Genomic DNA, 144,179 nt, shown 5'->3' with positions numbered 1-144,179 from the left:
ACCTATGGGACACTGTAAAAGCGGTTCTAAGGGGAAAGTTCATAGCAATACAGGCATACCTCAAGAAACAAGAAAAAAGTCAAATAAATAACCTAACTCTACACGAAAGCAACCAGAAAAGGAAGAAATGAAAAACCCCAGGGTTAGTAGAAGGAAAGGAATCTTAAAAATTAGGGCAGAAATAAATGCAAAAGAAACAAAGGAGACCATAGCAAAAATCAACAAAGCCAAAAGCTAGTTCTTTGAAAGGATAAATAAAATTGACAAATCATTAGCCAAATCAAGAAAAAAAGGGAGAAAAATCAAATCATAAAATTAAAGTGAAAATGGAGAGATCCAAACAGACAGCACAGAAATACAAAGGATCATAAGAGACTACTATCAACAATTACATGCCAATAAAATGGACAACGTGGAAGAAAGGGACAAATTCTTAGAAAAGTACAACTTTCCAAAACTGAATCAGGAAGAAATAGAAAATCTTAACAGACCCATCACAAGCACAGAAATTGAAACTGTAATCAGAAATCTTCAAGCAAACAAAAGCCCAGGTCCAGACGGCTTCACAGCTGAATTCTACCAAAAATTTAGAGAAGAGCTGACACCTATCCTACTCAAACTCTTCCAGAAAATTTCAGAGGAAGGTAAACTTCCAAACTCATTCTATGAGGCCACCATCACCCTAAAACCAAAATCTGACAAAGATGCTACAAAAAAAAAAAAAAAAAACTACAGGCCAATATCACTGATGAACATAGATACAAAAATCCTTAATAAAATTCTTGCAATCAGAATCCAACAACACATTAAAAAGATCATACACCATGACCAAGTGCGCTTTATCCCAGGGATGCAAGGATTCTTCAATATCCACAAATCAATCAATGTAATACACCACATTAACAAATTGAAAAATAAAAACCATATGATTATCTCAATAGATGCAGAGAAAGCCTTTGACAAAATTCAACATCCACTTATGATAAAAACTCTCCAGAAAGCAGGAATAGAAGGAACATACCTCAACATAATAAAAGCTATATATTACAAACCCACAGCAAACATTATCCTCAATGGTGAAAAATTGAAAGCATTTCCCCTAAAGTCAGGAACAAGACAAGGGTGTCCACTCTCACCACTACTATTCAACATAGTTTTGGAAGTTTTGGCCACAGCAATCAGAGCAGAAAAAGAAATAAAAGGAATGCAGATTGGAAAAGAAGAAGTAAAACTCTCACTGTTTGCAGATGACATGATCCTCTACATATAAAACCCTAAAAACTCCACCAGAAAATTACTAGAGCTAATCAATGACTATAGTAAAGTTGCAGGATATAAAATCAACACACAGAAATCCTTTGCATTCCTATACACTAATAATGAAAAAATAGAGAAATTAAGGAAACAGTTCCATTCACCATTGCAACGAAAAGAATAAAATACTTAGGAATGCTGCTGCTAAGTCGCTTCAGTCGTGTCTGACTCTGTGCGACCCCATAGATGGAAGCCTACCAGGTTCCCCTGTTCCTGGGATTCTCCAGGAAAGATCACTGGAGTGGGTAGCCATTTCCTTCTCCAATGAATGAAAGTGGAAGTGAAATTAGGAAGTCACTCGGTCGTATCCAAATCTCAGCAACTCCTTGGACTGCAGCCCGCCAGGCTCCTCCGTCCATGGGATTTTCCAGGCAAGAGTACTGGAGTGGGGTGCTATTGCCTTCACCGATACTTAGGAATATATCTACCTAAAGAAACTGAAGACGTATATATCAGATCAGATCAGATCATATCAGTCACTAAGTCGTGTCCGACTCTTTGCAACCCCATGAATCGCAGCACACCAGGCCTCCATGTCCATCACCAACTCCCAGAGTTCTCTCAGACTCACATCCATCGAGTCAGTGATGCCATCTAGCCATCTCATCCTCTGTCGTCCCCTTCTCCTCCTGCCCTCAATCCCTCCCAGCATCAGAGTCTTTGCCAATGAGTCAACTCTTCACATGAGGTGGGCAAAGTACTGGAGTTTCAGCTTTAGCATCATTCCTTCCAAAGAAATCCCAGGGGTGATCTCCTTCAGAATGGACTGGTTGGATTTCCTTGTAGTCCAAGGGACTCTCAAGAGTCTTCTCCAACACCACAGTTCAAAAGCATCAATTCTTCGGTGCTCAGCCTTCTTCACAGTCCAACTCTCACATCCATACATGACTACTGGAAAAACCATAGCCTTGACTAGACGAACCTTTGTTGGCAAAGGAATGTCTCTGCTTTTGAATATGCTATCTAGGTTGGTCATAACTTTCTTTCCAAGGAGTAAGCGTCTTTTAATTTCATGGCTGCAGTCACCATCTGTAGTGATTTTGGAGCCCAGAAAAATAAAGTCTGACACTGTTTCCACTGTTTCCCCATCTATCTCCCATGAAGTGGTGGGACCGGATGCCATTATCTTCGTTTTCTGAATGTTGAGCTTTAAGCCAACTTTTTCACTCTCCACTTTCACTTTCATCAAGAGGCTTTTGAATTCCTCTTTACTTTCTGCCATAAGGGTGGTGTCATCTGCATATCTGAGGTTACTGATATTTCTCCCGGCAATCTTGATTCCAGCTTGTGTTTCTTCCAGTTCAGTGTTTCTCATGATGTACTCTGCATATAAGTTAAATAAACAGGGTGACAATATACAGCCTTGACGAACTCCTTTTCCTATTTGGAACCAGTCTGTTGTTCCATGTCCAGTTCTAACTGTTGCTTCCTGACCTGCATACAAAATTCTCAAGAGGCAGGTCAGGTGATCTGGTATTCCCATCTCTTGAAGAATTTTCCACAGTTTATTGTGATCCACACAGTCAAAGGCTTTGGCATAGTCAATAAAGCAGAAATAGATGCTTTTCTGGAACTCTCTTGCTTTTTCCATGATCCAGCGGATGTTGGCAATTTGATCTCTGGTTCATCTGCCTTTTCTAAAATCAGCTTATATAGAAAACTATAAAACACTGGTGAAAGAAATCAAAGAGGACACTAATAGATGGAGAAATATACCATGATCATGGATCGGAAGAATCAATATAGTGACAATGAGTATACTACCCAAAGCAATCTATAGATTCAATGCAATCCCTATCAAGCTACCAAGGGTATTTTTCACAGAGAAAGAACAAATAATTTCACAATTTGTATGGAAACACAAAAAATCTTGAATACCCAAAGCAATCTTGAGAAAGAAGAATGGAACAGGAGGAATCAATCTGCCTGACTTCAGGCTCTACTACAAAGCCACAGTCATCAAGACAGTATGGTACTGGCACAAAAACAGAAATATAGATCAATGGAACAAAATAGAAAGCCCAGAGATAAACCCACGCACCTATGGACACCTTATCTTTGACAAAGGAGGCAAGAATATACAGTGGAGTAAAGACAATCTCTTTAACAGGTGGTACTGGAAAACTAGTCAACCACTTGTAAAAGAATGAGACTAGAACACTTTCTAACACCATACACAAAAATAAACTCAAAATGAATTAACGATCTAACACAAGACCAGAAACTATAAAACTCTTCAGTTCAGTTCAGTTCAGTTAAGTCGCTCAGTCGTGTCCGATATTTTGCGACCCCATGAATCGCAGCACGCTAGGCCTCCCTATCCATCACCAACTCCCAGAGTTCACTCAGACTCACGTCCATCGAGTCAGTGATGCCACCCAGCTATCTCATCCTCTGTCGTCCCTTTCTCCTCCTGCCCCCAATCTCTCCTAGCATCAGAGTCTTTTCCAATGAGTCAACTCTTCACATGAGGTGGCCAAAGTACTGGAGTTTCAGCTTCAACATCATTCTCTCCAAAGAAATCCCAGGGCTGATCTCCTTCAGAACAGACTGGATGGATCTCCTCGCAGTCCAAGGGACTCTCAAGAGTCTTCTCCAACACCACAGTTCAAAAGCATCAATTCTTTGGTGCTCAGCCTTCTTCACAGTCCAACTCTTACATCCATACATAACCACAAGAAAAAGCATAGCCTTGACCAGGTGGACCTTTGTTGGCAAAGTAATGTCTCTGCTTTTGAATATGCTATCTAGGTTGGTCACAACTTTCCTTCCAAGGAGTAAGCGTCTTTTAATTTCATGGCTGCAGTCACCATCTGCAGTGATTTTGGAGTCCAGAAAAATAAAGTCTGACACTGTTTCCACTGTTTCCCCATCCATTTCCCATGAAGTGATGGGACCAGATGCCATGATCTTCCTTTTGTGAATGTTGAGCTTTAAACCAACTTTTTCACTCTCCACTTTCACTTTCATCAAGAGGCTTTTGAGTTCCTCTTCACTTTCTGCCATAAGGGTGTGTCATCTGCATATCTGAGGTTATTGATATTTCTCCCGGCAATCTTGATTCCAGCTTGTGTTTCTTCCAGTCCAGCGTTTCTCAAGATGTACTTTGCATATAAGTTAAATAAGCAGGGTGATAATATACAGCCTTTTCCTATTTGGAACCAGTCTGCTGTTCCATGTCCAGTTCTACTGTTACTTCCTGATCTGCATACAGATTTCTCAAGAGGCAGGTCAGATAGTGTGGTATTCCTATCTGTTTCAAAATTTCCACAGTTTACTGTGATCCACACAGTCAAAGGCTTTGGCATAGCCAATAAAGCAGAAATAGATGTTTTTCTGGAACTCTCTTGCTTTTTCAATGATACAGTGGATGTTGGCATTTTGATCTCTGGTCAGGGATCAAGACCATTCCCATAGAAAAGAAATGCAAAAAGGCAAAATGGCTTTCTGGGGAGGCCTTACAAATAGCTGTGAAAAGAAGAGAAGCAAAAAGCAAAGGAAAAAAAGGAAAGATAAAAACAACTGAATGCAGAGGTCCAAAGAATAGCAAGAAGAGATAAGAAAGCCTTCTTCAGGGATCAATGCAAAGAAATAGAGGAAAACAACAGAATGGGAAAGACTAGGGATCTCTTCAAGAAAATCAGAGATACAAAAGGAATATTTCATGCAAATATGAGATCGATAAAGGACAGAAATGGTACGGACCTAACAGAAGCAGAAGATATTAAGAAGAGATGGCAAGAATACACAGAAGAACTATGCAAAAAAGATCTTCATGACCCAGATAATCACAATGGTGTGATCACTGACCTAGAGTCAGAAATCCTGGAATGTTAAGTCAAGTGGGCCTTAGAAAGCATCACTACGAACAAAGCTAGTAGAGGTGATGGAATTCCAGTTGAGCTATTCCAAATCCTGAAAGATGATGCTGTGAAAGTGCTGCACTCAATATGCCAGCAAATTTGGAAAACTCAGTAGTGGCCACAAGACTGGAAAAGGTCAGTTTTCATTTCAATCCCAAAGAAAGGCAATGCCAAAGAATGCTCAAACTACTGCACAATTGCACTCATCTCACATGTTAGTAAAGTAATGCTCAAAATTCTCCCAGGCAGGCTTCAGCAATATTTGAACCGTGAACTTCCTGATGTTCAAGCTGGTTTTAGAAAAGGCAGAGGAACCAGAGATCAAATTGCCAACATCTGCTGGATCATAGAAAAAGCAAGAGAGTTCCAGAAAAACATCTATTTCTGCTTTATTGACAATGCCAAAGCCTTTTACTGTGTGGATCACAATAAACTGTGGAAAGTTCTTCAAGAGATGGGAATACCAGACCACCTGATCTGCCTCTTGAGAATTTTGTATGCAGGTCAGGAAGCAACAATTAGAACTGGACATGGAACAACAGACTGGTTCCAAATAGGAAAAGGAGTTCGTCAAGGCTGTATATTGTCACCCTGTTTATATAACTTATATGCAGAGTACATCATGAGAAACGCTGGACTGGAAGAAACACAAGCTGGAATCAAGATTGCCGGGAGAAATATCAATAACCTCAGATATGCAGATGACACACCCTTATGGCAGAAAGTGAGAAATTAAAAAGCCTCTTGATGAAAGTGAAAGTGGAGAGTGAAAAAGTTGGCTTAAAGCTCAACATTCAAAAAACAAAGATAATGGCATCCGGTCCCACCACTTCATGGGAGATAGATGGGGAAACAGTGGAAACAGTGTCAGACTTTATTTTTCTGGGCTCCAAAATCACTACAGATGGTGACTGCAGCCATGAAATTAAAAGACGCTTACTCCTTGGAAAGAAAGTTATGACCAACCTAGATAGCATATTCAAAAGCAGAGACATTCCTTTGCCAACAAAGGTTCGTCTAGTCAAGGCTATGGTTTTTCCTGTGGTCATGTATGGATGTGAGAGTTGGACTGTGAAGAAGGCTGAGCGCCAAAGAATTGATGCTTTTGAACTGTGGTGTTGGAGAAGACTCTTGAGAGTCCCTGGACTACAAGGAAATCCAACCAGTCCATTCTGAAGGAGATCAGCCCTGCGATTTCTTTGGAAGGAATGATGCTAAAGCTGAAACTCCAGTACTTTGGCCACCTTATTCGAAGACTTGACTCATTGGCAAAGACTCTGATGCTGGGAGGGATTGGGGGCAGGACGAGAAGGGGATGACAAAGGATGAGATGGCTGGATGGCATCACTGACTCAATGGACGTGAGTCTGTGTGAACTCCGGGAGTTGGTGATGGACAGGGAGGCCTGGCGTGCTGCGATTCATGGGGTCGCAAAGAGCCGGACATGACTTAGCCACTGATCTGATCTGATCCTCTGCCTTTTCTAAAACCAGCTTGAACATCAGAAATGTCATGGTTCACGTATTGCTGAAGCCTGGCTTGGAGAATTTTGAGCATTACTTTACTAACATGTGAGATGAGTGCAATTGTGTGGTAGTTGAGCAATTCTTTGGCATTGCCTTTCTTTAGGATGGGAATGAAAACTGACCTTTTCCAGTCCTGTGGCCACTGCTGAGTTTTCCAAATTTGATGGCATATTGCAGCACTCTCACAGAATCATCTTTCAGGATTTGGAATAGCTCAACTGGAATTCCATCACCTCCACTAGCTTTGTTTGTAGTGATGTTTTCTAAGGCCCACTTGACTTCACATTCCAGGATGTCTGGCTTTAGGTCAGTGATCACACCATCGTGATTATCTGGGTCGTGAAGATCTTTTTTGTATAGTTCTTCTGTGTATTCTTGCCACCTCTTCTTAATATCTTCTGCTTCTGTTAGGTCCATACAATTTCTGTCCTTTATCGAACCCATCTTTACATGAAATGTCCCCTTGGTATCTCTAATTTTCTTGAAGAGATCTCTAGTTTTTCCCATTCTGTTGTTTTCCTCTATTTCTTTGCATTGATCACTGAGGAAGGCTTTCTTATCTCTTCTGGCTATTCTTTGGAACTCTGCATTCAGATGCTTATATGTTTCCTTTTCTTCTTTGTTTTTTGCTTCTCTTATTTTCACAGCTATTTGTAAGCCCTCCCCAGACAGCCATTTTGCTTTTTTGCATTTCTTTTCCATGGGGATTGTCTTGATCCCTGTCTCCTGTACAATGTCACGAACCTCAGTCCATAGTTCATCAGGCACTCTATCTATCAGATCTAGGCCCTTAAATCTATTTCTCACTTCCACTGTATAATCATAAGGGATTTGATTTAGGTCATACCTGAATAGTCTAGTGGTTTTCCCTACTTTCTTCAATTTAAGTCTGAATTTGGCAATAAGGTGTTCATGATCTGAGCCACAGTCAGCTCCTGGTCTTGTTTTTGCTGACTGTATAGAGCTTCTCCATCTTTGGCTGCAAAGAATATTATCAATCTGATTTCGTTGTTGACCATCTCGTGATGTCCATGTGTAGAGTCTTCTCTTGTGTTGTTGGAAGAGGATGTTTGCTATGACCAGTGCATTTTCTTGGCAAAACTCTATTAGTCTTTGCCCTGCTTCATTCCATATTCCAAGACCAAATTTGCCTGTTACTCCAGGTGTTTCTTGACTTCCGACTTTTGCATTCCAGTCCCCTATAATGAAAAGGACATCTTTTTTGGGTGTTAGTTCTAAATGGTCTTGTAGGTCTTCATAGATCCGTTCAGCTTCAGCTTATTCAGCATACTGGTTGGGGCATAGACTTGGATTACTGTGATACTGAATGGTTTGCCTTGGAAACGAACAGAGATCATTCTGTCATTTTTGAGATTGCATCCAAGTACTGCATTACGGACTCTTTTGTTGACCATGATGGCTACTCCATTTATTCTAAGGGATTCCTGCCCACAGTGGTAGATATTAAGCTCATCTAAGTTAAATTCACCCATTCCAGTCCATTTTAGTTCGCTGATTCCTAGAATGTCAACGTTCACTCTTGCCATCTCCTGTTTGACCGCTTCCAATTTGCCTTGATTCATGGACCTGACATTCCAGGTTCCTATGCAATATTGCTCTTTACAGCATCGGACCTTGCTTCTATCACCAGTCATATCCACCGGTGGGTATTGTTTTTGCTTTGGCTCCATCCCTTCATTCTTTCTGGAGCTATTTCTCCACTGATCTCCAGTAGCGTATTGGGCCCCCACTGACCTGGGGAGTTCCTCTTTCAGTATCCTATCATTTTGCCTTTTCATACTGTTCATGGGGTTCTCAAGGCAAGAATACTGAGGAGAGATTCTGTCAGATCTCTCCACCATGACCCGCCCATCTTGGGTTGGCCCATGGGCATGGCTTAGTTTCATTGAGTTAGACAAGGCTCTGGTCCTAGTGTGATTAGACTGACTAGTTTTCTGTGAGTATGGTTTTAGTGTGTCTGCCCTCTGATGCCCTCTTGCAATACCTACTGTCTTACTTGAGTTTCTCTTACCTTGGACGTGGGGTATCTCTTCACGGCTGCTCTAGCAAAGCACAGCTGCTGCTCTTTACCTTGGACGAGGGGTAGCTCCTCACCGCCGCCGTTCCTGACCTTCAACGTGTGATAGCTCCTCTAGGTCCTCCTGCGCCCACGCAGCCACTGCTCCTTGGACATGGGGTTGGTCTTCCCAGCCTCTGCCTCTGGCCTCGGGCATAGGGTAGCTCTTCCCGGCCGCCGCCCCTGACCTTGGACGTGGGGTAGCTCCTCTCGGCTGCCGCCCTTGACCTCGGACTTGGGTAGCTCTTCTCTGCCATTCCTGCGTCATCCCAGCCTGGCACTTTCGGCTGCTGCCCCTGACCTCAGACGTGAGGTAACTCCTCTTGGCCGCTGCCCTTCGGGCATGGGGTCCTCCCTGCTTCTGCCCCTGACCTCGGACATGGGGTAGCTCCTCTTGGCCACGCTTAGTGTGCCAGTCACAGCCGCCACCGCGCTCTTAGAGGAGAACATAGGCAAAACACTCTCCGACGTACATCACAGCAGGATCCTCTATGACCCACCTCCCAGAATATTGGAAATAAAAGCAAGATAAACAAATGGGATCTAATTAAAATTAAAAGCTTCTGCACAACCAAAGAAAATATAAGCAAGGTGAAAAGACAGCCTTCAGAATGGGAGAAAATAATAGCAAATGAAGCAACTGGCAAAGAACTAATCTCAAAAATATACGAACAACTCCTGCAGCTCAATTCCAGAAAAATAAACGACCCAATCAAAAAATGGGCCAAAGAACCAAACAGACATTTCTCCAGAGAAGACATACAGATGGCTAACAAACACATGAAAAGATGCTCAACATCACTCATTATCAGAGAAATGCAAATCAAAACCACAATGAGGTACCATTTCACGCCAGTCAGAATGGCTGCAATCCAAAAGTCTACAAGTAATAAATGCTGGAGAGGGTGTGGAGAAAAGGGAACCCTCTTACACTGTTGGTGGGAATGCAAACTAGTACAGCCACTATGGAGAACAGTGTGGAGATTCCCTAAAAAACTGGAAATAGAACTGCCATATGACCCAGCAATCACACTGCTGGGCATACACACTGAGGAAACCAGAAGGGAAAGCAACATGTGTACCCCAATGTTCATCGCAGCACTGTTTATAATAGCCAGGACATGGAAGCAACCTAGATGTCCATCAGCAGATGAATGGATAAGAAAGCTGTGGTACATATACACAATGGAGTATTATTCAGCCATTAAAAAGAATACCTTTGAATCAGTTCTAATGAGGTGGATGAAACTGGAGCCTCTTATACAGAGTGAAGTAAGCCAGAAAGAGAAACACCAATACAGTATACTAACGCATATATATAGAATTTAGAAAGATGATAATGACAACCCTGTCTGCGAGACAGCAAAAGAGACACAGATGTATAGAACAGTCTTTTGGACTCTGTGTGTGTGTGTTGGGGGGGGTGTTATTTGGGAGAATGGCATTAAAACATGTATAATATCATATAAGAAACGAATCGGCAGTCCAGGTTCAATGCAGGATACAGGAAGCTTGGGGCTGGTGCACTGGGATGACCCAGAGGGATGGTATGGGGAGGGAGGTGGGAGGGGGGTTCAGGATGGGGAACACGTGTACACCCGTGGCGGATGCATGTTGATGTATGGCAAAACCAATACAATATTGTAAAGTAAAAAAAAAAGAATTTAAACAGTAATTACAAGCCAATTTCACGTTAAAACAAATTAGGTAGTTTTATGAAAACTAAGTATTCTCCAAAACAATGAAAAATCTGAGAAAACTAGCTTTGTTTTACATTTTTAAAAATCTCTTAGTAACAAACTTAGTAGAAGACGACCTGATTTTCCTATCTGATCCTGCATTTAACTCTTTGCTGTGCTGCTTGGGTTGAAGTACATGAGGAAAGTCATGCAACACTCTGACATGTACTGGAATGAGTATTTGCACAGACTTTTCAGATTTTTACATATATTCTCTTTGGAAACTACATAAAGACTCAAGTGATAGCTTTTTAAAGGTTAGTTGCAATGTACCACCTGAAAACATATCGATAGAGTTTTCACGCTCCATTGGTCTGTCTTGCATTCTGAATGGATCTTCGGCCCATGCATGTCTTTCTAATATCAGGTTTAGTTCATTTGGAAAATATTGATTCATCAAGTTCAGCACATTTTCCTGACAACAATGCATATGATTAGAAAATATCAAACAAAATCACATTTATTAATCTCACCAATCTTATCAACAAAGTCATTAAGTTCTGGGAAATGATTATGCTTACAGTGTCAGGCACACATTCCACAAAATTATAATGTTATCATTGGCAACAAAGATGGTCAGTTTAGCTCCTCAGAATAACAAGCTTGCTTTGCTCATTCTTGAGGAAATACCTGCCAAATACTCAAATCTGAATAATCATAGTTTGTCAGTCACACTTTCAAGTAATGATGGTGTTTCATGGAAGACAAACAAAAAGTTTAGTTCAGCTTTCAAATCAAATAAGTGCATTTTTCCTAGACCAGAGAAGTCCCCAAATTATGACCAAATGAGGCCAAATCTAGCTTTAAGCTCATTGTAGTAAATAAAAACTAACTGGAACACAGCCACACTCATTCATCTCTATATTATCTATGACTGCTTTCACATTATGGTGGCAGTGTTGAGTAATTGTAGGATTTGTTGTGCAAAGCTGAAACTATCATTCTCTGGCCCTAATTCCTGCTCTAGACAACCATCACATTACAATTATATTTGACATGTAATTGAAGTGCTTTATGCATCCCTTCCATTTCATCAAATGAAAAATTTAAAAGATAAAGACTCTCAATCCTTAGATTGAGATTTTGGGATTCATATGTACACACTGCTATATTTAAAACAGATAACCAACAAGGACCTACTGTACAGCATATAGAACTCTGCTTAATACTTTGTAATAAATGGGGAATATTTTTGAAAAAGAATAGATATAACAATCATTTTGCTGTACACCTGAAACAACATCCTTAATCAATTAAGTTATACAGTCCACAGGGTCACAAAGAGTTGAACAAAACTGAGCACACAATCATGATGATGACAGAACTTAAATTTTTAATTTAATTAATTATGCAAACCCGGGAGTCAGTTTTAATAAAATTATTAGTTTATCTTCAGTGTATATACTAACAATGAGTATAGTTTGGCACCAGAGCCCAGATTCATACTAAACTACCAGCAATTTTACCCACAATTGCTTTTATACTATCAGTGTAAACAGCAAATGTATCTTAGTATCACCATGTAGTATTATGAAAATAGTTTTGGTTACACAAAACCCTCTGAAATGTACTCAAGGATCCCCACAGATCTGTAGACCAGATTTTGAAAGAGCACTTTGATGGGCAATTGATTTTCAATAGGCAGCAAGGCAGTCAATGGAGGGAAAAAAAGGCTTTTCGACAAATTAAACTGGAATAATTAGATAAAACATGTGGAGAAAAAATGACACTTGACCCTACTTCATCCCAAATAATTAATTTGATATAAACCATAAACCTAAATACTGAAATTGTATCTATAAACTTCTAGGAGAAAAGGAGATCTATATCATCTTGGGCTAGGGAAAGATGTTTTAAGAAAACACAAGACTAACCAGAAAAGAATGATCTACTTTGTCTTTTCTACGAAAATGTGCCCCCTAAAAGTTTCTTTTCCCTCAGATGTCATATGACACAACCGTGCCGATCAACGCAGACTTAATCAGATGACCTTGGTATGCCAGCAACTTTTGCTAAGGTGCCAGAGAAAAACACTATTTTTCTCCATTGTCACCCCCTCCCCACAGGCTCACATGTCACAGCTGAGTCAGATCTGAAGCTCCTACCCCCTGACATTTCAAGTTACTGAAATTTCATCACAAAACATGAGACCAGAATCTCTACTTCTGGTTTCAGGCAGACGGTTTCCAGGAGCAGATAAACTTCTTTGCCAGCTACAACATGGTGATCATGACACATTTGCATAAGTAATTTGAGAGAGGAGATATGAGGTCACTGAAGAGGAAGTGGTAAATAAAATTACCACCAGAAGTATCTTAGCATGCACTAACAGCTACAGATATAAAGCAATCACGCCTAGCTCCAGCTCCTTCATCGACGCCAGTGGTACTGCCAATAAAGCACAGATGCACGCCACGTGAGCAGGTGCAAGGATGGTTTCATGAGCTGCACAATGGCTGTGTGGAAACTAGTGGGACCATCCCACACTGCAACTGTATCTGTCATTTAGCCAGCATTTCATTACGGAAAATCTTTGCATTCATTTAACCCCTTTGGTGGTGCATTTATTTAGCTGGGCTAAGTGTCTCATGAATATTCATCAGTGTACCTTATTTACATAGTTACTAAGCTATTAGACACTGCAGCAAATATTCTAAACCAGAACTCGGTATTAACCATCATTCATTACAACCATAGGGCTAAAACAACTGATGTTCATAATGACCCTAACATCTTACATGATTTTTGAAGACCCTTCCATATCACAGGAAATAAATTCATCTTCAAATTAAATCTCAACTGAAAAATTTAAATGGTAATGAGATACCGTGTCTGGTCTACTAAACGGGCAAAGATTAAGAGCAATGATGATGGTATGGGGAATTGGGTCCGCTAGACACCACTAAAGGGAAAGTAAACTAGTACAAACTTTTTAGACAGAACAGTTTGTCAAGATGTGTTAAAAAGCCTTATAAATAATAATAGCTAATGCTTACATGATGCTTATTATAAGTCATACAATAGTCCAAATGTTCTGCATTTATTAACTAATTAATCCTAAAAATAACCATATATAATGGGGATTATTAGCCCCATTTTAAAGATAAAAACACTGAGCCTCAGAGAGACTAATATCACACAGCTGGCAAATTGCAGAACAGGAATTTGAACAGAGGAAACTGGTCTTCAACAGCTCATGAGCTTCCAAGAGGCAGATCAAAAGATGCTCAACATCACTAATTAGAGAAATGCAAATCAAAACTACAATGAGATATCGCCTTAAACCAGTCAGAATGGCCATCGTCATAACCAACAAGGACCTACTGCATAACACATGGAATTCTGCTCAATATTATGTGGCAACTGGATGGGAGGGGAACTTGGGGGAGAATGGATACATGTATATGGATGGCTGAGTTCCTTCACTGTTTACCTGAAACTATCACAACATTGTTAATTGGCTATGCTTCAATATAAAACAAAAGCTTTAAAAAATTAAAACCTAAAAAAAAAATCATGTACTGCGCTTCCCTTGTGGTCCAGTGGTTAAGAATCCACCTTGCAATGCAAGGGACACTTGTTTGATCCTGGATCCAGGAAGATCCCATATGCCACGTAGTGAATAAGCCCGTGTGCCACAACTACTGAGCCTGTGCTTTAGAGCCCTTGAGCCACAACTCCTGAAGCCCGAGTGCCTAGAGCTGCTGCTCCACAACAAGAGAAACCACTGCACCAGGAAGCTTGCACACTGCAACTAGAGAGTAACCTCTGCTCACCGCAATTAGAGAAAAGCCCATGCGTAGCAACAAAGACCCAGGGTAGCCAAAAATAAATAATTTTTTAAAAAACAGAATGGCCATCATCAAAAAATCTATAAACAACAAAGGCTGGAGAGGGTATAGAGAGAAAGGAATCCTCCTACACTGTTGGTGGGAGTATAAATTGGTACCAGCATTATGGAGAACACTATGAAGAAGATTCCGTTAAAAACTAGTTTAGTTCAGCTCAATCACTCAGTCGTGTCTGACTCTTTGCAACCCCATGAACAGCAGCACACCAGGTTTCCCTGTCCATCACCAACTCCCGAAACTTGCTCAAACTCATGTCCATCAAGTCGGTGATGCCATCCAACCATCTCATCCTCTGTTGTCCCCTTCTCCTCCTGCCTTCAATCTTTCCCAGCATCAGGATCTTTTCCAATGACATAGTTTTTCCTATCAGGTGGCCAGAAGTATTGGAGCTTCAGCATCAGTCCTTCCAATGAATATTCAGGTCTGATTTCCTTTAGGATGGAATGGTTGGATATCCCTGTAGTCCAAGGGACTCTCAAGAGTCTTCTCCAACACCACAGTTCAAAAGCATCAATTCTTTGGCACTCAACTTTCTTTATAGTCTAACTCTCATATCCATACATGACTACTGGAAAAACCATAGCTTTGACTATAAAGACTTTTGTCAACAACGTAATGTCTCTGCTTTTTAACATGCTGTCTAGGTTAGTCATAGCTTTTCTTCCAAGGAGCAAACGTCTTTTCATTTCATGGCTGCAGTTACCATCTGCAGTGATTTTGGGGCCCAAGAAAATAATGTCTCTCACTGTTTCCATTGTTTCCCCATCTATTTGCCATGAAGTGTTGGGACTAGATGCTATGATCTTAGCTTTTTGGATGTTGAGGGTTTGTTTGTTTGTTTGTTTGTTTTTGTAATTTTTATTTTATTTTTTTAAATATAAATTTATTTTAATTGGAGATTAATTACTTTACAATATTGTATTGGTTTTGAGTTTTAAGTCAACTTTTTCATTCTCCTCTTTCTTTTTCATCAAGAGGCTCTTTAGTTCTTCTTCACTTTCTGCCATAAGAGTGGTGTCATCTGCATATCTGAGGTTATTGATATTTCTCCCAGCAATCTTGATTCCAGTTTATGCTTCATCCAGCCTGTCATTTCACATGATGTATTCTGCATAGAAGTTAAATAAGCAGGGTGACAATATACATCCTTGTCATATTCCTTTCCCAATTTGGAACCAATCCATTGTTCCATGTCTGGCCCTAATTGTTGCTTCTTGACCTGCATACAGATTTCACAGGAGGCAGGTCAGGTGGTCTGGTATTCCCATCTCTTTAGGAATTTTCCACAGTTTGGGTGATCCATACAGCCAAAGGCTTTGGCATAGTCAATAAAGCAGAAGTAGATGTTTTTCTGGAACTCTCTTGCTTTTGCTATGATCCAACAGATGTTGGCAATTTGATCTCTGGTTCCTCTGCCTTTTCTAAATCCAGCTTGAATGTCTAGAAGTTCTTGGTTCATGTACTGTTGAAGCTTGGCTTGGAGAATTTTGAGCATTATTTGCAAGCATGTGAGATGAGTGCAATTGTGTGGTAACTTGAACATTATTTGGCATTGCCTTTCTTTGGAATTGTAATGAAAACTGACCCTTTCCAGTCCTGTGGCCACTGCTGAGTTTTCCAAATTAAAAACTACAGTTACTGTGAAAGCGTTAATTGCTGAGTTGTGTCCGACCTTTTGCAACCCCACAGACTGTAGCCTGCCAGGCTCCTCTGTTCATGGAATTCTCCAGGCCAGAATACTGGAATGGATAGCCATACCCTTCTCCAGGGATCTGTCCAATCCAGGGACAGACCCTGGGTGTCCTGTATCGCAGGCAGATTCTTTACCACCTGAGCCACCATATGACCCTACAATCCCACTTCTGGGCATATATCCAGAAAAAAACATGCTTCTAAAGTATTCCTGCACCCCAATGTTCACTGTAGCACTGTTTACAATAGCTAAGACATGGAAGCTACCTAAACGTCCATCCACAGAGGAATGGATAAAGATGTGGTACATATATATAATGGAACATTACTGAGTCATTGAAAGAGTGAAATAATGCCATCTGCAGCAACATGGGTGGACCCAGAGATCATCATACTGAGTGAAGTCATATAGAGAAGAAAAAATATCACATGGGCATCCTTTACATGTGGAATCTAAAAAGAAATGATACAAATGGACTTATTTACAAAATGGAAACAGACTCATAGTTAGGGAGTTTAGGATCAACATGTACACACTGCTATATTTTAAATGGATAACCAACAAGGACATATTGAAAACATTGAACAAATCATCTTAGGGCATGTAGTCATTTATAAACTAAAAAATAATAATGCCCACTTCTTTGGGTTTTTAATGGATATTAAAATAGTCTGTATAAAGGTCTAAGTATGCTTTAGTTGTTTATAGGATGCCTTGCTTTTAATAACTTCCTAATACATGATTATGTGGTAAAATTGCATAGCATGATAAAATTACATATCAAAAGAACACTGAAAATTATCAAAGGCCATATAAGTATATATTTTGAAGCTATATAATAAAAAAAAAAAACTTCCACACATAATAAATAGTGATCTTGAATATTTGGGGGTAATTTTTTTTGAAATGACTATACATCTACTCATTAAATTCTCACATCAAATACAGGTGTGGAATAAAAGGAAGAGAAAGCCATTCCTGGTTTGTGAAGAAAGTTGAGAGCTACTTTTCCATAGAAAAGTAAGTAGAATTTCCCTGTAACTACCATGTTCTTGATAGATATAAGCTTGTAAGACTGACACATTAAAGGTAAAAAGCACATGCCAAAGCCCCCTTGAGATACAATCCATCTTTTGACAACAAATGAACTTAAATTTCATTTTGGGCTTACTCACAGCCAGACTTGCAAGCCCTTCATCTTATAGCTCATGTGTGACTCAGTATACATTACAACACTCTCCTTCCCACCCCAATCAATGCTGGGTGACTTGAAGATTTTGTTCTCCAATCACTCATCTGTGTCCAACTCTTTGCAATCCAATGGAAGGCAGCATGTCAGGCTTTCCTGTCCTTCACCATCTCCTGGAGTTTGCTCAAACTCATGTCCATTGAGTCAATGATGCCACCCAACCATCTCATCCTCTGTCATCCCCAGATTTCCATCATTCAATCCAAAAAGACTGTTTAAATCAGGGATCCCCAACCTCCAGGATCTAATGCCTGATGATCTGAGGTGGAGTTGATAAAATAATAATAGAAATAAAGAGCACAATAAATGTAATGCACTTGAATCATCCCAAAACTCATACCCCCAACAGGTCCATGGAAAAGTTGTCTTCCAAGAAACTGGTCCCTCGTGCCAGAAAGGTTGGGAACCGCTTGTTTAAAATGGTGATTTTTTTCACTTTTCTCCCTGCACATGAGCCATTGGATAAAATTTCACAATAAAAACAAGTAAAATTAACCAGAATTCTGCCAAGCTGAAGGTATGAAAGAAGCCTACACCTTTGAAATGTCTGAAGGCAGACATGGGTTCAGGGGTTCACAAGTTCATTCATTACGGGAAACTAATGGAAATATGGTCAGACCTGCTATCAGTTTAAAGAATATCACTGAAGCTTTGCAAAAATGATGTATGTTCCCATTCAAACATATCAAAAGCTATTAAAAATTAATTTCCTTTTTAAACATGTACTCTATCCTTGATTGCTGAGGGGTGAGGAAATGCTTTAATCCACAGGGTATTTTTGGTTCACTAACAAATGTATTCAAAAGCAGCAGACTGTTCCCACAAACATGTCTTTATGTGTCAGATTTCAAGTGTCAGTGGATTTCCACCTTTTCAAAGGTTCCGATTCTCTTCATCAATTTTCCTCTTGAAGAATCCAGCCATCTGCCCACCCTACCACCACATTTCCTCACCATGTGTCAATTTTGTGCTACAATTCTAACATCTTCTAAGTTTACAATCTTGATCATCAAAATTGAGTCATATTATTGGTCTCCTTCAATCTTTCAATGTGGGTATCTTTGTTTGTACAGATTTTACTCTAACATGGCTCAACTGATTTACTAGTTTGACTTTCCTTTTAAATATCAGCCAAGCAAAGCCCTGAAGCAAAACACCAGCTTCAGCATCTACATTTCACTTAATTCATGGATATGGGAACTTCTGACCCTAAAAAATAAAAGTCATGAATTGCTTCTGAGCTGATTCTGAAAAAGCTATGAGGGAAAAATAAGAATCATCTCTACCATTATAGAGGTATCACCTCTGGCCATGTTGTTGTTGTTGTTGAGTCATTAAGTTGTGTCCAACTCTTTGCCACTCCATGGACTGCAGCATGCTAGGCTTCCCTGTCCTCCACTATCTCCCAGAGTTTACTCAAACTCATGTCTATTGAATCGGTGATGCCATCTAACCACCTCATCCTCTGTTGTCCCCTTCTCCTCCTGCCTTCAATCTTACACAGCATCAGGGTCTTTTCCAAAGAATCAGTTCTTCACATCAGGTGGCCAAAGTATTGAAGCTTCAGCATCAGTCCTTCCAATGAATATTCAAGGTTGATTTCATTTATGATTGATTGGTATGATCTTCTTGCAGTCCAAGGGACTCTCAAGAGTCTTCTCCAACACCACAGTTCAAAAGCATCAGTTCTTCAGTGCTCAGCCTTCTTTATGGTCCAACTCTCACATCTGTACATGACTATTGGAAAAACCATAGCTTTGTTTACACAGACCTTTGTCAGAAAAGTGATGTCTCTGCTTTTTACTATGCTATATATAAGTTCAGTTCAGTTACTTAGTCATGTCTGACTCTTTGTGACCCCATGGGCTGCAGCACCCAAGGCTTCCCTGTCCATCACCAACTCCCAGAGCTTGCTCAAACTCATGTCCATCAAGTCGGTGATGCCATCTAACCATCTCATCCTCTTTCATCCCCTTCTCCTCCTGCCTTCAATCTTTTCCAGCATCAGGGTCTTTTCCAATGAGTCAATTATTCGCATCAGGTGACCAAAGTATTGGAGCTTCAGCTTCAGTTCTTCCAATGAATATTCAGGGTTGATTTCATTTAGGATTGACTCATATACTATATGGCCATTGGTAAAGATTAAACTCAACATTCAGAAAACTAAGATCATGGAATCCAGTCCCATCACTTCATGGCAAATAGATGGGAAAACAGTGGAAACACTGGCTGACTTTATTTTAGGGGGCTCCAAAATCACTGCAGATGGTGACTGCAGCCATGAAATTAAAAGATGCTTACTCCTTGGAAGGAAAATTACGACCAACCTAGATGGCATATTAAAAAACAGAAACATTACTTTGCCAACAAAGGTCTGTCTAGTCAAGGCTATGGTTTTTCCAGTGGTCATGTATGGATGTGAGAGTTGGACTATGAAGAAAGCTGAGTGCCAAAGAATTGATGCTTTTGAACTGTGGTATTGGAGAAGACTCTTGAAAGTTCCTTGGACTGCAAGGATATCCAACCAGTCCTTCCTAAAGGAGATCAGTCCAAGGTGTTCATTGGAAGGACTGATGTTGAAGCTGAAACTCTAATACTTTGTCCACCTGATGCAAAGAGTTGACTTATATGAAAAGACCCTGATGCTGGGAAAGATTGAAGGCAGGAGGAGAAGGGGATGACAGAGGATGAGATGGTTAGATGACATCACTGACTCAATGGACACAAATTTGAGTAAACTCCAGGAAATGGTGATGGACAGGAAGGCCTGGCATGCTGCAGCCCATGGGGTCACAATTGAACAATTGAAGTGAACTGAACTGAAAGATTACATGGGCTTCACTGGTGGTTCAACGGTAAAGAATTCATCTGCCAATGTAGGAGACACAGTGGGGGGATTCCTGATCCAGGAAGATCCCACATGCCTTGGAGCAACTAAGCCCCCAAGCCACAACTACTGAACTCTATATTCCCTAGAGCCCATGCTCTGCAACAAGAGAAGCCACTGCAATGAAAAGCCCCTGCACCATTAGAGAGTAATCCCCACTCCCACATCTAGAGGAAAACCCATGCAGCAACAAAGACTCAGCACAGCCAAAAATAAATACAATTATTAAAAAATAAATTTGCAAGGAAAGATGGGGAGGCGGATTTGTATTCTTGTTTCCTGCATTTTTTTCCTTGCTTAATATCAGTGGAAATAAGGTAAGTTAATGCAAAAATTCCTGTGCATATTGAAAATGTAGAACAAACCTCTGTGTACAATTAAAAACACACACACAATGTTTGTGTGCATTATAATATCTTCATTACAAACTATCAGATAAGACAACACAGTTCAGCATTTAGCAGTTCAATGACTTATAAATGACAATGTCAATTGAACTACTCTTCTCTAGTTTTATCTTAATGTCCTTTGGAGATTATCAGATAAAGAAGTTACAGGACAGAATATGAATATAATTTGAGAAATTCTAATTATTGCTGTCATGACTAGCTGCCTTTCCTCCAGTTGTATAAGCTGATTCAGAGCTAATTTCTGTTACTTCTAAACTGCATCTAGTGAGACTTCCCTGGTGCTCCAGTGGTTAAGAATCCACCTGCCAGTGCCAGTGACATGGGTTCAATCCCTGGTCCAGGAAGATTCCAATGCCATGGGGCAACTAAGCCCATGCACCACAACTATTGAGCCTGACTCCTAGAGGCTGTGCACTGTAACTAAATAGTAGCCCCCTCTTGCCACAACTAGAAAAAGCCTGCACAGCACCAGTGAAGATCCAGCACAGCCAAAAATAAATAAAATGTTTAAAAAATAAATTGCATCTAGCAATATGGAACAAGAGGCCAGACACATGTCAACCAGGTAACTGTAAGCACAAAGAACTCTAGCCCTAGAAATAAATGAAAGACATGGTTACTTGCACTCAAGGAGAATTTTTGTTTCTAAAAGTTGTGAGGTATACAGTATCAATTTAACTTTTTCAACTCCTGGTAGAAAAGTAAATACTTAAACTCTAAGACACACTGATAAAAGGATTACTATTTTTTTTTTTTTTTTACCATCATCCCTCCCTCCCTCTAATGCTAGGTTGCATTAAGCCAAAAAGAAATATTGATTGCCTGCTGCAAATTCACTTCTTTGCTTTTGTAATATTTGCTTAGACCACGGTCACATCCTGCCACCATTACCTCTCCCTCTCAGCTGTTTAGTCAGAATTTAAATGACGTAGGATATCACAGACAGAAAGTGCTCACATATTTACTCGGTGAATGAATGAATGACGTGAGTGCAAATTATTAAATACAGGGAATTGGGTAGATAGTATAATATTTAACACTTCACAGAAGCAATCCAAGCAACTCAATTCCCATATAAACAATGCTAGTTATTCATTCATTCTCAATTCTCAGTTATTAAAAAACAGCGTGCTCTCTCTCTCAGTCCCTCTCTTTATAATCACAAAGGTTTAAAAAACTCCTAGAGAAAGTATAGGAATATTTGAAATACTCTAATTAGTTTCTGTTTTTTAATCTGCACGTTTAAATTTGTTGCTATTGCTTTTTCAGTAATATTATCCTAAGAGCTAAGTTGAAACCAGAAGAATAAAAGACACAAGTGTGAGCTGCCTTTAAAATCTCTGCTTCCAATGATTCTATATATTCATTATTCCCTGGAAGGTATCACCTACACAAGCATTAGACTCGTAGAGTTGCTAACTGAATACATATCACAGTCGGAAATTCTTATTCTGAAAGTATTCACTGAGAATACCTTCCTAATGGGCCATGTATTACTAGGGTCGTGTTTTAAACTTCAAACTGCATTAAACATCATCTAAAAACCCTGTGTGGTGTCCTACGCAGTGATGTCTGGCTCTCTGTGACCCTGTATACTGTAGCCTGCCAGGCTCCTCTGTACATGGAATTCTCCAGGGAAGAATACTGGAGTGGGTTGCCATTCCCTTCTCCAGGAGATCTTTCCAACACAGAGATCAAACTGGGGTCTCCCGTATTGCAGGCAGATTCTTTACCATCTGAACCACCAGAGAAGCCCCAAAACCCTACAGTGGTTTTTTCTTTTTTTTTTTAATCTTTTGTATCACAGGTATATATCATATAAAGAGTTAGTTGTTACATGAAGACAGAACTATAACAAGTGGGAACAAGCTTCAAAAAGCTGATGGTAAACCTACGTATGTATTCAAGCACTAAAAGATGTCTTCCTAATCTTGCATCTTTCCTGTTAGAGTGCTACACAGACTAGGCCATCTCACTTCCTTCACATTCTGATGTTCTTTCTGGCTAAGGCTATCCCAGGGCAATCCCAGACCAGTTGCCTAGACCAGCCACACTCCAAGCATATGCCAAATGCTTTCAGTATTATGCCTTTGGTTCCTATGAAGATGAAGGTATGTTCTTTTTGCCATCGTGTGTGTGTGCTCAGTCGTGTTCGACTCTTTGTGATCCCATGGACTGTAGCCTACCAGGCTCCCCATCCATGGAATTTTCCAGCAAGAATACTGGAAAGGGTTGCCATTTCATTCTCCAGGGATGGTGGTGGTGGTTTAGTAGCCAAGTTGTGTCCAAGTCTTGCAACCCCATGGACTGTAGCCTTCCAGGCTCCTCTGTCCATGGGATTCTCTAGGCAAGAATCCTGGAGCGGGTAGCCATTTCCTTCTCCAGGAGGTCTTCCTGACCCAGGGATAAAACCCAGGTCTCCTGCACTGCAGGCAGATTCTTTATTGTGTTCACATATTTACTAAGCCCTTTTTTTCCATTAAGATGATATATTTCAAAAATTCAATTCTAACAGTAAAGGAAAAGAAAATAGTGACTGGCCTTGCCACAGTATTCTTTAGGTTCACCTGGTATAGAAAACAAAACCCTCCAGTCTATCTGGCAGAATCCTACAATGCTGCCCAACAACCCAACTGATTGTAGATATCTTGCCTTACTTTTCAGGGGAACAAATTTTCCATGGAAACACACAAAAAGTGGTAAGCTATGGAACATTACCATAGCTGATCATGATCATAATGCTACGTTATTTCTTGAAACAATCTGTGATCATAACCAATAATACAGATATCATATGTTATAACTTTAAGTTAGCATTACCCTCTCAGTTTCTAATCCTATCACTGGTAAATAATAATACTATCCAAGATAATGAAACATAGACCATTGATAAATAGTGTGCTGTGCTTAGTCGCTCAGTCATGTCCAACTCTTTGAGACCCCATGGATTGCAGCCTGCCAAGCTCCTCTGTCCATGGAATTCTCCAGGCATGAATACTGGAGTGGTTTGCCATTTCCTACTTAAGGGGATCTTCCCAAGCCAGGGATCAAACCCAGGTCTCTATGAATAGCATATTAACAAAGTAATCTTCTAATCCCATAATTTGTTCTGGAAGTATTATAACTAATATGAGGAAGCTAAAATACAAAGCGTAGAAGAAATTTATTTTTAATACAAATAAATCTTTATTCACTTCTTATGGAAACTGCTACTTGTCTCAATGTTGACAAATTTGAATATTGCTATAGAGCCATTTGACAGCTTTTAGAACTTTAAAAGACTTGGCAAAGGTCACCATTCCAAATATTAGCATACAACACTGGACATCATACTTTTCTCAGATCGCCTAAGAAAATTTTTTGCTAGCACAGGGAACTATACTCAATATCTTATAATAACCTATAATGGAAAATAATCTTGAAAATAATAATATATATGTGTGTGTATATATATGCATATATATGAATCACTGTGCTGTACACTTGAAACTAATACAACATTGTAAATTAACAACACTTCAATAAAAAAATTTATTGAAGAGTTCCTATGTGTCAGATACTGTTCTAAGTGTTTATATATATTAGTTTATTTCTTCCTCACAGCAACTAAATGATGTTTTAAATATGAGTAAAACAAGGCAAAGAGAGTTTCAGTAAGTTTCAGTAAGTTGCCCAAGATCTCAAGCAGTAAAAGGTAAAAGTAAAATTCACATCCAGGTTGTCGGGCTCCAGAGGGCCTACTCATTACCACTGTGATCTACAACATGAAATTAACCAAAACAAAGTTTTGCTTACCAAATGTGTATGTTAGGTAAGGGAATATTTATGTCATCAATCAAGTTACACTTTAGTTGTTTGACTGTTGTTGTTTACATTTAGATAAGGCTATATGTGCTGTATACCATTTTTTAATGTTTTATAAAGTATTTGAAAAAGCTTATAAGAACATATATGCAAATAGTTATATAATAAAAATTTAGAGAAAACACCAAGAAAAGCACAAATAACACAAAATACATGATATTATGCATTTTTTATGTTTATAAGTGAAATTCCTGGTAGTCAAAAAATAAAAATCATTTACATGACTCTCACTGTCCATCAAGAGAAAACACAGCACCTTTCTAAAAGGTCAGGGTTTCCAAAGACTCTTACAAGTCAAATAATTTTATGCAACTTGGGATGCTTTTAATTCTGCTTCAGAAAATTACAGAATCCTTAATGAAAGAAGTAGTTTGGTAGGATCTTAGAAGGCAAAAGAAATATGGGCAAGACCATTCTAGGCAGAGGGAAAGATATGCAATAGTAGAAAAGCATGAAACATTTTTTGTGTTTGTAAAATGGTGAATAGACTGACATGTTTGGAGTAGTGTTTCCTAAAAGGTGTTCTGTGAAATGCTCACCAATGACCCCAAAAAAGTTTTCATTGTAAAACTAAGTTGAAGAAATGCTGGGATAAAATATTAATAACTGGAGGTGGCTTTTGGGTCTATGATGAAATAGCTGTACCAGACTAACCTACTTCAAAAGCACAAGCAAAACAAAAATCAAACATGATGCATATAAAGCTCCTTGAAGACACTGGAAAGCAACCCAGGCAACCAGTACCTAAGGGGCAAACGTCCTAAGGGAAACGGAGTAAACAGAGGTAAGCCCCACCTTAGCCTGCTGCTTTGTCTTTCTGGGGCATTTGCCAACTCACAGTTCAAAGCACAGAATACAAATATAAAGCAGTGGCTTAGAACTTGTGTCTGTGTCACTAGACTGGAGAAACAAAAGAAGCAGTTCAGGAATACTAAGACCATGCAATGGTCGTGGTTGCTGTTGTTTTGTCATTGAGTCATGTTGACTCTTTTGCAACCCCATGGACTGTAGCCCACCAGGCTCCTCTGTCCATGGGATTTTTCAGCCAAGAACAGTGGAGTGGGTTGTCATTTACTGCTCCAGGGGAACTTTCCAACCCAGGGATCAAACCCACATCTCCTGCTTGGCAGGAGAATTTTTTTTTTTTTTTTTAACCACTGTACCACCTGGGAAGACCATGCAGTAGTGATGCCCAACTTCTGAGTGCAATTTCCACCTCAAGTGGCTTGCTGTCTCTTTAGTGTACCAGGTAGGTTGCTGAAGAAACAATTAAAAATAAACTGCTGAGACATTAAAAAGGCAAGTAGAATTTTTGACCATCTGAAGAAAAATAACTTTGAGTTACAGGGTCTACCTATAAAGAAAGGTGCTGATAAATATGCCAGGATTTCTGTTGAGACCTCTGAGGGACTACACTCCTGGATAAGGACAACTCTGAAATTGGGACTCAACTGAATCAAGGTGATCTTCCTGTATTTCAACTGCCTTAGAGATGATTATTAAATTCTCTCTAGTAGATGATAACATAATTCAGACCTTTTAAAATTTTTCATAAGAAGGTTTGACATTCATTCAAACATTAATAAAGAAGCCAAGGAACAGAACCATGTGACTAAAAACTGGAAGAAAAAAATAATAGAGACCCATGGATGACACAGATAGGGGAGTTACTGGCAAAAGACTTAAAATATCCATAATTAATATGTTCAAGAAAACAAAGGGAAAACATGAAGAACTTGATCATGTTTTATTAATTCATAAAAAAGTGATACAACTTTTATTCTAGAAGTGAACTATAACCAAAATTAAGAAGTTGACAGATCAAACATCACATAAAATAATGAATGCAGTGAGATAAATATTAAAATTAAAGCTCATAGAGAAAAGAGAATGAAAAGAAAAGATGAGAGCATAACAAACATATGAAACAAGGTGAAAAGACCTAAAATGGGTATAACTAGAGTCTCAGATGGAGAGGACAATGGCAAGCCACTCCAGTACTCTTGCCTGGAGAGTCCCATGGACGGAGGAGCCTGGTGGGCTACAGTCCATGGGGTCGCTAAGAGTCGGATGCGACTGAGCGACTTCACTTTCACTTTTCACTTTCACACAATGGAGAAGGAAATGGCAACCCACTCCAGTGTTCTTGCCTGGAGAATCCCAGGGACGGCAGAGCCTGGTGGGCTGCCATCTATGGGGTCGCACAGAGTTGGACACAACTGAAGCGACTTAGCAGCAGCAGCAGCAGAGTCTCAGAAGGAGAATGTGAGAATAGACAAAGGCAATATTTAAAGAGGTCTTGGGTGGCAATTTTCTAAAACTGATGAAATTCATCAATTTATGAATTCAAAAAGTATTGTGAACTCCAAGTAGTTCAAATGCAAAGAAAGGTATACCTAGGCACATCCAACAAAGAAAATTCTTAAAAACAGGCAAAAGAAGAGGCAAATCTCTTTTAGAGAAACAGTACCAAGACTGATAAATGCATTTTCAGTAAAAATGATGACCAGAAGGCAATGAATGTTGTTTGCAAAGTACTAAAATAAAATTATCACTTACCTACTATCCTACACCCAGGAAAATAATTTATCAAAATACACTATAGTAATAGCATAAAAGAAAATAGCACTAAATGGAAAAAAGTGGCAAATAGAATAAAGTATGCTATAATTCTAGGGTTATTTTAGAAGTGAGAATATACAAACTTAAAGCCTCTAAAAATTAGACACACATAAACTAGGGTTGGAAGATAAACTATATAATTTGAATAACCTATGGGTCAATGAAGAAGCAATATAAAAAAGAAAACGGTTTTAACTAAATGACAATGAAAATAAGACATACCAAAATTTGTGGCATGCAGCTAAAACAGTTCCCATAATATAGCCCTATAAGACTGTTTAAGAAAAAAAGAAAGGCATGAGCTATCAATACAAGGAATGAAAAGGAGGCACCACTACAAATCTGATATGTAATAATAAATTATAAGGGAACATTATTAATTATGCAACAAATTTTAAAATTTAGACGAAATGGGCAAATTTCTTGAAAAACACAACTTAGCAAAACTGACATCAGACACAATGTAGAAATTTGGAATATTCCTAAATATATTAAATAAATTGAATCTACACTTTACATAGTTCCACAAAGAAAACATCTGATTCAGATGAATTCATCAAGAAATTCTTCCAAACATTTAACCAAGATGACACAAAATTTACACAAATTTTCCCAGAGAATAGAAACTTAGTTTATGATGGCAGCCTAACCTTGACACCAAAACAAAATGGAATAACAAGAAAGGAAATCACAGACCAATCTCCCCTAGAAAAATTGATACAAAAATCCATAGGAAGTGTTGAAAATTGAGAAACAGACCCACAGATATATGGTTAATAAGTTTGTGTTTAGGTACCATAGTGCAGTAGGGAAAAAGATAAACATTTCAACAAATGAAGGTGGATATTGATTTTTTTTTTTTTTTTCCTTAAACAACCAGGATAGTAGAAGGTAATACAGGTCCTCTGGACTTCGAACCTTACCTGTTGTCCTTAGGAAACAGTACTGTAACCAGGGTCTCAGATTCTCTCGTGAATTTGAGCCCAGCTTAGGTATCACTTGGATTAACTTGGCCTTGTTTCCAAAGCCACAAGTTTTAAGAAGGGGCCTACATCACAGTCTGTTGTTCAAAGGAAGCCAGGCCACACTGTTAGTGTGTGTGTCCCCCAGCAATGATCTCCTGGGGTTCTAAACACTGTGGCGGGGATTAGTCCTCACCAGGATTGTTGCTAGAACACAGTTCCTGCAGTTACCAGGGTTCTGCAGCCTCAGGGTTACCAAGAATATCAGTTGAACATTCACATGGAAAAAATAAACCTTTAGACCAATCTCACACCAAACATAAAAATAACTTTCAGATGGATTGTAACCTAAGTGCAAAACATTGAACAATAAAGGCTCTAGAAGATAACACAAGAGAATACTTTTATGTTTTGGAGGGTAGGCAAAGATGCTTCTAAACAGGAAACAATAAGACTTAGCTATAAAGGAGATTTGAAAAAATTGGACTACATAAAAATTAACAACTTCTTTCATCATGAGACTCTATGAGTAAGTAAAATGGCAAACCAAAGAACAGATATTTACAGTATACACATCTGACAGGACTTGTATGCATAATATATAAAGAAGTTATATAAATCAATAAGAGAAAGAAAACCAACCAATTTCTTTTTAATGAGCAAAACAATAGAAGGTTCTTTACAACAAGGCTGTCCAAACGCTCAGTTAGCACATGAAAGATGTTATGCTTCCTCAGAGAAAAGCAAATTAAACTCACAATGAGGCACCATTGCACATATACAATAAAAGAACTAAAATTTTAAAAATCCATCAGATGTAAAAATACATCAAATGTAGAGAATGTAGAGCAACCAGAATTCTCATACACTGATGAGGGAATTTTAATTGGTATGATCATTATGAAAATCTTTTTAGCAGTATCTCAAAAAAATGAAAACAAAAAATCTACCACACTTTATGGTCCAGCAGTTTCACACCCAGCCAAAAAATAGACATGTGTTCACTAAAAGATGTATACAAGAATGTTCACACTGGGCCCATGCTCAGGGATGACCTAGAGGGGTGGGATGGGGAGTGGGTGGGAGGGAGGCTCACGAGGGAGGGGACATGTGTATACTTATGGCTGAGTCACGCTGTTGTACAGCAGAAATGAACACAAGGTTGTAAAACAATTATCCTATTAAAATTTTTAAAAATAAAATAATATAAAATAAGAGAATGTTCATAGCAATGCTATTTGTCATGACCAAAACCAAGAAATAATTCAAATGCCTATGAATAGTACAAGGGATAAGTAAATTATATATTCTACAGGGGGATACCACACAATAAGAATTGCCAAATTTTTTTCTGTAAAGGGCCAGAAAATAAATGTTTTTGTCTTTGTGGGCCATATACGTTCTCCACTGCATATTCTTTTATTTATATATATATTTGAAGTCAGTGGCACCCCACTCCAGTACTTTTGCCTGGAAAATGCCATGGACGGAGGAGCCTGGTAGGCTGCAGTCCATGGGGTCGCTAGAGTCAGACACGACTGAGTGACTTCACTTTCACTTTTCACTTTCATGCATTGGAGAAGGAAATAGCAACCCACTCCAGTGTTCTTGCCTGGAGAATCCCAGGGAGGGGAGAGCCTGGTGGGCTGCCGTCTATGGGGTCGCACAGAGTCGGACATGACTGAAGTGACTCAGCAGCATATATATATATATATATATATATATATATATATATATACATACACACACACACACACATACACACACATTTACAACTTTTAAAAATATCAAAATCATTCTTAGCTCAGAGGCTGTACAAAACCAATGCTGGGCAGGATTACGCCTACAGGCAGAATGTATGTGATAATATAAATGAAAGTCATAACTATAACCTTCAGCAAAAGACATCAGACACAAAAGAAAACGTAATCTATGATACCAGCTATGAAAAGTTTGAAAACAAGTAAAACTCACCTATGGTGACAGAAGCCTGAATATTGTAGCGGACATGAAAAAGACTCTGGAGTGCAGGAAATCAGCTCTATTGTTTTATTTGGATAGAATTTATATAACCCAAATCGTGTTCACTTTGCAAAAATTCACAGACGTGAACACTTAAGGTCCATGCATTTTAGAATATTTATGCTTACTCCAATAAAAATTTATAAATTGAAAATATAATAGTTGTCTTTACTACAGGACTTCTAAGACTACTTAATTCACTAATATGGATTTTGAAGTTCCCAGTAAAATGTGAGAAATACAGCATTTTTCCCACAATTATTTAATTGCAGAATGCTTTCTCCCAAAACACTTCTCAAAACTAATATAACTCTTTGAGAAAAAGAAAAAAAAAAAAATGGACCAGAACAAAAGGCATGTGAAAGTGTGAAAGTCACCCAGTCATGTCCAACTCTTTGCAACTCCATGGACTATACTGTCCATGGAATTCTTCAGGCCAGAATACTGGAGTGGATAGCCTTTCCCTTCTCCAGGGGATCTTCCCAACCAAGGTATCGAACCCAGGTCTCACACATTGCAGCCAGATTCTTTACCAGCTGAGCCACAAGGGAAGCCCTGTATATGAGACAATAAAAAATGAAATAATAGGCTAAGATCATCAAATGCTTCAATGTCATATTTTCAAATACCATACCCAGTTTTAACTTTTATCTTATAGACATCTTACAGCATTTTAAGTAAGAGAGAGACAAAATCAGATCTATGAGCTTACACAATAGGACTGGCAGTAGAGCGGGGAGTAACTGGATAGATGAAAACAGGCTCAAAGGAGTGGAACAGGGGAAACTATGGGCTGGGGATTAGTAAGTGCTACTGTTGCTGCTGTCTAGTCACCAAGCCCTATCTGAATCTTTTGCACCCCTACAGGAGACAGGAATCAAGACCATCCCCAAGAAAAAGAAATGCAAAAAAGCAAAATGGCTGTCTGGGGAGGCCTTACAAATAGCTGTGAAAAGAAGGGAAGTGAAAAGCAAAAGAGAAAAGGAAAGATATAAGCATCTGAATGCAGAGTTCCAAAGAATAGCAAGGAGAGATAAGAAAGCCTTCCTCAGCCATCAATGCAAAGAAATAGAGGAAAACAATAGAATGGGGAAGACTAGAGACCTCTTCAAGATAATTAGAGATACCAAGGGAATATTTCATGCAAAGATGGGCTTGATAAAGGACAGAAGTGGTATGGACCTAACAGAAGCAGAAGAAATAAGAACAGGTGGCAAGAATACACAGAAGAACTCTACAAAAAAGATCTTCACTACCCAGATAATCACAATGGTGTGATCACTCACCTAGAGCCAGACATCCTGGAATGTGAAGTCAAGTGGGCCTTAGAAAGCATCACTACAAACAAAGCTAGTGGAGGTGATGGAATTCCAGTTGAGCTCTTCCAAATCCTGAAAGATGATGCTGTGAAAGTGCTGCACTCAATATGCCAGCAAATTTGGAAAACTCAGCAGTGGCCACAGGACTGGAAAAGGTCAGTTTTCATTCCAATCCCAAAGAAAGGCAATGCCAAAGAATGCTCAAACTACTGCACAATTGCACTCATCTCACACGCTAGTAAAGTAATGCTCAAAATTCTCCAAGCCAGGCTTCAGCAATACGTGAACTGTGAATTTCCAGATGTTCAAGCTGGTTTTAGAAAAGGCAGATTAACCAGAGAACAAATTGCCAACTTCCGCTGGATCATCGAAAAAGCAAGAGAGTTCCAGAAAAACATCTATTTCTGCTTTATTGACTATGCCAAAGCCTTTGACTGTGTGGATCACAATAAACTGTGGAAAATTCTGAAAGAGATGGGAATACCAGACCACCTGACCTGCCTCTTGAGAAACCTATATGCAGGTCAGGAAGCAACAGTTAGAATTCGACATGGGCCAACAGACTGGTTCCAAATAGGAAAAGGAGTACGTCAAGGCTGTATATTGTCACCCTGCTTGTTTAACTTCTATGCCGAGTACATCATGAGAAACGCTGGGCTGGAAGAAGCACAAGCTGGAATCAAGATTGCCAGGAGAAATATCAATCACCTCAGATATGCAGATGACACCACCCTTATGGCAGAAAGTGAAGAGAAACTCAAAAGCCTCTTGATGAAAGTGAAAGAGGAGAGTGAAAAAGTTGGCTTAAAGCTCAACATTCAGAAAACAAAGATCATGGCATCTGGTCCCATCACTTCATGGCAAATAGATGGGGAAACAGTAGAAACAGTGGTTGACTTTATTTGGGGGGCTCCAAAATCACTGCAGATGGTGATCTCAACCATGAAATTAAAAGACACTTACTCCTTGGAAGGAAAGTTATGACCAACCTAGACAACATATTAAAAAGCAGAGACATTACTTTGTCTACAAAGGTCCATCCAGTCAAGGCTATGATTTTTCCAATGGTCATTTATGGATGTGAGAGTTGGACTGTGAAGAAAGCTGAGCACCGCAGAATTGATGCTTTTGAACTGTGGTGTTGGAGAAGACTCTTGAGAGTCCCTTGGACTGCAAGGAGATCCAACCAGTCCATCATAAAGAAGATCAGTCCTGGGTGTTCATTGGAAGGACTGATGTTGAAGCTGAAACTCCAATACTTTGGCCACCTGACGCAAAGAGCTGACTCATTTGAAAAGACCCTGATGTAGGAAAGATTGAAGGCAGGAGGAGAAGGGGACAAGAGAGGATGAGATGGTTGGATGGCATCACCGACTCAATGGACATGGGTTTGGGTGGAGTCCAGGAGTTGGTGATGGACAGAGAGGCCTGTCTTGCTGCAGTTCATGGGGTCACAAAGAGTCGGACACGACTGAGCAACTGAACTGAACTGAACTAGGGAAGGGGATGGGCTTCCAGGTGGCGCTAGTTGTAAAGAACCTGCCTACCAGTGCTGGAGATGTAGGAGACCCAGGTTCCATTCCTGAGTCAGGAAGATGCCCTAGAGGAGGAAATGGCAACCCACTCTAGTATTCTTGACTAGAGAATCCCATGGATAGAGGAGCCTGGCAGGCTACAGTCCATGGGGTCACAAAGAGTCAGACACAACTGAAGTGAGTTAGAGCACATGCACAGGGAAGGTGATGATGAAGATTTGAGAGCAGTCAAAATCTCCCCATCTGATTAACCCCTTGTCTGGGCACACAAAATAATTCATAATAGTTTAATGATGTCACTCTCTTATGAAATCAGCATCATTGAATGCTTTGTTATCTGCCATTCAAGTATCAAAAAATTTATTAGTGGCCATAGGTAAATGTTTGCACTTCAAACAGCTTTTTTGGAAAAATAAGCACAGAAAAGTCAAATAGATACATAATGAATTAAGTGCAACAATCTGTAATTCAACCTCAATTACATTCCTGGTTTCTACATGAGGAGTTATCATGGGGTCTGCATTAAACTGAGTAATGCCCCCAAAGATACCTACATCTTAATCACAGGTAACCATTAATGCTATTTTATACGGCAAATGGGAAAGGGCTTCCCTTGTGGCTCAGGTGGTAAAGAATCCATCTGCAATGTGGGAGATCTGGGTTCAGTTCCTGGGTTGGAAGATCTCCTGGAGAAGGGAACGGCTACCCACTCCAATATTATGGACTGGAGAATTCCATGGACTGTGTAGTCCATGGGGTCGCAAAGGGTCAGACATGACTGAGCATCTTTCACTTTCATATGGCAAAAAGGACTTTGAAGATGCAACCAATATAAGGATCTTAAAATGAAGATTATCCAGGATTATCTGGGTGGGTTCAATGTAATCAGAGTGGTCTCTTACAGGTAGGACACAAAAAGGAGAATTAGAGAAGGTGTTATGATGACAGGAGCAGAGGTTCGAGTGATACAATTTGAAGATGGAGAATACTGCCAGCCATCAGAGGCTGAAAGTTCAGTTGAGCTCAGTCACTCAGTCGTGTCCGAATCTTTGCAACCCCATGAACCACAGCATGCCAGGCTTACCTGTCCATTACCAGCTCCCAGAGTTTACTCAAATCCATGTCCATAGAGTCAGTGATTCCATCCAACCATCTCATCCTCTGTCATCCCCTTCTCCTCCTGCCTTCAATCTTTTCCACCATCAGGGTGTTTTCCAATGAGTCGATTCTTTGTGTTAGGTGGCCAAAGTATTGGACTTTCAGCTTCAGCATCAGTCCTTCCAATGAATATTCAGGACTGATTTCCTTTAGGATGGATTGGTTGGATCTCCTTGCAGTCCAAGGGACTCTCAAGAGTTTTCTCCAACACCACAGTTCAAAAGCATCAATTCTTCGGTGGTCAGCTTTCATTATAGTTCAACTCTCACATCCATACATGACCACTGGAAAAACCATAGCCTTGACTAGACGGACCTTTGTTGGCAAAGTAATGTCTCTGCTTTTTAATATGCTGTCTAGGTTGGTCATAGCTTTTCTTCCAAGGAGCAAGTGTCTTAATTTCATGGCTTCAGTCACCATCTGCAGTGATTTTGGAGCCCAAGAAAATAAAGAGGCTGAAAAGAGCAAGGTATGCTTTCCTTCCCTAGATCATCCAGAAGGAAAGTGCTCTGCTGAAACCTTCTTGAGCCCAATGAAACTAACCTCCAGAATCACAAAAGAATAAATTTGTATTGTTTTAAGCCATAAAAATTGTGGTTTTCATAGCCACAATAGGAAACAAATGCAACATCCGAGTGAAATGTTTACCAGCATTTCATGTCAGAATCACCTGGGCAGTTTGTTAAAGACACAGATCCTTGAGTCCCATTCCTAGAAATTCTAATTCCTGGATCTGTGATGAGGCACAGGCATCTAAACTTTTTAAGAAGCTTCTTGTATGATTGTTGTGCTTCAAACCAGAGTACAAATCAAAAGAAGGGGACTTCCCTGGTGGTCCAGTGGTTAAGAATCTGCCTGTTAAAGAAAGGGAGATGGGTTTAATCCCTGGTCTGCGAAGATCCCACATGCCACCAGGCAACTAAGCCCATGAGCCGCAACTACTGAGCCCATTTTTCACAACTATTCAACCTCCTATGCCCTAAAGCCCATGCTCCACAATAAGAGAAGTGACCACAATGAGAAACCCGTGTACCACAACTAGAGGGGCCCCTGATCACTGCAACTAAAGAAAGCCCACGCACAGCACTGGAGAGCCAGTACAGTCAAAAATAAATAAATTAAAAAAATAATAAAACATAAGAAGAAAATTCACTGCCTGAATTAGTTCCCTAGAGCTCCCATACCAAATTACCAGAAACCTGAAATCCTAAAATGACAGAAATGTATTCTTTCACCATTGGGAAGATCAGCAATCCAAAATTAATTTCACTAGGCCAAAATCAAAGTGTCCACAGGGCTGCAGTCCCACACACAGGAAGGGCTAGGAATCTGTTCCTTGCCTCTTTCAGTTTCTGGTGGCTGCTAGCTTTCTTTGACTTGTGGTCATACCACTCCAACCTCTGCCTCAGTGCTCACATTGCTTCCTCTTCCATATGTATCCAATCTCCGTCTTCCTCTCTCTTATAAAGACATCCATGATTGGAATGAGGACTCACCAGGATTATCCAGAACAATCATTCCCTCTCCTTGTGGATCAGCTGGTAAAGAATCCGCCTGCAATGCAGGAGACCTGGGTTCGATCCCTGGGTTGGGAAGATCCACTTGGGAAGATTCTTGGGAAAAAAGGCTACCCACTCCAGTAATCTGGCCTGGAGAATTCCATGAACTGTATAGTCCATGGGGTCACAAAGAGTTGGACACGACTGAGCAACTTTCACTTTGAAGATTTGTAATCACCTCTGAGAAAAACTCTTTTTCTTACAGAACAACACTTACAGAATCTGGCAATTAGGACGTGACATCTCTGGGTGGCCACTATCAGCCTACTATCCTGCTTTAGTGCCCTTGGAGGTAATTCAATGATAAAAGACAAAAGAGCTGAAAAAGATTTTCCCAAAAAAAGACAAACAGTTTTATATTCAAAACTTCTTTTGACCTTTTACAAAATTCAATTATGCTATTTTTTTTTTAATTCCCAGCTTCACTGGAATATTCTGACAATTGTTTAAAAATATTTATTCTTATTTATTTATTTCATTGTGCCAGGTCTTAGTTGTGGAGCACACAGCATCATTTTTAGTTGTTATATGTGGGATATAGGTCCCCAGCTGGGGATTGAACCCAGGTCCTGTGCATTAGGAGTTTGGAGTCTTTGCCATTAGACCCCCAGGGAGGTCCCTGGAGTATTCTGATGGTTAAGGAGGCTTTAGTAAGCAGGGAACTGAGAGATTATTGGAAGAAGGAGGTCCCCAGGATTCAGTAGTATTTTTATTATGAAGTAATATGCCCATTTTTAAAATTGGCTTCTCATAAGGGTGCTTCTGAACAATGAAGTATTGCCAGACAAAGGAATCTTCACGAAAGTCGTCTATCACAGAGGACTTTTCTACAAGTGGCCATACAAGCAGATTGCATGAAATGTTGGTTGGGGGTGATTTTTTTAATGCAAAAGCATATTTGAAATTAAAATAAATCACAGATTTCCTTTGCTTGCATTTTTACTCTATGCAACCAATAAATTTAGACTCCATGATTCACTCCATGGTTCTTACTCTGTTTGGCTTTTTAAGGTATTTCAGATAAATAAACCAGAACAGAAATCACCCTGAAAAGTCACAAGCACACATTATCATTCAAACAATGGCCTAAAAAAATGTGTATAGTGTGGTGATGCTCCATAGAAATAATAAGTAGCATAGATTTTGTTTTTAAAACATGTCCTCTTTCAGAAATGGCATGTACTCATTCTAATATTTTCCTAATATCCCTGCACAATGAGGCTTACACCCTCTCCTAACTGCGAAAAGTTATCCTTTCTCAAATGTACATTTTTATATCCATCCCCTAAAGACTTTTAAAGCTCCATTTCCCTTTACTATTACCTACTCAAAATCTAAATAACCATCCCCTTAAAATAATCCATGGCTAGGCTTTCAACAACCTAATTTTCATTTTAACAGGTCATCATTCCACCCTGAATAGATTTTAGGGGAAAATTTTTTTTTCTAATTCATCCCACTGGAGTATGACCACACTGCCACCTACATGCTATTTATTATTCACTTGTTTGAATCTCCTCACAGGCTCCAAATTGTGCTGTTAATGCTCTGACCTAATCTGCGAAATTCTCAGAGCAAGTGTTGGCTAATAACCCACTAATAATAAGTAATAACCAGTACTGTTGGGTAATAATTCATAAATAGAGTGCTAAGAAGTACCTCATCAGAAGCAACTAAGAAGCCTACAAAAATGTAGATTCCAGGGCCCCACTTCAGACCTACTATATCTAATTTCTATATATTTACATATGTATTTACTTCTACATGCCTGCACGCACATGCCGATCCATGTCCCAATCTTTGAGACCCCATGGACTGTAGCCCACCAGGCTCCTCTGTCCACAGGGATTTTTCAGGCAAGGATACTGGAATGGGTTGCCATTTCCTCCTCCAGGGGAATCCTCCCAACCCAGGGATCAATCAAACCCACTTCTCAAATATACAAGCAACTCCTACAGCTCAATTCCAGAAAAATAAATGACCCAATCAAAAAATGGGCCAAAGAACTAAACAGACATTTCTCTAAAGAAGACATACAGATAGCTAACAAACACATGAAAAGATGCTCAACATCACTCATTATCAGAGAAATGCAAATCAAAACCACAGTGAGGTACCATTTCACACCAGTCAGAATGGCTGCGATCCAAAAGTCTACAAGCAATAAATGCTGGAGAGGGTGTGGAGAAAAGGGAACCCTCTTACACTGTTGGTGGGAATGCAAACTAGTACAGCCACTATGGAGAACAGTGTGGCGATTCCTTAAAAAACTGGAAATAGAACTGCCTTATGACCCAGCAATCCCACTGCTGGGCATACACACCGAGGAAACCAGAATTGAAAGAGACACGTGTACACCAATGTTCATCGCAGCACTGTTTATAATAGCCAGGACATGGAAGCAACCTAGATGTCCATCAGCAGATGAATGGATAAGAAAGCAGTGGTACATATACACAATGGAGTATTACTCAGCCATTAAAAAGAATACATTTGAAACAGTTCTAAAGAGGTGGATGAAACTGGAGCCTATTATACAGAGTGAAATAGGCCAGAAAGAAAAACACCAATACAGTATACTAATGCATATATATGGAATTTAGAAAGATGGTAACGATAACCCTGTATGCAGACAGCAAAAGAGACACAGATGTATAGAACAGTCTTTTGGACTCTGTGGGAGAGGGCGAGGGTGGGATGATTTGGGAGAATGGCATTGAAACATGTATAATATCATATATGAAACGAGTCGCCAGTCCAGGTTCAGTGCAGGATACAGGATGCTTGGGGCTGGTGCACTGAGATGACCCAGAGAGAGGGTACAGGGAGGGAGGAGGAAGGGGGGTTCAGGATGGGGAACACGTGTATACCTGTGGCAGATGCATGTTGATGTATGGCAGAACCAATACAATATTGTAAAGTAATTAACCTCCAATTAAAATAAATAAATTTATATTAAAAAAAAAAACACTTCTCTTGTGTCTCTTGCATTTTCAGGCAGACTCCTTACCACTGTGCCACCTGGGAAGCCCCTTATGTCTCTACATTTACATAGACATTTATATATATATTTCTCCATTTTTCTATATATATATTCTAAATATGTCTAATAATTTGGAATTTGCATTTCTTGCAAACAAAATGCAGCCACTAGGAAATTGGAATCCAGTGATCAGAAAGGCCTGACACTTGGAAATTCCCACTTCATGCATTCGCTCCTCCACATAAACACTCAGGCTGTAGTGGTTTGATGACAATGTTTTACAGAAACAAAGTAGTCTGCATCAGCACCCTAAACTTAAGCATCACCCACACACCATTCAGTAACCAAGACACACCCTTACTGCACTCTTAAATGCTGACTCCATTTTTGCTTTTAAATCCCTATGCAATTTTACCCTTCTGTTTTCAATCACTGTGACTCCATCATTTCCTGGAGGAATCCACACTCACTCACTCTTCATTTCAATGCCCAGTTTCATTTTCTAGAGACTTCTCCATAGTGCCCTTATCCCAATCCAGAAATCCCTTCCATTAAGGCCAGGGGGCGGGTAGGCAACAAAACCAAATATCTAGAGTAAATGTCATTTGGAAACCTTTTTAAAAAATTTTAATTGGGGGATAACTGCTTTAGTCAGCTATATGTATACATATATATTCTCTCTCTTAAACCTTCCTCTCACCCATCTAGGTCACCACAGAGCGCTGAGCTGAGTTCCCTGTGCTATACAACTAGTTATCTACTTTACACAAGATGGGTATATGCTGCTGCTGCTGCTAAGTCGCTTCAGTCGTGTCCGACTCTGTGCGACCCCACAGATGGCAGCCCACCAGGCTCCGCTGTCCCTGGGATTCTCCAGGCAAGAACACTGGAGTGGGTTGCCATTTCCTTCTCCAATGCATGAAAGTGAAAAGTGAAAGTGAAGTCGCTCAGTCGTGTCTGACTCTTCATGACCCCATGGACTGCAGCCTACCAGGCTCCTCCGTCCATGGGATTCTCCAGGCAAGAGTACTGGAGGTGGGTATATATGTCAATGCTATTCTCTTGATTTGTCCCATGCTCTCCTTTCCCCACTGTGTCCACAAGTCTGCTCTCTATGCATGAGTCACTATCCCTGCTTTGAAAGTACATTCATCAATACCATCTTTCTAGATTCCATATATATGCATTAATGCACAATATTTGTTTTTTTTTTTTTCTTTCTAACTTCACTGTGTATGACAGACTCTAGGTTAATCCACCTCCCAAAACTGGCTCGATTTCTTTTTTGACTAATATTCCATTGTGTGTATATATATATATACCACAACTTCTTTATTCATTCATCTGTTGATGTACATCTAGGTTGAGTCCATGTCCTAACTATTGTAAATAGCACTGCAGTGAACATTGGGGTATATGTGCCTTTTTGAATTATGGTTTCCTTACAGTATAGGCTTCCTGGGTGGCTCAGATGGCAAAGAATCTGCCTGTAATGAAGGAGACTCAGGTTTAATCCCTGGGTCAGGAAGATCCCCTAGAGAAAGGAATGGAAACCCACTCCAGTATTCCTTCCTGGGAAATCCCATGGACAGAGGAGTCTAGCAGGCTATAATCCATGGGGTCTCAAAGAGTCCATGGGGTTTCAAAGAGTCGGACACGACTGAGTGACTAATCCTCAGTTACTTACTCACTTCCTTAGGGCATATGCCCAGTAGTGGGATTGATGGGTCGTGTAACTTTTTTTCAAACAATTGGAACAAGAGAGGGTAGCTATGAACATATTTTGGACCACAACATTTACCAGCAGAACCGAACTTCCCCTTGGTTAGCATCACAGAAAAGAGGATGCTTCTTGGGGCAGGGGGGTGGTAGAGGGGGTGTGCAGTCTATTTCTGCATCAAGTGACACAGGGAACCTCATTCCTCCATCGGTAGAGTTTTATTTCATCAACTCAACAGTGTGAGGACAATTTAATCTTGCTTGGTTTTTACCACAAATCAACATTTTTTTTTTTCTCCCAAAAGGAGGTTAATCTATCTGCCACAGACACAAGTCTTCACCAAATGCCACCGACAAGAGCAATTGCCATCGAGCAGTTTACACTAATGTAGCAGAACCTCTGGGGCAAGAGACCAAGAAAGAAAAACCCAGTTGTAACTGGGACACACAGCACAGTGTGCCTCCCGACAAAGCGCCGCGCCTCCATTCCAACCGCCCTGGTGAAGCGCTTGTGGGCCAGTTTACATGGTATTTGGATTTGAAGTTATATGCCATTTGGGGAAGATTACTATAATTAGAAAAATGGCCTAATTACTTTTCTGGCAACTGCAAAGAAAGAGAACAGATTTTTCGGCTTAGAGAGACAAGTCCTTGAGAAACCTCAAAAAGTTTCTGGATCTTGTTTGACAGGAAAGAATATCTCATCTGAACCTCTTGATCTGTTGAAAATCGAGTTTTTTGTTCTTTTTTTTTTTTTTTTTTTTTTTGAAAAGCCAAAACCACAAGAGAGGGAGAAAGGGGGGATAAAATGAAAAGCAAGAAAAATACTTCTTCCTACTGGATTCTGAAACAGAGATGACAGGAATGGTCCTTTCTGTTCCATGGCAAGTTCCATCTGCTGGTCCTCAGAAGCGCAAACAGGAGAGGAGGAGGCAGGGAGGGAAAAGTGTGCCTTTTCTGCAACAGGGCCTGGAAGATGGTTTTACACCAATGTTGCTTGATGGTCTTATCTGTTCTAATTGAGAATATTACATAATAAAACTTCAGAGACTGAAAGAGCAGCTTTTCGTTATTTTAGGTCTCTGGTTAACAGGATATACTAGCCTGGCCAAAACGTTCATTCGGGTAAACAGCTTACAAAGACAACCGAACGAACTTTTTGGCCAAATCCAAGAAATGGCAAAATCATACTAAATTCTTTTTTACTCTGTGTTGAGGGGAGGGTGATGTGGCTGCTTTGATTCACACATTCCCCAGGACTTGGTTCTACAGGACACTGCCTTTCACCCAGAAGCAAAGTGGTAACAGTGAGAGCTCTGTTGGAGAAAAATGACCCCAGGATTTCACTAGTTAGGCTCTACTTCCTGAACTTAGCAATGGGAAAACCTGTACTCCATCATACACCTTCACAAAAACACAATTTAAAACAGTCATGATTTTTTTTTAAATATAAGGGTAAAATCAGGACAGTGAATAAACTTCAAAATGTGCACTTTGTGGGGACAGAAAGAAGAGTGGTAACTGGGAAGAAGGGAAGAGTGTTATGAAATAGTTGCTTTTTGCAAGTCGTGGCGGTCTGATGAAAATACTCCCGTGGTCAGTGTGGCTCTCGCTAGAATGCTTCCTGCCACGAGTGACTGCTAGTAGGTTCTCTCCCCTTCCAAGGCCCTTGCTCAAACCCCGCCAAAAGGAGACGTTGGATTTCAAGCTGTGTTCAAAGTCCTTTGCCAGCCTTATATAGACTCACCATATAAAGGCTCCTTTGATCCAGAATCTCAGGGTTTGTTTTATGGCAAATGTAAACATGTAAAAATACTTCCCCCTCCCAGAGTGATTCTGGACCTTTTCCAATTCAACCTATCCTTTAAAAAGCTTTTAAAAGGCGTTAACAAAGCATTTATTAATTTATTTCTTACTTTATATCAGGTAGCTCATGTGAACATTTTAAAGCATAAATGTTGTTCCAAGTGGATTCTTGTTAATTTTATTTGTTTTCTGGAAAAAAGGATTTGCTGTGCTATATCACAGAATTAAGTAAATCTGGTGCTGTTTTTCTTTTTGACAATAGTCGGTTCCTTTGGAAGAAAAGAAAAATCTTCTATAATCGCACATCCTCAGTTAATCTTTGGTATGTGTTATCAGGGTCAACTAATTGAAATATAATCTTTTAATGCAACTAGAAAGTATCTAACTTACTGCATGGACTTTTTATAAAAATACAGCTTAAAAATTATTTTCAAAGGAAGGAATATAGGCTTTCTTTATTGAGCTGCTATTAATGAACAGATTAATTAAAGATAGGTTACCATCTTGGGTCAAGAATCCTTTTTATTATTTTCATTTTTATGGCCATGTGGCATGTGTCATCTCAGTTCCCCAACCAAGGATTGAACCTGTGCCCTCTGCATTGGAAGCACAAAGTCTTAACCATTGGACCATCAAGAAGTTCCAGTCAAGCATTCTGAAACCCATTTTACAGACTGAAATTACATCACTTCAAGATTCACAGGTTGAAGCCCTAACCCCAAAACTTTTGAATGTGAAGTGAAGAGGAACTAAAAAGCCTCTTGATGAAAGTGAAAGTGGAGAGTGAAAAAGTTGCCTTAAAGCTCAACATTCAGAAAACGAAGATCATGGCATCCAGTCCCATCACTTCATGGGAAATAGATGGGGAAACAGAGGAAACAGTGTCAGACTTTATTTTTCTGGGCTCCAAAATCACTGCAGATGGTGACTGCAGCCATGAAATTAAAAGACGCTTACTCCTTGGAAGGAAAGTTATGACCAACCTAGATAGCATATTCTAAAGCAGAGACATTACTTTGCCAACAAAGGTTTGTCTAGTCAAGGCTATGGTTTTTCCTGTGGTCATGTATGGATGTGAGAGTTGGACTGTGAAGAAGGCTGAGCACAGAAGAATTGATGTTTTTTGAACTGTGGTGTTGGAGAAGACTCTTGAGAGTCCCTTGGACTGCAAGGAGATCCAACCAGTCCATTCTGAAGGAGATCAGCCCTGGGATTTCTTTGGAAGGAATGATGCTAAAGCTGAAACTCCAGTACTTTGGCCACCTCATGCGAAGAGTTGACTCATTGGAAAAGACTCTGATGCTGGGAGGGATTGGGGGCAGGAGGAGAAGGGGACGACAGAGGATGAGATGGCTGGATGGCATCACTGACTCGATGGACGTGAGTCTGGGTGAACTCCGGGAGTTGGTGATGGACAGGGAGGCCTGGCATGCTGCAATTCATGGGGTCGCAAAGAGTCGGACATGACTGAGCAACTGATCTGATCTGATCTGATCTGTGTTTGTATTTGATAGCCCTTTAAAGCCCTGGAGGAAGACACGGCAATCCAGTATTCTTGTCTGGAGAATCCCTTGGACAGAGGAGCCTGGTGGGCTACAGTCCATGGGGTTGCAAAGAGTCAGACACAACTGAAGCAACTTAGCAAAGCACAGACCTTTAAAGAGGTGACAGAGTTGAGATGAGGCCATCAGGGTGGACTCTAATACAATCCGACTCATTCTTACAAAAAGAGGAAACTTAGACATACAAACACCAAGAGCAAACATGAAGAAAAGACCATGTGAAGACACTGAAGCAAGATGGTTGTCTGCCAGCCAAGGAGAGAGGCCTTGGGAGAAACCAACCCCACCAACACCAACGTCTTTGACTTTCCAGCCAGAGGTTAAAAGATTGCTTAGACGTCTGAAAGCAAGGCCCTGAAAGTAGATCGGAGTTGACCACATGGAAGCCTGGTATAAAACAGACAACCAGGAGCAAGGTCAGGAACACAGGAGAAAAGAGGTTGCCAGGTCAAGGCAAGAGACAAAAAAAATAAACATCTTGACTTCCAGGCTATAAAGGAGCAAGGTGGGAGATACAGTTCTTTTCTCCACCAGATGAGGACTTTGCTGAATGCCGTGCCAGAGAGTATCAATGTCTTTCTGTGAAGGAAGAGAGGAGAAAGACCAGGTCTGCATTTTATGAGATGTAGAGATGGCAAGAGCATGATCTTTTGGTTCTGCAAGATATTATGCAAAAGAGAACTTTGGTTCTAATTAAGGCAGGATTGAAGACATCCCAAAGATTGAAGATGACAGAATTAACCCAGGGAAGAAAGATAGAGTAAGCCAGGAAGATAAGCAAAATACAAGCATGGTTAGATGGAGAAAAACATAAATTTGACTGAGTTTACTTCCAAGTTTCTAGATTTCTTTCAGTAGTAGGAAGAATGGTACTCAAATAAACTCGGTTGCAGAAATATAACACTACATTTTCTCACTCCTCAGTTTGCTGTGAAATATCTTTCATCTACACAATACATAACACCTCTGCTCAGAAGTATTGCTGCTGGTTTTTAGTCACTAAGTCATATCCAACTCTTTTGAGACCCATGGACTGTAGCCCACCAGGGTCCTCTGTCCATGGGATTTCCCATGCAAAAATACTGGAGAGGGTAGCTATTTCCTCCTCCAGGAGATCTTCCCTATCCAGGGATCAAACCTGTGTCCCCTGCATTGCAGGCAGATTCTTCACTATTGAGCCACCCTGGAGGCCTTCTATAAGAGTAACAATTTTGAAATTTGAGGGGGGTTGTTATTACTGAGCAGTTTTATTTCCCCCATAGTTTAGCCATTATGGTAACATGGACCAAACACAAATAATAAGCTTTTGTAGTGTCACTAATACATTCTAATTTTCACGAAAATAAGTATCTCTTTTTAGTTTACTCTCTCTCTAACCGACTACACAGGCAGAACAAAAAGCAAAATACAAGAGGGCACTGGAGAACATAGCTCACCTCATTTTCAATATTTCAGGAAATAAATTCACCCCATTCATCAAAGAATTAGGTCCAGATTCCCCAGTCCAAAATTCAATACTGTTCACAATTTGAATCAGTGTTGCTTGTCTAAATGACCATTCACTCATTCAGTCAAACCCACTCAGTTCAGTTCAGTCACTCAGTCGTGTCCAACTCTTTGTGACCCCATGAACCGCAGCAAGTCAGGCCTCCCTGTCCATCGCCAACTCCCGGAGTTCACTCAAACTCATGTCCATCAAGTCAGTGATACCATCCAGCCATCTCATCCTCTGTCGTCCCCTTCTCCTCCTGCCCCCAATCCCTCCCAGCATCAGAGTCTTTTCCAATGAGTCAACTCTTCGCATGAGGTGGCCAAAGTACTGGAGTTTCAGCTTTAACATCAGTCCTTCCAATGAACACCCAGGACTGATCTCCTTTAGAATGGACTGGTTGGATCTGCTTGCAGTCCAAGGGACTCTCATGAGTTTTCTCCAACACCACAGTTCAAAGGCATCAATTCTTCGGTGCTCAGGTTTCTTCACAGTCCAACTCTCACATCCATACATGACCACTGGAAAAACCATAGCCTTGACTAGACGGACCTTTGTTGGCAAAGTAATGTCTCTGCTTTTTAATATGCTATCTAGGTTGGTCATAACTTTCCTTCCAAGGAGTAAGCGTCTTTTAGTCTCATGGCTGCCAACTGATCAACTCCATTAGCAAGAATGTACCACTTATATTCCACTCTTCATATTCTCAGCTGTCTATAACACCCTCTATAAGAGGTTGTCTGTAATGCCTTCCTTCTCTCCTCAATTTATTTAATTACTACTAAAATTTTCAAGGCACAGGTCAAAATCTTTAACTTCAATGAGCCTGCCAAGAATTTACCCCATCAGCAGTTACTCACTGTCAGAACCATCATTTGAGGCTGCATGTATATGAGAATGGGGGCTTCCTGGGTGGCACAGTGGTAAAGAATCTACCTGCCAATATAGGAAACACAGGAGATGCATCTGGAAAGGGAACAGAAGACCCCCTAGAGGAGGAAATGACAATGCTCTTCAGTATTCTTCCCTGGAGAATTCCATGAACAAAGGAGCCTGGCAGGCTAGCCCATGGGGTAGCACAGAGTCAAAGACACAACTGAGCAACTGAGCACACACACACGTTTATGAGAAGGAATGTTTCTTGTTTTCTTCTTTGTAACAAAAATATATTTGTCAAGTAATGTCTACTTCTTTGAAATAACAGGAAATCATATCAATTGATACATTTTTGCAGGGAGTTCCTTCAGGCTAGGCAAAGCATCATAGTTACAAGGGATTACAGTCCAAAGACCTAAATATATGAGAGGGAAGTTCCAAAGATTCTGAAGGAATGCACAGACCCTTGAGTCTCCCAGGAGGGAAGAATGGTAGAAAGGGAGGAAAATGGAAATGGAGAGCTTCTTCAGTGACTAGCTTACAGATCTCAATTCTGCCAAAAACATTCATGTAACTTCATGTCTACACAAACACACCCTTAATTTGCTTGCCTTAGGAACCTCCAATCAGCCTATGGGCTCACCATAGCAACCACATGGTTAGATCCAGGATCAAACCTTAAACATGTTGAATGCAAGCAAGAGCTGAGAAAGTTTAAGAAAGAAATAGATTGATTCTAAATGGGCATGAAGGAGAGGCTTCCCTGAGAAAGCAGTGTCCAAGTTTGAGAATCTTACTTGATAGGGCAAAACTCAATTCCCCAGGAGAGGACTATTTTTACATCAGCAGTTTGAGATTCTGCAAGAAGGCTGAAAAGCCATCAGCTGCAGGGAAAAAACATGAGTGTCACGTTAATTTATCTTGATGCTGAATTCTTCTGAAATTAAAAACTCAGAAAAGCACACACATCCAGCTCTATTAAGAAATAAAGCCTTGGTGACTCACTAATAGTTTCATTCCACTTATTTCTGAAAGTCAATCTTAATGGAAATATTACAAGATAAATATTAAGAGATTGCTTCAGGGCATCATGCCTCAGAAATATGAAGCTGCCATTCACGATATGTCAGACGTTGCCCACTGTTATTCTAAAGCGGCCATCAACCTTTTTTGTACCAGTGATGTACTGTACTGTCAAGGTTCATTCAGTGCCATAGGACACTGTCTATGTGTGTGTGTGTGTGTGTGTGTGTGTGTGCCCGTACAGATTGAATCCAAGTGGGAAACAATGAACTTCAGATAACAGTCCTAAGAAAAGTCAACGAGCCTAACAAAGAATAGTCCCATTCTTCTTGCCTTAGAAATGCCCTCTAACCGTTCAGTTATACTGGGATCCCAGTGAGCCAGCTCCTGAAACTAAAGACACATATTTGGAGTTGTTTTGAGCAGTCTCCATGACAACTCCTAAGATTGCCTGGTCTCCTCAGAAGTCTGTTTTCACACACCCAAAGGAGCACAACCACACCACACATGGACTGCAAACTTTTGTTGTTGTTGTTGTTCAATCATTCAGTCATATACAACTTTTTGTGACCCATGGACTGCAACATACCAGGCATCCCTGTCCTTCATTATCTTCCAGAGCTCAAACTCACGTCCATTGAGTCGGTATTCCATCCAACCATCTCATCCTCTGTCGCCCCCTTCTCCTCCTGCCTTCAATCTTTCCCAGCATCAGGGTCTTTTCCAATGAGTCGGCTCTTCTAATCAGGTGGCCAAAGGATTGGAGCTTCAGCATCAGTCCTTCCAGTGAATATTCAGGGTTGATATCCTTTAGGACTGACTGGTTTGATCCCCTTGACTCCAAGAGATTCTCAAGAGTCTTCTCGAGCACCACAGTTTGAAAGCATCAATTCTTTAGCGCTCAGCCTTCTTTATGGCCCAGCTCTCACATCTGTACATGACTACTGGAAAAATTTACACTAGCTCCTCATTCAGTGAAGGATCTTTCCCAAATTGCCTTCCTAGTCATTGTGGACTTTCTCCCTGAACATCCTCCAGCTCCCTGAAACACCTTCACCCCTACAAGCTTATTCTTCACTCTATGCCTTCAACAACAAATATCAAGACCTGGAGAGGACTGGTTTCCTGTTGCACCAATAAATCCCCAGCAGCTGATGAAAGTGCCTAGTGAGGACTCCTTGCTGCCATTTTTCTCTGGCCCATTTCCTCCCACACAACCCAGCCAGACACTCTTCTCCCAAAGAGGCTTTGATAACATCCCTGCTCCAAATCCATTTAGAAGATTAAGTCCAAATTCATCAGCTGGACATACCAGCCCCAGCCCCCACACCCTGGCATCTAGACCTTATCTACAGCAATTGCTTTTCAGTCTTGATGCCAATTAGAATTGTCTAGTTTGCTCATTACACAACCACGAATTCCCCTACCTCTGTTTTTTAGTTCATGCTTGCCAACAATATCCTCCCATCCTCTCTTTATACTATCAAAGTACAGTTGATCCTCATGCTATGCGGTAGTTATGTTCTCCAAAATCACCATGAATAATGAATTAGCAAATCCTGAACAACTGCTTTTAGAAGAAATACTGGATTATGTTCCTGTGAGCCTCAGGTCACAACATTTTTGTCATCTCATTAATACCTGACCTTGTGTGATGTGTGTTTCTGCTGAAACATACATCAGTGAATCTATATTGCTGATTCACCAGCATGGAACTCACAGCTAACAACACTAGGTAACTCCTGCTTGAATGAAGCTAAAACACACACATACATTTTCCATGAGATAGATCACAACCTTCTTGCGTTCAGGAACACCAGATAGCACTTCAACACTGTGCTTGAGGGCCATTTTAAACAACAAAATCACCAACGAAAATGTGAAAAACATGGCACTAAATAGCTTAAAGGACACTTGTTACTGTCTGAGAGCTGAAGCAAGAAGGCAGAGCTTGGCCTTGTTTGATCTTAGCTGGGAACACGCATGCATGGGGTGTGTGTGTGGAGGGTGGGGGGTGCCAGTCAGATCTTTCACCACTCTGTCCATGCCCGTGAGTGACTGCAGAATGCCACAAGTACCGATTTGGGGATAGCAAAGTTAAGTAGGCAAATTCTCAAACACAGAATCAAAGAAAACTGAGGATTGGGGCTTCCCTGGTGGCTCAGTGGCAAAGAATACACCTGACAATGCAGGAGACACGTTCAATCTCTGATCCAGGAAGATCTCACATGCTGCAGAGCAACTAAGCCAGCACACCACAACTACTGAGCCTGTGCTCTAGAGCCCGGGAGCCGCAACTGCTGAAACCTGTGCGCCCTAAAGCCTGTGCTCTGCAACAAGAGAAGCCACTGCAATGAAAAGCCTGTGAGCCACCACTAGAGAAAAGCCCATACAGCAATGAAGACCCAGGAAAGCCAAAAATTTAAAAAAAAAAAAAAAAAAAAAAGGAAAGAAATGAGAATTTGCTGTATTACTTTTTCATCAAGGAAGCCACAGAGTGGTGAATGCTCCTGAACTTGAAGTGGAAAACCAAGGTGTGAGGACTCCTCTCTACCTATTTACAAATTAACCAGAATTTCATTTCTCTAGGCCTCAGTGTCTTCACCTTTAAAATGGCAGTAATAACATGACACTCAAGTAAGAGATGATGTATGTAAAACCCACCTATTGCCATAAAGTGAGTGAAAGTGAAGTCACTCAGTCGTGTCCAACCCTTTGCGACTCCATGAACAGTAGCCTACCAGGCTCCACCGTCCATGGGATTTTCCAGGCAAGAATACTGGAGTGGGCTGCCATTTCCTTCTCCAGGGGATCTTCCCAACCCAGGGATCGAACCTGGGTCTCCTGCATTGCAGACAGATGCTTTACCATCTGAGCCACCAGGGAAGCCCCCTATTGTTGCCATAAAGCACTATATAAATAAAAGGTGGTCGGGTGGGCCCATCCTCCACAACAACTTTCCTGAAGATTCGAGACTGTCCTATCTCTGTCAGCCCTGAATTCAGAGCACTTATTATTTCTTTTCCATTTTTAAAGTTGTTATTGAAATTTGTTACAATATTGCTTCTGTTTAACATTTTGGTTTTTTGACCCGCAGGCACTGTGGGACCTTAACTCCCCAACCAGGGATCCAACCTGTACTCCCTGCATTGGAAGGCGAAGTGTTAACCACTGAACCACCAAAGAAGTCCTCAGAGCACTCATTGTTTAAAATGCACACTTCTCATTCGACACAGCCTTTTTTTAATTTTGCACTTCCCCGATTCATTTGATTATTTACCTTCTGACTTTTCAACTAGAAGATAAGCTCCTTGAGGGCAAAGAACTCTTGGGTGCTTCTCTGTCTCACTCACTCACACATGGAGCAAGTCTATTCATAAATGGCTGCAGGAGTGCAAGGCCCACCTAAATCATTTCACAGACTTCTGGCAGGACCCCGAGAGCAGGAGTGCGAGGTTCCCTATCAGCAGACATCCCTCAGGATGCCAGGGTAGGGCTCTTGGCATCTGGCTGCCAGCAGTCAGACCAGCAAACTTGAGGCCTGTTTGCCAAAGAGCTTATCTTGCCCTGGAGATAAACCATTTGGCGCTAAACCAAAGGCACTCACAGACAAGTTAAGAAAGTTCAGTGGACTTGCTGATAATTTCTATGCTTCCATTTTTTTGACAGAGACCAGCCCCAAGCATGCTAACCTTGAAAAAGCAAATCTTGCCCTAGGACACATGATCTGGAAAAACTAAGTGAGATTTTTTTTGCCCCCATGAAATAGCTCTGCAGGGTTTGGGGTTTTTTTGTTGTTGTGTTTTTTTTGTTTTTTGTTTTTCACATATTCGAGGTTTATAAAACTGTCTCTGATTTAGATTGATGTCTGGGTGTAAATGAGGACCCAGTCCACAAACATCCTGATACTCTCCCCTTTGCTAATAACCTGAGCTATCCATTTCCAGTCCCCATTCACAGCAGCCCACAGAGTCACGTGATTCCATGATGGGATTAACTGGGGAGAGGAGAAAGGGCAATGGGGCGATACTCAAAAGAAAGCCCTCTGCCCGGGTAACAGCAGAGAATCGTATCACACGGATAGTCCATGACGTGCTCTTGGCTGTTGGTCTAGCCTTCGACTTTCTTAGTGATTTATTCAAGGGACTCTGCTTTGTTTCACTTGCAAACTATTTTAACATTGCTGTGGGTAAACAGAGTGTCACCAGATTTCCCGTCTTTCCTGGGTCATTTTTCCTGGTTATATAAATGTTTGTCTTAATCCTACTTCTTCCTCTGCACTTTTCAAAACGTTTCCAATGCTTCCAGTTCTGCACAGGGTCAGTGTGCTAATTACCCAACGAGATGGAGAGGAAAGAGGCTAAAGATCTAGGCTACAGGTCTTCAGGCAACACCATAGGTTTTTTTTCTTTCTTTTTTTTTAAAATAGCATTCATAGTTATCCATCCAGGCACTCTTCACCCTCACGTGTTGTTTCAAATTATTAGCTCACAGCTCCAAATGGGCTCAGAGCAGAAAACTCCAGGTCAAGGATCCAATAGTGGCTGCTTCTGCTTTTGTGGCTTTCGGAAGTGAAAAATACTAAAATCAGGGACGCTGATTTAGTAGCGTGTTTCTTTCGGCTCCAGACTTGGGTATTAAGGGAAGAAGTCTAGGTTAAATGTGAATGCTCCAGAGTTTTCCCACCATCCCAACTGTGTTGTATTTGGCAAATGATTTTCTGGAAGAGAAACAACATGTTAAGCTCTGGCCATGACACAGTTTGTGATAAGCTTAACTGAATTCAAGAAGGAATGAATCTATGCCAACTGTCCTGACACTCTTACAATTTCTCATGCACGCAGGAGCTGGGTGGGGGAAATCTCAGACAAAGCTTGAATATTTCAAAAGTGATTTGATATATAAACCATATTAATTAATCCTGATGCTATTCTGAAGTGGCTTGAGAATTATAAACAATCCTCTGCTCACATCCACAGAGAAATATTTAGACTAAAAAATTAATGGTTGAAACAGGATAAAAATATGCCACTAAGTTTTTTTAATACTTCCTATTTAACTCCAAAGTGAACAGAAAACATAGACCTTTTTTTTTCCTTTAAGCTAACAGTTGAAATAATCACAGACATTAATTTTTCTCTTTATGAGAACTGCTTATATTTTTCTAAGACTCACCATCAAAAGAGTATTTCTGTTGACACTGTTTAATGGTAGAGGTGAAAAATTCTGTTACCTAAAATCTAGCAGCTTCCATGGATTTCCCTGACAGTCCAGTGGATAAGACTCCACACTTCCAATGCAGGGGTACAAGATTTGATCCCTGGTTGGAGGAACTAAGATCCCATAGGCCACTCGACCAGAAAAAAGAAAAAAAATTAGCAGCATCCAATGTTTACATAACTAAGCCCAGCATACCTCTTGCTAAGGGGACTAGCTGTGAGGAGATAATTTATTCATGAGCAATCAGCCTGTGCATTCCATTTTATTTACAAGACTGACCACAGAGCTAAAGTTTAGTACATGACTGAAAGAGAAAATACCTAGAGAAGATTTCTGGGGCCATAGCAATGACATTTCAAATGGTTTTATTTTTAGACCTCTGAGGTGAAGCCAAGGATCAAGAGAATGGCACAGGCCAACCTACATAAATGACATGACTGTATTCTTTCCATCGAGGACTATAGTCAACAGCATTCATTGCAGAAAAAAGGAACTCTCTTAGATGTAGGTAAGTAGACAGATGCCAACTCAAGTAGGACTTAAGAGGTGTAAGAAAGGTGTTTGCTCATCCTTTGCTCTGTCTCTAATGCCCAGTGTCTTCAGCGTGATATTAGAAGGCAGGCAGGTAAAGTTAACGTGAGGGCAGAATGCCTTTTAGAGTCGGATAAAAATCATGATTTTGTTTCCTGCAAGAAGAATGATATGCACAATTTGGCAAATGTGCAGAAAGTTTCTAAGCTTTGTGAAACTCACTGACAAAATTGTAACAATTTATGGACCACATATTAAGAATCCCAGAAAAAAGGTATCTTCCCCCGTAAGAAGCAAATGTTATTGAATGAACTAATTTCAAACAATTTGAATCACTGGCACTCATTCATTTACTGTCTTTTAATATTTAAATTCTTATTCAGTACCCATCCTCAACCAAAGTTAGTTAGTGTTAGTCGTTCAGTCATGCCCAACTCTTCGCAACCCCATGGGCTGTATGTAGCCAGCCAGGCTCCTCTGCCCATGGAATTCTCCAGGCAAACATATTGGAGTGGGTAACCTTTCCCTTCTCCAGGGGATCTTCCCAATCCAGGGATCAAACCCAGGTCTCCTGCACTGCAGGCAGATCCTTTACCATCTGAGCCACCAGGGAAGCCCTACCCTCAAACAAAGCCCTGTGCAAATGCTGCATACCCCTGGTAATCTCAGCAGAACCTGGCCACTCAAAAGTAGGTTTGGATAAAAGGCAGCATTTCTCTTTATAGTAGTACTATTACTGCAACTAAAGGGTTTTGGTCTTTATTGTTGTTCTGCTCACATTTAACTTTTTATATTTCCTTTTAAAAGAGAGATGTATGTAAGCCCAGAAAACATGTCAAACACGATTTGGGGTAAAGGTCTGCAAAAACCTCCTAGAGAGAGCATCATTATTAGTTACTATTCCAAAGCATGGCTCTATTTGTATATAATACTGACCCCAGCTATGCGACAGGGCCCAAGGGCGTAGTCAGGAAGATGCCTCCTGAGCTCAGCTTAGGTGGAACAGAAACCAGCCTTCCACTGCTGTGATGCAGGCAGCTCCAGAGAGCAGTGCCCCTAAATGGAGGGACTGAAACAGTTGCTGGATGCCAGCAAAGTAGGAAACACAACCTTAACACTTAGATTGAGACCCTTGAGCTGAGACTCTCCAAGGCTCCTTCAGCTATTTCTACTACCTTGTCTTTGGAACCTAAATTTCCAGATAAAAAGGCATTCTTGAGGTAAGCAGGTTTGAGGCCTGCCTCGGAGAAGGCGATGGCACACCACTCCAGTACTCTTGCCTGGAAAATTCCATGGATTGAGGAGCCTGGTAGGCTGCAGTCCATGGGGTAGCTAAGAGTCAGAAATGACTGAGTGACTTCACTTTCACTTTTCACTTTCATGCATTGGAGAGGGAAATGGCAACCCACTCTAGTGTTCTTGCCTGGAGAATCCCAGGGACCGGTGGGCTGCCGTCTCTGGGGTCGCACAGAGTTGGACATGACTGAAGTGACTTAGCAGCAGTAGCAGCAGCAGTTCATCTGTTACTTCCTAGTTTTGGAACTACAGATTGGGCCAGTAATATTTTATTTTATTTTATTTTATTTTATTTTTAAACTTTACATAATTGTATTAGTTTTGCCAAATATCAAAATGAATCCGCCACAGGTATATATGTGTTCCCCATCCTGAACCCTCCTTCCTCCTCCCTCCCCATTCCATCCCTCTGGGTCGTCCCAGTGCACCAGCCCCAAGCATCCAGTATCGTGCATCGAACCTGGACTGGCCAGTAATATTTTAAAAACTAATAGATTCTCTACTGTTATTCCCTGGTGGCTCAGATGATAAAGAACCTACCTGCAGTGCAGGAGGCCCAGGTTCAATCCCTGGGTCAGGAAGATCCCCTGGAGAAGGAATGGCTACCCACTCCAGTTTTCTTGCCTGGAGAATTCTATGGACAGAGGAGCCTGATGGGCTATGGTCCATAGGGTTGCAGAGTCAGACATGACTGAAGCGACTTAGCACACAAAGTGTCTACCATGGAGATTCTCTTGAAGACTAAATGAGATCATCTTCTAGAGGATTTAGTATGGTGTTACACAAAGAGAAATATTATAAAATGTTAATTCTTTTTATTACCATACAATACCTACCCTGACCCTTGCAACTTCTGAAAGTTAGTTGAGTCTGGCTCCAAAAAAGCAAAATTTGTTCTTCAAAGTCACACAAGTTAAAATATTGGAGATCCTGAATTGTAAAGAAGGTCTTCTGGTCCCTTGTCAGCAAGAGCTCTAAAATACAGCACAGGTGCATATAAACATGGATCCAGACAAAGTGGGCTAAACACTGTGTGCTCACACATTCACTCATGTCTGACTATTAGTGATTCCATGGACTATAGCCGCCAGGCTCCTCTGTCCATGGGATTTGCCAGGCAAGAATACCGGAGTGGGTTGCCATTTCCTTCTCCAGGGGATCTTCTGGACTCAGGGATCAAATCTACATCTCCTGTGTCTCCTGCATTGGCAGGTAGATACTTTACCACTGAGCCACCTGGAAAACCTACTATGGTAATAAACAAGACAGGGTCCATCCTACAAAGGATGGAACAGTCCACTGAGAGGAGTGTCCGACATGTACATGTTTATGTATACCAGGTGATTTTTCAGCAGTAAAAACAAACCGAGGAGTCTCCAGGGAAGAGCACAGAGTCAGCAATGGCTTTCAATTTTTAAAAAATGACACAATCTAGGTATCAAGGTGCAGTAAAAATATCTAAAGTCAGAATAGCAGGACAGAATTACTCTAGCACTTGTACGCAGTGAGACTTGGAATAAATCCCTTAACATTCTCTAAATTATAGTTCTTCTCATATGGAGAGTGAAAGTGATAATCTCCATCTCACAGAATTGCTGTGAGGATTCAATTAAGCAACCTGGTAAAAACTTTATCATCACACACATCATTATCTAAAGTAGGACATTTCTGAAAGGATGAGAAGGCACTATTAAAAATTATACCATGGCAAGGGGCAAAAACCTGGATATCTGGCCACACTCTTCGTCACACATATGGCACATGCCTGGCACACAGATGGCACTAAATATATATCAGTTCTTGTATTTGTTCCTGAGCCTTGAAGAACGATAGTAATTTCTGACAGAGGAAAAGGGCAGGGGAAATATGTAACAGAGGGAACTCCGCAAGCAAAGGAATCAGTTCAGTTCAGTTCAGTCGCTCAGTCGTGTCCAACTCTTTGCGACCCCATGAATCGCAGCACGCCAGGCCTCCCTGTCCATCACCATCTCCTGGAGTTCACTCAGACTCACGCCCATGGAGTCAGTGATGCCATCCAGCCATCTCATCCTCTGTCATCCCCTTCTCCTCCTTCCCCCAATCCCTCCCAGCATCAGTCTTTTCCAATGAGCCAACTCTTCGCATTCCAATGTAAAAGCTTGTGAAAAGTTTCATCTTGTTCATGTTGCTGTTCAGTTGCTAATCAGTGTCCAACCCTTTGTGACCCCATGGACAGCAGCACACTAGGCTTCCCTGTCCTCCACTATCTCCCAGAGCTTGCTCAAATTCATATCCATTGAGTCAGTGATGCCATCCAACCATCTCATCCTCTGTCACCCTCTTCTCCTCCTGCCTTCAGTCTTTCCCAGCATCAGGGTCTTTTCCAATGAGCTGGCTCTTCCTGTCCGGTAGCTCAAGTATTGGAGCTTCAGTTTCAGTATCAGTTCTTCCAATGACTATTCAGGGTTGATTTCCTTTAGATGGACTGATTTGATCTCTCTGCAGTCCAAGGGACTCTCAAGAGTCTTCTCTCATATAATCACATAATTATAAAATATCACAGCTGGAAGGAACTGAGATATCATTTAACCCAAACCATTTCAGAGATGAAGAAAATGAGCCTCTGAATGGTTAAATGACAGGGACATCTAGTTTCAAACCAAGGACAAGCACCGAGATTTTCTGACTGCTCACCCAGGGACCTTCCCATGGTCTCATCCCTCATCTCTAAGAAAGGTTTCTCCTAGGCCAGAGCTATCATAGAAATGATAGAAAATCTGTAACTTCCCTCAACAGCTTTTCTCATACTTCTTAAATTCTTACCGCCTGTGTCCAACCAATTGCACAGCCAACCAGTACTATCTTCAGGGAAGATGAGTACAACAAGCAGTACTCTTGCCAAGGAGAAAGAAGCACATTTACTTCACTTAGCAATATTTACTGCTCAGTTAAGAAAGAACAAACAGCTTCTTCATCACTTATATAACTTCTTTGGATCTGCATTTTCCTTGGATTTGCCATTCACAATAGATATGTTTGATGGAACAAACAATTTAGGAATAGGACTCTGTAAGTAGTATAGTTCATATAAAGCTCATTCTTCCAATTGATGAAACAGTTTCCTAGCACAGAAGGTATCACTAGGTGTCTGCACAGCATGAATGAACTAACTGGCACACACTCCCATAGCTAATAATGGAAGGAGGTATCCCCAGGTGACTCTAGTGGTAAAAAATCGGCCTGCCCATGCAGGAGATGCAAGAGACACCGCCTCTGGGTTGAGAAGATCCCCTGGAGGAGGAAATGGCAACCCACTCCAATATTCTTGCCTGGGAGAGCCCATGGACAGAGTAGCCTGGCAGTCTACAGTCCACGGGATTGCAAAGAGTTGGGCATGACTGAGCACACAGGCACAGAGACAGTGAACAGCAGAACATAATTTTTTTCAGAAAGGTCCTCCAGTTATACTTTCATGACTTCCTCTCAAAATTCCCCCAACCACTAAGACAATTTTCATAGCTCTGAGTATAATGAACATACAGTGTCCACCTGGAAGAATAAGTTGGATAGAAGAGATCTCCATGCTTGTTTTTTGTACTGTTGAAACTTTGCTCAACAATTGCTTCTCTAAAAGCTTTAGAGCCTCTTCTCCAAAGAGAGTTCATTACTCTGTCCTCTTGAGATCCCACGGCATTTGAATTCACCCCTGTTCGAGTTCTTAGCCACGTTCTCTGTTATAATCATTTTCTCGGCTCTCTCTGCTCTATAGACTGCTACCCAGAGAGATGCCTGAGGCTTTATAGTGCTGTGTAGACTCAGTGACATCCTGGCACATAGTAGGAGCTGAAATAATCACTCATTGCATGAATTACTTGTGGCACCCAGGGAACAATATATTAATAAAGAGCACTATCAAGGAACCATTTTTAGGACAAAGGAAACGGTCTATGTAAAAGCATTATATGTTCTTTGGAAGAAAGGAACTGTAAAACTACAAGGCATTACTCTCCGTTATTGTATGGCAAATTGCTACAGTGCTCTTCTTAAATGGTACTTGGTGGCCTGGAAAGCTAATGTCTCTCATTAAATGCTGACTCCCTCAGAGTCACTTATGTAACTGGAAGCACTTGAGTGATTTTGTTGCAAGAAGTCATTTTGTCTTGAAAAGTGCTGCACACAGGAATTTCTTATCTTACCTAGCTCATTATTTGTAACATTATGAAAATGATTTTAAAAAACTAAAAAAAAAAGTTAAACTCTAACATGAAGAAGTATTTAGGCTCTCAAATCTTGTTAGAGGTGTGATATTTAAAAAAAAAAAGATGTACTTCTGCTATATTTAAAATGAATAACCAACAAGGTCCTAATGTATAGTGCAGGGAACTCTGCTCAATGTTGTGTGGCAGCATGGATGGGAGGGGAGCTTGGGGGAGGATGGATACATGTGTATGTGTGGCTGAGTCCCTTCACTGTTCACCTGAAACTGTCACAATACTGTTAATCAACTGTACTCTAATACAAAATAAAAAGTTTTTTTTTAAATGTACTTAAATAGGCTTTCATAAATGTACTTTTTGGCTTAAAGAAGGGGACAAGTATCCCAAGATGATGTGTTCAAAGAAAACAGTATGATGTAGTCACATGAGTTCAAATTTCACCCCACATGATTTTTCAGAGAGTATAAAAGGTTGTCAGATTCAGTGAAACAACTGCTGGATTTTATGTCCTACAGCAATTTTATTTTCTTTATGACCAGATCAAATGGAAATAGTAATTCATCTGCTGGCCTACTGATACTTATTTTTTTTAATCCTTCACAAGCATGTTGTGCAAAAACAAATAGCAAGAACACTTCCCTGCACTATGAGTGGAGGTTTAAATCCAAAAATCTGTTCCTGGGCCTGCCAAATGTAGTCACTGACTTCACAAGTTAATAAAAAGATTGTAACGTCCATCTGCAATACCACCACCACCCTCAAGAAAGAAAAATAAAACCACAACATTTCAATCTGTTGATCAAGTCACCACAAATTAATTCATTTATCATTAAATGCATTCATTCCAAACTGTCTCTCAGTGTTTTATGAATTCCAAATGCACTTTTTGAGATGTCCAGACTGAATTACAAACATTTAAGCCCCTTATTCGTATATTACTGATTCCTTACTAAAGAGCTACCTCAAGGAGAAAGAGTGTATGACATCCTTTATATGCAAAATCTAAAAAGACATGATACAAATGAACTTATTTACAAAACAGAAACACACAGATTTAGAGAAGGAACTTCTAGTTACCAGAGGGGAAAAATGGGGAAAGGGGATAGTTAGGGAGTTTAGGATTGATAAGTACACATTTCTGAATTTAACATGGATAACCAACAAGGACCTACTGTATAGCACATGGAACTCTGCCCAATGTCATGGGGCAGCCTGGATGGGAGCAGAGTTTGGTGGGAAAATGGATACATGTATATCTAAGGGCTGAGTCCCTTTGCTATCCACCTAAAACTATCACAACACTGTTAATCACTGTAATTGGAGTGATGCTCCAATAAAAATTAAAAGTTTTAAAAAAGAGAGACATACTTCAGCATCTCCCCTGCATCACAACTTCCAAACAGATATTTTCACAAGCATTTCTTGAGCCCCTCTCACATGAAATGGGGCTAGAAAGTGCTACAGCAGCTGTAAAACTTAATTTTTGCCTCAAGAAGCTTTGTTATCATTGTGCACCTTAAAGAAATGTGAGGACTTCCCTGGTGGCCCAGTGGCTAAGACTCCGTACTCCCAATGCAGGTGGCCTGGGTTCAATCCCTGGTCAGGAAACTAGATCCTGAAGGCTACAACTAAGACCTGGTACAGCCAAAAAAAATAAATTTAAAAAAAAAAAAGTGGGCAAGGGAAATCAAAATATTTAAACTTATTTGTCCTAAGAAAAACGTATCTTTCACTTTGTTACCATATTTAAGATATGTTCAGCCTCCACGCTGATGACACTATGATTTTATTTTTTTCTTTTTCTTTCCACTGGTTCAGTGACTATGATAGGAATACAATTCCAGTAACCTTTGGCACACAGACACACAATGAAGGCCACTACAGCACACTGAGATTTGATAAAAACATGTTCAGGCAGAGAATGTGCGTCATATTCTACTGGCTGGAGAGAGAGATTTTGCTTTTCAAGCTCTTAATCTTTTTACTTAATTGAATAAACATTAGGACACACCCAGCACGTGCCCAATATATTATATTAAGCAATGCAGATACGAAAATGAATATGTCCCCTGCCCTCAAGAAAGCAGTCAGAAGGCTTATAAATCCTAATAGTCTAGAAAAGCTTACAAAGGCCAAATTTCATGCATTTTGTTTATTTTTTTTAAGTATTAATTGAATGTTACAATGTTGCTTCTGTTGTTTATGTTCTGATTTTTTGGCCTCCAGGCATATGGAATGCTAACTCCCTGAACAGGGATCCAACCCACACCCCCTGCATTGGAAGCAAAGTCTTCACCACTGGACCACCAGGGGAGTCCCCAAGCATTTTCACACTTCTTTTAATTTGTTTTTCAGAGCGTGGTTTACTTGATCATCTCAAGAATCACCACATGAACCTATTTGCAGGGCAGCAATAGAGACACTGGATCATGGAAAAAGGAAGAGAATTCCAGAAAAACATCTATTTCTGCTTTATTGACTATGCCAAAGCCTTTGACTGTGTGGATCACAACAAACTGTGGCAAATTCTGAAAGAGATGGGAATACCAGACCACCTGACCTGCCTCTTGAGGAATCTGTATGCAGCTCAGGAAGCAACAGTTATAACTGGACATGCAACAACAGACTGGTTTCAAATAGGAAAAGGAGTACATCAAGGCTGTATATTGTCACCCTGCTTATTTAACTTTTATGCAGAGTACATCATGAGAAACGCTGGGCTGGAAGAAGCACAAGCTGGAATCAAGATTGCCAGGAGAAATATCAATAGCCTCAGATATGCAGATGACACCACCCTTACGGCAGAAAGTGAAGAGGAACTAAAAAGCCTCTTGATGAATGTGAAAGAGGAGAGTGAAAAAGTTGGCTTAAAGCTCAACATTCACAAAACGAAGATCATGGCATCTGGTCCCATCACTTCATGGCAAATAGATGGGGAAACAGTAGAAACAGTGTCAGACTTTATTTTTCTGTGCTCCAAAATCATGGCAGATGGTGATTGCAGCAATGAAATTAAAAGACACTCCTTGGAAGGAAAGTTATGACCAACTTAGACAGCATATTCAAAAGCAGAGACATTACTTTGCCAACAAAGGTCTGTCTAGTCAAGGCTATGGCTTTTCCAGTGGTCATGTATAGATGTGAGAGTTGGACTGTGAAGAAAGCTGAGTGCCAAAAAATTGATGCTTTTGAACTGTGGTGTTGAAGAAGACTCATGAGAGTCCCTTGGACTGCAAGGAGATCCAACCAGTCCATTCTAAAGGAGATCAGTCCTGAGTGTTCATTGGAAGGACTGATGCTAAAGCTGAAACTCCAATACTTTGGCCACTTCATGCAAAGAGTTGACTCATTGGAAAAGACTCTGATGCTGGGAGGGACTGGGGCAGGAGGAGAAGGGGACGACAGAGGATGAGATGGCTGGATGGCATCACCGACTCGATGGACATGAGTTTGAGTGAACTGCAGGAGCTGGGGATGGACAGGGAGGCCTGGCATGCTGCAGTTCATGGGGTCGCAAAGAGTCAGACACAACTGAGTGACTGAATTGAACTGAACTGAACTGAATGGAGACACAGACATAGAAAACAGACTTGTGAACACAGAGGGGAAGGAGAGGGTGGGACGAATTGAGACAGTAGCATGGAAACATATACATTGCCATATGTTAAATAGATAGCCAGTGGAAATTTGCTGTATGATGCAGGGAGCTCAAACTGGTACTCTGTGACAACCTAGAGGTGTGGGATGGGGTGGGTGGGAAGGAGGCTCAAGATGAAGGGAACATATGTAGACTTACGGCTGATTCATGGTGATACACGGCAGAAACCATCTCAATGTTGTAAAGCAATTATCCTCCAATTAAAAATATATTTTTAGAAAAGAATCATCACAGACTCACTCCTCTGCTTTTATCCTAATGTGCAAAGAGAATACAAGCCCCACCTTCTGAATTCCTCAACCACTGCCATAGCTCAGATAGGCTTCTCTTTCTTTTTACTTTTGATGCCTGGAATGCCATGCTAATTTCCGTACTTATCAGAAATGTGTTAATAGGAAAAGACAGAAACCTAACTCAATCTAGCCTAAACCAAAAACAAAAGTCAAACACAATAATGATGGGGGAGGTAATTTTCAGAAAAGAAGGAATGTGGGAGTGGCTATAAGAGTAAGTGTGGGACCCAGTACAGTAACGATAGGACTCTTATAAACTAGAAACCAGGATCCCTCGCCTGCTAATATTCTCTCCACCTGTCATCTCTGTTTCACTCTGTGCTGTGGACTTTCTCTGTCCTACTCAAGTGGGTCTGCTCAGGCACCAGGGAACACAGCTCTACTGAGCTGAACAGTACCCCACCACCATCCACCCCACAAAATCCACATCAGCCTGGAACCTGTGAATGTGACCTTAGCTGGAAATAGCATCCCTGCAGATGTAGTCAAGTTAAGGTGAGCTCGCACTGGACTGTGCGTGTGCTCAGTCGTGTCTGACTCTCTGCAGCTCCATGGACTGTAACCCACCAGGCTCCTCTGTCTATGGGATTCTCCTGGAGTCAAGAATACTGGGTTGGGTTTCCATTTCCTACTCCAGGGCATCTTCCTGACCCAGGGATCGAACTCGCGTGTCTTACATCTCCTGCACTGGCATCTGGGCTCTTCACCACTAGCACAACCTGGGAAGCCCACTGGATTAGGGTGGGCCTTAATTCAATGACCGATGTCCTTATACAAAAGGGGAAATTTGGGCAGAGAGACACATAGTGAGAAGACCACCATGGGAGAGCGGAGGCAGGGGTGGAATGCTGCAGCCACACACTGAGGAAAGCCAAGGACACCTGATCCACAAGGAAGGCCCCGCCCTAGAGACTTCAGAGAGAGCAAAGCCCTGCTGACAGCCTGACTTTGGACTTGCAGATCTATGAGGACATGCATTTATGTTGTTACAAGACTCACAGTTTAAATAGAAAAACAAGGTCCTACTGTATAGCACAAGGAACTATATCCAATATCTTATAATAACCTATAATGGAAATCAGTCTAGAAAAGAATACACACACACACATACATATATGTGTGTGTGTGTGTGTGTGTGTATACTGAAATACTGGAATGGGTTGCCATTTAAGGAAATGGCAACCCACTTCAGTATTCTTGCTGGAGAATTCCATGCACCGAGGAGCCTGGTGGACTATAGTCCATGGGGTCGCAGAGTTAGACATGACTGAAGAGACTTAGTACACAGCACATATATAATTGAATCACTTTATTGTACACTTGAAACTAACACAACATTGTAAATCAACTATATTTCAATAAAGTTTAACCCAGTTTGTGGGACTCTTCTAGCAACCCTAGTAAGCTAACATAATGGTCAACAGCGTTCCCAAACCTCACTTCTGTTTGGGAACCCTAAAAGAAAAAATGCTCTGTCTTCCATAGTGTATTTAAAAGCCAAGGCCCAGAATCGGATAGATTCTTGAGTCAGATGCCTATTCGTGGACATACCAGTGTGATCTGTCCATGGAGGATGTAACGCATGGGAAATGCGTGCATCTCTCTGATCCAAGAGAAGGAGCAAAGGATGGCAAATGCAAGTTTGACCAAAAGCATATGGAGTGCGAAAGGAGAAAAATCTCAGACAAGAAGACAAAGATATAAAAATGGCGGGGAAGGGGGAAGGAAATTCTTTTCTGTCTTTTCCAGTTTGTCTGTTTATCAAGCAGACAAACAACATCAACTATCTTCTTTAATTTCACCTTCTTCTGCCATTAATCCATTCTCCAAATTGTTGCTAGGCTAGTCTTCCCCAAAGATATCACTCAAAATTCTTTATCAGCTGCCTTTAGTTTTCAGAGTAATGCCAAAAAGTAAGAGCTGACAGGAAACCCAAACAAACTTTTTTGGCCAACCAAGATCTCATCTTGACCCGCCTCCTGAATCACTCCTGACACTCACTGCACCTCCAGCCAGACCAAACCTCTTACAGCTCCCTCAGTACTTAGATATTTTTACACCATCTCTGGGCTCCTCCTTGCAACGCTCTTTCTAGTGATATTTTTCTCCATTTTGTTAATTCCTATTCATCACTTCACTTCACATTCATCCTTTATGATCACATTTAAATATCAACACTGATGTCCTTTTATACACATTACCTTACCTCTGAAGCTTCAGAGCTCTCCTCGTCAATGTAAGGGCTGGCTATTATTCCTTTCCAAGAGAAATCTCTTCAAATCACAGTGTGCTTCCTGGGTAACTGACAAGTAAAGCTCTGCTTTCTTTGATGAGGCCAACAGGCCTGACAAAACCATAGAAATACTCTAAATGACTGCTGGCAAATTGCTGTTTATCCAGCAATAAAATAGGTCCTATAAACTGAAAAAAAAAAAAAAAAGCACAACGTGAGAGTTCTACTTGGGGCAAAATGAGGACTACAGCCTAGGAGACGGCATTTCAGATAGGTCTGACAACTGCTCCAAAGAGGTAGGGAGAGAGGTATTATATGTGATTTTAGTGAAAGGTATATGTACCCTCAAACACACGTCCTGGCAGATATTTGCTGCTGGTCACAGGGAGCATATGTCATCATTAATGATTTTATTGCTCTTCTAGATGAGGAGATACAAGAACTGGCCTCATAAAATCTTCTCCTGAAAATATCTAACTATCTGAAGGCTTCTTCTGCCCATTTGCCTCCAGGGAACAGAGTGCCTCATTCCTGATCTCCACCCCTGAACTCCTTTCAGAGTATGTTGTAGGTCAGTGACTGCAATGGCTTGTGACTTCATCTTTGTAAAGGCAGCTCAGATCAGATCAGTCACTCAGTCGTGTCCGACTCTTTGCGACCCCATGAATCGCAGCACGCCAGGCCTCCCTGTCCATCACCAACTCCCGGAGTTCACCCAGACTCACGTCCATCGAGTCAGTGATGCCATCCAGCCATCTCATCCTCTGTCGTCCCCTTCTGCTCCTTCCCCCAATCCCTCCCAGCATCAGAGTCTTTTCCAATGAGTCAGCTCTTCGCATGAGGTGGCCATAGTACTGGAGTTTCAGCTTTAGCATCATTCCTTCCAAAGAAATCCCAGGACTGATCTCCTTCAGAATGGACTGGTTGATAGCAAGTGCCAATTTTTTTTGGCACTCCTAATTCTGAAATCCTAGCTTTGCTGTAAGAAATTCAGAAGCTAGAAAGAGTTATTATGCAGTAGATGAAAGAAATCACTTATTTCAAAAATAATAGTGGAAAGAGGAAAGGAAGGTGAAATTTACCAATATGTTTGGAGGGTTATTGTGAAAGACCTGAATCCCTCTTCAATAAATTTCCCTGGTCTCATTCTATCTGGAAATCTCATATAATTTATCCCCTACACAGTATCACAAATTCTGGATAAGACAGCAGGGACAGCACATAAGCCAGGGTCATTTATTTATATGTCAGCATTAATTGTCATGTGTAGACTTGAACTACTTAAGCCCTAGACTCAGATTACTTTGGCTCAAAAGTATGTTCTGCCATTACATAATGAACTGAGGAAACTCACTCAAATTTCTAAAATCTCTAAAGTTCTGTAAAACTGGGATAATAATTGTTCCTCTGTCATAGGGGTCACATAGGCATCTAGTGGCTTAAGGTATACAAAGCAGTTAGAACAGGAGTTGACATATAGTAAGTGTTTGGTAAATGTTTTGATTATACTATCTCCAGTCTTTTAACAAGACCATAAGAAATAAAAGGAAACTTCAGGACAGGGAGACAAAGAGCACGAAGCAGACCCCACATAAAAAAGGGGCTGGCAAGGACACGACCTAAATATTCATCAACAGGTGGGTAGGTAAAGATATGTTGTGTGTGTGTGTGTGTGTGTGTGTGTATGTGTATATATATATATATATGTATATATATAATGGAATATTACTCAGTCATAAAAAGGAACAAATAGGATTATTTGTAGAGACATGGATAAACCTACAGTTTGTCATACAGAGTCACATAAGTCAAAAAGAGAAAAGCAAATATCATATATTAATGCATATCTATGGAATCTAGAAAAATGGGTCCTGATGAACCTATTTGCAGGGCAGGAATAGAGATGCAGACATAGGGAACAGACTTGTGGACACAGAGTGGAAAGGGGAGAGTGCGACGAACTGAGAAGGTAGCATTGACATATCCACACTACAATGTGTAAGAGAGATAGCCAGTGGGAAGCAGCTGTATAGCACAGGGAGCTCAGCTCAGTGCTCCATGATGACCTACAGAGCTAGGATGGGGTGGGAGGGAAGCTCAAGAGGGAGGGGACATATGTATACCTATGGCTGATTCATGGTGATGTGTGGCAGAAACCAACACAGCATTGTAAAGCTATTATCTTTCAATTACAAATAAATAAATTTTTTAAGAATAGAGGGAGGCTATGTATACACAGCTGATTCACTTTGTTGTACAGCAGAAACTATAACAATATTGTGAAGCAATTATACTCCAATTAAAAATAATTAAAATAAATAATAAAAAATAAATAAAAGAGGGCCTGGCAAGACAGCTAATGGAGAAGGACAGAAGAGATGCTAAAGTTGGGTTCTGGAGGCATCCTAGCTTTAGCAGGGGCTGGTGTTCATTGGAAAAAGTTGAATAACACAGGACTCAGCTACTCATTCTGGGCCACCTGTTGCTCTGCCATGGCCTCTCTCAGACTGGAAGCCCTTATAGTTGGGACTACAAGTAGGAATCTCATCTTCATTTTTTTTCCTTGCTTCTCCATGCTAACTCCTGGCAGGAAAGGGTAACTTTCAGTGATGCAACTTATAGCTCCTCTATAACCCATCAGGGAAAAAATTTTCCCATAGGTGTGGCAATCACCATGCTCCCCTAGCTCAAAATTGATGGTGTGAGGGTCTGCCAAACATGGCAAAAGTTTGAAAACAAGAGTTATGAAAAGAAAATCACACCAACTGATGAGAGAGGTCATTTTAGACACAGTAATTGCATTAGGGTTCCTCAGGAAAACAGAACCAATTAGATATGTGTGTATGAATATTTACACATGTTTATCCAACCAGTCCATTCTAAAGGAGATCAGCCCTGGGTGTTCTTTGGAAGGAATGATGCTAAAGCTGAATCTCCAGTACTTTGGCCACCTCATGCGAAGAGTTGACTCATTGGAAAAGACTCTGATGCTGGGAGGGATTGGGGGCAGGAGGAGAAGGGGACGACAGAGGATGAGATGGCTGGATGGCATCACTGACTCGATGGACCTGAGTTTGAGTGAACTCCAGAAGTTGGTGATGGACAGGGAGGCCTGGCGTGCTGCGATTCATGGGGTTGCAAAGAATTGGACACGACTGAGCAACTGAACTGAACTGATATATATACATAGATACATAAATACAGAGAGAGAGAGAGAGAAATTAAGGAATTGGCCCATATGTTCGTGGAGGCTGGCAAGTCCAAATTCTCAGAGCAGGCAGAGAGGCCAGAAACCCAAAGAAAGGGCTAATGTTGCAGCTCAAGTTCAAAGACAGTCTGCTGGTAGAATTTCCTCTTCCTTGAAGGAAGTCAGTCACTTTTCTCTCAAGACTTTCAACTGGTTGATTGAGGCCCACTCACATTATGATAAGTAATATGCTTTACTCAGCTACTGATTTAAATATTCAGCTCAGTTCAGTTGCTCAGTCATGTCCAACTCTTTGCAACCCCATGGAGTGCAGCATGCCAGGCCTCCCTGTCCATCACCATCTCCCAGAGTTTACTTAAACTCATGTCTATTGAGTTGGTGATGCCATCCAACCATCTCATCCTCTGTCATTCCCTTCTTCTCCTGCCTTCAATCTTTCCCAGAATCAGGGTCTTTTCCAATGAGTCAGTTCTTCACATCAGGTGGCCAAAGTATTGGAGCTCCAGTTTCAACATCAGTCCTTCCAAAGAACACTCAGGACTGATCTCCTTTAGGATGGACTGGTTGGATCTCCTTCCAGTCCAAGGGACTCTCAAGAGTCTTCTCCAACACCACAGTTCAAAAGCATCAATTCTTCAGCACTCAGCTTTCTTTATAGTGCAACTCTCACATCCATACATGACTATTAATCTCATCTAAAACATATTTTCATAGCAACATCCAGACCAGTATTTGATTAAATATCTGGGCTCTGTGACCTGACCAGGTTGACATATAAAATTAACCACAGTTACCAATTAGTCTTTTTCTTTCCCAGTTCCCAGAGAAATGCCATTTCTACCATTTTAACCAACCAGATATTAGTTTAGCACTAAGTCTCTGTCTCTCTTTGTAAATAACAAAGACTATATCAAGTATAAATTTTGTTTTATTTGTACTCTTTCTTGAAAAAGATAAAGTTTTCAGCCCCAAATTCTCTGAGTGCACTATCTCTGGGTTCCACTTTGCATGTCTCAACTTAGTCATACTATGGAAAATCACAAGCCAGACGCAGTTTCCCAAGATTGGTGTGAATCTAGTTCTAAGTTGTTTAAAGTAGAGCCAAATGATGCCAAAAGAATTTGAATACTATTACTCTTAACTCTGAGTGAACTTAATACACTATGATATGAAGCATGCATTCACACAAAGTAAGAACCAAAGAACAGATTAGTAGGTAAATTTAAAGTCACTGTCAATAAACAAAAATTACATGAAACTGTTTCTCATTAAGTTGAGGGAAAACATTTTTATGATAAAAAAATAAATAGAACTTCTGAATCTAACTAAAGTCACAGTTGAAATAATATTAATAACAAGGTAAGAACTGCACTGTACTTACTTTTATATTACCAACAGAGTCCTACATGCCACCAATGCAAACCTAAAAATCATCTAAGTAGAAATCCAAATTGAGAATTTGCTCTAAAACATTCTACATTCTCAGAATAGTTGATGTTAACATCACCATAACTGTCCGAGCCCTTACTCTCCTGGGTGCCATTTACTTCTCAATTTTGTCTACACATTGTATATTTGCCCTTTTCACAAAAGGTTCTAATCATCACAGGAAGCCAAAGAATGAATTGTGGTTCACTGGTCCCTAAAGTATACAAACTACATTTATGCATTCATTCATTCAGCAGTATTTATTCATGTCTGCATACTCCACGAAGGCCTTGGATATACTGATGAATAGCTCACATTCCATAACCTCTTTGAGCCTACAATACATTGGGAGGAGAAAAACCCTCTGGAGTTTGCAGATGGAAAAAAAATAAGCATCTGATTACAACTCAATGTGACTGTGAGAAATATACAAGTACTTTTCCTGAAATATACGTTGTTATGAGAGTGAATGGATGAACAAATACAGTGTGTGGAGTGGAGGATCAGACACCAACTGAGATATTAAGCTTGAGAAGACTTTAGGCAAGATAATGATAAAGAGCATTCCTGGGAGGAAGAAAATAGCAATGCAAGGCCTTTAGGTAGGAAGCAGCTGGACAAGTACGGGGATAAAGAGTGGCTTGAGGCACAGAGCATGAACAGGGGCAAACAGGGTCCCATCCTGCAGTGCTTCCTTATGTCACTATAACCTCCAAACATAGTTCAAACCAAAAAAAAAAAAAAAAAATCCGTATTTAAACTGTGACATCTAAAAATGATCTTTCCATCTATTCATTTAGGAGATTCAAGTCATTTGGGGGAAAAGATGTATCTTGAAATATCAATAAATTGGTTGCAAACTTCTCTGCCTTTATACTGAAGTCTCAGATCTACAGAGATAAACTAATATTTGTTTTTAAATTATTAAGAGTATATTCATTAAATAATATTTTTTCTAAAACTAAATATTCTCTCTATACTCTATTTATACTATAAGTGCTAACAAACCTGGAGAAAAGTAGGAAGAAGGTCACAGAGACTTCCAAAAGCAACAAAATACTTAAGAGTGAATAAAAATGTTAAGACAGAAAAAGTTAAGTGATATCAACAGACAGAAAAATGGATTCTCTTCCCAGGATATGTGAAAGTACATTGTACTTCAATTCATGTCAACATATGGCAAAAACTATCACAATATTATAAAGTAATTATCCTCCAATTAAAATAAATTAATTCAAAAAATAAAATAAGGAACATAATTATTTCCTTCCACTTTAATATCAAAGTTCAGTAAGAATAAAGAAGTGAAACTGCAGAGATAATCCTAAATTAATACAAGATGCATGTGAAATACTGGGGGAGTCACAGAATACAGTGTACTGCTAACATGGAAGGATGCTGGGACATCGCAACTTGGATGCCTCATGTGAGTTTATGGATAAAGGGTTACACTGTGGTACTGTCAAAGGGAGCTTAGTGCACTGGACATGAGCTCAAATGGTTGTGAATTCAATGATAGATCTTTAGAAAAGATATGATGCCAGATTCCTAAGCCTTCTCTCTGACTGTGATTTGTGCTTTCTGCATTTTTCTTCCCTCCATCTTTAGGAATCTAGGAGCCAGGGCGCTGTCTCTGAAGATAAGTAATTGGTTATTATTTATTCTTCTCTGTTCACTAGGATATGAATGTCTCCATTTTTCTATTTTGACACTGAAAATAAGAACCGCACCATATGAGTCAACATTTACAAGATGCACTGACATCCTAAAACCAAGAGTGTGGCGTGAGGATTACAATTTCTCACCAGAAAAAAATGACCTCCAAGGTCTCTCTGTGTCCTGAGATGCTATGATAGGCTCCATTTGTTGTCTATTCATCATAACTTGGGGCCAAGGTCAACACTGCAATAGCAAGAAGCACTGGTCTAACTCAGACACTAAAATGGTGGGAAAAGAATGTACTCTCAGGATCTTACATTAACAGCCAGTAAAATTCAACACATCTTAAGAGTTGATAATCAAAATAAAGTTAATTTTAAAATTCAAAACAGAATTGGGATGGGGCAGGGGAAGACCCATTTAGGAAACAGAGTCAACCCTAACTTTCAAAAAATCATAAATTAGCAGAAAAGAGAAGAACAAATTTCTTTTTTTTTAAATACCAGATAAGGAATTTAAGTAGCCACATTTCCTTCAGATGAGGAGCAGATTTGAGAAAACACAATTTGCCTGGATGACTGGTCTACCTAAATTACTTAATTGGATGAGGGTCATTTGATCATAGTAACCGATACTGCTTTAACGTCACATAATTCTCCAATAACAACAGATCAATCCACAGAACCTTTTGGAGGTCTTAACTGATGACGCTATCATTTGCCTTTACTGTATTATTTCCTTAAGCACTTGAAAATGTTACTAAAGATTTTCTTCATTTTTAGGTCTTTTTTTTTTTTAAGGTCTTTTCTTTTTCAATATGCCAAATTACTAAGCCAGACAGCATAAGGAGTAAAATAATTAAAGGCAAATTTTATGCAGCATTTTAAAATGTAAAAGGTAGCTTTTCAAGATCTTGGATATTCTAGATTAAATCAGTAGGAACAGATTTAGAAAGAAATATAATATTGTAACAAAATTCTGAAGCAGCAGCCCATAAGAATCCATGAAAAAACTGCTAATAAATTCAGCAAGGCTTCAGGGTGCAAGATCAACAAACAAAAATCAGTTTTTTTCATACTCCAGCAGTGAACAACCTGAAGAAAAAATTAAGAAAATAATTCCATTTATAAATGACTGTAATGATTAGTTTTGAAGGTGAACAGCTTGAGTTCAAGGCCTAACTACCATTCAGTTCAGTAGCTCAGTCATGTCTGACTCTGCAACCCCATGGACTGCAACATGCCATTCCTACCTGTCCATCACCAATTCCCAGAGTTTACTCAAACTCATGTCCATTGAGTTGGTGATGCCATCCAACCATCTCATCCTCTGTCGTCCCCTTCTCTGCTCATCTTCAATCTTCCCCAGCAACAGGGTCTTTTCAAATGCTTTAGTCACCCATCAGGTGGCCAAAGCATTGGAGTTTCAGCTTTGGCATCAGTCCTTCCAATGAATATTCAGGACTGATTTCCTTTAGGATGGACTGGTTGGATCTCCTTGCAGTCCAAGGGACTCTCAAGAGTCTTTTCCAACACCACAGTTCAAAAGCATCAATTCTTTGCTGTCAGTTATCTTTATATTCCAACTCTCACATCCATACATGACTACTGGAAAAACCATAGCTTTGACTAGACGGACCTTTGTTGGCAAAGTAATGTCCCTGCTTTTTAATATGCTGTCCAGGCTTCAACAGTACGTGAACACTGAACTTCCAGACATTCAAGCTGGATTTAGAAAAGGCAGAGGAACCAGAGATCAAATTGCCAACATCCACTGGATCATCAAAAAGCAAGAGAGTTCCAGAAAAAACATCTACTTCTGCTTTATTGACTATGGCAAAGCCTTTGACTGTGTGCATAACACAAACTGTGGAAAATTTTTAAAGAGATGGGAATACCAGACCACCTGACCTGCTTCCTGTGAAATCTGTATGCAGGTCAAGAAGCAAAAGTTAGAACTGGACATGGAACAACAGACTGGTTCCAAATAGGAAAAGGAATACGTCAAGGCTGTGTTTTGTCACCTGGCTTATTTAAATTATATGCAGAGTACATCATGAAAAATGCTGGACTGAATGAAGCACAAGCTGGAATCATTTGCCAGAAGAAATATGAATAATCTCAGATATACCTTTATGGCAGAAAGCGAAGAAAAACTAAAGAGCCTCTTGATGAAAGTTAAAGAGGACAGTGAAAAAGTTGGCTTAAAATTCAACATTGAGAAAATAAAGATCATGGCATCTGGTCTCATTATTTCATGGCAAATAGATGGAAAACAGTGGAAACAGTGTCAGACTTAATATTTTGGGGCTCCAAAATCACTGCCGATTGTGACTGCAGTCATGAAATCAAAAGATGCTTGCTCCCTGGAAGAAAAGTTATGACCAATGTAGACAGCTTATTAAAAAGAAGAGACATTACTTTGCCAACAAAGTCTGTCTAGTCAAAGCTTTGGTTTTTCCAGTAGTCATGTATGGATGTGAGAGTTGGACTATAAGGAAGGCTGAGTGCAGAATTGATGCTTTTGAACTGTGGTGTTGGAGAAGACTCTTGAGAGTCCCTTGGACTGCAAGGAGATCCAACCAGTCAATCCTAAAGGAAATCAGTCCTGAATATTCATTGGAATGACTGATGCTGAAGTTGAAACTCCAATACTTGGGCCACCTCATGTGAAGAACTGACTCATTTGTAAAGATCCTGATGCTGGGAAAGACTGAAGGCAGGAGGAGAAGGGGACAACAGAGGATGATGGTTGGATGGCATCACTGACTCAATGGACATGAGTTTGATTAAACTTCAGGAGTTGGTGATGGACAGGTAGGAGTGGCATGCTGCAGTCCATGGGGTTGCAAAGGGTTGGACATGACTGAGCCACTGAACTGAACTGAGATTGGTCGTAACATTTCTTCCAAAGAGCAAATGTCTTTTAATTTCATGGCTGCAGTTACCATCTGCAGTAATTTTGCAGTCCCCCCAAAAATAAAGTCTGTCACTGTTTCCATTGTTTCTCCATCTATTTGCCATGAAGTGATGGGACCAGATGCCATGATCTTAGTTTTCTGAATGTTGAGCTTTAAGCCAACTTTTTCACTCTCCTCTTTCACTTTTTTCAAGAGGTTTTTTAGTTCCTCTTCACTTTCTGCCATAAGGGTGATGTCATCTGCCTTTCTGAGGTTACTGATATTTCTCCTGGCAATCTTGATTCCAGCTTGTGCTTCATCCACTCCAGCATTTCACATGACATACTCTGCATATAAGTTAAATAAGCAAGGTGACAATATACAGGCTTGACGTACTTCTTTCCCGAATTGGATCCAGTTTGTTGTTCTATGTCCAGTTCTAACTGTTGCTTCTTGACCTACCTACAGATTTCTCAGGGGACAGGTCAGGTGGTATGGTATTTCCATCTCTTTAAGAATTTTCCACAGTTTGTTGCGATCCACACAGTCAAGTGTTAGTACTCAGTCATGTCCAACTATTTTGCGACCCATGGACTGTAGCCCACCAGGCTCCTCTGTCCATGGGATTCTCCAGGCAGGAATACTAAAGTGGGTTTCCATTCCCTTCTCCAGGGGACCCTCCTGACTCAGGCATCAAACTTGGGTCTCTGGCATAGGAGGGAGATTCTTTACCATCTGAGCCACCTGGGAAGCCACTAACCAAGAGGTTTTATGCAAATCACCTAATCACTCTGTACCTTAGTTGCCTCTGCTGTAAAAAATGAACATAAACCCCACCTACTTCATGGTGTTGCTGCCAGAACAAATCAGTTGATTCACTTAATTTCTGAAAACCATCACTTGACAAATTGTTGAGCTCTGAATAAACATGAAATATAAAAGAAATCTAACAATGAACAAATACAAGGAAGGATAAAGCCTCCTTTACTCATCAATGGTTTTGGAGTTGGATTTGTGTATTTGGAGAAACTTGTCATGTTTTTGTCATTTGGCTGGGCTGCTTCAGACTCTCAGGTAGGTGACAGCTTATCATAGACACTTAGTATTAAGTTCATCGACACAGATGAAGATGCAAAAGCCACTCTCTTCTCTATCGGATGCTCTAATGAGGAACTAGTCTTTTCTGAAAGCTTCCTTTGTCTCAGTCATTTCCACATCTAATCACATACCAAGGTCTGTGATTCTACCTTTAAAATGGTTCTGCAGTCTTGTCTTTCTACTTCCCCTCTGCTCTCACTACTCTGGTCTTAGTTTTCACAATCTTTCACCTGGAATATTGCCACAGCCTCCAAACTTGTCCCCTAACCTCCAATCTTCAAATCTCTCCTCTACATGTCCTGCACGGACGTTCTTTCTAACCATATCACTTCCCTGTTGAAACGTGTCAGACTTTCTATCAGGGCATCCCAAGGCTTCTATGCTAGATCTCTGCATTCCACTCCACCCTCATCCATTACATCACTAACTTGTTGTTGTTTCTCAGTTGCTAAGTCATGTCCGACTCTTTGCAACCCCATGGACTGCGCACACCAGGCCTTCCGGTCCTTCACCATCTCCCAGAGTTTGCTCAAACTCAGGTCCATTGAGTCGGAGATGACATCCTACCATCTCATCCTCTGCTTGCAGTGTGGTGCGCTATACTTACTGGTTCTCCCTCCATCACCTTCATTCATGCTGTCTTCTCTTCCAAGGTCTGCCCACTACACTACCCCAGAATGATTCCCAAGTGATTTTAGGACACTATCCGAATAGCTCTACCATTTCACTTGATATCATGTCTTTTAGGGTTTGTTTTTATGCATTGTCTGCCCACCTAACTGTTATTTCCTTGGAAACAGAGCTTGTTTATTTGTATTTGTATTCTCCATGCAATCACTATATAATACCTTGTACACACTATAGACAAGAATTCAAATATTCTGGATCACCCCAGTATCTCCAGCACCTGATCTAGGGCCTGACCCAGGGCCTGACCCATAACAGACACTTAATAAATACTGAAAAATAAAGGGAGGGACGGAAGAATATTGGTTGAGAGGGTAGTGTTAAGAGTCACAAAGTTCTGGGTTCTGCATATACAATAAGCAGAAGGCTCTTTGACAGAACCAATGTCCCACATTGGCTATAATATAAAGTACAACTGCCCAAAATCTGTTCAGTGATATCCTTAACTCTGTTGTTTTCCATGTGACATATGTCATGTACTCTTCAGTGGTCTCACCCATAAAATTCAGGTATTACTACCTGCACCATTATTTAACATTATGACAAACTAAGCACTTGGTACATGGACAGAATCTGGTATATATTTCTCAATATATGGTAGCTACTAATTTGGGGAATAATTATAACATTTGTTGACTACATTAACAGATGGAGACACATGCATGACATAGATGATATCTACTCAGACAGAAAAATGGGTATATGGATAGATGATATATAGATGGATAGAGATAAATCCATCAAAACTCAGAGGATCTCTAAAACCATCTCTTACCTCATACAGTTATGCTATCTTCACCAACTTTTCTCCAACATTTAAACAACTCTATGTCTCTTCCAAGATTTAATTAAATATTCAACGATGGTGTGTGCTAGCTTCTCTTTTATTCATTTTGGTCACTAATCATAGAATGTGTGGAGAAGGCAATGGCACCCCACTCCAGTACTCTTGCCTGGCAAATCCCATGGACAGAGGAACCTGGCGGGCTGCAGTCCATGGGGTCACTAAGAGTTGGACCCGACTGAGCAACTTCACTTTCACTTTTCTCTTTCATGCATTGGAGAAGGAAATGGCAACCCACTCCAGTATTCTTGCCTGGAGAATCCCAGGGACGGGGGAGCCTGGTGGGCTGCCGTCTATGGGGTCGCACAGAGTCGGACACAACTGAAGAGACTTAGCAGCAGCAGCAGCAGCATAGAATGTGATTCTGGTTTCCTTGTCATTTATTTAAAATGTGGTGACCCAAAGTGGATATAAAATTAAAGTCTTTTTCACATAGCATCTAAATAATATTAGACTAGTAATAATTACTTTCTGAATCTTATACATCTCATTTATTATAATATAGAATTAAGTTTCCTTTTACTAAAATGTTATTATACTATTTGTTCCCCAATGGCTCAGTGGGTAAAGCATCCACTTGCAATGCAGGAGATACAGGAGACTTGGGTTCAATCCCTGGGTTGGGAAGATCCCCTGGAGGAAGAAGTGGCAACCCACTCCAGTATTCTTGCCTGAAAAATCCCATGGACAGAGGAGCCTGGTGGGCGACAGCCCATGGGGTTGCATAGACATGACTGAGTGACTAAGCACACAAGCAAATGTGGAAACAGATTCCTAAACTATATTTCTTTTATACACAAATACTAGCTCCTTGATGCTTAATGGTTGGTCAATGTGTACCTATATAAGACCGCTTATATCAACAATATACCCATTAATCTCTAGATAGTGATATTAGAAAGATATCTATGATATACCAAGTAAAAAGAAAATGCTAACTGTATAAAAGATAAAGTATGCATTAACTTTTGTTTGCATATTTCAAAGACACATAAGAATAAAAGAAAATGAGACAAGTACATCAGTTCAGTGCAGTTCAGTTCAGTCGCTCAGTCGCATCCAACTTTGCGACCCCATGAATCACAGCACAGCAGGCCTCCCTGTCCATCACCAACTCCCGGAGTTCACTCAAACTCATGTCCATTGAGTTGGTGATGCCATCCAGCCATCTCATCCTCTGTCATCCCCTTTTCCTCCTGCCCCCAGTCCCTCCCAGCATCAGGGTCTTTTCCAATGAGTCAACTCTTCACGTGAGGTGGCCAAAGTACTGGAGTTTCAGCTTCAGCATCAGTCCTTCCAATGAACACCCAGGACTGCTCTCCTTTAGGATGGAACAGATAAGAGCAAGATTTCTCAGTATTACCATTATAATATTGCTTTCTTTGGAACCATATAAAAATATAACCTATTCAAAAGTTTAAAATCTAAAATATCCACCTCATTAGAACTGATTCAAATGTATTCTTTGAATCAGTTCTAATGTGGTGGATGAAACTGGAGCCAATTATACAGAGTGAAGTAAGCCAGAAAGAAAAACACCAATACAGTATACTAATGCATATATATGGCATTTAGAAAGATGGTAACAATAACCCTGTATGTGAGACAGCAAAAAAGACACAGATGTATAGAACAGTCTTTCAAACTCTGTGTGTGGGGGTGGGGGGTGGGCGGGAGCAGGGATGATTTGGGAGAATGGCATTGAAACATGTATAATATCATATAAGAAATGAATCGCCAGTCCAGGTTTGATGCAGGATACAGGAAGCTTGGGGCTGGTGCACTGGCATGACCCAGAGGGATGGTATGGGGAGGGAGGTGGGAGGGAGGTTCAGGATTTGGAACACATGTATACCCGTAGCGGATTCATGTTGATGTATGGCAAAACCAATACAATATTGTAAAGTAATTAGCCTCTAATTAAAATAAATAAATTTAAATTTTAAAAAATCTAAAATATTAGTGGACAAAAACAATAATTACTAAATTTTAAACATTGAAAATAAAAAGAATTGGCATAAGAATGGAGAAAACTAGAACTCAAAAAAATAATGGCATAGAGATGAAAGAGCAAGTGTAGATTTTTGTTTCACATTCTTCTATGATTTCTCCCTATGAGATGACTGTCTTTACTGGAAAAGCCTATACAAGGACTGAAGAGGAGAACTGTATCAGTTCCAGGTCCAAACCACACCCTTGTTCTCGGATAACTCTTGAGCATTCCTTTATTTCCAATTGCATCCTTTTTACTTTGACTCTCCTAAACATTTGGTGTCTCCACCCAAGTTGAGTTGGGAAGTTGATTCACAAACTAGTTTCTCACTTCTCCATTCTCTGATCGTTGAATAAAGTCTGTGCTGTTTCAGTCTCAGCTGTAGTTTTCATTATTGCCTGAACAAATCTGATCAGAAAAGAACCTCCTGGGCTTGAGACTGGGGCCTCGGCTGAAGCTAGGACCTCAGTGTGGGTTCCCTCAACCAGTTCAACAACAACTGCACCCGGCCAGCAAAGAAACTGATGAATAAAGTTAGAAGCTCTTAACATTGGCAGAGAAGGACCTTAAGAGCTGATGTGAGTTTGTTGTTTTCCAACAAGTCAACCAAGAACAACAGCATGCTATTCTCCCTTCAAAGGTATAATCAATATTACTTACATTCCATAATATTCTTTGTGCAAGTACCAAAAAGAACCAGAAGAAACAGGCTTCACTCAAGAACAGTCAGGAAAATAGAGTGGAACTGTAACTATTCCAAGAACAGTCGTATACAATCAAGTTCTACAATCTTAATGTGTCAGAAGTGGGTAACTGAAGTCAATCTGCTTCCCCACAAATGGGACAGAGAATGCCTTCTCCTGTGGGGAAACCTTTCCTGCCAAATCACCCCAACTGATGGCAACAGAAACACCATATCTTCCAGCACTAGGATATGAAAGACAAACGCAGGAGACATTCAAAACAATCAAGTATCTGGGGAAAATAAGAAGGAATGAATGAGTTGGTTCTGTCTGAATTTAAAATGCTAAAGTAGACAAATTTGGAAATAAAGTAACAGGAAATATCACATACTAAAAGGCTATATTAAGGGCACCTTAAGATGGACAATATATTCTTAAAATTCTTATCCAGATCACAAAAAGAGATAATACTATATTTTCAAATTCATAGAGCCATTTCATGAAGAATACAGACTTGCATTTTATAGTAGAAAATCTGTGGTTTAAAGAAACAAAAGTACATTTGCCTATAATCAGCCAAACCAGTCAACAGTGGAACCTGGGATTTCTGAAGCCCACATTCCTGACCATTAAAAGAATCAAAATGTGACAAAATGCAACCAAAGAAGAAAAAATAAGTAAATGCAGATTCGCAAACAAACCGAAAACAAAATTAGCAAATTTGAGGCCACTTTTCAAGTGTGCAAATATTTTCCCACCCCACCGGAGCACATGTAGATTCTCACACTTTCATATAACAAGAGAAATCAAAAGAGCAACAACATGGAGGTTTCTTTAAAAAACTAAAAAGAAAACTATCATATGACTCAACAAGTCCACTACTGGGCATTTACCCTGAGAAATTCATAATTCAAAAAGACACATGTACCCTAATGTTAACTGCAGTGCTATTTATGATAGCCAGGACATGGAAGCAACCTAAATGTCCACCGACAAATGAATGGATGAAGAAGATGTGGTCCATATATACAATGGAATATTACTCAGCCATAAAAAAGGAATGAAATTGGGCCATTCATAGAGATGGACTTAGGGTTTGTCTTACAGAGTGACATAAGTCAGAAAGAGGAAAACAAATACTATATATTAAAGCATATAGATGGAATCTAGAAAAATGGTACAGATGAACCTATTTGCAGCACAGGAATAGAGATGCAGGTGTTGAGAACAGACATGTGAATACAAGGGAGGAAGGAGAGGGTGGGATGAACTGAGAGTATCATTGACATATATACATGACCATAGCTAATGGGGACCTGCTGTATGACACTGGGAGCTCAGCTCAGTGTTCTGTGATAACCTAGAGGGGTGGACGAGGGTGGAAGGAGGGGATATATGTACACATACAGCTGATTCACTTCATTGTACAGAAGAAACTAACACAACATTGTAAAGCTATCATACCTCAATTTTTTTAAAAAAGGGGGCAATACTTCTTGATGATTTCCTAAGTGCCACGCTCTTTGCTGGCACTATTTCATTCTCTCCTCACAAGAACCTGCACTTCAGTGCTACTATCATTATTAGTAATTTAGTGTTTTTTTGTCATTCTCATTTTAAGAGAAGGAAACTGGAACTGGGGAAAGTTAGTCCACTTACCTCCTCACTCAAACACCAACTGGCAAACCCAAAATTCCAGCTTGATCTCAATCTCAAGCTTATCTTAGAAGCCAGAAAAGCCAAGGCTAAGGGTCAAGTTCTAGATAGACAAAAGCCTGACCGTGAATCCAGGCATCACCACCTCTGAGCTGGGCCACCTGAGGCCAGTTACTAAACCTTTCCTTGTCTCAGCTGACTCATCTGCAGCTTGGGGATGTTACTAGTATTAATACTTCACAGTGTCCTTATAAGAATTAATAAATTAATACAAGTAAAGCATTTAAAAGCATGCTTGCACACAATATTCTACATGATCACAAATATTAGCTGTTACGAAGATAATGATGATGATTGTTACTATTATCTTTATTGCTCCAGACTGTCTTTCAGCCCTGAAAAATAATGAACACTTATGAGATTCCCCTGCACTATTAGGAAAAGTTTAATTTATCTTCAAGAAGCTTAACAGAAAAGAAAGTTTGCAGTATATTTTAGAAATTTTTCTGTTAAAAATATCTATGTGCTCAAGAGTCTGCCTTAGTTATCCCAAAAAGTCATTATAAGGAACAATGAGTTTAGATAAATAAGCTGCCTTTGTTTGTGAGGACATTATTTGATTCACAATAGCAAGGGCCATGTACCAACATTTGATTCTATTTCCTTTTTATTCATATTTTTGACTACTGAAGGATTTGCAATTAATATTAATTCTTTTGAAAAAGAAAACCAAAACATTCTAGCAATCAGAATGGAATACTGAATTCTTTTAGAGCTTATCTCTGCTTTTTGCTATTAAAAATAAATCTTTCCATGCTGATCTGAAAAGTAAAATACCATAATAATCTAAGAGTTTATCCACATTGGGTATAGATGCAGAAAAAGTAGTTGCCCTTCTAGGGTTCCAGTTTGTATATATTATTCCCAGAGCATAAGGTATGACCTTGTGTAAATTCTTTTTAAAAAAATGAAATTGTTAGTCACTCAGTCGTGTTCAACTCTTTACCCACCAGGTTTCTCTGTCCATGGGGTTCTCCAGGCCAGAATACTGGAGTGGGTAGCCATTCCCTTCTCCAGGGGCATCTTCCCGACACAAGGATCAAACTCAGGTCTTCCACATTGCAGGCAGATTCTTTATCATCTGAGCCTTCAAGAAAGCACATGTAAATTCTAAACCCCAAAAGAAATAGTTACTTTGGGAATAATGACAATATTTTCCAGGGGATATCCCTTTTATGCAAACATTCAACCAAAAGTGTTTTCTCTTCAGTTTAGAGACACAGTGAAAAGAAGTAGATTTTACTGAATTCTAAATTGGCCCAATTTCCCCACTGGCTCATTTCTTTATGTTTGCACAGATTGATTTTTTTAATTTAACTGCTCTCCTGACTTTGGACAGCACTTACATTCTCTATACACAAAAAAATTGTATTTCCTGTTCACTACGTGTTAGACACACTTGTCTGTTTCACCACGCTGGAAAATTAAGTTAGAATGCATATTTTAGAGACATGGAGAGACCACAAAGAACTGAGGGAGGAGAGAAATCACTCTTTCTGCTATTGAATGGGGAAAAAATACGAATTTGCTAGAGACAAACACAATCCCACAGAAGAAAAAATTAAGAAGCCTAATACTTCCCCATTTTCAACAAAACTTACAGGAAGTTTTCTAAGTGACTCAATAGGAAGAAGGCAGAGGAAACTATTTTAAATCTAGAATATCTTTATTTTTTCTCATTTTTTTATTGAAGTATAGTTGATTTACAATATTTAGTTAGTTTTAAATATAGTAAGTAAGTAAGTGTGAGTGGCTCAGTTGTGTTCAACTCTTTGAGACCTCATGGACTGTAACCTGACAGGCTTCTCTGTCCATGGAATTCTCCAGGCCAGAATACTGGAGTGGGTAGCCATTCCCTTCTCCAGAGGATCTTCCCAACCCAGGAATCAAACCGGGGTCTCCTGCATTGCAGGCAGATTCTTTACCAACTGAGCTTTGATGGAAGCCCTAGTTTCAGATATACAGCACTGCAGTTCTGTTGGAGAAGGCAATGGCACCCCACTCTAATACTCTTGCCTGGAAAATCTCATGGACGGAGGAGCCTGGTAGGCTGCAGTCCATGGAGTCGCTAGGAGTTGGACACGACTGAGCGACTTCACTTTCACTTTTCACTTTCATGCATTGGGGAAGGAAACGGCAACCCACTCCAGTGTTCTTGCCTGGAGAATCCCAGGGACGGGGGAGCCTGGTGGGCTGCCGTCTATGGGGTCGCACAGAGTCGGACACGACTGAAGTGACTTAGCAGCAGCAGTTCTGTAATACACACACACACACACACACACACACACACACACATATATATATATTTTCAGGTTCTCTTCCCTTGTAAGTTATTACAAAATATTGGGTATAGTTCCCTGCATTATATAGTAGGTCCTTGTTGTTTATTTTCTATATAGTAGTGTGTATCTGTTAATCCCAAACTCCTAATTTATCCCTCCCCTTGTCCTTTCCCCTTTGGTAACCATAAATTTGTTTTTTATGTTTGTGAGTCTCTTTCTGTTTCGGAAATAAGTTCCTTTTTATCTTTTCATTTTTAGAAGACTATTTTACTAACCTCTTGTGGCAATATGTTTTTACACTTTAAAACATGGGAAACAGACACAAGGAAAATACATACAGGAGGCAATGGTCCACTTTACCCATTAAATGAGAAAGCTTTCCAGTGTGGCGGGCAGCCCCTGGTTTTCCCCTTCAGGGGTTTTTCTAGCTATTCTGTGTCCTTTGCCAGTAACCTTCCCTGGAGTAAAAGGCCAGCTGCAGACTGTTGACACGGGGAGCCACACAACTGGTGAAATGCCCAAAACAGAACACAGGGCGCCACAGGCCTCTCTGAGATGCTCCCCCTTTCAACTAGCAAACTACACTGTTACAAGCAAGGGTGCAGGCATAACACTGTGTGGGGGGTAGAGCGAGGGTGCGGGGGGAGGTGGTAATGGAAAAGAATACACTATAAACTAAAACTTTACACTTTAAAATACTGCAAGTCTGCACAAAGTAATATTTAAAGGGGTTTGCTCAAGGCAATTAAGCAAATATTGTATGGCTACTGTGTGCTTTTGGTGCTAGCAGTTAAGTGCCAATGTGGGTAGATGTAAGCATCACAGGTTCGATCCGTGGGTTGGGAAGATTCCCCTGGTGGAGAGCATGGCAGCCCACTCCAGTATTTTTGCCTGGAGAATCCCATGGACAGAGGAGCCTTGTGGGCTACAGCCCATGGGGTCAGAGTCTAACACAACTGCAGTGACTTAGCACACACTGTGTGCCTTGCTCTGCACTTATAATCAAGCTGTATAACAGCCTTTAGTATACTCATAAGTTCATTTTTGTTTTCCCAAAGAAACTGGAATCATAGACAGCAAAACATCCTCAAGAAACAATGAATAGATCAGCCCAGGTGTCACCCCCTGTTACTGTATAATCCATCTCTAGTAGTGAGTGTACTGTAAACATTTCATATATGCTGGCTATGATGTATTGTTTATGTACAAAATCCTATATATTTCTATTTATATGAGTTTTAAACCATAGAAAATGGTCAAGAATAAAACATACGAGAGTGTTAACAGCAGAGACCTTTAGGAAGGCACAAAAAGGGGGATGTAAGATGAGTCCTTTTTAACTAAAAAAACCACACATCGAAGGGCCAAATATAAACTATAAACAAATGGCTTTCTTCTACAACTTTTTTTTTTTTTTTTTTTTTGGCTTCTCCAGGTCTTAGCTAAAGCCCACAGGACCTTTGATCTTTTTCCAGGCATGCTGGAATGTAGGATCTACATTCAATGTTGCAGCATGTAGATCTAGTTCTCTGAGCAGGGATCGAACCAAGAACTTGGAGTCTTCATACTGGACCCCCAGGGAAGTCCCTTCTCCATAACTGTTAGCAATATCTGCTTCACCTGAAATTGCAGTGGTGTTTCCAGAGACCCAGGAGACCACACACAAGGCTGAGCCCCCTGGGGCCCTGCCCCAGCCTTCTGATTGCTGAGAAGTGCTGACTGGGCTCTGGTGCCCAAAATGCACTGAAGGGCAGGAGCCCAAGAGCACAGGCTTCTCTCTCTCTCTCTCCTTACTATAGAAAATTCCAACTACAGAATTCAAATCTTTTATGATTATACAATGAAAGTGAGAAATAGATTTAAGGGACTACATCTGATAGACAGAGTGCCTGATGAACTATGAACGGAGCTTCATGACATTGTACAGGAGACAGGGATCAAGACCATCCCCATGGACAAGAAATGCAAAAAAAGCAAAATGGCTGTCTGAGGAGGCCTTACAAATAGCTGTGAAAAGAAGAGAAGCAAAAAGCAAAGGAGAAAAGGAAAGATATAAGCATCTGAATGCAGAGTTCCAAAGAATAGCAAGGAGAGATAAGAAAGCCTTCCTCAGTGATCAATGCAAAGAAATAGAGGAAAACAACAGAATGGAGAAGACTAGAGAGCTCTTCAAGAAAATTAGAGATACCAAGGGAACATTTCATGCACAGAAGGGATCGATAAAGGACAGAAATGGTATGGACCTAACAGAAGCAGAAGATATTAAGCAGAGGTGGCAAGAATACACAGAAGAACTATACAAAAAAGATCTTCACGACCCAGATAATCACAATGGGGTGATCACTCACCTAGAGCCAGACATCCAGGAATGCAAAGTCAAGTGGGCCTTAGGAAGCACCACTACAAACAAAGCTAGTGGAGGTGATAGAATTCCAGTTGAGCTATTTCAAATCCTGAAAGATGATGCTGTGAAAGTGCTGCACTCAATATGCCAGCACATTTGGAAAACTCATCAGTGGCCACAGGACTGGAAAAGGTCAGTTTTCATTCCAATCCCAAAGAAAGGCAATGCCAAAGAATGCTCAAACTACTGCACAATTGAACTCATATCACACACTAGTAAAGTAATGCTCAAAATTCTCTAAGCCAAGCTTCAGCAATACGTGAACCATGAACTTCCAGATGTTCACGCTGGTTTTAGAAAAGGCAGAGGAACCACAGATTAAATTGCCAACATCCGCTGGATCATGGAAAAAAGCAAGAGAGTTCCAGAAAAACTTCTACTTTATTGACTATGTCAAAGCCTTTGACTGTGTGGATCACAATAAACTGTGGAAAATTCTTCAAGAGATGGGAATACCAGACCACCTGACCTGCCCCTTGAGAAACCTGTATGCAGGTCAGGAAGCAAGAGTTAGAACTGGACATGGAACAACAGACTGGTTCCAAATAGGAAAAGGAGTTCATCAAGGCTGTATATTGTCACCCTGGTTATTCAACTTATATGCAGAATACATCATGAGAAATGCTGGGCTGGAAGAAGCACAAGCTGGAATCAAGATTGCTGGGAGAAATATCAATAACCTCAGATATGCAGATGACACCACCCTTATGGCAGAAAGTGAAGAGGAACTAAAAAGCCTCTTGATGAAAGTGAAAGAGGAGAGTGAAAAGGTTGGCTTAAAGCTCAACATTCATAAAACAAAGATCATGGCATCTGGTCCCATCACTTCATGGGAAATAGACGGGGAAACAGTGTCAGACTTTATTTTGGGGGGCTCCAAAATCACTGCAGATGGTGATTGCAGCCATGAAATTAAAAGATGCTTACTCCTTGGAAGGGAAGTTATGACCAACCTAGATAGCATATTCAAAAGCAGGGACATGACTTTGCCAACAAAGTTTCGTCTAGTCAAGGCTATGGTTTTTCCAGTGGTCATGTATGGATGTGAGAGTTGGACTGTGAAGAAAGCTAAGCATCGAAGAACTGATGCTTCTGAACTGTGGTGCTGGAGAAGACTCTTGAGAGTCCCTTGGACTGCAAGGGGATCCAAACAGTCCATCCTAAAGGAGACCAGTCCTGGGTGTTCATTGGAAGGACTGATGCTGAGACTGAAACTCCAATACTTTGGCCACCTCATGCGAAGAGTTGACTCATTGGAAAAAAACCCTGATGCTGGGAGGGATTGGGGGCAGGAGAAGGGGACGACAGAGGATGAGATGGCTGGATGGCATCACCAACTTGATGTATATGAGTTCAGGTGAACTCTGGGAGTTGGTGATGGACATGCTGCGATTTACGGGTTTGCAAAGAGTCGGACATGACTGAGTGACTGAACTGAACTGAACTGAACAGAATTCTGCTAAGGAATCCTGCCTGCCACTTGCTGGTTTCCAGCTGGTTGTTCAGTTGATTTCTTATTTTATTCAGGTTAAAGTTTATCTTTTAAAAAAACACGCTATAGCATGTTTAGCACTGTAACATTTAACGTGCTTCAGCATTGTTTTAGTTTGCTACTCAATGACACTGCTTAACTTTCTGTTTGTATGTCTACCATCCATCTTTCTCATCTTCCTTCTTTTTGTCACCTTTGTCTTTATCTTTTAAGTGACATAGTCTTACACCTAATCATTTTGCTTATCAGCCTTTTTATCATTTTTTTCTATTGGTTTGACTTACCTTTATTAAGAAATTACATGATTTGGCAATTCTCTGAACTTTTCCTATTTTTATGTCTATCCATTTTATTCAACATATTTGAATTAAATCTATTTAACTTATTTAATCTGTTTCTTTAGTTAATTCTATTTCTTTAATCTATTTCTAAATATCTTTATTTGGGTTTGTAAAATCCTTTATCCTGTTTCTTATACAATCCTTCTTTATTCTATCTTTTGTGGAGAATTTAAATTTTTTCTTCTTTCTTAAGTTTTCATTGAGTTTTATGTTATGGTTTGCCTTGATGATGGCTGGCAAAGAGTACAGACAAAGTGGTGGTAATAATAAACATACATAGCATGCTACAAGGAAAATCTGGAGACTTCCTCCAATTCCACTATACTCTCTGCTCCTACTGATCAAAAGACCTCTTCTTTGATTTTTAATTTTTAATTGAAGTATAGCTGACTTATTAACACAATGTTCCAGTGTATAGCAAAGGTGATTCAACTATACACATGTGTATATATCTATTCTTTCTCAGATTCTTTTCCATTATAGGTTATTACAAGATACTGCTTATGGTTCCCTGTGCTATAAAATAGGCTCCTATTGTTTATCTATTTCATATATACTAGTGTGTATCTATGTGGAGAAGGAAATGGCAACCCACTCCAGTGTTCTTGCCTGGAGAATCCCAGGGATGGGGGAGCCTGGTGGGCTGCCGTCTCTGGGGTCGCACAGAGTCAGACACGACTCAAGTGACTTAGCAGTGTGTATCTATTAATCCCGAATTCCCATTTTATCCCTCCCCGATACTTTCCCCTTTGGTAACCATAAATTTGTTTTCTATATCTGTGAATCTATTTCTATTGTATAAATAAGTTCATTTGTATCATTTGCTTAGATTCCACATATAAGGGACACATGATTTGTGTTTCTCTGTCTTACTTAATTCACTTAATGATAATCTCTAGGTCCATCCATGTTGCTGCAAATGGGGTTATTTCATCTTTTTTAATGACTGAGTAGAATCCTACTGTATGTATATAGTACACCTTTTTTATCCATTTATCAGTCAACAGACATTTAGGTTGCTTCCATGTTTGACTATTGTGAATAGTGCTGCAATAAACACTGGGGTCCATGTATCTTTTCAAATTAGAGTTCTCTCCAGACATATGCCCAGGAGTGGGATCACTGGGCCATATGTTGGTTCTCTTCCTAGATTTTTTTTAAGTACCTCCATATAGTTCTAAACAGCATATTAAAAAGCAAAGACATCACTTTGCTGACAAAGGTCTGTATAATCAAAGCTATGGTTTTTCCAGGAGTCATGTATAGCTGTGAGAGTTGGACCATAAAGACGGCTGAGTGCCAAAGAATAGATGCTCTCGAATTGTGGTGCTGGAGAAGACTCTTGAGAGTCCCATGGACTTCAGGGAGATCAAACCAGTCAATCTGAAAGGAAATCAATGCTGAATATTCATTGGAAGGACTGATGCTGAAGCTGAACCTCTAATACTTTGACTACCTGATGCGAAGAGCTGACTCATTGGAAAAGACTCTGACGCTGGGAAAGATTGAAATCAAAAAGAGAAGAGGGTGACAGAGAATGAGATTATTGGATGGCATCACCAACTCAATGGACATGAATGTAAGCAAATTCTGGGAGACAGTGAAGGACTAGGAAGCGTGGCATGCTGCAGTCCATGGGGTCACAAAGAGTTGGACATGACTTATCAACTGAACAACAACAACACTGTTCTAATAGTGGCTGCACCAATTTATGTTTCCACCAAAGGTCTCCTTTTACAATGTAGCTTTTTTTCTATATACTTAACTCTAAAGTTGTCATGACAGGCTACGTACTGTCCCATCTCTCTGTAAGGAGATCTCTAGTCTAAAACTCAAAGACTTTAAGAAGATCAAGTAGGGCAAGAGATTAGAGTAAGAGAAAGTTGCTTCATCAATATGCCTGGTCTGACTTCAGCTAAACCACCCACAGACTTCTATCAAAGAAGCCAAAGCACAATGTCCATAATCACATTTCTGACATCATTTCTATGTCAGCCGGATTCTGATATACTGATTTCTAGCTTTATCTTCTCTCAACAGTCCTGTAGAAGGATCCTTCCATGTATCAGTTCCTAGCTATCTCCCTTCATTATGAGACACAATAGGAAGCTCTATGGAGCTGAGCAGATCCTCCATGAATGTGGAGAGAAAAGAGTAATTCATTTTGTTTTGTCGAGTCACCTCTGCTTTAACTGGATGACATCATAAATGTAAAGTCACTAAGTGCATGGTTCATTTAGCCTATCAAAATCAAATGGAAAGATGATGTTCCTTCAACTAGAGAGGTTTACATGATTCACAGGTTGTCTCAGGATATAGTCAAACAGCTCAGTTTGGGTTTCTTACTGGCTCAGACAGTAAAGAATCTGCCTGCAATGCGGAAGACCTAGGTTCAATCCCTGGGTTGGGAAGATCCCCTGGAGGAGGGCATAGCAACCCACTCCAGTATTCTTGCCTGGATAATCCCATGGACAGAGGAGCCTGGTGGGCTATAATCCATGGGGTTGCAAAGAGTCAGACACAACTGAGCAACTAACACTTTCACTTTCCTATGTCACTCCCTCAAAGAGAAAAACAAAGTTATACTGAGAAAACAGCCCAGTTAGTTTTCTGGAGTTGTGCCATAATGTTAATTCTTATTTCCTGTAGTTTTCTCCCATTATGCCTCCTGTTTATTCTTTTTGGATCCTCTCTCTGTGGACCCAGCCTGCTGTTGCACAATCTCTATTATTTTATTCTAGTCCTAGGAAATGACACGAGCCAAGTACCCTGAGTAAAGATCCAACTCATCGGGCCGTTCTTAACTACCCAGGACAACCCTCTGCATTCAGCTCACTCACTCATAAAGGTCCCTCAGGTCCCCCAAGATCTACCCACCTGAGTTCTCACCTGGCCTGTTTTATTTGATCTGGTCAAACAACAACTGCAATTCAAGCTGATGCTAAGCTGTATAATTATGCCAGCATCTAAATTTCTTTATCATCAGGAAATGAGCATGCATCACCAGCAAATGATCACAAAGGGATTCAAGCAAGGATACAATGGGTTGTTCTTCCAAATCCATTTTAATGGTATTTCATGCTTGCATGTATGCTGTTGCTTCAGTTGTGTCCACCTCTTTTGTAACTTCTGAGACTGTAGCCCTCCAGGTTCCTCTGCCCATGGGATTCTCCAGGCAAGAATACTGGAGTGGGTTACCATGCCCTCCTCCAGGGAATCTTCCTGACCCATGGATCGAACCCGCATCTCTTATGTCTCCTGCATTGGCAAGCAGGTTTTTTTTTTTTTTTTTTTTTTTATCACTAGCATCACCTGGGAAGCCCCTTTAATGGTACTTGGTTGGCCCAAAAGTTTGTTTGGGTTTTTCTGTAAGATGTTATGGAAAAACCTGAGCAAATCTTTTGGCCAGTCCAACATATGTCTGTTGTAAGAGACCTGTATTTTAGAAATCTTTTTGCTCATATTCAGTGTTTAAGATGCTCCCCTCTTTCCCCCCCAGCCACAGAGGGGAGAGATGGACAGTAAGAAGCCCACTCTGATAGCTGTTTCTGAGGCTGACCGCCGTGCAGTACACTCTCTAGAAACGTTCATTCCGCTCGTTCTATCAGTTTCTTGATATCCCACATGCCTGGCCCACCTAACCTGTGATCAGGAGCAGAAAGCTTTGCCAGTATCTTTTTCTGATACTTTGTTTTGTTTCCAACTCTTGACAGAACACTTATTAAATAAAGGCCCTGGATATACTCCAGAAAATGATTTTAAAAAGTTTAGCTATGCTATTAGAAGAACTCATTAAAGGAAAGATGCCTAATCAAGGGCTTCCAACAGGCTTTTCAGAAAAGGCATTCATGAATTTCCCCCCAAATTTACCAAGTTGCTTGGGTTCAGGGAAGTGATCATATTATTGGATGGCAGAGAGTGTTAAATGGTTTGTGTGCTTCTGAGATTTACAGAAAGCTTCTGCCAAAATCCGAGAGCAGAAATAAATACATCATTTGCTGCCAAAATAGGAAAATAAAATATTAAATAATAAAAATATTCCACTATAAATCCACTTAGAGACAGAAACTAGCTATAAACAAAAGGAAGAATTTGAAGATCTTGCCCAGTCAGAGGTAATATCATTTAGAAAGTATGACCAACACCAAACTATACCTACACTTAATATCAACTGTTTCCCAAGGTTCTGAGAGACATAAATTCAGTAATGCCTGCTGTCATACATGAAGTAGGCATTACTGCTCATACACATGGAATAATCTAATACAGAAAAATGTCTGTCCAAACATGGTGTACTCACATTACTTATAATGTCTTTGATCTGAAGCCATCTAAATGAACTAAAATTATGAAATGATGAAGCAATGATTAGTAAGTGAATTGATCAATGTAATATACAATAGAATAAGTTACTATGTTGAAAATTATTTGTAAAGACACTTTGTAATAACATGAGAAAATGATATTTTACAATGATATTAATTGGAAGAAGGAAGAAAAAATTTTAACAAGCAGTCTATATGCTAAAAATACTAAAAATAAAGAAGTTTTAGATGACAGAAATATCATAGTTAGGTACAGAAAATGATGACACAACACATACACGAAGGCAAATTCAGGACTTCCCTGGTGGTCCAGTGGTTAAGAATCTGCCTGCCAACACAGGGGACATGGGTTCGATCCCTGGTCCAGGAAGAACCCACATGCCACACAGCAACTAAGCCTGTGTGCCACAGCTACTGAGCCCTTGCGCCCTAGAGCCCGTACTCTGAAACAAGAGAGGCCACAGCAATGAAAAGCCTGTGTACCACAACTGATGAGTAGCCCCCACTCACCGCAACTAGAGAAAGCCCACACACAGCAATGAAGACCCAGCGCAGCCAAAAATTAATTCATCAATGTTTTAAAAAAGAATGCAATCTCTACTTTCCCCCAGGGGCCCAATAAACCTTGGGGAACAATACAGAACTCAAAAAAGGGAAGAGATGTGACTCAGAGGCAAATCACATCCGTCCCCACCTTGCCACCTTTACTCCACACTGGGAAAAGGGAGGAAATAGTGCCTTTGGAGCCTAAGCTTGGCTGGTGCTGGGGGAAGGGAAGAAGGTATTCATTGAACTGAACATGAGATGAAAGCTTCACATTTGGTCACCGTGTTTAACAACTGAAAGTAACTGAAAAACTGGGGATAGGCACAAAGTGTTGTTAAGCAATGTAAAGAAAAATTCACCATGACTTGGTAGAAGTGAGAGGAGAAAATATTTGGGAAGAGTCAAGATATATAAATTCTTAAGTCTGAGGGCCCTTTATCACCTCCTATAATAGGGCTTTATGTATTTTGTAGAACATGTCTAATTTTCTTCCTTAAACTGACACCTCTTTGAGTACAAAATTTAAGTTTGATGTATCATTTTATCCCCAAAGAATTAACACTTTGCCTTGCATATAGAGGGTACTCTAATGTTAATGAAACAAGCTATTCATATATTTTACTGCTATTTCAAAGAAAATGAAAAGCTGTTTACACATTTGTTAATAAATAGTGATCTAAGTGATGAGTCATTTCATTCTGGAATTATAATTTGGGGATATTTAAAGATCTTCCACCCCTGTAAACCAGTGGTTAACTGATGTTGTTGTACTAAATATTTATAATCCAATGAAATACACATATCTTCCAATTTATTCTAAATTGAGAAAAATCTCCCAACTGATTTTAAATTGGGAAAATCCTAGAGTCAAGGCAGTTACCTCTATTATCAACTTCCAAAGTATAATTCATCTAATGCTGAAATTTGAAAATGTTATTCATTCTCAGTTAGCCTATGACTAATGATTAATATCAGAAAGCATTCTATCTTATAAATCATTCCTATAAATGTGTCAAAATTAAATATCAATTGAGGAAATTAAGATTAGATTCCTAACCTCTTAGGTGGTAAATCACATTTATGCAAATTGGCTAATCACAGTTGGCCAGGTAAGTTGTATGCATATAAACAGCCTGGAAGTCATCTAAAGGTTGCATTCTGAAATATTTCATTAAAATTTCTGGAGGAAATTCTATAGAACATAAGAATCAAGGCCAAAGTGCTATTTTAAATGTGTAGGTAAAAAAAAAGCCTATTTCATAAGTCCATATTTTAACAACAAAAAATTATTCAAAGTCTAGAATCACAGAAACACTTTCTCCAGACCAAAACTTTACTGGGAAAATTAATATACAAAGCTATTTTTTCTCAACTGTCTGTTCCAAATTGCATTTTGAATATTTATCTTCTTACAAGTTCTCTCCCAAAAACATAACTGCAAAATGTATTATATGGTTGCAAATGTTATATGTATAAAGAGACAAAAACTTGACTTAAAGGTGCATGAATTATAGTAGATGTTTGTGTCATCATTTCATTAGTGAAAATATGAATAGGCTAAGATCCAACTTAAGAACTCAACTCATAATTATACAGTGTCCATGCTACTGCTGCTGCTGCTAAGTCGCTTCAGTCGTGTCTGACTCTGTGTGACCCCAGAGATGGCAGCCCACCAGGCTCCCCCGTCCCTGGGAGTCTCCAGGCAAGAACACTGGAGTGGGTTGCCATTTCCTTCTCCTACAATATCCATAGATAAATGCAATTGAATGTAAAATTCAATTATTTTTTACCCTGTTTCTCTTCAAAAATATATTCAATCACTTAAAAATAATGAATATAACTATTCTGAAGGGTGAGTTTCGAGAAAACATGAAAAACAGTCATATTTATACATACATTTTATATAATACATACATGAAATATGCCAGAAGCCTTAAACTAAAGTCATCCTATCTGAATGTCTAAGCATTTTTATTATTACCTAAGGTAAAATAAATGTATTTTACGCTAAACAAAGACAAAAGGTGAGGTCAGTGCATCTGCCGTGATTTGGCTTAACACCAAGCTCTAAGCTTACTAGTAGCAAAAAAAAAAACCTGTTACTTCACCTCACCAGTGGAATTATGACAGTGTGCCTTTAAAGACACATCATGGGAACATCCTAAGAAAATGCAGACGAGGTGTTTGGCACAGTGCTTAGCACGTGGGAGGTGACTAAGGATGCTATCTAGTATTGCCATCCAATAACACAAAACAAGTAAAGTCTCTCAGAGAAGACAGGATTGTGGCTGCTACCAAATCCTAAGAGAATTTTCCTGCACAGATCACTGTAGTAGGATCGTAAATGAGTCGTTTCATCAAACCTGATTTCAGTAGAGTTTAAGTGACAAAGATATTTTCTTCAGGGAACGCTCATTGTACGGGTGCCAGCTACAGCGCCTTTCACGTGTGTGCATGCTAAGGTGCTTCTGTCATGTCCTACTCTGCTACCCCATGGTCTGTAGCCTGAAAGGCTCCTCTGTCCATGAAATTCTCCAGGCAAGAATACTTGAATGAGTTGCCATGACCTCCTCCAGGTGATCTTCCTGACCAAGTGATCGAACCCGAATCTCTTACGTTTCCTGCATTGGCAATTGGGTTCTTTACCACTAGCACCACGTGGGAAGCCTTGCACATAATAGTCATTTAATTGATCTGGTTACAAAAGAAGGCTGTACAAAAAATATTTCTGGGCATCAAAACCTTTCTCTTTTTCTTCCACAGTCCCTAAATTCTCCAAGCTTTGGCCAAGGCTCTTCTTTTCAACTCTTCAACTACCTGGAGAGAGGAAGAGAAAATCTGAATTCCCAGTCAGTGCCACCTGCCATGATGGAGCACATCAACTGATCCAGAGCTAAGAGAGGGACAGAGTAGAAAGAGATGACACCTTCCTGAGTGTCTTACAGTTGAAATTCTATCTTCTTTAAAAAAAAAAATCTGGGAATTTGAGTAAATTTCAACTTCTTCATCTCCATTCTGACCTCTCATTCTCTTTATAACCAGGCTCAAACTTGCTTGGTTACAGTCCTATTCTCCATGATACAGGTGGGTTTCATGCCACCAACTCACCACTGTAACTGTCCTTGCTTTGTTTCAAGGTCTCAAGTGAAAAGCAACAGTGTTTTTGTGCTTCATTCAGTTTTTTCCAAGTCTTTGCAACCCCATGGATTGTAGCCCACCAGATTTCTCTGTTAATGGGATTCTCCAGGCAAGAATACTAGAGTGGGTGGCCATTCCCTTCTGGAATCCAAGTCCCCTGCATTGCGGGTATATTGTTTACAACTGAAGCCACCAATGACTTCTAATTACCAAACCTAGAAGGCAATGGCACCCCACTCCAGTACTTTTGCCTGGAAAGTCCCATGGACGGAGGAGCCTGGTAGGCTGCAGTCCATGGGGTCGCTAGAGTCGGGCACGACTGAGCGACTTCACTTTGACTTTTCACTTTCATGCATTGGAGAAGGAAATGGCAACCCACTCCAGTGTTCTTGCCTGGAGAATCCCAGGGACGGGGGAGCCTGGTGAGCTGCCATCTATGGGGTCACACAGAGTCGGACATGACTGAAGCAACTTAGCAGCAGCAGCAGCATGGACCTCTTAATTTGTGAATTTTTGGCTAGACTGTCTTCATAATTCCTGCTGGGCAGAATTTGATAACTGCTGTGCATAGTGATTTCTACACCTTTCTCATTTCCCTCTTTCCCTTTTTCAATTTATTTGACTGTGCCAAGTCTTAGATGTGGCACGCAGAATCTTCAGCTGCTCCACATGAGATCTAGTTCCCTGACCAGAGATCGAACGCAGAGAGTCTTAACCACTGGATCACCAGGGAAGTCCCTCCCTCTTTTCTGAATGGGAAACTTTATAGTAGTTATTCTACTCCTTTTCTACTATTAGGATTTGAGTGCTCATGGGGCAAACAAAATGTCTTTAAGATGGGTTACCAAACTGCAAGAAGCTGCATCTGGCCCTGGAGGAGAACACCAGGCATGCACAGAGATCAAGGACTGTGTTGGATGAGTAACTTGATGGAATTTGGGGGTTACCTTTCATATGGAGGAGCTGATGGTGACCTATGAATGATCAGAAGTGTGTTCATGGATTTTTAAAAGACCACAATGTGGTCCCCCAATATCCATTTTCCTTTTTTTCCAGTGGTGACAGAGTCACCAATTTTGAGCTTGGCACATGGTTTCCCAGGATGGAGTTAGCAACTTCTTTGCAGATATGGAGTCATATAACTAGGTCCCTGGGGTGCTAGGCAAATGTATTCATGTAGCAGCTTCTGAAAATCCTTCTGATGAGATGGAACACACATGCCCTTTGCTCTGTTCTTCCTCCCTTCCTCTAACCTGCTGTCTGGAACTGAGATGCCACCATCTATGACAAGGCAGTAAGATACAAGGAACCTTTGTCCCTCAAGTTATACAGCATATATTAGTCTTCAAGTGCCAACTCAGATTTTTATGTGCAGTTAGAATCAACTTCCATATTTTTTGCAAGCATACATGCTAAGTTGCTTCAGTCATGTCTGACTCTTTGTGACCCTATGGACTATAGCACACTAGACTCCTCTGTCCATGGAGATTCTCCAGGCAAGAATACTGGAGAGGGTTGCCATGCCCTCCTCCAGGGGATCTTCCTGACCCAGGGATCGAACCTGCATTTCTTATATCTCCTGCATTGGCAGACAGGTTCTTTACCACTAGCACCACCTGGGAAGCCCTCCATATTTGTTTAAGCCACTGCTAAAAGGAAATTTCTGTAACAGAGTCAAACCTCATCCAAACTGACACAGGTATATGAAATAGAAAATGATCTCTCACTTGAGAAGAGATAAATGGTGGTACCCAGGTGGCGCTAGTGGTAAAGAATCTACCTGCCAATGCAGGAGACATAAGAGACACAGGTTTGATCCCTGGCTCAGGAAGATCCCCTGGAAGAGGGCATGGCAACCCACTCTAGTATTCTTGCCTGGAGAATCCCATGGACAGAGGAGTTTGGAGGGCTACAGTCCTTACGGTTGCAAAGAATCTGACATGACTGACTTAGCACACACATATATACACCATTCACTAAGACAGAGAAAGGGCAGGCTTGAGTGGAGAATTGGATCTTGGATGTGTTGAGTATGGGCTATGCATAAAAATTCAAGTACTAACACTATCAGAAGAGGGGGTTGGGCAAAAACAAAAACTCTGGAAACCTGTAACACATAAATGGTAGATGAAGCCTCGAGGATGAATAAGTTTATCCAAGGAATATATATATATATATATATATATATATATAAAGTAGATTGTATGAACCCAAAAACTACTTGAAGCTTACAAATGTCTATCATTTCTTACATTCCAGCTTCCATGCTTATGTTTACCCAGGATGCACAGTATTTATGTTGAACTGATCTCATGTCAGATCTGCCCTTGCCTCTCAGGAATAACCAGTGGAAAACACTGTTCTAATAAAGCCAGTGGAAAGTTCACAGACTTGTCCAAATCTTATCTGCCCTATTTATAGCCTAAGAAGCAAAACTAGAACATTTAGGGTAAACTGGGCTTTTCTGAATCACTCCCATCATTCATAGTCATGACTAAAAAAATATCATAAAGTTTCAGAATAGAAAGTATCCTCAGACTCTTCCAAACTAGTGTGTGTGTGTGTGTGTGTGTGTGCGCACGCATACTCAGTCATGTCTCACTCTTTGCAACCTCATAGACTGTAGTCCGCCAGACTCCTCTGTCCATGGAATTATCCAGGCAAGAATATTGGAGTGGGTTGCCATTTCCTATTTTAGGAGATCTTCCTGAGCCAAGGATTGAACCCACATCTCCTGCATTGCAGGCGGATTCTTTACCACTGAGCCACCAGGAAAGCCTCCAAACCAATACACCACCATAAATGTTATTGTACAGAAAGAGTACAGATCATAGTTTACTTAACAAGAATCCTAAGTGAACAAAGTTAAGAGCTATCCCTATGTTTAAAAGAATGTGAGTTTAAAAAAAAAAAAAGCTTCTCTTTCAAGAAACAATATAATTCCAGGGCAGGAACAGAGACACAGATGTAGAGAAGGGACACGTGGACAGAGTGGGGGGAGAGGAGGGTGGGATGAATTGGGAGATTAGGATTGACATATATCCACTACCATGTGTAAGAGAGATAGCTAGTGGGAACCTGCTGTAAAGCACAGGAGGCTCAGCTCAGCACTCTGTGATGACCTAGAAGGGATGGGGTTGGGGGGTGGGGAGGTCCCAGAGGGAAGGGGTATATGTATCTGTATAGCTGATTCACTTCATTGTAGAGCCAGAAACTAACACATCATTGTAAAGCAATTATACTACAATTTTTTAAAAAGAAATCATTTTTAATCATAAGCCTTTCCAGCATAGCCTCAAGACAGATCTTTCCCATTTCTAATATTCACAGAAGCAAACTCACTGATGATATTCACATATCAACAAGAAAATTCAGTTTAAACATTGGGACCCACCTTTTAACTACATCATTCAAACACTGCTAGAGTTTACCAAAGGAGTTATGGGATCTCCCTCAGAGGTTTTCCAGCATCCGTTAGACATTCATTTGAAGGAATTAGTTTAAGATAACTTGCATGTACTCCTTTTGCAGCAGGGAGCTGAACCACAAGATTGTTTTTCTATGACACTATTTCCTGGCTGGAAATCGAAGGTGGCAGAAGAAAATAACAGTGAGTTGGAAGTTTGGGGGTTTGTTATTTAAATCATTTCCTCACATTAAATGAGCTGCAAGTTTCACCACTAATGGCATTTAAATATATTCAAGACTCTAGGACATTTTTCATGTCCTTGCCAAATGGGATTTATTTAATTTCTGACTAATTTATACTTAGGATTTCTCTAAAGGAGGTTCTGGCTCCAGCTTTATAACTTCCAGTCAAGGCAGAGAACCACAAGACTGAGCTACCACAGTGGACTGAACTCAATTGTTCAAGGACATCTTGGCTTGCCCAGACACTCTTTGATACTTGAAACTAGTATTTGAAGCCATAGAGAGAAGTCATCTCCATGGTTTGGAAGCAGTTAACTTTTCCAACCAACAAATCTATGCAGTCAACTTTTGATGAATGGATTAACGAGGTGGAGAAAGGTAATGACTGAATTCCAAATCACAGATAAAACAAACTGCAAATATCATGGTTAATCCACACCCTCAACATTCTAAGTGAATAACAAAAGAACATGTAAAAGGAGAAATTGACTCAAATGCTTATGCAGAATGCAACCTTGGAAATCAGGGCTGTCAAATGCAGAGTATATAGCAGAGTGAAGAGCTATGTTCTAAACACCCCCATCTTTTTTCTCTTTAAAAAAAAATCTGGATGTTGAATTCTCTCTTAAGGGGTGTAAGTAAACAAAATTACTTTCAATTCCTCATGTCCCAACAAGACCATAATCAGCAACAAAGTAATTGTTGAGCTTTTCAGGTGGCAGGACTGGTAAAGAACCCACCTGCCAATGCAGGAGGTATAGGTTTGATCCCTAGATTAGGAAGATCCCCTGGAGAAAAGAATAGCTACCCACTCCAGTATTCTTGCCTGGAGAATCCCATGGACAAAGGAGCCTGGTGGGTTGCAGGCCATGGGACTGTAAAGACTCAGACACAGCTGAGCAACTAAACACACATGGAATGGAATGTGACTGAGCACAACTGTTGAGCAGATAATCAGGTGGCTGGCTAAAGAAGAATATTGCTGGTGGAGGGCTACTACAAACAATACCATTTTATGATTCACAGATTGTCTAGTAATTCAAGGATTTATGCTAAAGTTGCTCTTCTGGAAATAGAGATATAATCATTGCTGTGCTTCTCTGTGAGTCCAGCCAAGACTACAGCAATGAAAGTTCAATGATCCTGTGGATAAGGGTATCTCAGCTACTACTGCTATAATATTTACTGGGCTACCGATTAAAGCACAGGGCAACACCACCAAAGCACCCTCACCCTCAGCGCTTTCTGTCTGAACTATGTTCCAAACGGCAAAAGAAAAGTAACTGCTGAAGATGGAAAGAGACTAAAACCAGACAGTCTTCTTTCATGAAGGAGGAATATGAATGGATGTGACTGGCTGACCTTAATTAGACACAGCAAGCAGTAGATAAACTGACTTCAGTCAATAAAATCTGTGTCCAAGGCTTCAATTCTTCTGTTTCCTGCCCATACAAGTGGGAGAGTCTTATGTTACCCCTCTCCCGGAGAGGGAGAGAAGAAAGAGGGAAACAAATCTGTATGCCACTACCTAATGGATTATTATGAAAAATATAACTGTTCATTCAAAGTCAAAAAGTAAATTATATGACAGTTCCTTGCAAAGTACACACTTCTACAGAAAATAAATTTCTATATTTGCTATTTGATGATCATTCCTTGAGTGCATTCAATTTGATATTCATTTGAGTGCATTCAATTTGATATTTCCTTAAGTGTCTCCTAAATGATGATGCTATGAAAGTGCTGCACTCGATATACCAGCTGCACTCAATATGTCAGCATATTTGGAAATCTCAGCAGTGGCCACAGGACTGGAAAAGATCAGTTTTCATTCCAATCCCAAAGAAAGGCAATGCAAAGAATACTCAAACTACCACACAACTGCACTATCTCACATTAGGAAAGTAAGGCTCTAAATTCTCCAAGCCAGGCTTCAGCAACACATGAACCATGAACTTCCAGATGTTCAAGCTGGTTTTAGAAAAGGCAGAGGAACCAGAGATCAAATTGCCAACATCTGCTGGATTATCAAAAAAGCAAGAGAGTTCCAGAAAAACATCTATTTCTGCTTTATTGACTATGACAAAGCCTTTGACTGTGTGGATCACAATAAACTGTGGAAAATTCTTCAAGAGATGGGAATACCATACCACCTGACCTGCTTCTTGAGAAGCCTGTATGCAGGTCAGGAAGCAACAGTTAGAACTGGACATGGAACAACAGACTGGTTCCAAATAGGAAAAGGAGTACATCAAGGCTGTATATTGTCACCCTGCTTATTTAACTTCTATGCAGAGTACATCATGAGAAACGCTGGGCTGGAAGAAGCACAAGCTGGAATCAAGATTGCCAGGAGAAATATCAATAACCTCAGATATGCAGATGACACCACCCTTATGGCAGAAAGCAAAAAAGAACTAAAGAGCCTCTTGGTGAAAGTGAAAGAGGAGAGTGGAAAAAGTTGGTTTAAAGCTCAACATTCATAAAACTAAGATCATGGCATCTGGTCCCATCACTTCATGGGAAATAGATGAATAAACAGTGGAAATAGTGTCAGACTTTATTTTGGGGGGCTCCAAAATCACTGCAGATGGTGATTGCAGTCAGGAAATTAAAAGACGCTTACTCCTTGGAAGGAAAGTTATGACCAACCTAGATAGCATATTGAAAAGCAGAGACATTACTTTGCCAACAAAGGTCCATCTAGTCAAGGCTATGGTTTTTCCAATGGTCATGTATGGATGCGAGAGCTGGACTGTGAAGAAAGCTGAGCGCTGAAGAATTGATGCTTTTGAACTGTGGTATTGGAGAAGACTCTTGAGAGTCCCTTGGACTGCAAGGAGATCCAACCAGTCCATCCTAAAGATCAGCCCTGGGTGTTCTTTGGAAGGAGTGATGCTAAATCTGAAACTCCAGTACTTTGGCCACCTCATGTGAAGAGTTGACTCATTGGAAAAGACTCTGATGCTGGGAGGGATTGGGGGCAGGAGGAGAAGGGGATGACAGAGGATGAGATGGCTGGATGGCATCACCAACTCGATGGGCGTGAGTTTGAGGGAACTCCAGGAGTTGGTGATGGACAGGGAGGCCTGGTGTGCTGTAATTCATGGGGTCCCAAAGAGTTGGACACAACTGAGCGACTGAACTAACTGAACTAATGCTTTGAAAAACTTTCATGCTCCAAGCACTGTAATAGACAGTTTCCACATGTTATTTCATTTCATTCTGACAGCAGTAATTAAAAATGCCTACCTTTCAGATGAGAAAAGTGAGCTGCAGTAAGGTTGTGGTTAGTTGCTCAGTTGCGTCCAACTCTTTGCAACTCCAAAGACTATAGCCCTCCAGGCTCCTCTGTCCATGGGATTTTACAGCAAGAATACTGAAATGGGTTGCCATTCCCTCCAGGGGATCTTCCTCGTTTTTCCAGTAGTCATGTATGGATGTGAGAGTTGGATCATAAAGAAAACTGAGTGCCGAAATTTATATTTTTGAACTGTGGTGTTGGAGAAGACTCTTGAGAGTCCTTTGGACTGCAAGAAGATAAAACCAGTCCATCCTAAAGGAAATCAGTCCTGAATAGTCATTGGAAGGACTGATGCTGAAGCTCCAAAACTTTGGCCACCTGATGCAAAGTATTGACTCACTGGAGAAGACCCTGATGTTGGGCAAGACTTAAGGCAGGAGGAAAAGGGGACGACAGAGGATGGGATGGTTGGATGGCATCACTGACTCAATGGACATGAGTTTAAGCAATCTCCAGGAGTTGATGATGGACAGGGAAGACTGGCATGCTGCAGTCCATGGGGTCACAAAGAGTCAGACATGACTGAGTGAGTGAACTGAAAATACTATGTTCTCATCCTTACCACAATGTCATCTGCAGAGCAGACACCCTCTTTTATCATTTTATTGCATCTTGGATGTTTTCTTTGTAGCTGTTTAACATTTTTCTGCCCCATGAGATCATACACTAAGCTGTAAAAGACAGGAGTCCCCAACCCCCAGGCCAAAGACCAGTATACTGTCTGTGGCCTGTTAGGAACACTGCACCACACAGCAGGTGGTGAGCGGCTGGTGGGTGAGGGAAGCTTCATCTGTATTTCCAGCCATTCCCCTTCACTCACATTACTGCCTGAGCTCTAATTCCTGTCAGATCAGCAGTGGCATTAGATTCTTATAGAAGCGTGAATCCTACTGTGAAAGGCGCATGTGAGGGATCTAGGTTGAGTGCTCCCTATGAGAATGTAATGCCTGATGATCTGATTCTGCATCATGGTGAATTGTATAATTATTTCATTATATATCACAATGTAATAATAATATAAATGAGATGCACAATAAATGTAATGTGCTTGAATCATCCCCAAACCATCCCCTCTCTCCTCATCCATGGAAAAACTGTCTTCCTTGAATCTGATCCCTGGTGCCAAAAAGTAGGCTTAGGACTACATAGTAGCCTTGGTGTCTGCTCTATTCCCGGATACACACACACACACACACACACACACACACACACACACACACCATTTACTGTACAGTCCATGGCAGAGCCCTTTCATTAGTGTTTCCTAGAGGGACACCAACTCTAAGCAAATCTTAAGTATAAACAAAAGACCGCCTGGCTTCAGTGTTTCAAGTATAACATTGTGCATACCTTTTGCCTTGTCAGAATATTTCCAGTGGCTTTTCTGCCTATAAAGTGACTAAAGCCAAACTGTCTAAACTGATGGAAATGGAAATGGCAACCCACTCCAGTATCTTTGCCTAGAGAGTCCCATGGACAGAGGAGCCTCACAGGCTACAGCACATAAGGTCGCAAGAGTTGGACATGACTTAACAACTAAATCACCACCACCACCATCTAAACTGATCTCATTCAAGCATAAGACTGCAGCCTGCCATGACACCTATATCAAGCCATTTCTGCTCATTTCCAGAGTTACACTTACTTTCAAAAGCAAGACCTTCTTTCACATTTTCATGAAATTTTTTTCCAAGTGTATTTCTCAACAAGCAGCCAAACCTGCGAGGCTTTATCTCCTGCCCATTGTTAGATATTAATATTATAATTCAGCTCACCTGCAAACTGGTTAAAATAAAAACTGTCATTGTATGGCAAAAACCACCACAGTATTGTAAAGCAATTAGCCTCCAATTAAAATTAATTAATTAATTTAAAAAAGAGTAACAACCCTGAGGAAAAGAATAGGAAAACTATGCAACATTAAAAGTAATAAAAACTATTATTAAGAATATATGTCAAGTTAACTTCAGATTATACTACAAAGCTACAGTCATCAAGACAGTATGGTACTGGCACTAAAACAGAAACATAGACAAATGGAACAAGTTAGAAAGCCCAGAAATAAACCCATGCACCTATGGGTACCTTATTTTTGACAAATGAGGCAAGAATACACAATGGGGCAAAGACAGCTTTTTCAATAAATGGTGCTGGGAAAACTGGACAGCTATGTGTAAAAGAACAAAATTAGAACACTTCCTAACATCATACACAAAGATAAACTCTAAGTGGATTAAAGACCTAAATGTAAGATAAACTATAAAACTCTTAGAGGAAAACACAGGCAGAACACTGAAGCAAGATCCTCTATGACTCACTTCCTAGAGTAATGGAAATAAAAACAAAAGTAAAAAAAAAAAAAAACAAAAGTAAACAAGTAGGACCTGATTAAACTTAAAAGCTTTTTCACAGCAAAGGAAACTATAAACAAGATGAAAAGACAACCCTCAGAATGGGAGAAAATAATAGCAAATGAAACAACTGACAAAGGATTAATTTCCAAAATATACAAGCAATTCATACAATGCTATACCAGAAAAACAAACAGCCCAATCAAAAAATGGGGAAAAGATCTAAACAGACATTTCTCCAAAAAAGACATACAGATGGCTAACAACACGGGAAAAGATGCTCAGCATCGCTCATTATTAGAGAAATGCAAATCAAAACTACAATGAGATATCATCTCACACCAGTCAGCATGGCCATCTTCAAAAAAGTCTACAAATAAATGCTGAAGAAAGTGTGGAGAAAAGGGAATGCTCTTGCACTGCCAGTAGGAACGTAAATTGATACAGCCACTATGGAAGACGGTATGGAGATTCCTTAAAAACTAGGAATAAAATCACCATATGACCCAGCAATCCCACTCCTAAGCATATACCCTGCTGCTGCTACTGCTGCTGCTGCTAAGTCACTTCAGTCATGTCCAACTCTGTGAGACCCCATAGACGGCAGCCCACCAGGCTCCCCCATCCCTAGGATTCTCCAGGCAATAGTGCTGGAGTGGGGTGCCATTGCCTTCTCCACATATACCCTGAGGAAATCAAAATTGAAAAAGATACATGTATACCATTGTTCATTGCAGCACTATTTACAATAGCTAGAAAATGGAAGCAACCTAGATATCCATCAGCAAATGAATAAAGAAGTAGTAATACATATACACGATGGAATATTACTCAGCCATAAAAAGGAACACATTTGAGTCAGTTCTAATGAGGTGGATGAACCTAGAACCTATTATACAGAGTGAAGTGAGTCAGAAAGAGAAAGATAGATATTGTATTCTAATGCATATATACGGAATCTAGAAAAATGGTACTGAAGAATTTATTTACAGGGCAGCAATAGAGAAACAGACATAGAGAATAGACTCATGGACATGGGGAGTGGGGAGGAGAGGGTGAGATGTATGGAAAGAGTAACATGGAAACTTACATTACCATATGTAAAATAGCCAATGGGAATTTGCTGCATGGCTCAGGAAACTCAAACAGGGGCTCTGTATCAACCTAGGGGTGGGATGGGGAGGGAGATGGAAGGGAGGTTCAAAGGGGAGGGGGATATATGTATGCTGCTGCTAAGTCGCTTCAGTCGTGTCCAACTCTGTGCAACCCCAGAGACAGCAGCCCACCAGGCTCTGCCGTCCCTGGGATTCTCCAGGCAAGAACACTGGAGTGGGTTGCCATTTCCTTCTCCAATGGATGATAGTGAAAAGTGAAAGGGAAGTCGCTCAGTCGTGTCCGACTCTTAGCAACCCCATGGACTGCAGCCCACCAGACTTCTCCATCCATGGGATTTTCCAGGCAAGAGTACCTACGGCTTATTCATGTTGAAGTTTGAGAGAGAACAACAAAATTCTGTAAAGCAATTGTCCTTCAATAAAAATAAATAAATTTTTTTAAAAGACTATATGTCAAGTCAAAATTCAGAGGAAGTTCTAAAAAATATCTAATAACTCATCCCCATTGGTGATTAGCATTAATTTACTTACAAAAATATTTTAACTTGATAAAATTATTTAATCAGGTTGGATTTTTAAGTCTAGAATCACTGCAAACAGGCTGGTATGTACAAATAGAAATCACCATTTTGATTTCAAAACCTCATTTTCTATAGTTTTGTCATCCTTTATATAACACTATCTTCTCTTAGATTTCTTTCATCATAGGTGGCAAGATACCCTCTCTGCAGCATTCTTTGCAAGTTAAGCCTTTCTCTCCCAAAAGGATCATGTCCTTTTTCCTGAACTTTCTTCCCTAAGTGGATCTCCACTATAACAACTCGTGCAGGAGTTTTTACCCAATGAAACTCATTGGGCAGCTCTGGTAGCTCAGTCGGTAAAAGAATCTGCCTGCAGTGCAGGAGACCTGGGTTCAATACCTGGGTCAGAGAGACCCCCTGGAGAAGGAAATGACAAACCACTTCAGTATGCTTGCCTATAAAGTCCCATGGACAGAGGAGCCTGGTGGGCTGCAGTCCGTGGGGTTGCAGAGAGTTGGGCATGAGATTTATTGCCTGTGTTTAAAATGGCAACACACATTACTTTCACTTACATTGACAGACTAATAATCTGTGATGCATATTTTTATATCAACTCAAAATATAAATATGAATTACCTTTTCTGTAATCTTTGGCCCATAGCTCTGAGAAAAAAACAGTTTTCTCAGTATTTTGATTAGACTTGCTGAACTCATATTTTTTCTTATGTATTTTCTCCTGCTGTTGGATTTCTTCCTCACTGTGCAATGGCATCTTTTCTCTTTAGTAGTCATTGGAAAATCTTATAATGAAAATTATACTCTCCCTCTGAAAATTTCAAAGATTTGTCAAGATGCCAATTTCCAAGTTTAAATTTCTTTATCATTGAGGAGAAATAATCTTAGGATTATTATATTTTCTATTCTTTAATAATGATTGTAAAAACTTTATTTTCATTTTTTAGCTTTTTTCAAAATATTTTAATAGGAGGAAAATTGCTTTACAATGTTGTGGTGGTTTCTGCCACACAACAATGCCATACAACAATGTGAATCAGCCATAATTATACATAAATCACCTCCCTCTTGAACCTCCCACCCCTCCCCCATCCCACTCATCTAGATTATTTTTCTCTTTTGCATTTTTGCTATGAAATATATCACATATGTAAAAGAGTGTGCCAATTGTTTTCTCTAGACTTCCCTACATCTTTGGCTTTCTGGTATACCAATGTGCATGTCTAATATTCCCAATAGCTAATATTTATTGCGCTTCTATGAGATACACAGCACTGAGCTCAGTCCCACACATTTGGCCTCTTAGGTGACTCAGTGGTAAAGAATCCGCCTGCCAGTGCAGGAGACATGGGTCGAGTCTTAAGTTGGGAAGATCATGGGGAGAAGGAAATGGCAACACACTCTAGCATTCTTGCCTGGAGAACCCCATGAACAGAGGAGTCTGGCAGGTTATAGTCCATGGGGTCACAAAGAGTAGGACACGACTGAGTGACTGGACAACCACCAACAACACATTTAATCCTCACAACAAACCAGTGAAGTTGATATTATTAGCTTTAATGGGCTCTGTGGGAGAGGGAGAGGGTGGGAAGATTTGGGAGAATGGCATTGAAACATGTATAATATCATGTATGAAACGAGTTGCCAGTCCAGGTTTGATGCACGATACTGGATGTTTGGGGCTAGTACACTGGGACAACCCAGAGGGATGGTATGGGGAGGGAGGAGGGAGGAGGGTTCAGGATGGGGAACACATGTATACCTGTGGCAGATTCATTTTGATATTTGGCAAAACTAATACAATTTTGTCAAGTTTAAAAATAAAATAAAATTTTAAAAAAAAGGAAAAAAAATTAAAGTTTTTTAAAATAATGTTGCCAAATGGAGACTTTACTGAAAAAAATCTATACATACTTGTAAATAAATAAATACACTCGCACTTACCCATCAAGAATTCAAGGGGAAAATGTGCAAAGAGGAAAATACATAGAAAGTTTGGTATCACTGATGAATAATAGGAGGATAAACAACACGTGCTAATTCATTCTTAACATGAATTCTTTAGGACACTTTAAAATGAGGGAATTTCACCTTTATGCCCTTTTAGTCCTTTTTGTCTTTGTTGAAATTCTATTCAGGGAAATACGTATTTGTGACATCTGTAATTTTCCCCTTTGATATATAGTTTTCTGGCATAAGTTATATTAAGGTCACAAATACACAGCAGGTAAGATTTTTTGAAAAAGACAAAGACTATTTGGGGCTCTGCCATACCCTAGCTGAGTGAATTTGAAGAAATCATGAGCTCTATTTTTTCAATTATGATATAATAATCTTTCCTCCTGTCTCTAAGAATTGTGTGAATTAATGTGATAAAATTATTTGAGTTCTTTCAAAATAAGTACTCTAAAAATAAAGTTGTTTCACACTGTTCCATTAATATTGAATCTCCTTATTTTAAAAAGGAAATTTAAAAAGGGAACAAATGGCAACCATTGCTTATTTTCTAGAGAAAATATTTCTATTTTCTCTTAAGAAAATAACTGTTTTTGAGGTATGTCTATTACAATCTATTTCTGCCATTTCTTGATGAAGAGCATTTAAAATTTTTAAATGCATCTGCCCTTTGACCCAGTAATTCTATTCTTATGAATTCTGCCTAAAAAACATGTCCCTCCCGAAAAAGTTTCATATACAAACATATTTATTGTACCCTTACTAGCACAGAAAAACAGTAATGATTAAATAATAGGGTCATGTTTAAGTAAATTGTGATTTAGCCACATGAAGAAACATCACATAAATATTAAAATATATTATGTATAGTATATATAAAAGAAACTTTATAACAACAAAGAGGGCTTCTTATAAAGTTAACTAAAAAAAGACAATGAAATTGCTTAAATACTCTGAGTTCAGCTCAGATTAAGATGAAAAAGGTTAGCAATGCATGTGTTAAAACAGTCCCATTATAGATAGTTATACATAGAGTGCAAGTCACTCAGTCATGTCCAACTCTTTGCAACCCCATGGACTTTACAGTCCATGGAATTCTCCAGGCCAGAATACTGGAGTGGGTAGCCTTTATCCTCTTTTAGTTTTACAATCATCTGTAGTGATTTTTTATTATGTTTATAATAAGGAAAATTGGAAATCATATAGTAGACAAAATGCTTTCAGGATACACTTTCAATTCAATGGGTTGAGTTTCCCATCCAACTGAAGCAAAGCAACATATGACATTCTGTATCCCACACGTGGACATGCTAGGAGACGAACCAGCACCTCACTCATTTTACTCAACGAAGAGTAAAATTAAACCACTCATGGGCCTCCATACTGTGAGATCTCAAAGCCCTAGCATGACACACACACACACACACAAACAAATTCTGCAAAACAGCACTTAAGTCACTTAGTACACGCCAGGTCCATTGTTCATTTCAATGCTCTCACTAGACCAGATACCTGGTTCTTCTGGAGCTCAGGTTCTGTTTTCCCAAACTGGTCCCATGGGCAGTTACTACCTGGCTCCATGATAGCACTAAATGATTCACCTTTCTCAAGTTCACAAACAGATCATCTTAGTCTTGAGACCACTAACAACTTGTTCTGCAAGATAAAATGGTGTCAATTATCCACAGTGGCTGAGTCAGTTTCTGAGAACAATCTTCTTCACTCTTTCATTTTGTTTGGTTTAGGACAGGCCTGGCTCTGTCCACCAAGAGAGCTATAAACATCCTAGAGAACTTCCTCTGGTTTCAAGCCATCTCTGTTCACCAGACTTGAGTCCTTGATCTAAGACTGAAGATGGTTTTATGGGAAAAAGCCTGGGCTTTGGAATCAGAGAACTTTGGGTTCAAATCCTGGCACTGCCATTTGTTTGTTCTGCAACTTTGGGCAAGTTACTTGACTCCTACAGACTTCACATGAAAAATAAAGGTAACAATTGTTAATTCTTCGAGTCTGTAGGAAGAGTTCCTGAGACAATGTAAAAGGCTGACATAATGATATTAACATTCACTCAGTTGTATTTAAAAAATGAATGCACAGGACTGAAGGTTTCAATTGGGACCGCTTCTTTAAAAAATGAGGAACTAGGATAAGATATAAAACTGAGAGTTGAAGAACCAGAGTAAAGACCTGCCATCAAAGAACATAAAGGTTGAAAGCTGGAGATTAGAAGATATTAGTCACATTGATTTTAGCACCTGGTTGATATTATTGTGACTCTTTTTCCTTAAAGTATTATTGAAATCTAATACAAGTTACAAAGTGTAAGTACACAGAAATTCTTCAAGAGATGAGAATGCCAAACCACCTGACCTGCCTCCTGAGAAATGTGTATGCAGGTCAAGAAGCAACAGTTAGAACCACACATGGAAAAACAGACTGGTTCCAAATCAGGAAAGGAGTACATCAAGGCTGTATACTGTCACTCTACTTATTTAACTTAGATGCAGAGTACGTCATGAAAAATGCTGGGCTGGAAGAAGCACAAGCTGGAATCAAGATTGCCAGAAGAAATATCAACAACCTCAGATATGCAGATGACACCACTCTTATGACAGAAAGTGAAGAAGAACTGAAGAGCCTCTTGATGAAAGTGAAAGAGGAGAGTGAAAAGTTGGCTCAAAACTCAACATTCAAAAAACTAAGATCATGGCATCCAGTCCCATCACTTCATGGCAAGTAGATGGGGAAACAGGCAAACAGTGACAGATTTTATTTTCTTGGACTCCAAAATCACTGCAGATGGTGGCTGCAGCCATGAAATTAAAAGACGCTTGCTCCTTGGAAGAAAAGCTATGACGAACATAGACAGCATATTAAAAAGCAGAGACATTACTTTGCCAGCAAAGGTCCATCTAGATAAACCTATGGTTTTTCCAGTAGTCACATATGGATGTGAGAGTTAGACCATAAAGAAGGCTGAGCACCAAAGAATTGATGCTTTTGAATTGTGGTATTGGAGAAGACGCTTGAGAGTCCCTTGGACTGAAAGGAGATCCAACCAGTTCATCCTAAAGGAAATCTGTCCTGAATGTTCATTGGAAGGACTGATTCTGAAGCTCCAATACTTTGGCCACCTGATGTGAAGAAGTGATCCATTGGAAAAGACCCTGATGCTGGGAAAGATTGAAGGCAGGGGGAGAAGGATGAGATGGTTGGATGGCATCACTGACTCAATGGACATGAGTTTGAGCAAGTTCCAGGAGTTGGTGATGGACAGGAAAACCTGTTCTGCCAGAGTCCATGGGGTTGCAAATAGTTGGACATTACTGAGCAACTGAACTGAACTAATATAACACCCAGTACCACAGGTCAAGATCTTCAACATTGCCAGCACCACAGAAACAAAAGAGGGATTTTGAAAGAAAGTATTTTAAGTGCTCTTAGAAGGAATATTGTCTTATTTCAATGTGATCACTGGCAAAAACATTCTCATATCTCCATGTCACTCACCTGAACACCAGGAAACTGCATAATATAAGTATAGTAATAACAAGGAAGAACACCTGTGGTTCCAGGTGGGTCTCCAGGTTACTTTCCAGATCCACACACACCCATGTGCACTCTGCTTTGGTGGGCGTCCAGAACATTTCCCTACACAACCTCCGTGAAGCATAACGTAGAAAAGTTCATCCAAAAAAAGCATCTTTCCTGGGGTCTGACACCGCTTGCTCTTGTCATAGTGGTGTTTAGAGCACTGCATTGTATCAAAAGAGCAGGGCAGTTAGCATAAATGAACAGTCACTCAAAAATAATCAAAAATGTGACTTTCTTCCTCTGTTTATAGCCTGTGATATAAAATTGAAAACTCAGTGAGAATCAAAGATGGTAAACATCAAACACCAGAAATATGCTGTCAATTAGTTCCCAAAGATAGAAGTAGATTAAATAGGGTTCTTCAGATACAGAGTCACAGACTTAGAGAACAAACTTACGGTTGCCAGGGGGATGGATGGGGGAAGGGAAGGTTAGGGAGTTTGGGATGGACATGTACACACTGCTATATTTTAAATGGCTAACCAACAAGGTCCTACTGTGTAGCAGGGGGAACTCTACTCAATGTCATGTGGCAGCCTAGATGGGAGGGGAGTTTGGGGGAGAATGAATCCATGTATATGGGTGGCTGAGTCCCTTTGCTGTCTACCTGAAACTGTCACATCATTGTTAATATGTGGTGGTGGTGGTGGTGTAGTCACTAAGTCATGTCCGACTCGTGGGACCCTACCAACCGTAGCCTGCCAGGCTTCTCTATCCATGGGATTTTATGAAATAAAAAGCTTAAAAATAAGGTTCTTAAATATCAAAGCTGGTACTGGTTTATATTTAATACAGTCTTACAGTTTTGGAGCTTAAAAACTAAACAAATCAAAATCTCTCTCCCAGATCTATGTATGATGACCAAGGAATTAAATTTTATGATGTGCCTTTAGCCAAGTTCTAGCCTCAAGCTAATACTCCATGTACCTGTCTTCATTAAGGGGACTAGGTCCTGAATCTAAAGGTATCTACATTGAAAAGAACCTTGAAAACAATTTTATTCCACCCTCCTCCATTTTTCACGTAAGAAAAACAAAGACCAGAGGAGCAGAGTGGCTTATCTAGAGTTACCTTGCTAATTAATTGTGAAGATGAGTCTAGAATTACAACTAATATCCTTTCTGTTACACAGAAGATTTTCCAACCCTGTTCTCCACAACCTCTACATCTCCAGATGCTTTGGATTAAAGGCTGCCCCAGGTATTAAGAAAGATTTTTAGCAGTTTGCTACAGAATACCAGACTTCATTACCCTTTCTCCATTTCGGACTAAGCAACTCCATTTGTTTTACATACTGGCTTCCATGTTAGATTTCATTTGAGGAACACATTTGGCTAAAATAATGACAGCCATTGCTTTCTATGAGCATCAGTAGACTTTTTGTTTTTAAAAAAAACAGGCAATGTGAATCAACAGAATCAACATAAATCTTATTTATATTTTGCCAGGCTGAACAACCATGGGGTCACAAAGAGCTGGACACAACTGAGCAACTGAACTGAACTGAGGCTTAACAAGATAAACTCAAACTGTTGTTAACCCTCAACAAAAACAATAGACATCAAATACCTTCCCCTCCTGAAAGATGCTGCTACTGCTGCTAAGTCACTTTAAGTCGTGTCCGACTCTGTGCAACCCCAGAGATGGCAGCCCACCAGGCTCCACCGTCCCTGGGATTCTCCAGGCAAGAACACTGGAGTGGGTTGCCATTTCCTTCTCCAATGCATGAAAGTGAAAAGTGAAAGTGAAGTCGCTCAGTTGTGTCACTCTTCTCGACCCCATGGACTGCAGCCCACCAGGCTCCTCCACCCATGGGATTTTCCAGGCAAGAGTACTGGAGTGGGGTGCCATTGCCTAACTTGCAAATAAACCACTAATTGGCTGTTAGTTGCTCCTTGATTGAATAATAGATTTTAACTACTTCATCTATTGTATCTTTGTTTCATTTTACAGAAGAAAACCACTCAAGGAAAGCATGTTTAGAACGTAAGTTCTAAACATGAGAAAAGGTAAAAACACCAATATTTATACCTTGGGCACATTTCCACAGAACACAGGCCAGTTATTAATATATTGCGAATGTCAGCTGTTGTCCACTCTTCAAAATCCTGTTAGTATTTGAGAACTTTGCATCTCAGGACATCTTTGGTCAGATGTACACATCTCTAATCACTTAGTTGTATATAAAGTGCTCTGATACTAATAAGAGAAAAATCTATGCATTGGCAATGCCTAAAATATCCTGACTGGTAATCAATATCTTCACAGTTGGTTTTCCAATTAACTGAAAGAAGATGACAGGTAGAGGAGATGGATAGAAAAAAACAAAAACAAAAAAATGCCTTTTGGCATAAATAGTACTAATTAATCCAAAGATTAATAAGATGGAAATCACTTAAGCTAAGATGAATAGAATCCAAATTAGTACTGAGTGAGGAGTTCAGCATATACCTGAGGGCAAAGGGATTAATACCTGTCCAGCTTCTACATGAGAACCTCCTCTTTAACTTTCTAGCTCTGTCCCCTGGGTAACCCAATAAAAGCTGACAGATTACATGTCTTAACAGGTAACTTTGCTTATGGTAGAAAAGATTTCTGACTGGTCGATTGCATCTAGGGGAACATTTCCTTTGGGCTCCACTGAGAGACAGGCTTCTTTCACTCAACCTAATGTTTTCAAGATTCATCCATATTGTAGTATGTATCAGCATTTCCTTTCCTTTTTGCTTTTCTTAACTTATTGAGATATAATTCACATAACATGCAATTCATTCATTTAAAGTTAGCACAACTGGGACTTCCCACGTGATCTACTGAGCTAAGACTTCACACGACCAAGCTCGATCCCTGGTCAGGGAACCAGATCCCACGTGCTTCAACTAAGGGTTCATATGTTGCAACTAAAGGTTCTGCATGCCACAATGAACAGCAAAGACCCTGAGCACTGCAACTAAAACCCAGCACAGCCAAATCAATCAGCCAATATATTTTTTATATATATATAAAAATATGTGTGCAATTAATTGATTTTTAATATATTCACAGAATTGTGCAAACATCATCACAGTTAATTTAGAAACTTCTCATCTCCTCAAAGTAACCCTGTATCCTTTAACTGCACCCCACTCTCTGCCCATCTCCTCTAGCCTGAAGCAACCACTAATATACTGTCTGCACGGATTGCCCATCCGAGACTTTCATGTGAATGGAATCACATAGTATGTGATTTTTTGTGACTTCTTTCATTTAACGTAATGTTTTCAAGGTTTATCCATGTATCAGGACTTCATTCCTTTTTATGGTTGAACAATATTCCATCATAGGCAGAGATCACATTTTATCCATTTGTCAACTGATAGACTTTGGGTTGTGACCACCTTTTGGCTATTATTAATAAAGCAGCTATAAACATTTGAGTACAAGTTTTTGTGTGGACATACGTTTTCATTTATCTTGGGCATATAACCACGTGATGAGTCAATGGAAACTCCATGATTAATCATTTGAGGGATTCCAGACTGTTTTCCAAACTGGCTGCAACATTTTATAATCCTAACAGCAGTGTATGAGGATTCTTAGTTCTTATTTCTCCACATCCTCCTCAAATCTTATCCAACTTGGTTAAGATGCCACATGGTTATTTTTTTTTTATTTTATGGAAGTATAATTGATTTACCATGTTGTGTTAGCCTCTGGTATACAGCAAAATAATTCAGTTATACATATTCTTTTTCTTATTCATATAGTTATTTTTAATGATCATTTTTTCCTTATCCACAGGGCTTGCAAACTCCATTCTATGATATTTTCAAGAATTTTGCACAGGATTACCAAATTCTCCAGCTTTCAGGTTGTAAAAAATTTCTTTTTTTTTTTAAGAGACAGTACAATTGCCTTTGCCAATCTCTTACACTCATTCCCATTCTTCAAGTTTGCCCAAATATCATTCTTTCTCAAAGATCACTTTGCATTGAAAGAAGATTGGGTATCCACTTGTCTTTTTCTTTGACACTAGAAGAAATTTTGCATAAAAAAAACTCCCAAACACAGATGCTTTATTTAAAAAAGAAAAAAATGATAATCTTGGTTATTTGGCATGAGTTTTTATTTCCCTATATTATTTCTATATTGAGTTATAATATGTAACGTGTCATGAAACAACATTATAAAAGATTATTTGACCACACACAATTTAGTAAAATATATTCAATCAATAAATGAGCAAGTGTAAGTTCTAAGCTTTTTGAAATGATCTGTTGATTCTAATGAATAACTGTTTCCCCAAAAGTTTTTAATCAAATTCAGATTTTAAATAGAAAGATTAACACTGCATTTTACTACCAAAAACTTATTGAATGATTCTGATAATTTCAAAATAGAGAGTATAACAAGAAATTTCATTATTATTTCAACCTAGTCTTGTTACTCTATACAACCTGAGCAAAATATATTCTACTGAAGTATAATTGACATATAATATAATTAGTTTCAGTTGTACACCATGATTCAAAAGTCTGTATATATCATGAATGATCACAATAAATTTAGTTAGCATCATTACCATACATAGTTAAAAAAACTTTTTTTAACAAGGACTTTTAAGACCTACTCTCTAAGTAACTTTCAATTATGTTATACAGTACATTAACTGTGGTCATGTTCTGTATCATATCCACAAATTATTTATAGCAGCAAGTTTGTACCTTTAGATCCTCTTCACTCATTGTGCCCACCACTTACCCCCCACCTCTGGCAACAATCAGCCTTTCCTCTGAATATATAAGTTTGGTTGTAGCTTTTGGGTTTGGTTTTTTTCTCTTTCTGAGTCCATATATAAATGAGATCATATGGTATTTGTCTTTCCCTGTCTCAATTATTTTGCTTGGCATAATGCCCTCAAGGTCCATCCATGTTTTTGCAAGAGGTATGTATGTATATGTGTGTGTGTGTATACACACACACACACACATATATATATATATGTACACCTCACAAACATGTAAAACAAACATATATATCTTACCTTATTTATGCATTCATCCATCAGTTGAAATTCAGGTAGTTTCCATATCTTGTGTATTGTAAATAATGCTATAATGAACATGGAGGTGCATATATCTTCTCAAAGCAGTGTTTTTATTTTCCCTGAATAAATAGTAGAAGGGGAATTGCCAGATATGGTAGTTCCATTTTTAATTTTTTGAGAGACCTCCATGCTGTTTTCCATAATGCCTATACCAATTCACCTTCCACTAACATGGCACAGAATTTTGTTCCTTTTCTCCATATCCTTGCCAACACTTGTTCTTCTTCTCTTTTTGATTTGCATTTCTCTGATTACTGATGTTAAGCATCTTTCCATGTATTTTGGATATTCAGATCAGATCAGATCAGTCGCTCAGTCGTGTCCGATTCTTTGTGACCCCATGAATCGCAGCACGCCAGGCCTCCCTGTCCCCCACCAACTCCCGGAGTTCACTCAGACTCACGTCCATCGAGTCAGTGATGCCATCCAGCCATCTCATCCTCTGTCGTCCCCTTCTCCTCCTGCCCCCAATCCCTCCCAGCATCAGAGTCTTTTCCAAATATACAATCTGAAAATATTTTCTCCCATTCAGCAGTTGCCTTTTCAGTCTGTTAATGGCTTCCTTTGCTGTTAATAAACTTCTGTTCTGGCATCTTGCTTATTTTTCCTTTGCTGTTAAGAAACTTCTGTTCTGGCATCTTGCTTATTTTTCCTTTTGTTGCCTTTGATTTTGAAGTCATATCCAAATAATCATCACCAAGAGCTTCTTGCCTGGTATTCTTCTAGGAGTTTTATGGTCTTAGGTCTTATATTCACCTAAACCACTTTGAATCAATTATTGTGTATGGTGTAAGATAGTAGTCTAGCTCATTATTTTGTATGTGGGTGCCCAATTTTCCCAGTTCTTGAAGAGATTACCTTTACCCATTGTATATTCTTGAAGAGATCTCTAGTCTTTCCCATTCTGTTGTTTTCCTCTATTTCTTTGCATTGGTCACTGAGGATGGCTTTCTTATCTCCTCTTGCTATTCTTTGGAACTCTGAATTCAGATACTTACATCTTTCCTTTTCTCCTTTGCTTTTCACTTCTCTTCTTTTCACAGCTATTTGTAAGGCCTACTCAGACAGCCATTTTGCTTTTTTGCATTTCTTTTCCATGGGCATGGTCTTGATTCCTGTCTCCTGTACAGTGTCATGAACCTCCGTCCATAGTTCATCAGGTACTCTATCAGATCTAGTCCCTTAAATCTATTTCTCACTTCCACTATATAATCATAATGGATTTGATTTAGGTCATACCTGAATGGTCTAGTGGTTTTCCCTACTTTCTTCAATTTAAGTCTGAATTTGGCAATAAGGAGTTCATGATCTGAGCCACAGGCAGCTCCCGGTCTTGTTTTTGCTGACTGTATAGAGCTTCTCCATCTTTGGCTGCAAAGAATATAATCAATCTGATTTCGGTGTTGACCATCTGGTGATGTCCATGTGTAGAGTCTTCTCTTGTGTTGTTGGAAGAGAGTGTTTGCTACGGGAAAGACTAGAGATCCCTTCAAGAAAAGTAGAATACCAAGGGAACATTTCATGCAAAGATGGGCTTGATTAAAGACAGAAATGGTATGGACCTAACAGAAGCAGAAGATATTAAGAACAGGTGGCAGGAATACACAGAAGAACTGTACAAAAAAGATCTTCATGACCAAGATAATCACGATGGTGTGATCACTCACCTAGAGCCAGACATCCTGGAATGTGAAGTCAAGTGGGCCTTAGAAAGCATCACTACGAACAAAGCTAGTGGAGGTGATGGAATTCCAGTTGAGCTATTTCAAATCTTGAAAGATGATGCTGTGAAAGTGCTGCACTCAATATGCCAGCAAATTTGGAAAACTCAGCAGTGGCCACAGGACTGGAAAAGGGCAGTTTTCATTCCAGTCCCAAAGAAAGGCAATGCCAAAGAATGCTCAAACTACCTCACAATTGCACTCATCTCACACGCTAGTAAAGTAATGCTCAAAATTCTCCAAGCCAGGCTTCAGCAATATGTGAACTGTGAACTTCCAGATGTTCAAGCTGGTTTTAGAAAAGGCAGAGGGACCAGAGATCAAATTGCCAACAACCGCTGGATCATGGAAAAAGTAAGAGAGTTCCAGAAAAACGTCTATTTCTGTTTTATTGACTATGCCAAAGCTTTTGACTGTGTGGATCACAATAAACTGTGGAAAATTCTTCAGGAGATGGGAATACCAAACCACCTGACCTGCCTCTTGAGAAACCTGTATGCAGGTCAGGAAGCAACAGTTAGAACTGGACATGGAACAACAGACTGGTTCCAAATAGGAAAAGGAGCATGTCAAGGCTGTATATTGTCACCCTGCTTATTTAACTTCTATGCAGAGTACATCATGAGAAACGCTGGGCTGGAAGAAACACAAGCTGGAATCAAGATTGCTGGGAGAAATATTAATAACCTCAGATATGCAGATGACACCACCCTTAGGGCAGAAAGTGAAGAGGAACTCAAAAGCCTCTTGATGAAAGTGAAAGTGGAGAGTGAAAAAGTTGGCTTAAAGCTCAACATTCAGAAAACAGATCATGGCATCTGGTCCCATCACTTCATGGGAAATAGATGGGGAAACAGTGGAAACAGTGTCAGACTTTATTTTTCTGGGGCTCCAAAATCACTGCACATGGTGATTGCAGCAATGAAATTAAAAGACGTTTACTCCTTGGAAGGAAAATTATGTCCAACCTGGATAACATATTCAAAAATAGAGACATTACTTTGCCAACAAAGGTCCATCTAGTCAAGACTATGGTTTTTCCAATGGTCATGTATGGATGTGAGAGTTGGACTGTGAAGAAAGCTGAGTGCCAAAGAATTGATGCTTTTGAACTGTGGTGTTGGAGAAGACTCTTGAGAGTCCCTTGGACTGCAAGAAGATCCAACCAGTCCATTCTGAAGGAGATCAGCCCTGGGATTCCTTTGGAAGGAATGATGCTAAAGCTGAAACTCCAGTACTGTGGCCACCTCATGTGAAGAGTTGACTCATTGGAAAAGACCCTGATGCTGGGAGGGACTGGGGGCAGGAGGAGAAGGGGATGACAGAGGATGAGATGGCTGGATGGCATCACCAACTCGATGGACATGAGTCTGAGTGAACTCCGGGGGTTGGTGATGGACAGGGAGGCCTGGCGTGCTGCAATTCATGGGGTCACAAAGAGTCGGACATGACTGAGCGAGTGAAGTTGATTGTATATCCTTGGCTCTAGGTTGGAATATAATTGACCACACATGACTGGTTTATTTCTGGGCTCCATATTCTGTTCCACTGATCTATGTGTCTGTTTTTATGCTAACACCATACTGTTTTAATCATTATAGCTTTTTAATATAGTTTGAAATCAAGAAGCATGATGCCTCTAACTTGGTTCTTCCTGCAAGACTGCTTTAGCTATTCAAGGTCTTTTAAGATTCCATATGAATTTTAGGATATTTGTTCTATTTCTATGTGTGTCTTTAATCAAACATTCAGTTATCCCCTCCTGTGCAGATAAACTGAGAACTAAAAGGTAGACAAACTTATAAAAGAAATGACCTCAAGTTTAGCTATCCTAGCACATTGAACTGGCAACTGACATGGTTGATCTTTGTCAACTATGGAAAAGAGTTGAGTTATGAGACAAACTGTATAAGAAATCTCAAAAACGCCAATCCTTAAGAATATTATCTGTATGTCCACAGTTGAAATTTCATTAATTCCCAGAGCATTCAAAACATAAATACAAACATTTTATTACCAAATGTGGTTTTAAATTTAAAAAATAAATAAATAAATAAATAATCTGCCACTTTATCTAATGCAAATCTAAGCCCTTCCTCAATTTAGCATGTTTGAAAGTTTTCTATAAATCTAAAATATATCTGTAAGGATTCTCACTTTTTCGAGGATGAGTAGTTAGTAGATGTACATGTGTGGACCAATGCCTAAACCTAATTTTACTCACTCTTTGTTTAGTTCAAGTCCTGTCCAGTCCTCTGGAATTAATCCTCCAGAAAGAAGGGGAAAGCATCTGGTCACAGCCAGGGTGCTAAATTAGAGAAGGGAAAAGCACCGTAGGAACAGCAAACATCTGTCTAATTTTGTTGGTATCTTCTACTCTCAGGTAGAAGGCTCATCTACACAGGGACATCTAGTGGTAAAGAAGAATCAATGCAGTTATCTGCCTCAACATTTGAATTTTACCTTTGCTCCATCTTCATATAATCAAGGAGGAAAAAAAATTCTGAATCTAGCTAATGGCCACAGAAAGTATTTATAACAGCACTTGAGAATGAAAAAAATACTCAAAAAAAAGCAAATAATTTGGACTGCTTCTATTTTTTTTTCATGATAAAAAACCAGCGTAGAGCCAAGATGAATTTATTCCAGTTGGGTTTCTCTAATTTTTTTTCAAGCCATAGCACTAAGATATAAAACAACAATTTTATCAAAATTAATCTTTCATAGTAAAGCAACTATAATAAAGGTTTTAATCTATTCAGAGAATAAACTGATTCCCTTTACACTGTAGAACATTAGTTTAATAGGATTACTTTTTTTTTGCATTTTCCCTTATTTATTCTAATATTAATTATTATAGCTTTTTTGTCTTGAAATTTTTTTAATTTTATTTTATTTTTAAATTTTACAGTATTGTATTGGTTTTGAAAAATATCGAAATGAATCTGCCACAGGTATACATGTGTTCCCCATCCTGAACCCTCCTCCCTCCTCCCTCCCCATACCATCCCTCTGGGTCATCCATATGACTATAATAAAAAAAAACTAATAGAAAATTAATGATCTATGTCACAATAGAAATCATTAAAATGAAATAATATTAAACCATTCAATAACCTTGAGATAGTTTCTTATGTGTCTCTTTTATAGGAATCTTTTTTTTTTCTTTGAAATGAGATTGAAAGCTAAGCAAAAACTTCCTTCAGTGGAAATACTTTTTCCCACTAGCTTTATTTCCTGATGGAGAAAAGGCAACTGCTTTTCAGGTATTTGTGGAGAGTTGTAGAGCAAAAGACAAGAAAAGATTAGCATTTAGATCTGGGTCTCAAAAGGTATACACTGTTAAGGATAACAGGTACAGTGTTTTGACTTTATATTAATTATTGACAATCATTTCAGCAGACCAACCTGGAATCTTTCTCAAGAGTAAACTTCAGAATGAGAATTTAATTGACTAAACATCTCATTTCACCTATTCCAAGATCATAAGCTGATCCTATTTGTATGCAACTATATGTCATATACACATTATATATATATATATATATATATATATATATATATATATATAATGGGCTTCCCTTATGGCTCAGCTGGTAAAGAATCCGTCTGCAATGCAAGAGACCTGGGTTTGATCCCTGGGTTGGGAAGATGCCCTGGAGAAGGCAAAGGCTACCCACTTCAGTATTCTGGCCTGGAGAATTCCATGGACTATATAGTCCATGGGGTCACAAAGAGTCAGACACGACTGAGCAACTTTCACATGTATATAATAAGCAAACAAGCTGGTAAAAACTTGAAGAAATTTAGCTAAAAAAGCAACAAAAGCATAAGTAAGGATTCCCTCCATCCAGATGGGGGAGATGTTGAACAGATGTGACTTTCTTATGAATTTTAACAAAGACTATGATAGTTGTCTTATCCACAAGCTAGAATCAAGATTGCTGGGAAGAATATCAATAACCTCAGATATGCAGATGACACCACCCTTATGGCAGAAAGCAAAGAAGAACTGAAGAACCTCTTGATGAAAGTGAAAGAGAAGAATGAAAAGGTTGGCTTAAAACTCATCATTCAAAAAATGAAGATCATGGCATCTGGTCCCATCACTTCATGGCAAATAGATGGGAAACAATGCAAACAATAACAGACTTTATTTTCTTGGGTTCCAAAATCACTGAAGATGGTGACTGCAGCCATGAAATTAAAAGACTCTTGCTCCTTGGAAGAAAAGTTATGACCAACCTAGACAGCATATTCAAAAGCAGAGACATTACTTTGCCAACAAAGGTCCATCTAGTCAAAGCTATAGTTTTTCCAGTAGTCATGTATGGATGTGAGTTGGACCATAAAGAAGGCTGAGTACCGAAGAATTGATGCTTTTGAATTATGGTGTTGGAGAAGACTCTTGAGAATCCCTTGGACTGTAAGGAGATCCAACCAGTCCATCCTAAAGGAAATCAGTCCTGAATATTCACTGGAAGGACTGATGCTGAAGGTAAAGCTCCAAAACTTTGGCTACCTGATGCGAAGAACTAACTCATTGGAAAAGACCCTAATGCTGGGAAAGATTGAAGGCAGGAAGAGAAGGGGGTGACAGAGGATGAGATGGTTGGATGACATCACCGACTCAATGGGCATGATTTTAAGCAAGCTCCAGGAGTTGGTGGTGGACAGGCAAGCCTAGCATGCTGCAGTCCATGGGGTCGCAAAGAGTTGGACATCACTGAGCAACTGAACTAAACTGATGATAGTTGTGAAAACCTATTATTACACATTCGTTTAATATTTAGTATATATTTTTGAATCTTATCCTTTATGTCCCAACCCCAAATGTTCCATCTACCCACAGCTTTTCTTGGACAACAGATGTAAAAGTCATCATGGATGGGGTTCTTTTTTAATTTGCAATCAAAGGACAGACTATACTTGGGAAAGAGTCAGATAAAGTAATCATGTGCATAAACTAACCCAATGGATAGATTAGGGTACGTTTAGGGAAGACTGCATTAGACCAAATGTGTGAATTTATAAATTCTGATAGAGAGATACATATAGAGCTATATAAACATGTATATGCACATACACAGAGAAATATATAGATATAAGTATGTGGATTATCTATAGTTTTATTGCCTAGATCTGCCCACTGAGATGGCCTTGAAGCAAAAACACCTCGTTGACAATGAACACACCTAGTGTTCAGATCAGGCTTCCCTAGTGGCAATGACAGTAAAGAATCTGCCTGCAATGCAAGGACCTGGGTTCAATCCCTGGGTTGGGATGAAACCCTGGAGTAGGAAATGGCAACCCAATCCAGTATTCTTGCCTGGAGAATTCCATGGCCAGAGGAGCCTGCCGAGCTAAAGTCCATGGGGTCACAAAGAGTCGGACTTGACTGAGCAACTAACACTTTCACTTTCAGTGTCCAGATCTTGACTTTTAATTACCATCCTCCACTAAAAGAAATTAAGGCTCCTCGGAGAAATGGCTGACTATAGAGATAACTGAAGTAAGGTAAGAACAAGATGAGACTGAACATCCTATTATGTCAGAGAGTAAGGATGTACATGAAGAATGATGGAGATAGGTCAAAAGGCATGGAACCCAGCTTCAACAAATTCTACTGGTTAAACTGGGAGCAATTTGAGGATCATATCCAATAAAGACAGTAATGGGGTATAATTCATTGAATAAAGTAGGAAACAATCATATTTAAATACATAGATAAATGGAGGGTTTGGTGAGGAAAGAGATATTTATATCGTCTTCAAGTACCTCCTCATGAAACACTTACTACAAAGAGGAAAAAACAGTAACTGTATAGTGGGAAAAGTCTGGCAGACTCCACCTTAATTTAAAAAAAAAAAAAAACAATCATTAGCAATGGGACAAATCAAAATCCTACGTCAATAAGATGCAGTGAAAAGAACTTAGCATCACTTCTGGCAGAGTTCCTGACAGACTCACAATTGAGTCTAATCTTGAGGAAATATCTGACAACCTAAATGAAGGAATATTCTTTAAAATAATCAGCCTTTTATTTTCAAAAGTGTCCAGATTATGAGAGTCAAGACTAAAGAAACATTTCAAAGCAAAGAAAGCCAAAGGGAGATGACAGTTAAATGCAACAAGTGATTCTACAGGATCATTCTTCTACAAGGGCGCTGCTGGTACAACTGATGAAACGTGAATAAATTCTGATGAATACAAAGCAAGGCATAAATGTAAGTTTCCTGATTTGGTGCTTAAATGTAGTAATGTAGGAGAATATCCTTGTTAGAAATACACATGAAAGAACTCAGGAGAAAGTAGCACACTACCAAATAATTCAGGAAAAAAATTGGGGGCACTGTACTTCCAACTTTTCTGAAAGTTGATGCTTATTCCAAAATTTTAAAAATGATGTGTATGGACGTCTGCCCAAGCATTTAAGCAAAACTATTTTCAATATATTTATATAAAATTAATACAAAACCAATTTCCACACCTCCATTAATTGGCTATTTGAAAACTTATCACTACTTAGAAAGTGGTACATTTCTTTTTCTAGTTGACATGATGCATTAGACAAATACAGACAATGAATACATATTAGGGAAGGTCAGAAGATCCCAGCAGACAATAAAGCAGACAGTGTCTTAGTATTAACTAAGTTTACATTCTGTGAGGAGATGGAGATAATAATTTCAGATAATAATTGTGACATGGAGAAAATAAAATAAGGCAATGAGAGTAAGTGGAGACAGTGCAAGAGGGTGACTTTATAGAGGTCAGAGAGGGTTTCCCTTGGGCAGTGACACTCAAATGACAAGACCTAGCAATGAGAAACTCTAGACAAAAGTAGTCCAGGCAGAGACTCCCCGGTGGTCCAGTGGTTACGACTTCGCCTTCCAATGCAGGAGGTGCAGGTTCAAGCCCTGGTCAAGGAGCTAAGATTCACATGCCTTAGGGTGAAAAAACAAACAAACAAACAAAAAACCATAAAACAGAAGCATTATTTTAACAAATTCAATAAAACAGTCCAGGTAAGGGAAACACTGTGTAGGAAGGCCCAAGGCAAGAACTGTAAGAAGAGAAGTACAGCCAGTGTGGCTGAGAAGCACCATGCAAGAGGAGACAAGAAAGAAGGCCCAAGATAAGAGGTAGGGCCAAAGTCAGACTGGGCCTTGTGGACCGTACAGAGAAGTTAGAGTTTTATCCTAAAGGCAATGGATAATTTTGAAAACCATTTGACCTCCAATGGTCACTCATCTTTCAAAGATCACATTGTCCAGACTGCAGGACAAATGCATTGGCCACAGGGATGCAAGAAAGGTAGCAAAGTGATAAATTAGGAAGTTATTATAGTACAAATAGGAATTGATTGGATAAAAACCAGGATAACAGTTGGGACATAAAGTAGACTGGAATGTACATTGGACTTGATAATACAACATAGTTTTATAAGATACTATGAATTTTTGACTGAGCAAATTCTATGTACTCAAATTAACTTCTGCCTATTTTAGTACTTAGCCATCTAATCCTGGCAGGAATAAAGTAATTAGGAACCTGTGAGAGTGTGTGCGTGTGCGTGTGTGTTAGTCACTCAGTCGTGTCCCACTCTTTGCAACCCCATGGACTGTAGCCCACCAGGCTCCTCTGTCCATGGAACTCTCCAGGTGAGAACACTGGAGTGGGTAGCCGTTCCCTTTTCCAGGGGTTCTTCCCCAGCCAGAGATGGAACCTGGGTCTCCTGCATTGCAGGTGGATTCTGTACCATCTGAGCCACCAGGGAAGCCCATGAGACTAGTTAAACCAAAACAAAACAAATTCAAGGCAAAGTAAATGAACAAAAAGAAAGGACTTCCTCTTGATATCTACTTCTTTCAATAAAAATGCATATTCTACCTTAATGTGAGAAGTGCTAAGTAGTACTATTATTCAAGGGGATGTCGACTGACACAAAATGAACACAAATTTGTCATTTGAAACAAGAAAGGAGAATACATTTACATTTGAAAAAACAGGAGCTGATGCGTTTTTATGTCAACAAGTTAGATATTTTGCATGAATGTTCTCTTCTGTGTTTATATTTTCTAAGCTACTTTTGCTGTGAAGCTGAAATGCATGCAGAAAAAACTTTTTACTGTATGAAACCTTGCAACACTTGTGAAAACAATTCAATTTGGTTTACGTCCAGTGTAATATTTCTCCGGGTATCATCCAAAATTCCCCACAGACAAGGTTTTCACCCTCATTAAGTGTTGGCCTCAGTCTAGCCAACTGGGACTGTTCTATTAACAGTCCTGGGATTTTACCTCCAGTTACCTCCACTTCCTGGAACATGCTCTCTACTAATGTTATCGAAACCAAGTTGTACTTCATACAGATGTTTTTGGAACATGAGTTTTTTCTTCCATGAGTTGAATTCTCTAAGAAAATTATTACCATTATCCATTTTGTACAGTACTATTTTAACACTGCTTCCTGAACTTATATTATTTTAACTGATTCGTTCCTCACCCTGGTGTCACCCCTCCTAACTGCACTCCCTCAATAAAGCAATAGACTGTTTAAAAAAAAATCAAGAGATGAGATGTCAGGAATTACCATAATTCTGAAGGTTTATATAGTGAATTTGAGCAAAGAAATGGAGCATTTGAAGAAATCAAAATGTCATCACTGCACTTTGGAAACTTTATCAGAGGATACAACATCACAGCTAGACAAGAAAGGGTGTGTTGAACCATCAGATTGGACTAAAAATACATCCCTGGAGCCCACTGTAACCCACAAACAAACTCTCAATGTCAGATGACCTACCAGATGAACCTCCCTCCGTGAGAACAGTGTTCTTTGGAAGTAAAAAGATTCAGGATATATCTCTGTGAAAAGTTTTGAGTTTTTTTGTTTTGTTTTGTTTTTCCTGAACTCTCTTTATCTGCGTAAAAGGAGAACTTCCCAAAAGAATCATTTGTCATAAACGCGCCCTCTGGGAGAAATTACCAAGGAAGACTGACTCCTATGACAGATGACAAGAAGTTGATATCAGCATAAGAAATTGCCTAAACAGACGTCACAAAACTATCATATCTCATATCTAATCTTCGAAGGGCACATATTTCTCTTTCCTAGAGTCATTTATTTTGTTATAAGTGGCCTTCTCCCTTTTTCCTTTATTAAGATGGTACATATGCCCCAAATTCCAACTGCCTCCTTAAGTCATATTTTTCTGTGAACACTCCTATATGTACATGAAGAAAAATCTGTCTTTTCTCTTGCTAATCTATCTTCCTCAACTTAATTTGCACACCCACAATCATTAAACCTAAGAGGGTAGAGAAAAGGGTTTTTCTCCCTAACAAAAGAAAAAATGGAGGATTTCTTTTCCAAAAAGAACTAGATAAAGGATAAAACCCATTTCTCATCCAGTTGCTAGTCTCACAACAAATTCAATTTATACATATTTTATGAAACGAAAGTATGAAAGTGTTAGTCACTCAGTCGTGTCTGACTCTTTACAATCCCATAAAACATAAGCTGCCAGGCTCCTCTATCCATGGAATTCTGCAGGCAAGAATAATGGAGTGGGTAGCCATTCCCTTCTCCAGGGGATCTTCCTGACCCAAGGATCAAACCTGTGTCTCCTGCATTGCAGGCAGATTCCTTACTGTCTGAGACACCAGAGAATTACACCCACACTAAATCTTACAAAGAATTTTAAGCAACACCCAATGAAAACATGGGGGCTTCCTTGATAGCTCAGTTGGTAAAGAATCTGCCTGCAATGCAGGAGACCCCGGTTCAAATAGTCATGTATGGATGTGAGAGTTGAACTGTAAAGAAAGTTGCGCGCCGAAGAATTAATGCTTTTGAACTGTGGTGTTGGAGAAGACTCTTGAGAGTCCCTTGGACTGCAAGGAGATCCAACCAGTCCATCCTAAAGGAAATCTGCCCTGAATATTCATTGGAAGGACTGATACTGAAGCTGAAACTCCAATACTTTGGCCACCTGATGCAAAGAACTGACCAATTTGAAAAGACTCTGATGCTGGGAAAGATTGAAGGCAGGAAGAGAAGGGGACGACAGAGGATGAGATGGTTGGATGGCATCACTGACTCAATGGACATGAATTTGATTAAACTCCAGGAGTTGGTGATAGACAGGGAGTCCTGGTGGGCTGCAGTCCATGGGGTCACAAAGAATCAGATACAACTGAGCAGCTGAACTGAACAAAAACATATATATTTAATAGTTAAAATATAATAAGCTATTGCTGACCTAAAGAAAAATGTACAACATGAGAATTGTAAGTTTAAGTTTTACTCAGGGAATTACTAAGGACTACCCAAGAGACAGCCTTTCAGTTATTCTGAAGAAGCCAGTTTACATATGAGTGTTTTGGGCTTGGAAATACCTGCAGTCAAGCATATATCTTGATGAAACATTACTGCTAATTACAAACAGATATTTCAAGTTAATGATTTTAGTGCTTTTAAAAAATAATTTTTTTTTGGTGGATTCTTGCCTGGAGAATCCTGTGGACAGAGGAGCCTGGCAGGCTCCAGTCCATAGGGTCAAAAAGAGTCAGACAGGACTGGGGTGACTCAGCACGCATGCATACACATAGTTGATTTACAATGTCATGTTCGTTTCATGTGCACAGGAAGGTGAACCACTTATACATACATCTACTTTTTTTCAGATTCTTTTCCCATACAGAAAATTACAGAGTACTGAGTGGAGTTCCCTACACTATACAGCATGTTCTCACTAGCTATCTATTTTATACATAATAATGTGCATATGTCAATCCCAATCTCCCAATTTATTCCTCTCCCCTTTCTTATCCCATGGTAACCATAAGTTTGTTTTCTACATCTGTGCCTCTACTTTTGTTCCACTGGTAAGTTCATTTGTATTTAGTGATTTTCTATGTATGAGTAGACACCAGAAGCCAGAGTCACTAAAATTCTCCCTGAGATGTACGTCTAACTATCTAAATATGTGTTTACCCAACGCACAGAATGCCTCGTTCTGTTTTGCATCTTGAATTCCTCTCAAGGGGCACTGTTGGTGGCACAAGCAGTAGGTTATGACTTAACCCTTGTAGAACTCGGTGATGGACAAAGCTCTTTGTTTTTCTTTGCTCACACTAGTCGAGAATAAAAAATCACCCCTGGGAAAATTTAACGGAGAGAGTAAAGCAAGTATTTAGATTATAAATGCCCATATAATTCTTTCTTCTTAAGTAGTCAAAAGGAAAAGGAAATTACGGTTGATTTTTTTATTGTTAAAAGGGGAGCGATTAAGATGCAACAGTTCGTCAGAGAAAGCAGGACTTCTCTTAGCTCTTAGGGCTAAATGGGATTTCTCACATGGGATTTTGCTAATAGGGCACTGAGCCATGTGGTAGGCACCATCCTTGACAACACTCCCACTGCAAATGCAGTATCAGAATTCATAAGAATGTTTCTGGCTGCATTTCTTGCTCCGAGAAACACAGGAATAGCTCAGTGGAGCCACGCTTAGCAAAGGGGCAAATTAGCTGATTAGCATCTCTGTTCATTTTCTATCCTGCTGGTAGGACTCGGCATATTAAAATCTTATTGTTCCCGGTTATATAGATCAACAAAGTCCGACAGAAGCCAGAATAGGAGTTCCTTGGGTCCTCAGAACACACTGGGTCTTTTATTTGGTACATTTTCAAATATATATATAAACAACCAGCCCTCAAAGAGGCAGACCACTTTTCAAAGCACACTTTCTTGCTTGACCGGTATCTGCCATGATCAAAGTACACTTAACATGAGAGAAGGAGAGAGATTAAGCTGAAAGTGTTCTAAGTTAAGAGGATCACTCCAGCTCTGGCTATCCAAACACATGACCTTTGAAAAGTCATTTATCTTCTGTGTCTCCATGCCAAAAGTATAGAAGATATGCTTTGGGAAAAGTTAGGTTGATACAAAGAATATCAAGAACTAGAAATGAACTCTTCTCAGTCACTGTGCTGTGCTAAGTGGCTTCAGTCATGTCCGACTCTCTGCGATCCCATGGACTGTAACCCACCAGGTTCCTCTGTTCATGGGATTCTTCAGGCAAGAATATTGGAGTTGGTTGCCATACCCTCCTCCAGGGGATCTTCTCTACCCAGGGATTGAACCAGAGTCTCTTACGTCTCCATTGGCAGTCAGCTTCTTTACCACTAGTGCCAACACTAGCAGCTCCTAATTCATGACTTGCCTAAAGAGGAGCAAAACTACATCCCTAACACAGTCAAAAAACAGTGAAAGTGCTAGGAGATGGGTCGTGTCCAAGTCTTTGCGACCCCATAGGCTGTAGCCTGCCAGGCTTCTCTGTTACCATCTGAGTCACCAGGGAAGCCCAACACAACGGAGCATATGAACAGTGAGCAACCAATTGGAGAGGTTCATTTGCAAATCTGTCATTTTCTACCGAGTTACAAGTGTGAAGTGGGGAGGAAAAATGAGTTCGTCCTTGAGAGTCAAACAACCATTTTCTAGGAAGATATAGGAAAGTCAAAAGTATGGAATATGGAATGTTCAACAGATGGTTCCATTTTTGATTACATGCAAAGCAAAAGTGTCTTAATCAAGAAGTGAAAGGGGAAAAAAACGTAACAGGAAATTTTGTCCACATGTTTAAAAGAGAGCTGCAAAATTGATTTCTCTTTCTCTAATCACTTCCAGGAAATGATTTCGCCTGGTCTGCCTTTTGGTAATGAGATACGTAAACTGTGTCATTGTCAGTGAAGCCTGTTTCACCAGTTAGTTGTTTGACTAGTTAGGGTAGGAAGAAAGAGGTCAATTAAAGGAAAACCAATTAAATGCGTTGCTTCCTTTTGAAGGAAGGTCATAGAGCATTGTGGTTAAAAGTATAGATGTAGAGTCAAAATGCCTGGGTTTCAACATCAGCTGGCTAGATGGCAAACAGCAATTCATTCACCTCTCTATACCTTTCTTTCTCTTAGGTGGTGCAGTGGTAAAGAATCTACCTGTCAATACAGGAGATGCAAGATATGAAGGTTTGATCCCTGGGTCGGGAAGATCACCTGGAGAAGGGCATGGCAACCCACTCTAGTATTCTTGCCTAGAGAATCCCATGGACAGAGGAACCTGGTGGGCTACACTCCATGGGGTCACAAAGAGTTGGACACAACTGAGCACACATGCACATACACACACACACACACACACACACACACACCTTTGTTACCTTATTTGCCAAATGGGGATGGTATGTGTAGGCACAACATCAGGTCTTTTTGAAGATGCAATAGCATAACTCATGTGAAGGGCATGAAACAGGCTCTGCTTTATAATATGTGCTCATAAATGTTCACTGCAACGATTACACCTTTAGCAGAATAACTCAGGTTCCTCAGCCTGACACCCATCCCAAAAGGTGGTCCCAGTAAATAACAGCTAAGAAACAAAAAGAGGACTCTCATGCTGATATAGTTTAAGACAGACTCAAAAATTCAGCCATTTCCATTCCTCAAAACTATTATTTGTTCTAAAAATCTCCTAAAACTGTTTTCCCCTTAAAAAAATTCAGTTCGACATTTCTAGTGTAGCTTAAATGTACTTTAACTAGCCAAAGAGCCTCCCATCTTACATAAACACATTTGAAAAATACAATTAAAAGAAACAATGAGATTCCACATGGGGAAAGAAGACAATGAAAATGTGTTCATGATGCAAACTTCATAGATTACAGCTGGGATATTTGTACAGCTGCACTATTTAATTGGTTTGCTATCTTCCCAGAATTACGAGCAATGTAAGGGGAAGACTGCTAGGCTGTTCTCTGCGGGAAGTTAGGGGAAAATTTGTTGCAGAAGCAGTTTAGTTTACAGATGGAGGCAAGTGATTTATCTTGAGTTTGGTGGTCTGGGAAAAAAGACTAAAAGCGCTCCAGATCACAGATGACAGGAACTTCTATGTGTATCAAGGATGTAGCTATCATACCCAGAAAAGGATGTAACAGAAGTGCACAAGATCATACAATAATATAGGAATCAAATAGGGAGCCTTCCGCTCCCACCATTGAACCCAGAAGCCATTGATGAGTAATCTTGAGCCATTTAACTCAGATGAAATCCTCCCCAGAAATTCTAGACTCTTATCTCCCAAGACAAAACTTTCTTCCCCTGAACTCAATAATTTCGATGATCTCCATCCTCTTTTCAGAAATCAGAAGTCTACCACATCCCATACGGATCAGACAGCTGTGTATGCCAAGTCACTGTTGCCCCATGGAAAGGATAACTTTACTCTCTCCTGAATCCCTGCATCCCCATATCCAGGAAAGGAAGAAATGATGGAATTCCAAAACATAGAGACCATTCACAGCTAGGGGTACAGCAAAAAGGACACTGGATTTTGAGTCTGAAGACCCGGCTTCAGCTCCTAGCAGTTACCACCTGGATCATCTTGTTGTTTTCAGTGTCTACATTGTGTCCAACTCTTTGTTATCCCATGAACTGCAGTACACCAGGCTTCCCCATGCTTCACTATCTCCCGGAGTTTGCTCAAACTCAAGTCCTTTGAATCGGTGATGCCTCCAACCATCTCGTCCTTTGTCTCCCCCTTCTCCTCCTGCCCTCAATCTTTCCCAGCATCAGGGTCTTTTCCAATGAGTCAGCTCTTCTAATCGAAGTGGCCAAAGTATTGGAGCTTCAGCTTCAGCATCAGTCCTTCCAATGAATACTCAGGGTTGATTTCCTTTAGGATCATCTTGGGTAAATAATAAATCTTTTTCTGGCCTCAATCTTCTCAGTTATGAAGTAGGTATAATACTATCCTACCTAACAGTTTGAGGGGATTAAAAGGGACAAGAGATGTCAAAAATTCTTTGTAAACTAACATGCTATCCGAGTTGGTTACAATGATTGTTTGATAAGGTTTCCAACAACTTTATCTCCCTCAAAGAGATTGTGACTTTCTTGGGAATAGATTCTGTTTTCTTATTTCTTTAATACTCATTAGTTTCTGAAGAAGTATCTTCAGAGATTACGCAGAAAGAACACTGAATTGTAAGATTTGGATTTCAGTTTCTTCCATGAGTCATCTAACCTCTTGATCCGAGTTTCCTTAGCTTAAGCGTTTATTTTCTCACATAAGAAGAAGTCCAAAGGCACAACAAGTTTCAGGGTTAATTGATTCAATGGCTTCAAGGTGTCATTAAAGATCACTTTCTCTGCTTTATTGTCCAAAGTATCAACTTCATCCTAAGGCTGATCATGAGATGACAACCAGCAGCAACTGCGGCCACATATTTCCTCCTTAACTTTGCCCTTAATTGTGAATATGCATCCTCGCCTAATAGTAAACTACTAACAGCCACCAGGGGAAACGTCACCACACTGACTGACTTTACAGTTCTCCATTACAACTGGACTTTAGAATCATCTAGGAAGTATTTTCGGAGAAGGCAATGGCACCCCACTCCAGTACTCTTGCCTGGAAAATCCCATGGGCAGAGGAGCCTGGTAGGCTGCAGTCCATGGGGTCGCTAAGAGTTGGACACGACTGAGTGACTTCACTTTCACTTTTCACTTTCATGCATTGGAGAAGGAAATGGCAACCCACTCCAGTGTTTTTGCCTGGAGAATCCCAGGGACGGGGGAGCCTGGTGGGCTGCCGTCTATGGGGTCGCACAGAGTCGGACACGACTGAAGTGACTTAGCAGCAGCAGGAAGTATTTTTAAAACACCCAGCTCTGGGACTTCCCTGGAAGTCCAGCGGTTAAGGTTACGTGCATCCACTGCAGGGGGTAAGGGTTCAATCTCTAGTCAGGGAACAAACATCCCACATGCCATTATGCAGGGCAGCCAGGAAAAAAAAAAAAAAAAAGCCAAAAAATAAAATTAAATATCAATAAATAAAATAAAAATAAAAACACCCTGTTCCTGTCTGGAAGGGAAGGGAGTTGGAGCATTTTTTTAACACACACTAGATGATTCAAATATGAAGGCATAGATGAGAAATCACTGCAGAGTAATTGAGATACACCCATAAAGCTGGAGAAGGAAATGGCAACCCATTCCAGTATTCTTGCCTGGAGAACCCCATGGACAGAGGAGCCTGGTGGGCTACAGTACATGGGGTTGCAAGAGTCAGACATGATTGAGCAACTAAGCATACACACATATACATAAAGCTGGGGATGGGGAGGTTTATAAGGTAACAAAGAAGTAGATACTGTAGTGGCTACCGTAAGTTACATAGTATATGAAAGTTAAAGTGTTAATCGCGCAGTCCTGTTCAACTCCTTGCGACCCCATGGACTATAGCCTAACAGGCTTCTCTGTCTGTGGAATTCTCCAAGCAAGAATGGCAAATAGGTTGCCATTCCCTTCTCCAGGAGATCTTCCCAACCCAGGATCGAAACTCTACCCCTCTAAATGCTCAGAGTGTACATCTGCATATTAAATATTCAACAGTAATGAAAGCTAGTTAATGTTTTGTCATTGCTTTGCAGCAGCGGGGAGGGGGCCTGTTGGTTGGCAGGGGGCTAGTGGGGATTGTCTATTTAACAAAGAAGGATCCTGGCAAACAACAAAAGAGCTAACAGCTGAGTGAACAACTAAGAACAAAATCCACTTTTACTAGTTTAGATCAATATTTTTATGGGAATTTCTGAGATAGATTAGACCTAAATGAACTGTATCAGCATAAACCAGGATATTTAGTAAGACCACAATTAAGGAGCATATAGCCCAGAAGTCAAGGTAAAGTCGTCATTCAGAAATCTGAAGAAACAAAGTCAGTATCAAGACCAGGGGACCATGAAGTGACATTAATCTAAGGGAGAAGCAACTGCTATTAGAAAAGTAACCAGTTTCAGAAAATAGGCAACTAAGAACCCATAGAAGAAAAACGTTATGGAAATGACATTAGCTAGAAATGGTACAAGAAAGGACAGCAGTTGCAGATACTCTTCAAGGTCAACTGGCTGTCTTTATTTTAAAGACTTTATTTTAAAAAATGCTTCTCAAAAAGTAACGGGTGAGGCAGGGAGGTGAACCACAGGAGACCTCTGAATATGCAATATTCCTCATTATCAGGCCTCCAGCAGAAATTTTCTCACCAAGGTGCAAGGCTCATGGCCTGGTGAACCAAATATTTGGGTTCCAGCCAAAAGGGAATTGAAAGTACAGAACAGTAACAACTCAAAAAACACATCAAACAAATATGCGGTCAATGAAGGATGTGGGGAAATGTAGCAGACATTCTGATATGCGTCAAGAACAAGATATAAGAGAAGCAATGATGTAAATGTTTTATCAAAATGGCATTAGTGAGGTCATTAGTGATGTCTGAATGTTGGCAAGTCAAGGAGTCTTGGGTATGTCAGAAGAATCACACAGAACACAGTTCTGGCAAAGTTACAGACAGGAAGCACTTGTGCAAACAGTATGTGACAATGTCCCTTTGGGAAAAGCAGGAGTGTCGTCCAAAAAGAATTGTATTTGTCCAGTCAAAAGCATCTGTTAGGTAATTCCTGACCACTTCTACAGGCACTCCTTTGAATACTTTCAGAGTCAAATCATCAACGGATTCTAGTTGGCAGCCACAGATAGAACAACCTTCCAACACACACCACTTCAACATCAATGAGGATGAAGAAGCCCGTCTGTCTAAACTGAAATTTTTATCTTTTAAGAGACTTCTGTCTCCCATCTTAGAACAGCCTTTACCACAAGTCTCAGAAAGGTTGTCCCTCCTACTCTTCTCATTATCATGAAGGGCTCTATATCATATATTTTTCCTCTGCAAGGGGAGGGGTGGAGGGAGATTGGAGTGAGACCGTTTCATTAATAAAAACAGGGTGGATTTAAAAACAAGAAAAAGAACTGAAGACAAAAAAAATGAGAAAATCTTTTATCAGAAACTCATTCAACCAATATCTGTAAAAACCTATGATAAGCCAGACACCCTGATAAGGGCTAAGATCATGAAAGTACTCTGTTGACCAACTTCAAAAGTAGTGACTAATAGGAATTTGTGAACCACAACTTGGGGAAGTGATGGTAGAAACATATTTGAGCTGAAATGACAGTTCACAGACATTCTGTCAGTGGTATTTTGATGAATTAGAGGGATAAAGTGATAGAAAATAGTGACCACTTCCTTGTCCCTGTAAATTTCTTAGTACATGTGGCATTTACTCCTTCCAGAATTTTAAATGATTTTCAAATTTGTGATCTATGTGCTTGAGTTGTTAATATAGCCAATGGCATGAGACCACAGAAACATATGTCAAAAACTGGCTCCAAATTTACATCTTTCAAGAAATCTTCCCTCCTGGATCCCTCTGAAGCTGTCCCGTGAGCACCCATTTACACTGCTGTGTACAATGTGAGAGCTCTACTGCAGAGGGTTAACCCCAAATGTAGGCCAGTTGTGTTCCTATCCTGTGAGATTTTTTGCAGAAACGAATGATCCCTTGAAAGCCTTTGTCACAGTTCCTGGCACAGAAAAAGTAGACAGTAAATGTTAAATATTATTTATTATTTTAAATTCTTCTTGATTTGTTTCATATACAAATGTTTGGTCTCCAAAGACATCTGTTAAATAATTGCCTTCATAAATAAACTCCAGTACATGGAAACTTAACAATGGAACCAGGATCTCACTTTATAAGTGGCCCCATGTCAAATTCTGAGCATTTTTCTTATATTAGGTTGGGTTAGTGAGATTAGGTATGAGGGTTAAATTGATTTTAGAAGTGTGTGCTCAAGTCCATGAACTTTTAATATCTGACATACTTAAACTCACAGGAAAACTCTGTTACTCTCATGACTCTAACCCTCAAATATCCAAAATTCACTCCTAATAAAATATGAGTTAAAAAAAAAAAAACAGCAGAAACTAACACAATATTGTAAAGCTATTAAACTTCAATGTAAAAAATAAACAAGCAAAATAAAATATAAATAAATAAAAATACAGCAGAAACCAACACATTATAAAGCAATTTTAGGGCTTCCCAAGTGGCCTGCGTGTGCATGCTAAGTGCTTTCAGTACTGTCTGACTCTTTGGGACCCCATGGACTGTAGCCTGCCAGGCCCCTCTGTCCATGGGATTCTCCAGGCAAGAATACTGGAGTGGGTTGCCATGCCCTCCTCCCAGGTGGCACCAGTGGTAAAGAGTCTGCCTGCCAAAGTAGGATATGTGAGTTAGATCCTGAGTCTGGGATTTTCCTAGATCAAGAAAATCCCCTAGAGTAGGAAACAGCAATCCATTCCATTTTTGCCTGGAAAAGTCCATGCACAGAGGAGCCTGGAGGGCTACAATCCATGGGGTCGCAAAGAGTTGGACACACTGAGTGCACGTGCATGTGCGTGGGCACACACACACACTCCAATTAAAAATTTTTTTTTTACTTTACAATATTGTATTGGTTTTGCCATACATCAACATGCATCCGCCACGGGTGTCCACGTGTTCCCAATCCTGAAACCCCCTCCCACCTCCCTCCCCATACCATCCCTCTGGGTCATCCCAGTGCACCAGCCAATAAAAAGTTTTTAAAATATAAGAAATGTAATTGGAGGTGAAGTTCTGGATAACCATTTAAGGGCTAGAAAATACAAGAAAAGAAGCCTCTATATGATGTATAAAGTTATGTTAAGTTTCTGTACTCTAGCCAGACTCCATGCCAGACCAGCTGTTCCTGCAGAGATGAAGGAGGGAATCCAGCCAGCCAGGTAAAGACACACATCTGCGGAGCTCATGTATGGTTCACCTCCCCCTCTGAATTGAGGCTCAGGGATCCAGTGCATCTGTGGTTCACACCAGATGCTAAGATATTTTAATAAAGCCAGCATGAGATGTTGCTGGAGTTGGAAGCCTGTATCAATGACTTCTTGAGGATCTTGGAGGCACTGCTTGGTGAGTCTATGGCTGTGGAGCTGAGTCCATGAAGTATGAAGAGCAACTACAGAGACGGCGGCATCACCAGTGATACAAGGTTCCACATCCTAGAAAAAGGCCTCCCACCACTTGCCTTCATTTCTCACAGAGGTCTTACTTTTTGCTCTTTTTCAAACAATAATATTTGATACCTGAGCTTCTTGGAGACTTAAGAGAATCCTCAACTGTTTAGCAATCCTGCTATGAAATATGATAATAATACATTGATAACCATTTCTTTGTCCTTTCAGTTCAGTTCAGTTGCTCAGTCGTGTCCAACTCTGCAACCCCATGAATCGCAGCACGCCAGGCCTCCCTGTCCATCACCATCTCCCGGAGTTCACTCAAATTCACGTCCATCGAGTCAGTGATGCCATCCAGCCATCTCATCCTCTGTCATCCCCTTTTCCTCCTGCCCCCAATCCCTCCCAGCATCAGAGTCTTTTCCAATGAGTCAACTCATCACATGAGGTGGCCAAAGCACTGGAGTTTCAGCTTCATCATCAGTCCTTCCAATGAACACCCAGGACTGATCTCCTTTAGGATGGACTGGTTGGATCTCCTTCCAGTCCAAGGGACTCTCAAGAGTCTTCTCCAACACCACAGTTCAAAAGCATCAATTCTTCGGTGCTCAGCTTTCTTCACAGTCCAACTCTCGCATCCATACATGACCACTGGAAAAACCATAGCCTTGACTAGATGGACCTTTGTTGGCAAAGTAATGTCTCTGCTTTTCAATATGTTATCTAGGTTGGTCATAACCTTTCTTCCAAGGAGTAAGCATCTTTTAATTTCATGGCTGCAATCACCATCTGCAGTGATTTTGTCCTTTACCATGGCTCTAATAAAAATTAAGACACACTTGATAGTGATAAACATTACTGAGTCAAGCACAGAATTTGGTTTATGGAAACAGAGGTGTTTGGGGAAAAGGGGGAATTTTTTTTTCAACCCTGTTTTGCAGCCATCAATTCATTATCCCATTTAATCCACTGACATCCCCTGAGGTTTAGCACAATATTCCTTAGAATCTGTGATAACTGTCAAAGTGATTTAGGTTTAACAGGACAGATCTCTGATAGAACTTGGAAAAAAGAAGCTGAAAGAAGAAAAAAAAACCAATGTAGATTACAATACAAATTTGTTGTTGTCTAGTGGCTAAGTCAAATCCGACTCTTTTGCAACCCCATGGACTACAGCCCACCAGGCTCCTCTGTCTATGGGATTTCCCAGGCAAGAATACTGGAGTGGGTTGCCATTTCCTTCTCCAGGGGATCTTCTTGACCCAGGGATTGAACCTGTGTCTTCTGCATTGCAGGCAAATTCTTTACCACTGAGCCACCAGGGAAGCCCTTTCAGTACAAATAGCTTTCTAAAAATAGAGGTTACCTGCAGTAGAACTGAATGGTATTCCTTTATTATCTATCCATATACCTTTTTAAAACGCTGATTCAAAAGATTTTTCTTGCTTGCTTTCTTATATTTTTCTTTTTAGGAAATAGAAGTCATGTTATATTGGCCCACAGGCAATTAACTTCTGTTAAACAAACATATTGTTAGCATTTCAAAACTACTACTATCAATATATTTTGAAGGGAAGGCAATGAATAGTCCTCCCATTATGAATCACCCAAGCTCTCCCTGAGATACTCTTTTCATATGAGGTTGAAAAGAAAAACCACTTGGTTTTCCCAGTCACTTTTGAAAAATAAATTTTTTAGTGAGTGAACTGAGTATCTCTCAGTCGTGTCCAACTCTTTGTGATCTCATAGACTTTACAGTCCATAGAATTCTCCAGGCCAGAATACTGGAGTGGGTAGACTTTCCCTCTCCAGGGGATCTTTCCAACTCAGGGATCGAACCCAGGTCTCCTGCATTGCAGGAGGATTCTTTACCAGCTGAGCCACAGGGGAAGCCCAAATGATTTAGTAAACCAATTCAAAAGTGATTTTTAGGCTGCAGTGGGCTAAGGGTTTAAGAATCAGCTATCTTGCAGATACTCCCACTGTGGCTGGTTTTCAGCTACTGTCATGATGCTCCAAACACCATGTTCAGAAGAGATACACACCATTGGTTTCCACAAACTGGCCTGAATCTTCTCTGACATAACCGAACTGACATAGAAGATGAAGCACACTTCCAAGTTCAGCTGTTATACCAACATTTCGGGAGGTAGGGGAGTGTATCAGAAATGATTTTTTTCCTCTGCCTCATTGGACAGTTTTCTAGTAGTTTATCTCAGATCCTAGTCTAGGAAATACATCAAGAACAACAACAAAAAAGAGGGGATGAGGGGAATGGTTTCACTTGCCCAGATGATGTCTTAATAGTCCTTATTTGTATTATTATTGACCAGGACAAAGCAGTTAGCATACATTAGCCCAGCGTATCCTCAAGGATCCCTGAGGAGTAAGTAGGCAGTCAGTGTGAATTCCAGTAAGTAGGCAGTCAGTGTGAACTCCAGCCAAGAGTTTCTAAGAAGATAAGAAATCAGGTTGGGCCATAGAACATTGAGCAGCAAGAATTCTCTCCAGCTGCACAGTCGATGAGGCCCATGCCTCCAGGAAAAGCAACTCATCTTTCTCCCCCAACACACAATCTTAATACTCTAACAATTGTTTCCCTTAAACCCGACCTATTTTTCACCCAGCAGGTGCTCAGGGACTTGGCAAGAAAAAGAACTAGAAGCAGCAACCTCTGTGAATTTGAATTTTTCTTTTACCTCTTGGGAAAACATCACCCATCCTAAAAACGTGTGTCTAGAATAAAGTGTAGCCTCATGAAATAGGCTGTATTATTGAGAAACTAAAATCTATCTTCTCTTTCTTGCTAAAAACTCACTCACTGGCCAAAAAAAAGAAAAAATCAACACTTGATTTCTGTTTTACTAGACATGGCTTGTCTAGTAAACTCAATTCAGGAGAAAAGGTTCTGGTTTCAGATCCATTGGTGTGAATTAAAGTTATGCTCTCAGAGGTGGAGGGCATGGAGGTTTTTGCCCCAACAGACCCTGAAGAGAACTGGACTGGCAGCCAGGGGTGATGGTCTCAAGTGGAGGTGGGAGGCTGGAAACACAAGACGCTGGCCCCTCACGGCATCCAAGAAGCAGCCATGCCTCTGTGTGACTTTCAGGATGCTGAACATTGCACAGGTCAGGGGCCCAATCCTCTCTGCCCCTGGAGGCAGTGAACCACCTTTGAAGGTGGGGAGCCACCTTCAAACAAGCCACACAAGCTTAAACAGCAAACCCTTCAGCAACTATCAACCAGGACAGAGAACAGAGGCCCCTCTGTCCAATATTTCTGGTGTTATTTCAGCCCCCTTGGCTCTTCCCGCTGTTCTGAGTGAGAATAGGGAAGGGAGTGGGGGGAGGGAGTGAAAGGGGACCGACTTGAGTGTGGATGACCTGCTAGCCAGGCAGCGCCATCCATATTTAAGCTGATTCAGAACAATAAAATGAGATGCTTTTTGCCTCTCAGCATCATGCTGTAGCAGGAAGGGCTTTCCAGTTCCCTGTTGCCATAAGCTAACTGGAAACTTTACCCTGCTAATCCCATACTCCTTCTATGAATGTTCCCTGGCTCTACAAATCTCTCTACAGCAAAGGAAGCAACTGCTCACGAAGTTAAGTTTACTCAGTTGACTCAGAGTTTTGACATCTTGTACCTGCAGCACATGGTTACCTAAGGTCTAGGGATTTCCCCCTCACTGGTTAAATTTGATTAAGGATGCACATGGCCCTCCTTAAATTAGTAATTACCACAGGAAAAAATGTTGCTCCTGACATACACCTTTTGGCCTCATTTGAACACTTAACTGTCTCTGAGATGCACTTTTGGAATTTTAACTGCTCTGTGCAAATTTTTTGAAGGCAGGCAAAGCATGGTGAATGAACCAATCTCTAGCAAAAGGTCAAGTGCCCAAAGCTTCCTGCTTTCTAGGCCATCAGAGAACAATAAGAGGAATATGAAATTAGAGAGTATTAGGCTATTCGAAGAGGCCCATTTTCTGCTTTTAAGTAAAACCAGGTGTTTCTACCCTCAGATTGGACAAATCGTTTAACCTCTGTGGGTCATGGTTTCCTCACCTAAAAGTTTGTTCAACTAGAGGAGCTCTTTAAGGTTGCTTGAAGCACTAAAATTCTACGACTCCAAGATCAGATGAAATTCCCAAAACAAAGGAAAAGAGGGGCATTGTTCTCATTCTATTGTCCACCCAGCTGAATTTATCAGATTAAGATTCTGAGCTATAAATAAAAGGAAGAAAAGACACTGATACAATATAGAACTTGCATTTGGAGGAAGTGCATTTTTCATCCATATGGATCTTAACGGTTTCACATGCTAACAAATAATTGAACAGCCTATCTATAGAAGTGGTTTTGTCCGTTCATCTGCTTTTCTCTATAACAGTAAAAATAACTTTATTGCTTTGCTATAAAACTGTGTTCAAATTAAAATAGGGAAATGCAGCCCTCAACAGTTTTTGAGATCTGGCTGAGCAAAGTCACCACCAGCCCAAGCAGCTCTCTATAAAAGCATAAAGGTAAGAGTGCCATCTGCTGGAGTAAGCTGTATAATACTGTCTTTCTAACCAATAAAATTAACTCCACAGATAACTCCTAAAACTTGAGTCTTCACCTTGCCTCATGTAAACACTGAGCTCTCCACTAACTTAAAGTAAAGAGCCTAAACAGAAAAATTATGTGATCTAATGTCCAAAATATACAAGCTGTATGAATGTACCCAAGTGTTACTCTCTGAAATGAAGTACTTAATTATACCTTACGATATTTACCATATCAAAAAGCTATAAACCTATGAGGTCAAAGTGTAAGTAGACAATGTCTTTCTTTTAAAAGCTTTCTTTAAAAAAAGTAGAATATTTGGACTGCTTATAAGAGTGAGAAATACTGTCGGAATTGTTAAAAGGTTCCTGTTTGACAGCAGCAAACTGAGGGGCAGCTCTGTTAATGGAGTTCAGTTAAGGAAGAAAGAACACAGTTAAGTTGAAAAGTCATACAACTGATATAACCATCACTTCACTCCTCCACACTGACGTCAGTGGGCAGGTGAAGGTCAGGCCAAAATACATACTGGCCCTGTCCTTTATGAGGTGCCGTGATGGTAACATCTGGGCCACCAACTACACTCATTCTGCTCAATCCCTCCCAAAACCTCCTTCAGCAAAGATTTTCTTTTAAGCAGACCCCCCCACACACAGCAATGGAGCTTCTGAGAGACTATTTCACATCAAAACAAAATAATTCAACCAATAACTTGGCCCTAAGCCTGAGATGAGGCCAGGAAAATGTATCCGATTGCCTGAAATACTGGATAACTGATTGGCACAATCCTAAAATCACTAAGGAGTGTATAAGGCAACTGGAATACTCTTTATTCAAAAAGTGCATAAAACTTCCTATGCAGAAAGCATTTAACTAGAAAAAAATACTTTAAGTATATGATATTCAGTATCAACAAGAAGCCAAATGATGGACTAGCACAGCTCTTAAGGGTCCTTGTGTGTGTGTGTTAGTCGCTTAGTCATGTCTGACTCTTTGCAGCCCCATGGACTATAGCCCATGAACTGTCCATGGAATTTTTCTTGGCTTCCTATTAATTTTCTGCCTTCCCATATTGCCAGTATAATACAAT

At 40.0% G+C, this 144,179-nt stretch overlaps 1 non-coding gene across 1 annotated transcript; it reads right to left on the bottom strand.

Moving 5' to 3' along the window:
- Window positions 1-49,922: 49,922 nt before the first annotated feature.
- On the bottom strand, window positions 49,923-49,994 carry TRNAC-GCA. The gene has a single exon. It is a non-coding gene; the product is annotated as a tRNA-Cys (tRNA).
- Window positions 49,995-144,179: the final 94,185 nt, after the last annotated feature.

The sequence above is a fragment of the Bubalus bubalis genome, chromosome 4 (assembly GCF_019923935.1).
Source record: "Bubalus bubalis isolate 160015118507 breed Murrah chromosome 4, NDDB_SH_1, whole genome shotgun sequence".
NCBI classification, from domain to species: Eukaryota; Metazoa; Chordata; class Mammalia; order Artiodactyla; family Bovidae; genus Bubalus; species Bubalus bubalis.
The sequence above is the reverse complement of the archived record's forward strand: the minus strand, read 5'-3'. Positions and strand labels throughout refer to the sequence as shown.